The sequence below is a fragment of the Xenopus laevis genome, chromosome 5S, assembly GCF_017654675.1.
Source record: "Xenopus laevis strain J_2021 chromosome 5S, Xenopus_laevis_v10.1, whole genome shotgun sequence".
NCBI classification, from domain to species: Eukaryota; Metazoa; Chordata; class Amphibia; order Anura; family Pipidae; genus Xenopus; species Xenopus laevis.
The window spans coordinates 100,308,887-100,453,065 of record NC_054380.1 but is presented as its reverse complement, the minus strand read 5'-3'; positions in this window follow the sequence as shown (position 1 = coordinate 100,453,065).

Sequence of the window (144,179 nt, the reverse complement as noted above, 5' to 3'; positions counted from 1 at the left end):
ATTCGGAAATTATAAATACAATAATGTAGGCTGGTTACCAGCTTTTCTATGTAGTATATGGCAAATGGAATCAGAAACTATTTAAATTTCACCTTTATGCTGATATATTGCAGCCTTGGTGTTATATAAGATCAAATCTATAATATTCAAAATGCAAAATGCATAGTATAACATAAATGAGCAAGTATATCAACATAATGGTTCTGTGTCCAGATCATCATTTAAAAAAAAGTGATGTATTGTATTTAATGTTCAAATAAGGATCCCATTTGTGAAAATGTTGGTACACCATAATTGGTTGGGCTAGACAAGAGGAACCCTGACAAATTGGCATAATGCTCAACCACACAGTCTATTAAAATGATGATGTCCTACAAGGAAGCCTGAAGAGTCACTGGCAAAGCAGGGTGCCATAAAAATGTCTTAGAGGGTATTGAACTGGATATCTCTGTGTTAAATAACTGCGAAAAATTATATCTGGATGCACCTGTTGCTTGTAAGCCACTGTTTTAAAAAAACCTTATCCAACAAATGCTCATTTACTTAGCGTTTTACAGTGATTTTAAAACACTCAGAACAGCAACCTTAATGAAAATCCTTAAAGAAAAGTGAAGGAATGTTTATGGCTTAGGTAAATGCTATCAGGAATTTTAGATAAAGTAATTTCTCTGCCATTGCTTCAGAAACAATTAGACATGATGAGTGCACACATCCTATGATTAAGTTAGGTGGAATTGCTTGTACAGCCATCTGTCTACTCTAAATGGGATATTCTAAATAGGTTTTTCTTGAAACAGATTCCTCAGAATACACACCGGAATTTATTGAATTGTCCTGCAGAATGCAACAGTAATCTTGTACAGAATCTCTACTCAGAATCAATTCCATTCATCTATGAATGTAGATGATATTTACAGTTTTCTTTAGCTACTTTATTATATAAAGGGACCATTACATGACCAAGTTAATCAGTAATCTGTTAAATTATTCTTGCTTAAACATGTTCTTTAATAGTGCCTGATTTTTTAAATTAAACTTGCCAACTGTTACTCTTCACTTGGCTATTCTGTGTTAAGATAAATATAATGTTTGGAATACTTTTAAGCTAAACAAACTGTGGATGTCTAACATCTGATCCCTGCATTTAAACAGTCTTCTTTTTAACTTGTGCCTACCTCATTAAAGCAGATAAGGCTAATTTAAAATAGGATTATTCTATTCTATAAAGGAATCTTTCATTTATTTAATTTTGGGGAGTGAAAAAATGTTATAAGCAATTGAGACTTACTTGGTCTTTTTATTCATATCAATAATGACTAACAGCATATAACTTACTAAAATACATTGTAAAGGTTGTTATTATTTTTACTTAACATTTGCATTGATGTTTTTTATTTGTTTCCCATTTTTTACCAGGACTTTTATTTTTTATGAAAATAAGGAAAGTTCTGCAGTATAGGGTTAAAATGGTTAAACATTGACTGTATCATGCTGGGCCACAGGTGGGTGACTGGCAGGTGGGAGCCTAAGTGCTTGATAACATGGTGACTCCATGTTTGGCCTTAGTAGAACTAAAATTTGTAAATGTGCTCAGAACATGGTTTAATAGTAAACTTGAACAGATGATACCGAAGATACTTTGCCTACTGTAGCCACATTTATATAAAGGAAACATAGGCTTCTAGAAGTTTCTTAAAGGGTCGCCTGCATTTACATGATGCCAAACAGTTATTTACAGGAAGAGTCTGATTACTGATTATTTGTATTGTGCTTTAGGTGTGGCTAGATTGTCTCCAGGTCAGTAACTTTGTCTTCTATATTAGGGAGGACTCCTATTATTTGGACCAGACAACCAGGTGACAATTTAATAATACAGTTTCCTCTACCTGAAGCAACGGTTTTAATTAACAAAATATATGAACCATACAATGCCCATAAACATTTGACAATAGTCTTACACCATCTTTTTAAATAACTGGGCTATCCAAATGAAAATTGGAAAGGTGGCAACCCTAGGAGGGTGCTCTTTGGTAAGCTATTTCCTATTGACTAAATCACTGATCTTTTATTGTAGACCAGACCATATTTTGCTAGGTCAGAGACCTTTTCCTGCAGATAGAAGTGCCACTGTGTTTTCCCTTGCCCTCAGGTGTCCCTTGTAGAAATTTAAGTTAGGAGCATGTGCAAAACAGTAAGCTCCCAAGAAGTGTTAAACTTTTACAAGAAATACTTGAAAGCAAGGAAAACATGATGGTACAGAGTTATGCAGAAAACTACTCTCTCTCTCTCTCTCTCTCTCTCTATCTCTATCTCTATCTCTCTCTCCATATATACATATATACATATATACATATATACATAGTTCCGGCTGTGGTGCACTCCAATCCAGCAGAGTTTTACTGCCTGGGTGCTGTCATATATAGTGCAGATAGTCATGTTCCAAGGAATGACGCACTCCAGGACTTCATAATGAGATCAAGCAAGGTGAAGTTCATTTGTCAACATTTCGGTCCAGTCTGGACCTTTCTCAAGACATGAGACATCCTGGAGTCCTATATATATATATTCCAAAAAGATGCCAGCATTCTTGAAAAAACAAAATAATGTGCCTGGTTGCAGAATCAAGTAAATGTAACACAAACTTGGAATAGAGTCCATACTCTCAGGACTTAAAAAAAAACCTTTTTTTTTTTTTATTAATACAAGCTACTGACTGATGTTTCGGACCCCCTAAGGCCTTTCTCAAAGTAACAAATACACATTAGAATATGCCTTTTAACCACATACTGACAGGAAAATAGCTTCAATAGGGATGACGTGTAACCTGCATCAGATGCAAGCTTTTCTTTTAAGTCCTGAGAGTGCGGACTCTATTCAAAGTTTTTAGATATATATATATATATATATATATATATATATATATATATATATATAAAAACTTTGAATAGTTAATATATGTAATTGCATACCTCACACTTTTCAATAGACAGTCCTGATTTTGACAGCTCAACCTGCAGTCCTGGATTGCTACTGAAGTGTCCTGACTTTCTCTTTGATCTCCTGCACTGAACAGCCAGAAAAAGATACAAAGTTTCTAACTTAATTGGCTTTTTGCAGAGAGCCCAGAACAGGCACCAGGTTCACTTGGATATTTTTGTAGCAATTTAAGATAAGCAGGTTGTTTGCAATTCACCTTCATTAGAAAAACTGTAATAACACATAAAACACACAGAAATATGTTTAAACTTTCATAACCTGATACATTTTGTAAAATTAACATGGTAATTGTGGGTTGTGGCTTAAATGGCCATGGTTAAAAAAAGTTTGACATGCGTAGCATGCTTAATCTTTTTGTCCCTCTTTCCATTTTAAAAAGTTTGGGAGGAATGGAATCAGGTAATTCTGCATCAAATATTTTGTGGATGCCAGAGGGGAATTGCTTCTGAAAAAAAACTGCATGCAGCACACTGTGTTGTCTGATCCTAATGACCAAGCATGTAAAGTTATTCTGCTATTGGGTTTGACAATACTTAGGTGAAACAAACGTGTAATTCATGATGAAAGGCACAATGACTTCAGTGAGTGACCTTAATTGCAGATTGCAATGAGCACCAATGTGTCAATATAACTTTGTGATGTACTTAATATGGTTGCAATCAACTTTCTTGAGCAGTTTAGCCAATTATTAAAGTTTAGAATAATGTGAATTTCCTATCTTCAATGAAGCCACAGTAATCATGACTTAAACCTGGATTAAAATCCAGGGCCCAGAATTCTCTTTGCAGGAAAGATACTGGGAACTGGGATTTACAGCGCAGTGTCTAAACTTAGTGGGAGCTCTTGGGAATTCCACTAGGAAAATAAAACACACAGTTGCAGTAAAGCAATGTAACTTTATATAAAATTGAATGCAATAACAGTAAATACAAATCACACAATATAACTTTACCCTGGGGAACCTGTGTGGATTATCAAACCCCTAGCACAGTCTGGAGCAGTGCTTGAATTGGGAACAAAAAGGTGAAGGGATGCTGTGTGTGGTGTGTGTAGCCCCACCCATAGCAATAAATCATACCCATAGAGAAATGTTGGCAGACGCAGTAAGCCGCAGCAAATTTATAGAGTCTATGCACACGTTGGTGGACACACCCCCAATGAAAAAATCCCACTTCTATTTTACTGACACCATCAGTGATAATAATGAAATATAAATATATAAATAAACGGAGTTGCAATACCATGTATAATTCCCCCAGAACTAATAGCAGTATGACACAGTGGCAATGTCATGTATAAATACACCACAACTCATAGCAGAATGGTACAGTGGCAAATCCATGTATAAATACCCCCAGAACTCATAGCTGGATGGCACAGTGGTAATTCCATGAATACATACCCCAAAACTCACAGCAGGATGGCACAGTGGCAATTACATGTGTAAATATCCACAGAAATCACACAGGATGCCACAGTGGCAATTACATGTATAATACCCTCCAGAACTCATAGCAGAATGTCACAGTGGCAATTTCATGTAATTGAGGCAATGAAAGAGTTAAAGATGTTACTATTGAAGAAACTGAGAAAAGTAGAATTGATAAAGCTGTAGTAGTTCTTACCAGCCAATTCAGCACACTGCCACAGCCAGGAAAACAATTATTTTCCTACCCCTGAAGCCAGCAAAGCTGGAAATTCAAGTTAGAGCATCCTACCCATCATTTCCCTGCCCAGCAAAATCCTCCTACCAGATCTCCTGAGACAGAAATGATTGGAGATCCTGGGAGGAGGGAGTAGTTGGGTGACAGAAGACCACTCCTTCCTTCCACCTGTGTTCTTACCTGGATCCTGCTCCTCTCTCAGAGATGCACTGGGGCTCCCAGCCAATCTGATTTCTCTCCAGTCTGTAACTGGGTTGGATGATTTCACAGGCAGAAAAACAGGGGAAACGTTTGCCTGATCCCCTACATTAGTCTGCAATAGATCAGTTTTTTTGAAACTATACTTTCACATTGCATTGCAAATATGTACATGCCTGATCACACATCCCTCTTTAATTACAGATGCTGGTTGTTAAGAGTAATAATATGCCCTTCAAAGACTTTTCAGTCATCAATCAAAATCATTAAAACAATTAAAGCTAGGCATGATTTTTGCACTATCATTGCCTTCAGGAACTATTACTCATAATTACCTTATGATTAAAGTGGAGTAGTTATGCCTGACACTATTGTCATAGGCTTTGTGCGTAGGTTTGACTGCAATTTAATGTATCCCTAGGGTCAGCTAGCAATGATGAAAATACGGAATAATATTTACATACAGCACATTTTAGTATATAAAATAATTTTGCCTTTAACATAAATAACAGAAGGCGAAAGAGAATGGAGTGAGGGTTGTTGAATTTTAACATGAGTTTATAATTCACATTGCTGTGGTATCTTTTTTCCCCTTGGCAGAGAGAAAATGTGTTAAACATTAAGAAAATTAAATGACTTTAGGACAGAGTCAGTGTAGAAAGATTACACAAATTTTCAGGCTGGGAGCATTAACTACCAATGAATATAAACCATGTCTCAGCCAAAATATTTTATTTGTAAAATAATTAAGCAAATCTTTAAAGAAAGGTAACAATACATGTTTAGCAATGCAGCTGGTGTTGATTCATGTGTTGTTGCATACTTTTAAACAAAAAAGGTTAAAAAAAACTGTGTACAGGATTTTGTTTGTATTACCAAATTCTTTTCTGTGTTTTATATGCATTATGGACCGATATTGGCACTATTTGGTATTATTTAATGAAAGCTATAGAACTGCAAATGTTTAAACTGAATTTTGCTGATATATATATATCAAGGGGAAGTTGTGCTCACCACTATTTTTTAAAACCATTAGGCGGGGGTGCAATGAGGGTGTGACCACAAAATACATATAGTCAAATACAAGAGTCCTCTGCACTCAACCCATTATCAATATATTTAAGACAGAGACATTTTGTGCATACTGCTACTGAAAAATGCCTTACCCTTTAAACAAAACAGGGATTGTTTGTCCATATATTGCAATATATTTGTCAGGGAACCGGGAGTTCCCTCTGGGGAGTAGTCCGGATTTAGGAGGAAGCCCCTCAGGAGGGATCAGGATCGTGGTATCCAGGGATTTAGCAGAAGGGGTAATAGAGTTCAGGCAACAGGTCAAAAGGCAGGCAGAATATAAGCAGAGTCCAAAGTCCAGGCAGGGGGTCAACAACAAGAGATCAATCAAGAATATACTCAGGGATAACAGGAACAGCAACAGGGAACCCAGGAATCTATTCAGGAACAAGATCCTATTTTCGGGCGCCATCTTGGCGCCTCAGGCGTCCTTTTAAAGGGGATTTTTGGCGCCCTTGCGTCGGCGTCAGCACGTCTGCGACCGACGCGCTGCGCCTGCGTCCGTCGCGTCGTTGTGACGTCTTCGCGCCTGCGCACTTGCGCGCAGGCGTCTCTGCGCCGGCGCCGCTACCCACGTGGCGGCCATGGGCGCCGCCATTTTGGGAGCGGCGTCGGAAGTGATAGCTGCGCCGCCCGGAGCTCCTGGTCCTGCTCCGGGCGGCGATCGTGACAGTACCCCCCCCCTCACGGGGGGCCTCAGGACCACCGGGACAAGGTTTCTGGGGAAACTTGGCGTGAAAATCCCTCACCAGACGGGGAGCGTGAACATCACGGTGTCCTTCCCAGGAGCATTCTTCAGGACCAAAGCCCCTCCACTGAATGAGGTACTGAAGGGACCCTCTGGAGATCCTGGAGTCTAGGATTTTCTCCACCTCGTACTCGAGTTGACCCTCCACAGAGATGGCAGGAGGAGGAGATTGACCACCAGAAAACCGGTTGGTGATGGCGGGTTTCACCAGAGACACGTGGAACACGTTGGGGATTCTCATCTCTGGTGGAAGCTGAAGTCTGACAGCCACAGGGTTGATTATCTCCAAGATGGGAAATGGACCCACGAATTTTGGACCCAACTTGTGAGATGGTATCTTCAACCGGATATTCCTGGAAGAGAGCCAGACATTATCACCCACCTTGTAGGGAGGAGAAGATCTTCGACGACGATCCGCGAAAGTCTTATGAACCAAAGCGCTCTTCTCTAGGTTCAACTTGGTAGCAGCCCAAATAGCAGACATATGGGCTGCGGAATCGTCAGCAGCCGGGACGTCAGAAAGTACAAAGTCTTGGGGAAAAGCTTGAGGATGCTGCCCATACACCGACATGAACGGAGACCTTCCTGTAGAGGAATGACAAGCATTATTATGAGCGAATTCCGCCCATGGGAGGAGATCAGACCAGTCATCCTGGCAGAGGGATACGTGGTTCCTCAGGAACTGTTCCAGGGCTTGGTTGACACGTTCAGCTGCCCCATTCGTCTGTGGATGGTATGCAGAAGAAAACTGAAGAACAATTCCCAGGTTTTTGCATAGGGAACGCCAGAATTTAGCAGTAAACTGGGTGCCTCTATCAGAGACGATCTCCACCGGGAAACCATGCAGGCGGAAGATGTACTGGATAAATAGCTGGGACAGCTCCACCGCAGAGGGCAACTTCTTCAAAGGGATGAAATGGGCCATTTTGGAGAATCGATCAATGACAACCCAGATCACAGTGTTCCCACAAGAGGGAGGAAGTTCGACAATGAAGTCCATGGACAGGTGGGTCCAGGGACGGGAAGGAACCGGCAAAGGCTGTAGTAACCCACTGGGGCGGGAATGGCTTGACTTAGATGTGGCACAAACATTACAGGCAGCAACAAAGTCCTTCACATCTTTGCGGATATCAGGCCACCAGACCAGGCGTCGTAAGAGTTCAAGAGTCTTAGCTGGACCAGGGTGTCCGGCTTGCCGGGAGCAATGGGTCTGTTGCAGAATAGGCAGACGCAGCTCAGGAGGAACAAATGCCATTCCAATGGGAGTATCTGAAGGAGCAGAAGATTGACCAGCCAGGATTTGATCAGCAAACTGTGGATACAGGGAGGCAATAATCTTGACTGGAGGGATGATTGGCTCTTGTCTCTCAGGAGAGCGGTCCACCGGAGTGAAGCTACGAGACAAGGCGTCGGCCTTCTGATTCTTGGAACCTGGGCGAAAAGTCAAGATAAAATTAAACCGAGAGAAGAAGAGAGCCCACCTTGCTTGCCTGGGGTTTAGCCTCTTGAGGGACTGGATGAACTCGAGATTCTTATGATCGGTGTAAATCTGAACAGGAACCAGAGAACCCTCCAGGAGGTGACGCCACTCTTCAAGAGCAAGTTTAACAGCCAAGAGTTCTCGGTTCCCGACATCGTAGTTCTGCTCTGCGGACGAGAACTTCTTGGAGAAATAAGCACAGGGATGCAACTTCCCATCAGCGGGGTGTCTCTGAGACAGGATGGCTCCGGCTCCGACTTCAGAAGCATCTACTTCGATGCAAAAGGGTAGTTCAGGATTGGGGTGTCGGAGAACAGAAGCGGACATGAAGGCCTCTTTCAAAGACTGAAAAGCTTCAATGGCAGATGGGGGCCACAAGCTGGGTTTACCCCCTTTCCGGATGAGAGCCAGGATAGGTGCAATGCGGGAAGAGAACCCCCGGATGAACTGCCGATAGTAGTTAGCAAATCCGATAAATCTCTGGATTGCCTTGGTACTCAGCGGAATAGGCCACTCCTGGATGGCAGACACTTTCACGGGATCCATCTCAAATCCCTCAGGGGAGATAATGTATCCTAGGAAGGGGATCTTGGACACCTCGAAGACGCACTTCTCCAACTTGGCGAAGAGAGAGTTCTTCCTCAAACGAGAGAGTACCTCCTTCACCTGGGAGCGATGGCTTTCTAGGTCTTTAGAAAAGATCAGGATGTCGTCCAGGTATACGACTACGAACCTTCCTAGGAGATCCCGGAACACATCGTTAACAAACTCCTGGAAGACGGCAGGGGCATTGCAAAGGCCGAAGGGCATAACGAGATATTCATAGTGCCCATCACGAGTGTTGAAAGCCGTCTTCCATTCATCACCCTCACGGATGCGAATGAGATTGTACGCCCCTCGGAGATCCAACTTAGAGAATATCTTCGCCCCCTTCAGCTGGTCGAAGAGCTCTACGATCAAGGGCAGAGGGTACCTGTTTTTTACAGTGATTTTATTCAGGCCCCGGTAGTCTATGCATGGCCGAAGGCCTCCGTCCTTCTTCTCCACGAAGAAGAAGCCAGCCCCTGCAGGAGAGGTAGAAGGGCGGATAAACCCCCGCTGGAGATTTTCTTGGATGTATTCCTTCATTGCAGTAGTCTCAGCAGGAGAGAGAGGGTAAGTGCGGCCTCTGGGGGGCATGGCTCCAGGCAGGAGTTCGACAGGACAGTCATAAGAGCGATGTGGAGGAAGGAATTCCGCAGACTTCTTACAGAACACATCGGAGAATTCCTTATAACAGGAGGGAAGAGACTTTAACTCGGTTGAGGAAATAGTTACCTTCTTGAGGGGTTTAGCAGGAAGGCAATGCTGTAGGCAGAATGGGCTCCAACGAGAGACCTGCCCTGTGGACCAGTCTATGGTGGGATTGTGCAGGCGCAGCCAGGGGAGACCCAAAACAACAGGAACATCGGGACAAGAGATGATAAGAAACGAAAGTCTCTCTTTATGCAGGGTCCCAACCTGCACAAATAGTTCACCAGTGGTCATCGTGAGTACAGACTCCAGGGGTTTATCATCAATGGCGACAATCCTCATGGGAGAAGGCAAAGGAAATAGGGGGATTCCCATGTTCTTAGCAAAGAGAGCGTCCATGAAGTTACCCCCGGCTCCGGAATCGAGGAAAGCATTCCCGAAGATGGTCTTATCGGTCAGACGAATCTGGAAGGGAAGGAGAAACCTGTGTGAGTTTTCTTGAGTCTTCCCCAGAGACCTATCTCGAGACTTTTGAGTAGTGCCCCCTACATGAGTTACCATAGACATACCTCGGGGTACAAAACTCTTAGCCTTTGCAGGACAGGCATTAGCGAAGTGGGAATGTCCGCCACAATACAGACACAGGCCTGACATCCGTCTGCGGAGTCTTTCTTGTTCAGTGAGGCGGGTTCTTCCCACTTGCATGGGTTCTTCCTGAAGAGAAATGGATGCTTGGGCAGGAGAGGTGACAGAAGCCTGCAGGAGAGGCCTCTCGAAGCGAGGTGCCAACATGGGTTGAAATTTCCTGACACGAACTCTCAGGGTTTGATGCTCTCTCAGAAGAGTGTCCACCTTGACAGCCAAGGCGATGAGGTCTTCAACTTGCGTGGGTAATTCACGAGAGACCAGGTCATCTTTGATGCGAAGGGAGAGACCATTATAAAATGCAGTATGGTATGCGTCGTTGTTCCAACGAGTCTCAGCAGCAAGTGTACGGAATTCAATAGCATACTCCGCTACACTGCGACTCCCTTGGCGGATTTGGAACAGACGGGACGCAGCGGAAGTCACCCGGCCGGGAGCATCGAAGACGATCTTAAATTCTTTGAGAAATGCTTCTGCGTCATCCATCAGTGGGGACTGCTTCTCCCAGTGTGGAGATGCCCACTCGAGAGCTTTCCCTGCCAGACGAGTAATCACGAACCCCACCTTAGCACGTTCAGAGTCAAATTCAGTGGGGTGTAGGGCAAATCGAATCTGGCACTGATTCACGAATCCTCGACAGGCTTGAGGATCGCCATCGTAGAGAGGCGGAGCAGGAATATGAGGACCAGAAGTGGAGGGCTGGGTAGCCATGGCAGCAGCCGCTTGCGGAGGAGGTGCCGCCCGGGGGGTCGCTGGTGTCAACAAGGAGAGCTTTTCCAAGATCGCCTCCAGCGTGAGTCCCACGTAATTCTGCCGGGCTTCATACGCCTCCATGCGGGAATGCAGGCCCCGAAAGGCCCTGCCGAAATCTGGCTGAGCTTCTGGCTGAGCTTCCTCAGTGGAATCCATGGCCCGAAAATAATGTCAGGGAACCGGGAGTTCCCTCTGGGGAGTAGTCCGGATTTAGGAGGAAGCCCCTCAGGAGGGATCAGGATCGTGGTATCCAGGGATTTAGCAGAAGGGGTAATAGAGTTCAGGCAACAGGTCAAAAGGCAGGCAGAATATAAGCAGAGTCCAAAGTCCAGGCAGGGGGTCAACAACAAGAGATCAATCAAGAATATACTCAGGGATAACAGGAACAGCAACAGGGAACCCAGGAATCTATTCAGGAACAAGATCCTATTTTCGGGCGCCATCTTGGCGCCTCAGGCGTCCTTTTAAAGGGGATTTTTGGCGCCCTTGCGTCGGCGTCAGCACGTCTGCGACCGACGCGCTGCGCCTGCGTCCGTCGCGTCGTTGTGACGTCTTCGCGCCTGCGCACTTGCGCGCAGGCGTCTCTGCGCCGGCGCCGCTACCCACGTGGCGGCCATGGGCGCCGCCATTTTGGGAGCGGCGTCGGAAGTGATAGCTGCGCCGCCCGGAGCTCCTGGTCCTGCTCCGGGCGGCGATCGTGACAATATTTAAGCTGGCCAACTACGTCAAAGTCATCCCATATCTGGCCAGTCCTATGCTCAATTTTATCTGATTCATTAAGAATTCTATTGCTTCATTATACAGCTCCATGTTGTAGCTCCCACCCCTCCCAGCTATAGTCAGGTGATCCCACTGGTGTCTAATAAAAGGGCAGCCAAGTTTGGGAGTTTTACTCTGAAAGCAGCTAGTACTGTAAGTTGCAGGTAAAACCTAGTCCCTTTGTAAAATGTATAATGAAGCAATAGAATTCTTAATGAATCAGATGAAAATTAAGCGTAGGACTGGCCAGATATGGGATGACTTTGACGTAGTTGACCAGCTTAAATATATTGCAATATATGGACAAACAATCCCTGTTTTGTTTAAAGGGTAAGGCATTTTTTAGTAGCAGTATGCACAAAATATATATATATATATATATATATATATATATATATATATATATATATATATATATATATATATATATATATATATATATATATATATATATATATAATGATTAGTATTATAGTGATGGATCACACTGGTGTTGGACAAAATTACAACTGTAAATATATTTGAAGCTCTGCGCGTTGTGAAACAGCTCACCAAGCAATATTGGTCTTTGTCTGGTGTTGTCTTTTACTTGCTTCAGCCCCTCTGGGAATTACAGAACCAGAGATGCAAACACAATGATATAGATCAGAGGATTATAGATCTTGATGACTTTGTGAACAAAATCCCCATCACTAGAAATTCAATAAAGGATATTTGTTCAGTTTTCTGTAAGAAATCACAGCTAAATGTTGATTTATATAAAATGATTCTTGAAACCATTAACACATTGTTTATGTATATACCTACAAGTACAAATTCATCTATAGTTTTGAGGGTGTATACATATCTTTGAAAACTATTGTTCACAATGTAAACTAATTTGATAGTTGAAGCCATTAATTCAATTTAGTGTTTCTTGTTGTTGGTAATTTGCTTGCCAGAACCTTATTATTAAACAAGACTCCAAGACAAGGAAGGTTTTTTTTAGAATAACTGAATTATTTATTAGACATAACATTGGAATCTTGGGATGTTTGTCACAATGCATCACTTAGCAAGTATGACACGGAGATGGAGAGCTTCTAATGTCACACCTATTTGTACAAGTTGATATACCCTTTGCTGGGCATTTACTATAAATAGGGGGCACACAGATTTCCTTAAATGGTAAAAAAAACTTCTGGTAACAGGACAAGTTTCTGGAATATAAATTTCTCAATCTTAACGGTTTTCAGGGTAGGAATGGTGCAAGCCTTGTGGTGTATATCTGCCAGTTTCAGACAGGGAGTATGTGCAGTTCGTAGCTACAAATCTTCCTTGCATCATAACTGATGTTAACCCTTTGACCGCTGATAGGGGGCCCTTGACAGGACATGAGCACCATATTATATTACCTTACCAGACCACCATTAACCCTTTCATACCCTCCCGACTTAGGTTTGTCTCTGTGTTTCACTAAGGGGCCCATTTACTTAGCTTGAGTGAAGGAATAGAATAAAAAAAAAATTTCGAATAGTTTCTTTGGATACTTCGACCATCGAACTACTTCGACCTTCGACTTCGAATAGAACGATTCTAACTAAAAATCGTTCGAATATTTGACCATTCGATAGTCGAAGTACTGTCTCTTTAAAAAAAACTTTGACCCCTTACTTCGCCACCTAAAATCTACAGAGGTGCAATGTTAGCCTATGGGGAAGGTCCCCATAGGCTTTCTAATGTTTTTTTGGTCTAAGAAAAATCGTTCGATCGATGGATTAAAATCCTTAGAATCGAACGATTCGAAGGATTTAACCCTTTACCTGCCAGCCGTTTTGTCCTAGATGCGAACATCTACTGCCAAGCAGTTTTTAGATATTTTGCACTCTTTCACTTTAAGGGCCTTTCCTGGGGCGGTCTTTTAGTTTACCCAGCAAAACAATATATTGTTTTTTTCAGGACAACCTGAACTTTCAAAATATGCAGGAATTTTGGTGTAATTCTACTTCTGTAAAAAAATATTGGCTTCTAAGTGTCCAATAAAATGAAAAAAATCATGTTTCACAAAGAACAATCACATATATCAGAAACATCATTTACTTTATGTATGAGAACACAGCCTATTTGGAAAGGTCTATGTCTCCTGAACGCGGCAATACCAAATATATATAGTTTTATGGAGATTTCTCACTTGTATAGATCAAAATCTACAAGCAGTACACAACCAAATTTCCAAAGCTCCGCTCCCCAAACGGCATACTTCTGCTTTCAAGGCCAAACATTCCACTAACAGTAGGTTTACCCTAGAAAACTACCCATTATTAGAAAGAACAGATTCTGGTGAATCAAAAATGGGTAAATATATCGTTGTACTCCAAACTACCAAGTTGCAATTGTTTCCTAAAGTTATAATGTTTTATAGAAATTGGTGAATTTTTTGAAAAATTACCTCAAAGCTTCCAATCTACAGAATCATATCTCCCACAAATCATTAGGTATCAATGTAAAACACCCCAAATATGAAAGCCTGGGGTCCGCTGAACAATTTGATGCCCAATATATATAGGTGTACCCAAACATGTGGCATATAGGGGCCCTAAAATGTAGACACTTCATTTGAGCTATCAGTTCTGTAATTCCAGATACTGCAAAATCAACACATTTGCATCGTTTTGGGGGGTAAAAGTAGAAAAAAGTAAGTTCACCCCAGAAAACCGTATATTTTCGGAAAGTACACATTCCCACGAATCTAAATTGGGTATGCATGTCTTTGTACTACAAAGTACCAAGCTGCAAATCATTCCTAAATGTGGTGATTTCGGTGACATTTCCAAAAATCACCTCAAAATTTCTACCCTGCAGCATCGTATTACCCACATACTTTTAGGTATCAAGAGAAATCACCCCAAATATGAAAGCCTAGGGTCCTCTGAACACTTTGATGCCCAATATGTATAGGTGTACTCAAGCACGTGGCATACAGGGGCCCCAAAAGGAAGACCCCCATATGGTCTGTCATTTCAGGTACAGCAAAATCAACACATTTACATCGTTTTGGGGGGGTCAAAAGTAGAAAAAAGTAAGTTCACCCCAGAAAAACATATATTTTCGGAAAGTACACATTCCCACGAATCTAAATTGGGTATGCATGTCTTTGTACTCCACAATAACAAGCAGCAAACCATTCCTAAATATGGTGATTTTGGCGACATTTCCAAAAATCACCTCAAAATTTCTACCCTGCAGCATCGTATTGCCCACATACTTTTAGGTATCAAGAGAAATCACCCCAAATATGAAAGCCTAGGGTCCTCTGAACAGTTTGATGCCCAATATGTATAGGTGTACCCACGCACGTGGCATATAGGGGCCCCAAAAGGAAGACCCCCATATGGTCTGTCATTTCAGACACTGCAAAATCAAGCCATTTACATCGTTTTGGGGGGGGGGTAAAAGTAGAAAAGGGTAAGTTCACCCCAGAAAACCATATATTTTCGGAAAGTACACATTCCCACGAATCTAAATTGGGTATGCATGTCTTTGTACTCCAAAGTACCAAGCCGCAAACCATTCCTAAATTTGGTGATTTTGGCGACATTTCCAAAAATCACCTCAAAATTTCTACCCTGCAGCATCGTATTACCCACATACTTTTAGGTATCAAGATAAATCGCCCCAAATATGAAAGCCTAGGTTCCTCTGAACAGTTTGATGCCCAATATGTATAGGTGTACCCAAGCACGTGGCATATAGGGGCCCCGAAAGGAAGACACCCATATGGTCTGTCATTTCAGATACTGCAAAATCAAGACATTTACATCGTTTGGGGGGGGTCAAAAGTAGAAAAAAGTAAGTTCACCCCAGAAAACCATATATTTTCCGAAAGTACACATTCCCACGAATCTAAATTGGGTATGCATGTCTTTGTACTCCAAAGTACCAAGCCGCAAACCATTCCTAAATTTGGTGATTTTGGCGACATTTCCAAAAACCACCTCAAAATATCTACCCTGCAGCATCGTATTGCCCGCATACTTTTAGGTATCAAGAGAAATCACCCCAAATATGAAAGCCTAGGGTCCTTTGAACAGTTTGATGCCCAATATGTATAGGTGTACCCACGCACGTGGCATATAGGGGCCCCAAAAGGAAGACCCCCATATGGTCTGTCATTTCAGATACTGCAAAATCAAGACATTTACATCGTTTTGGGGGGGGCAAAAGTAGAAAAGGGTAAGTTCACCCCAGAAAACCATATATTTTCCGAAAGTACACATTCCCACGAATCCAAATTGGGTATGCATGTCTTTGTACTCCAAAGTACCAAGCCGAAAACCATTGCTAAATTTGGTGATTTTGGCGACATTTCCAAAAACCACCTCAAAATATCTACCCTGCAGCATCGTATTGCCCACATACTTTTAGGTATCACAAGAAATCACCCCAAATATGAAAGCCTAGGGTCCTCTGAACAGTTTGATGCCCAATATGTATAGGTGTACCCACGCACGTGGCATATAGGGGCCCCAAGAGGAAGACCCCATATGGTCTGTCATTTCAGATACTGCAAAATCAAGACATTTACATCGTTTTGGGGGGGGGCAAAAGTAGAAAAGGGTAAGTTCACCCCAGAAAACCATATATTTTCGGAAAGTACACATTCCCACGAATCTAAATTGGGTATGCATGTCTTTGTACTTCAAAGTACCAAGCCGCAAACCATTCCTAAATTTGGTGATTTTGGCAACATTTCCAAAAATCACCTCAAAATATCTACCCTGCAGCATCGTATTACCCACATACTTTTAGGTATCAAGAGAAATCACCCCAAATATGAAAGCCTAGGGTCCTCTGAACAGTTTGATGCCCAATATGTATAGGTGTACCCAAGCACGTGGCATATAGGGGCCCCAAAAGAAGACCCCCATATTGTCTGCCATTTCAGATACTGCAAAATCAAGACATTTACATTGTTTGGGGGGGGGGGCAAAAGTAGAAAAGGGTAAATTCACCCCAGAAAACCATATATTTTCGGAAAGTACACATTCTCACGAATCTAAATTGGGTATGCATGTCTTTGTTCTACAAAGTACCAAGCTGCAAATCATTCCTAAATGTGGTGATTTTGGTGACATTTCCAAAAATCACCTCAAAATTTCTACCCTGCAGCATCGTATTACCCACATACTTTTAGGTATCAAGAGAAATCACCCCAAATATGAAAGCCTAGGGTCCTCTGAACAGTTTGATGCCCAATATGTATAGGTGTACCCAAGCACGTGGCATATAGGGGCCCCAAAAGAAGACCCCCATATTGTCTGCCATTTCAGATACTGCAAAATCAAGACATTTACATTGTTTGGGGGGGGGGCAAAAGTAGAAAAGGGTAAATTCACCCCAGAAAACCATATATTTTCGGAAAGTACACATTCCCACGAATCTAAATTGGGTATGCATGTCTTTGTTCTACAAAGTACCAAGCTGCAAATCATTCCTAAATGTGGTGATTTTGGTGACATTTCCAAAAATCACCTCAAAATTTCTACCCTGCAGCATCGTATTACCCACATACTTTTAGGTATCAAGAGAAATCACCCCAAATATGAAAGCCTAGGGTCCTCTGAACAGTTTGATGCCCAATATGTATAGGTGTACCCAAGCACGTGGCATATAGGGGCCCCAAAAGGAAGACCCCCATATGGTCTGTCATTTCAGATACTGCAAAATCAAGACATTTACATCGTTTTGGGGGGGCAAAAGTAGAAAAGGGTAAATTCACCCCAGAAAACCATATATTTTCGGAAAGTACACATTCCCACGAATCTAAATTGGGTATGCATGTCTTTGTACTACAAAGTACCAAGCTGCAAATCATTCCTAAATGTGGTGATTTCGGTGACATTTCCAAAAATCACCTCAAAATTTCTACCCTGCAGCATCGTATTACCCACATACTTTTAGGTATCAAGAGAAATCACCCCAAATATGAAAGCTTAGGGTCCTCTGAACAGTTTGATGCCCAATATGTATAGGTGTACCTAAGCATGTGGCATATAGGGGCCCCAAAAGAAGACCCCCATATGGTCTGTCATTTCAGATACTGCAAAATCAACACATTTATATTGTTTTGAGGGGGGCAAATGTAGAAAAAAGTAAGTTCACCCCAGAAAACCATATATTTTTGGAAAGTACACATTCCCACAAACCCAAATTGGGTATTCATGTCCTTGTACTCCAAAGTACCAAGTCGCAAGTCTTTCCTAAATTTGGCGATAAAAGCAACGGTTTTTACATTTTTGAAAATCGCCTAAAAATATTGCAATTGGCCACATTTATCTCACCCAATTTCTTGCATACAATTGTAAAAGAACATAAATATTGATGCCAAGGGACGACTGAACAGTTTGATGCCCAATATGCATAGATATACCAAGGCAGCTGGCATGTGCAGACCCCAAATAAAAATAGTGCATATGAGTTTTCTCCGCTGCCGATTCGCCTTCTGTGAACATAGACCATTGACTTCATATTATGTGCCTCAAGACCCTCCTTACAGCAAAGACCCCCCAAAACCATATGTTTTTGGAAAGTACACATTCTGACGAATCCAACAAAGATAAAGACTTCTTTCTGCACCAAACTACCAAACTGCAAAGCTTTTCTAAACTTAGAGGTTTTTACAACATTTCTGAAAATTGCCTAAAAATGCTGCAGTTTGCCGCATTTTTCGCACACAATGTTTTACGTACAAAGAAAAATCACCCTAAATATGGACGTCAGAGGTCTGATGAATAGCTTGATGCCCAATATGCATAGATTTACCAAAGTATGTGGTGTGTACGGACCCCAAATGAAAAACATGCATATGAATTTTCACACTAGCCAACTAAGCTGCTGAAAACAGTACCCCAACTTTGCGTTATGTGTTGTAAGACCCCCAAACTGTAAAAAGCCCCCAGAACAGCATACATTTTTGGAAAGTACATATTCTGACGGATCAAACAAAGTAAAATCTATCATTCTATACCAAAGCACCAAACAGAAAAACTATACTAAAGATACATAAGGAAAAATAATGCAGGGATAAAATTGCAATAAAACCACAAAAATTGTGTAAATCAATGAAATAACAAAATTACTGATCCAACAGCATAATTAGTGGCCAAAATAGATTACCCAATAGTCATGCTGCCAAAACAAATGGTTTTTAGGGGTAAAAAAACACAAATTAGTAAAATGAAAAAGTAAAAAAAAAAAAATCCCTCTTTGTGAGTTTTTTGTGTATACATGTGTATACACTTCTAAAAGTGGTGTGACAGTGTGTATATAAGTGTGAAATAAGTGCAAATAAGTGTACATAACTTTCCAAAAAAAATTAAAAAAAAAAATCTTTACTAAAATGATTGTGTAACTGTGTACAGATCTATACAATGTAGTGTAGTGTGTATGTAGTGTTTGTGTAGTGTGTAATTTAGCAAATAAAGTCCACTTACCATTGCTGGAGCAGGGGAGAGAGTCTAATCCTCTTTCAGCAGCGTGTGTGCTGAGTCACTGCAGTCAGGAAGTGCGTGGGCGTCGCCAGAGCAGCAGAGAGCAGAAGGAAGACGGAGGAGCTGGTAAGTTGCTTCTTTTTGCGATTTTAGGTCGATCCTGCAACAATCCTGTTGCAGGACCGACATGACAGCCCCCCAGCCTTGTTGCCCAGGGGGCTGTCAGCACTGCTAAGTCTCTGCAGAGGCGGCTAAAGCCGCTGATGCAGAGTACAGCATGTTAAACTGCAAGAACGTACAATGTACGTGCTTGGCAGTTAAAGCCCTTGCCTGCCAGAACGTACAGCGTACGTGCTTGGCAGGCAAAGGGTTAATCATTCGAACGATTTTTCATTCGATCTAACTATTTGTGGTAAATTCTTCGACTTCGATATTTGGAGATCTAGAAGTGAAAATTAGGGAGTCTATGCTGTAGGGTGATCCCTTTGTATTTGAGGAATTGGAGGGAGATAATGTGGGGGTAATCCATCCTATTTTCTATTCACATATATATCTTCTGTTGATGGTACTCACCTATGGCTACCTGTTTATGGCTAGATCATTCATCTAGTCTACAGTACCTCTGCTCTCGGTTCTGCTACTGCCAGTATTGGGAAAGGCTTTGATGCAGATTTGGCAAAAATATTCTACAAAAGTTATATGGCTACAACCCTCATGCTCACCTATTATTACATTTGCAATGTCATTTTATCATGTTGAATGACATGTTGCCAATAAGACCAGATCTAGATTTAGGGTGCCACACAATTATCAAACCAATGAACTTGGTTATCATCATTACATCTTTGGGGTTGTGGAAAAAATACTTTCTAGTGGGTAAAATATATGTCAACATGTTCCTAAAATTAAACTTGGTACACTGCACTAAGTAAGATTGTCTGACGACATACCACCCAAGATGTTAGACCATAGTCCAACTTCAATAAATCTTGAGCAAGTTTTCTTCCAAAAACTGTGTGCACAGTGAAGTTGTGGAGCAGAATTAAATTCAAAATTATAATTTTCAATTTGCTTTTTTTATTGTTTTTTCATTAAAATTGTAGCCTATCAATTAGAGGCTTATTAATAAACATTCTCATTGTAGTGGTTTTTGAGGTTTTTGAAAGCACAGCTAAACACACTTAATTAAAATAATTTAAAGAGCACAAACAAAAAAAGTAGTTTGATGTGGAAAAAAATACTAAACCTCTAAAAATGTATGTTGTTGGAACAATTACTATTGAAAAATAAATGCGAAAACCTAAAAAAATTCGTCAAAATGCATTGGAGTCTATGGGCGACAACATTTTTTTTGAAGTGGGATAAATTGTGTGCCATATTTTTGGCGAGCAACTAATTTTTTCCACCAATTTTTTTGTGGTGAAACTTCACAATAAATTTCCCTCATCACTACTGCTAATAGATCTTTTGTAATGTTAGGACTTTATTGAATACAAGTTAAAAATACATATATATGTATATATATATATATATATATATATATATATATATATATATATATATATATATATATATATATATATTTATATTGTAATAGATATTTTAGAGAAATGCAAATTAGATTACAAAAAATTAATTGTAACTGTAACAACAAACCAAAACACTTCTCATGCTTATTCACTTTAAAAGCTATTCAGTTAAACTGTTTTTCAAAACAAATCTGTAAGATGAAGGGTACCTGTACCTCCACAGCAACTTATTTAATTAATGGTGTTTCTATAGCAACACACAGTTTCATAGAACTTATACATCAGTGGAGCTTACAATCTAAGATGCCTATTTCATTTAATTTATCAGTAGTCATTTAACTTGTACAAATTACAGATCATGAAAATCATCATAACATTTTGTATATGAGAGGATTAGGTTTTAGGTGGAATCAGGTTGTCCATCATACAGTCAACAACATATACAAGATGCAAAAGTGTTTAAACCCTTATTATTTATTGTCATTAACAGTCATATGGTCTTACCTCTCAACAACAGGATACTCTGTGTTTGTTTGTCTAATTATTCAAAGTCCTTTTTGAATTCCACTAACTAACTAACTGCTTTTAGCTGTGTTCCTCTTTTAGCCAATTTCCACCTATTCCAACCTCTCAGCATTACTCAATATTTGCCCGTGCAACAAGTTTGTTTTCCTGTTTTCTTGATCCTCGTCTCAGTAATTGTTTCCTTGTCTTGCCTTTTGCTGACTGCCACTGTCCTTATCATAGTTTTTTTTATATTGGATCTTATTTTCTCCTTTGAAACAATTACCTGTCCATGTAAGTATCCTTTGGCTTGGCCCTACTGTAGTAAAAATGTTGGTGTTATAAAGCAACCAGTGGCAATTACCAAAGACACAGAAATTCTATTTCAGTTACAATTCCTGACATCTTTCAACCAATTATCAGAATACCTAACCTGTTGGTCACATGTGAGTTAAGGAATACGTCTGGTTAAAGAAGTTAAAGAAGAACTTTCCATCTTTAGCCACTAGAGGGAGTTCATTGATTTTAGACAACAATGATCTATTAAGGATTAGAACAAGAGGTGAGTGGATCATATTTCATGAAATATATTAGGAGTAGTGTAGTGTACCTGTGGATTGCAGGTTCTGTTTAACAATGTATTGAATGTTTGCTATACATTTTATATATTTTTAAATAACTCTTGAGGCACAAGGGGGGCTATTTATTAAAACTACATTTTTTCCTATTATATTAATAATAAAAAATCAACCTAACTACCAACCATGATCTGGCTTAATTTACTAACAATTCTAATTGAAAATTGTCCGTGTGGGAAAGTCTCGTCAAAATCGAGTCCACAATTAAAATCATGCAACTTTTTCAAATTTAAAAAAAAATTGAATTATTCAGATCATTGAATGGAATCCACAATTATACATTTTACAAAGGTTGTAAGTTGTACCTGCAACTTAATTGATGCTTTTAAAATAAAACTCCCAAACTTGGCTGTCCTTTTATTAGACACCAGTGGGATCACCTGACTATAGCTGGGAAGGGTGGGAGCTACAACTCCTGTATAAACTATAACAAACAAGGGAAAGTAGTGCTCACCACTATTTTTTAAAACCATTAGGCAATGAGGCTTTGACCACAAAATACATATAGACAAATACAAGAGTCCTCTGCACTTAACCCATTATCAATATATTTAAGACGTTGAGACATTTTGTGCATACAGCTACTAAAAATGCCTTACCCTTTAAACAAAACAGGGATTGTTTGTCCATATATTGCAACATATTTAAGCTGGCCAAGTCACCCCATATCTGGCCAGTCCTACACTCAAATTGCATCTGATTAATTAAGAATTCTATTGCTTTATTATACATTTTACAAAGGGACTATTTCTTATTATTAATGGAATATATATATATATATATATTTGAATTGTGGACAGCACTCCGTCTGGAAACAATACCTGGGTGCACTGTAAGGAAATATATAATATAGAAAGAAAGACCAGCAACACCAGGATTTTGCAAAAATTTGAAAAAGTGTTATTGCATATGTGTCCTATGGACACATATGCAATAACACTTTTTCAAATTTTTGCTGGTGTTGCTGGTCTTTCTTTCTATATTATATATATATATATATATATATATATATATATATATATATATATATATATACATACATACATATACTGTAAGTGTGTGTGATAAAGGTCTGAATATGTGGCCAAAATGTTGATTTTGCACAATAGAAAGGATTTTTTCAATTTCTTAAGCAAGTCTTGTGTGCCCTCCATTTTATATATACACACACACACACATAAATATATTTAACATAAATATTTGAACAGAGACAACTTTTTTCTAATTTTGGTTCTGTACATTACCACAATAAATTTTGAAATGAAGTGGTTGTGTTAAAAAAAGACTTTAGCTCCTCATTTTTATTCAATCTTTTTGTTCAACCCACTGAATTAAAGCTGAAAGTCTGCAGTTCAACTGCATCTGAGTTGCTTCATTTAAAATTCATTGTGGTAATGTAGAGAACAGCAAAAAAAAAAAAAGACAGATAGCAAATCAGTTTGCAGTACAACTATGTGTAAAGCTTCTGTCTCTTCAAAAGCAAAAGAAGAAGTCCATAAGACTATGACAAAAAGTTTAAAGGACCAGAACATCAAAATTTATTTTTTAAAGATTCGTTAGTATACATCGAAAAAAAAACCACCAAGACAAATAAAACTTTAAAATAGCAAAGTCTTTATTAAGAAATAACATACCGAAACTCCGCTTAGCTTCTTTATAGGAGATAGCCAGGGAGTAGAAATCGAGCGCTGCACGATAGATCATCTCCCTGTCACCTTTTCTGAAGAGGAGCAGAAGCGTATTTTTGGTAAGTTATTTCTTAATAAAGGCTTAGCGATTTTAAGGTTTAATTTGTTTTGGTGTTTTTTTTTTTCAATCTATACGAACACATTTTTTAAAAAAATCTGCAGGCAAAAAAGTTGCCCATTGTCTTTAATGCTTTTGGACAAATAAAAAGTCGCTGAGACAAAGGCTGCCTAGATAAATAATTCTCTGAGACAAAAAAGTCACCCCAAGAAAAATGCCCCTGACTTTAATGTTTTTGGAATAAGAAAAAAATGGGTCTATAAGCACTTACAAAATGTGAAAACTCTGAATTGTCTAGAACAGGGTTCCCCAACCTTTTTTTCCCCGTGAGACACATTCAAATGTAAAAAGAGTTGAGGAGCAACACAAGCATGAAAAAGTCCCTTGGGGTGCCAAATACGGACTGTGATTGGCTATTTGGTAGCCTCTATGTGGACTTGCAGCCTATAGGAGGCTCTGCAACATCCAAGGGGTTGGAGAGCAACATGTTGCTCACGATCTGTTGCGGATCACTGGTCTAGAACAACTGCCACTGCTATCTACACAAATTTGCTACGTTTAGATGCTTACATTTGAGTTTTTCACATATTTTGCAATTGAAGGGGTTGTTCACTTTTAAATTGTGTAGTGATATTCTGAGACAATTTACAATTGTTCTTCGTGTTTTTTATTTGTGGTTTTTGAGTTTTATAGCTTTGTATTCGGCAGCTTTGTAATTATGGAAGTTAAATACTCCTCTACTGATGTAAAAAAAAAAAAAACTCTAATAGAATGGATAAACAAATGTGCAGAACAGAATCTGAATTGTATTATTGTAGCGATTGTTCCCACAATTTACTTATAAATTATTTGGGTGGTGCATGAAAATGCAAAGTGATGAAACCCAGTACTTGAAGGAATTTATTCAATGTAGTACAGACAGAGATAGTACTGAATAATATTGAAAAGTTAAAGGTATCAGTGTAAAGACAGGTATTTGCCTCTAGCAAAACAGCAAGACAGAACATAATTGTGCACAGCTATATGCTTCATCATTGTGGAAATGTTGTCATTGTGTGCAAAACTAACCAGCAAAATTAAAACCTCATAAATATTTTAGAGCCGAGCCTCAAATGAACTAACAAGTTTTGATCTTTCACAGTATCAGAATATTTGAATGGCTATTGTACCAAACATAAAACACTCCATGGAATAATTACTTGGGAATGAATTGTGCCATGGGCACTTTACAGACAATAACAGCCCAATCAACAGTATACAATGACTTTTAATGATTTTCTGCATCTTATAAGTGAACCCCAGAAATTTAATTGACCTATTTAGAAATAGGAATCTAATTTTTCATTCTCGCTCTAAGGAGATATTTTACATAGTATCTGCCTACATTGATTCCAATGTTATTTATTTAAAAACATTAATGCCAAATAATTTAAAAGTATGCATGTAAACAAGCAATTAGGTGATTTAGTGCCCAAATACATAATTGCATCCATAACATTAGGGGGCAGATTTATCAAGGGTTGAATTTCGAAGTGATAAATACTTCGAAATTCGACCATCGAATGGCTTTACTTCGACTTCGAATATCGAAGTCGAAGTTTTTTTCACCGAATTTGACCGTTTTGCGGTCAAAGTAAAATCGTTCAATCGAACGATGAAATTCTTCGAATCGAAGGATTTCATCCAACGATCAAACAATTTTTCTTCTACTTCAAAAAACTTATAAAACTGCTCTAGAAGGTCCCCATAGGCTAACATAGCACTTCGACAGGTTTAATTTGGTGAAGTATTGAAGTCGAAGTTTTTGTAAAGAAACAGTACTTCGATTATCGAATGGTCGAATATTCAAACGATTTTACTTTGAATCAAATTCGAAGTCGAAGTTGTAGTATCCTATTCGATGGTCGAAGTATCCAAAAAATTACTTCGAAATTCAAAGTTTTTTTCTTCACAAATTTACTTCGACCCTTAAATAAATCTGCCCCTATATGTGAGTTAAGTAGATTATGTTCATGCAAAAAAAACATTTGAAAGAAATCACTGATAGATACTGCAGCAATTTCAGGTAGTGGGATTGTGGTCTTCTGGGGGTAGTCCATTGCACTCATTCCAGACACCCAAAACCTAGGCACAGGCAGTTCAATGTTGTATAACTAGTGCATAGCCAACAACATTTCTATAATCTTACCATATGAAGGGCAGGAATCTTGGAAACACATACTTGTGAATTAAATTAAACTGTTTCCCAACAATACAACTGAAGTCTTATCTGGTAGCCAGTAAGGACCAGAAGGGATAAAATAACAAACAACGAAGAAAGTGGCAGTGAGATTTACTGGTGAGGATCAAAATGCACTGGATCATTTTCATAACAGTAAAGGATATTATATGGTTGATAGAGGGTAAACAAACAGTGGAGATTGATCAAAGTACCTATGTGATAAACAAAGTTGAGTTTTTCTCCAAAAAAGTAACAAAAATGTAATTAAAAGTTCAAGCCATTTATTAGTACAGACAACTGAAGGCCTTCATCTGTCTGTCCTAATAAATGGCTTGAAGTTTTAATAACATTTTTGTTACTTTTTTGGAGGAAAACTCACAACTTTATTTATCGCTAATTGCTTATGCACCCGTGGACTGGGGTGAAATGTGATACCTTTCTCCTCCTATTTGCACTGCCCCTGTGATTAGTTACTAATTTACAGCAGTGCTGGTACTGGCAAGTTGCATCAATTCTGCTATTTTGCCTATGTGCCATATTTAAACAATGATGGAATTTAAGAACACAGTGAAGAATTATTTATAACTCTTCTACACGTTGAAGCTTTTTGGAGGCTGTGCCTGGTAAGTTGAAGAATTTTATGCAGGAAATTTTTGTTAGTATATAATTAGTTAATGTAGTAGCATGTTGGAGAAGCCAAAAGAAAATTATGCTTTTATAGTATTTACATGCTTTTTTAGTATCTTGATATACAAAACAAATCCTTGGTTGTGGTACAGAAGCTATCATGTAATATATATGCATGCCAATAATATCAAGAAAATGTAGCTAAAGAATCTTCTGTCTGGAATCTGAATGTCAGTGGAGGCAGTGTATACATGAAAGTACATACAGAACACCTGCACAATAGTTTTTTTTTATTATTAATCAATTAATTAATTTTTTTAAGAATCCAAAACATCCTTTGTCTCTGATTCATCTAAGGTTATGAAAACCTTTTCCAAAAAATCCAGTAATTTTTTTCAGGTTGTATAAATACAAATCTATGTTGACCACAGCATAAAATAATTATCAGTGTATCCCTAAAAACAGCTTTTATTGGGTCCCTGCAGAGGGAAGTCAGGTCAAAAACTTCTTTTTAAAATGTCTTGGCCACATGGATCCATTCTAAACATCAATAAAAAAGGAGTGTTGGCTCATTCAATAAATACACTAGATAGTTGCTAGGGTAACTTGTACCGTAGAAACCAGATTGCTGAAATAGCAAACTGGAGAGCCGCTGGAGAGCCGAATAAAAAGGGAAATAACTCGAAAACCACAAATAAAAAAACTATTGCAGATTGTCTCAGAATATCACTCTCTAAATCATACTAAAAGTTATTTTAAAGGTGAACAACCACCTTTAATGGTGATTAAGGTACACTAAAGCACTGTACCTAAAATCTATTTCCACAAGACCTACACAATATTAGGGATGTCGCGGACTGTTCGCCGGCGAACTTGTTCGCGCGAACATCGACTGTTCGCGCTCGCCGAATGTTCGCGAACGTCGCGCGACGTTCGCCATTTTGGGTTCGCCTTACCTGGCGCTTTTTTTTGACCTCTCACCCCAGACCAGCAGATACATGGCAGCCAATCAGGAAGCTGTCCCTCCTGGACGACCCCCACACCCCCTGGACCACTCCCCTTCCATATATAAACTGAAGCCCTGCAGCGTTTTTTCATTCTGCCTGTGCGTGCTTGGAAGAGCTAGTGTAGGGAGAGAGCTGTTAGTGATTTGAGGGACAGTTGATAGTAAGTTTGCTGGCTAGTAATCTACTTGATACTGCTCTGTATTGGAGGGACAGAAGTCTGCAGGGATTTGAGGGACATTTCAGGTTAGGTAGCTTTGCTGGCTAGTAATCTACCTTCTACTGCAGTGCTCTGTATGTAGCTGCCTGCTGTGGGCACTGATCTCTTCTGATCTCATCTGCTGACTGCTGTAATAACCCAATAGTCCTTGTAAGGACTGCTTTTATTTTCTTTTTTGTTTTTTTACTTTGCTAGTTGCTACTATAAGAGCCCAGTGCTATTAGTCTAGCAGTGTTGGGGAGTGGGACTGTTGTGCTACTGTGCTGCTCCTAGTAGTTCAGCAGCACCAACCCGAGAATTTTTTTTTTTTAATATACATATAATTTTTTTTTATTTTACTTATCTTACTGTTCTTTAACGTGTACAGTGCTGTTTGCTGTTCTTCATAGTAGTGCACCAATAGTAGTGCACTTGCAGGCATTATTTGCCCAGTGTGTTCTTCAAACAACTGCCATCTAGCTGTGTGAGCTTGTTCACATATTGTCTAAATATCAATAATAATACCGTCTCCAGAACCACCACCTGAGTGACGTTTTTCAAGCAGCAATAATATATTCCGTATCCACTGCTATAGTAGTGTATACGTTGACCTTGTAGGCATTGTTTGCCCAGTGTGTTCTTCATTTTCAAACAACGGCCATCTAGCTGTGTGAGCTGTTTCACATTCTGTCTAAATATCAATAATAATACCGTCTCCAGAAACACCACCTGAGTGACGTTTTTCAAGCAGCAATAATATATTCCGTATCCACTGCTGTAGTAGTGTATACGTTGACCTTGCAGGCATTGTTTCAATTTGTTTGCCCAGTGTGTTCTTCATTTTCAAACAACGGCAATCTAGCTGTGTAAGCTGTTTCACATTCTGTTTAAATATCAATAATAATACCGTCTCCAGAACCACCACCTGAGTGACGTTTTTCAAGCAGCAATAATATATTCCGTATCCACTGCTGTAGTAGTGTATACGTTGACCTTGTAGGCATTGTTTGCCCAGTGTGTTGTTCATTTTCAAACAACTGCCACCTAGCTGTGTGAGCTTGTTCACATACTGTCTAAATATCAATAATAATACCGTCTCCAGAAACACCACCTGAGTTGTTGTTGTTGTTTTAAAAATAATGCCAGGCAAAGGCAGGCTGCCACGCAGAGGCACTAGGGGCCGTGCTGCTATGCTATCCTGTGGCCCTAGGAAATTGCCCAGTTTTAAAAAGGCAATGACCCTGAACTCCCAAAATGCTGAAGAGGTAGTTGACTGGCTTACACAGCACACCCCATCCTCTACCGTTTCTAACTTTAGCACAACATCCTCATCCTCCACTGCTATGGCCACCCCACGTAACACTTCCTCCACCACCGGTGCCCCTTCTTCACTGGAGTCAGAGGAGTTATTTTCACATGAGTTTCTTGAACTGAGTGATGCGCAACCATTATTGGCAGAAGAAGATGAAGGAGATGAGGACGTTACACCAGATTTAATTCTGGCAGAGAACACAACAGAGATGGACATAATGAGTGATGAGGAGGTCCCCGCTGCTGCTTCCTTCTGTGAGCTGTCAGAAGAAATTGATGCATCTGAGGAGAATGATGATGAGGAGATTGATGTTTTGTGGGTGCCCAGTAGAAGAGAGCAAGAGGAGGATAGTTCAGATGGAGAGACGGAGAGTCAGAGAGGCAGGAGGAGAATAAGACTTAGAAGAAGCAGGGAGGACAGCTCGCAGGGAACAGTAGGGCAACAACATGTATCGGCACCTGTGGTCAGCCGGCCAACGCGCCCGCCATTGCCGCCAACGCCGCCAACTTCTACTGTTACCGCCAGATTGCCAGCTTCAAAAAGGTCAGCAGTGTGGGATTTTTTTAATGTGTGTGCCTCTGACAAAAGTGTTGTAATTTGCAATGAGTGCAGTCAGAAACTGAGTCTTGGGAAGCCCAACAGCCACATAGGTACAACTTCTATGCGAAGGCACATGAACGGCAAGCACAAAGCACTTTGGGAGCAACACCTCAAAGGCAACAGGCAAACTAAAAGCCACCCTCCTTCTGGTCCAGCATCTTACTGCTCTACCTCTGCTGTCCTTGACCCGTCTGAACCACCCTCCACTCCTCCTTCCACCTTGACCACCAGTTCCCATTCCCAGTCATCTGCCCCCAGCCAAGTTTCTGTGAGGGCCATGTTTGAGCGTAAGAAGCCAATGTCTGCGAGTCACCCCCTTGCCCGGCGTCTGACAGCTGGCTTGTCTGCACTCTTAGCCCGCCAGCTTTTACCATACCAGCTGGTGGACTCTGAGGCCTTCCGCAAATTTGTAGCAATTGGGACACCGCAGTGGAAGGTACCCAGCCGCAATTTTTTTTCAAAAAAGGGAATACCACACCTGTACCACCATGTGCAGAGCCAAGTCACCGCATCTCTGTCACTTAGTGTTGGGCCAAAGGTCCATATGACTACTGACGCATGGTCCTCCAAGCATGGTCAGGGCAGGTATGTCACCTACACTGCCCACTGGGTGAACTTGGTAATGGCTGGGAAGCAGGGAATGTGTGGCTCAACAACGACAGTGGAGTTGGTGTCACCGCCACGGATTGCACGCGGTTCTGCCACCACCTCTACTCCTCCTTCGCTCTCTACCTCGTCTTCTTCATCTTCTTCCTCCTCTGCTGCTGGGTCCTCCTCCTCCACACCTGTGCACCCCCAGCTCCCCCTAGGCTATTCGACGTGCCAGGTACGCCGTTGTCATGCTGTCTTGGGGATGACGTGCCTGGAAAGCAGAAACCATACCGGATCTGTACTCCTGTCATCTCTGCAGTCACAGGCCGATCGGTGGCTGACCCCACACCAACTGAAGATCGGAAAAGTGGTGTGTGACAATGGAAGCAATCTGTTGGCAGCACTGAGACTGGGCAATTTAACACATGTGCCCTGCATGGCACATGTTCTGAATTTAATAGTCCAACGTTTTGTCTCGAAGTACCCAGGATTCCAGGACGTTCTCAGGCAGTCCAGGAAGGTGTCGGCCCATTTCAGACGTTCATACACAGCCATGGCACGCCTTGCTGACATTCAGCAGCGGTACAACATGCCAGTCAGGCGTTTGATTTGCGACAGCCAGACTCGCTGGAATTCAACGCTCCTCATGTTGGAACGTCTGCTGCAACAACAAAGAGCCGTCAACGAATACCTGTTTGAACTGGGTGGTAGGACTGGATCTGCAGAGCTGGGGATTTTTTTCCCCCGTTACTGGGTGCTTATGCGCGATGCCTGCAGGCTCATGCGCCCTTTTGAAGAGGTTACAAATATGGTCAGTCGCACCGAAGGCACCATCAGCGACCTAATACCCTTTGCTTTCTTCCTGGAGCGTGCCGTGCGACGAGTGACAGATGAGGCTGTAGACCAGCGTGACGAGGAGCAGGAAGCGCACGATTTCTGGTCGGAATCACCAGAACGAACCCAGGCACCTGCTGCAACGCAGGGAGAGGTGTCAGAAGTGGAGTCAGAGGAGGAAGGTGGCTTTGTGGAGGAGGAGGACCAACAGGAGCAGGCTTCCCAGGGGGCTGGTGGTGACCTTTTGGGGACCCCTGGTCTTGTACGTGGCTGGGGGGAGGAGACCGTGGATGATGCAGTCCTTGATAACGAGGAAGCGGAGATGGATACCTCTGCATCCAACCTTGTGAGAATGGGGTCTTTCATGCTGTCATGCCTGTTGAAGGACCCCCGTATCAAGAGGCTTAAGGAGAAGGACCTGTACTGGGTCGCAACGCTACTAGACCCTCGGTACAAGCATAAAGTGGCAGAAATGTTACCAACATATAGGGATGTAGCGAACTGTTCTGCGGCGAACTTGTTCGCGCGAACATCGGCTGTTCGCGTCCGCCGCAAGTTCGCGAACGTCGCGCGACGTTCGCCAATAGGCGTTCGCGTCAAAATCGTTCGACCATTCGGTCGCTAAAATCGAACGATTTTCGTTCGATTCGAACGAAAATCGTTCGATCGAACGATTAAAAATCCTTCGATCGTTTGAATCGAACGATTTTCGGATGTTCGAAGTTCGCGAACTGTTCGCGAACTGTTCACATTTTTTGCCGGTGTTCGCGAACGGCGTTCGCGAACACATACTCGGCGGTTCGCTACATCCCTACCAACATACCACAAGTCCGAAAGGATGCTGCATTTACAAACCAGCCTGCAAAACATGTTGTACAATGCTTTTAAGGGTGATGTCACTTCAGGAACTCATCAATATTCCAGGGGCAGAGGTGCCAGTAATCCTGCCACGAGCGCACCTGCAAGGACAAAGCACTTTGGCCACTCTGTAACGTCAGACATGCAAATGTTTTTCAGTCCAAGGCAGCGCCAGAACCCTTCTGGATCCACCCTCAAAGAACGCCTCGACCGGCAGGTAGCGGACTACCTGGCATTAACTGCAGATATCGACACTCTGAGGAGCGATGAACCCCTGGACTACTGGGTGCGCAGGCTTGATCTGTGGCCAGAGCTGTCACAATTTGCCATGAACCTCTTGTCTTGCCCCGCCTCAAGTGTCCTCTCAGAAAGGACCTTCAGTGCAGCAGGAGGGATTGTAACTGAGAAGAGAACTCGCCTAGGTCACAAAAGTGTGGATTACCTGACCTTTATTAAAATGAATGAGGGGTGGATCTCGGAGGGTTACTGCACGCCGGAAGACTTGTTCTGAGTTTCTGACTCCCCATGCAGCTGTCCTTCTCTGCACGCCTCATGACTCCACAGACAGCTGTCCTTTAGCGTCCTCCTCCCTCCGCCACCGTTACAAACTAGGGTGCAAACCCTACTGGTTTCATTTGAATCCAGGTAAATCCTGAGTTTTTCTGGCCTCTGTGCTTCAGTGGCTGCAACCAAAAAAATGAATATTTTCAGCATTTATATGGCATATTTTTTCTGGCCTCTGTGCTTCAGTGGCTGCAACCAAAAAAAATGAATATTTTCAGCATTTATATGGCATATTGTTTCTGGCCTCTGTGCTTCAGTGGCTGCGACAAAAAAAAATGAATATTTTCAGCATTTATATGGCATATTTTTTCTGGCCTCTGTGCTTCAGTGGCTGTGACAAAAAAAAAAATGAATATTTTCAGCATTTATATGGCATATTGTTTCTGGCCTCTGTGCTTCAGTGGCTGCGACAAAAAAAAAGAATATTTTCAGCATTTATATGGCATATTTTTTCTGGCCTCTGTGCTTCAGTGGCTGCGACAAAAAAAATGACTATTTTTAGCATTTATATGGCATATTTTTTCTGGCCTCTGTGCTTCAGTGGCTGCGACCAAAAAAAATAATATTTTTAGCATTCATATGGCATATTTTTTCTGGCCTCTGTGCTTCAGTGGCTGCGACAAAAAAAACATAATTTTTCAGGAAAGTACACATGCCTAATTTTTCAGGGTTCTGCAACAGTGGCAAAATCGCATCTTTTATGGTCACCGCAGGTGATCAATAAAGTAGACCAAAACTGGGCCCACACTGCAGAATCAGTGTTTTTTGGTTCACTTCACTGTACATTGAATTACCTCTGCCTGACCGTGCACGTGCGCACAAGCACGGTGACTGCTAAACACACCACTACAGAAATATTGCCACCAACAGGACGAACATCCTGGAGGTGACAAGCTCAACTAGTAATTAACAACTATTATTTGCTCACTTGACGGTATCATTCATTAAAGCTCTTTGCGTTTTTTTGCGTTGCAGTAAGCGCCGCATTTCGTCTTTGCGTGTGAACAGGCTGTAACCTTTACATGTAGACGCTGGACGTTTTAAAGCAGTTTATTACACAGGTTTAGAAATGTAGTGTGATTTCTGCCCTTTACAGCACAAAACGCAGCGCTGTGTCAACAATGTATTTTTTAGAAACATTTTTGCCCTTGATCCCCCTCTGACATGCCACTGTCCAGGTCGTTGCACCCTTTAAACAACTTTAAAATCATTTTTCTGGCCAGAAATGTCTTTTTTAGCTTTTAAAATTCGCCTTCCCATTGAAGTCTATGGGGTTCGCGACGTTCGCGAACCGTTCGCATTTTTGACGCAAGTTCGCGAATATGTTCGCAAACTTTTTTTCTGACGTTCGCTACATCCCTACACAACATCTATGATTTTCGAATGCTTGAGCCTTCAACTCCCATATACTGACTTCCTGCTGATTTTTTTCCCCAAAGCTGGTTTTTATAAAAAATTAAACATAACAGTCAACAGTTTTTCTCAGTACATATATTTCTAATGGTACAAATTAGACCAGGGGGCAGATTTATTAAGGGTTGAATTGAAATTTCAAATTCGAATTTTAATTTTTTTTTATGGTCCAAACTATCAAATTTGACTAGGGAATTATCCAAACTGGATTTGAGTTTTTTGACTTCAGCTTTCTTTGCAGCCATCACATTTATACGCAATAGTATATGTTAAAATGTTCAGATGGGGGTGTTTATCTTAAAGTTATGTTAAAATGTTCAGATGGGGGTGTTTATCTTAAAGTTAGTTAAACCTCATTGCTGTTTAATACTAACTAATATACTGCATGCTACAGACATACTTTATGCAATCAAAGATCAAACATCTCATGAGGCTGTCTGAAATAAAGCAGCATGTGCCATATAACACCATCAGTGCTCCAGATCTGAAACATTCTAATTTTTGCATTATGCACCATTAAAGATGAATGAGATGGATGAGTATCAATTTCATGGTTACTGCTGATATTTGTGCTTGATTAATTTAAAATATGAATTAAGAATCATGCCCAGTTAGAACCTAGAAGGGTTCTTGAATATATCCTATATAATAAAGTTGAAGTGTCTCTGCGTTCAGTCCCTGTGTCCGTGGGATTGCGCTACTGCGCATGTGCCCCACGGACCTCTAGCGCCCGTTAATTTAACGGGCTTAATGTCTAGTACTATATAATCTTATACAACATTTTTGTCACTGTTCCCCAAACTATGACCCTTCATTTGTAATTCAAAAAGTTGTAACATACCCACTTGACATAAATGTTGAATTTCTAATTACAATTAAGGAATGTACATGAAAAATAAATAGAAGCTGGTAGCAATAAATCTTTCAGATGTCATTTGCTTCCTGTACCAAATTAAGTATTATGAAGAGTAAGTTAATAATAATCCACAAGATTGATGTATAGTAGTCACCAGCAGAAACCTTGGGTACCAAGCCCCAACCCTACAGCAAAGGGAGTGGAGCCATTAACAATTCAGTATGGGTATAAATGCACTATATGTTAAATTATGAAATCACAAATCCTTTTAAAATTTGTGGTTTTCTCAAAATTTTCAGAAATTGACAAAAAAATTGCTGTATTTTAATTATAAATGCCTCACATTTCATTTTTTACAGGTCTAAACACAGAATATAATGGAATGCCTTTAAAATTCCATCTAACAATAGTGATGAGCAACTCCAATGGGTAAAAAAATGTGTTGCCCAGTGACTTCAATGCATTTGTCGAATTTTCATTATAAACAAGGAACGGAAAAGCTAAGCAAAATCTTTATAGTTTAGAAAAAAGTTAGCATTGAGATTGAAAAGCAAAAACATTTAAGGTAGTAGTTCCCAAACTGTAAGGCTTTCCCAGCATGGTGAACTAAATCAGTGCAAGGGGGTGACTCAACCTGAAAGTCAGTTAGGATGAAATTTGAGGGTACATACTCATACTGTTTAGTAATTTATAGAACTATAAGAGCAACTGTTTTCAGATATCTATTGACATTGTTATAAGGCAGGGGCTATTTAAATGTTTCACTCCAAAAGAGTACAGGTAGACTAATCAAAAAAGCAAGCAACCATTGAAAATCTAATTTTGCTGAGAAAATAACAAATTCCAGACTATTTTTATGATATAAAAACAGTGAAAATTAAGAGATAGAAATTGGTTGATGGAAGAAGTGAGAAAATAGAGTTTTGAACAGATTCTTTCCTTCTGTTTACACAACTGAGGAACCAATAAATATAGATTTACTTTTTAACGGACCCAATCCGATTATTTTAAAGGGATTCTGACATGGTTTTTATGATGCCGTTTTTATTTCTAAATTACACTGTTTACACTGCAAATAATTCCCTCTACAATATAAAATTTCACTCCTGAACCAGCAAGTATATATTTTTTTAAGTTGTAATAAGGTTGTGTTGGCAACAATCAGGTCATTTTGCATGGTCATGTGTTTTCAGAAAGAGCCAGCACTTTAGGATAGAACTGCCATTTGGCAGGCTGTTGTTTCTCCTACTCAATGTAACTGAATGTGTCTCAGTGGGACCTGGATTTTACCATTGAGTGCTGTTCTTTGATCTACCAGGAAGCTGTTATCTTGTATCAGGGAGCTGTTATTTGATTATCTTCCCATTGTTGTTTTGTTAGGCTGCTGGGGAGGAAAGGGAGTGGGGTGATATCACTCCAACTTGAAGTACAGCAGTAAAGAACACAGCAGTAAAGTTACAGGACTGGGGGCAGCTGGAAAACTGACAATATGTCTAGCCCCATGTCAGATTTCAAATTAAATATAAAAAAATCAGTTTGCGCTTTTGAGAAATGAATTTCAGTGCAGAAGTCTACTGGAGCAGCACTATTAACTGGATAACTATTAACTTTTTTTCCCATGACAGTATCCCTTTAAGTATAGGTGACAAAACTCACAGTGATAGTGGTGATCTTAATCCAACTTCCATTATTCTCACTATTTTTTGAGGCAAAAACAAATACAAAAAATACAGCAATATATATACAGTATATATTTTTTTAACTTTGTATTTATTAAAGCTTGACAGAAAAAAACATACAATGGAATGTATTTCTCACATGTAAACATATGGGCATGAATAAAGAACATCTTGACATACATTCACATCTTGATTGTTCTAGTTTCTTATTTTTTAAGCAGTGAAATACCGTACGTTCATATTTATACATGAGAAGAACTATATTGTGGGAAGGGGAGGAGAAAACTAGGGGGGGGGCGGGTAGGGAGTTTGGTGGTTGAAACGCTAAACCTGTCTATGCAGTAAGCCTTCTCGAAATAGCCAGATATTCCACACTTCTTCAAATTTGTGTAATCTATTATTCATTAGAGCATTTAGTTTCTACATTTCGATAATCCACCACAACCTATTCCGTATTTCCTGTATCGTTGGGAGGGGTCCTTTCCACTTTTTTGCTATCAAGCCCCTGGTTGTTAAGCAAAGTTGAACGCATAGCTTGTGTTCATTAGAAGTCAATACAGCAATATATTTTAAATGCAAAAAAAAATACTGAAATTAAGAAGAACAATAATGGTCTAAAGTGATTAGATAATGGTTGTCAGGGAAATAAAATCTTTTTTTAGAGCAAAGAAAACAGCTGATATAGTAAAAATAAAATTGAAAAGTTTGTGTATTCATTCACTAAATGGTGTGTTGTATGTGTGTGTTAGTTTCCAAGAATCCTCCAAAAAAAAGTGTATGGATCTCATCAGACCTTATCTACCTACCTTACTACTCTTCTAACTTAGTCTACTGACAAAATGGGGAGCAAAATTTCAAATCAATACACATACAGGTACAGAGATGCATTATCCAATAACCTCTTATCCAATGATAAAAATGGGGTTCTAGTGACATTCTTGGTAAAAAAAAAAAACTTTAGGATTAATGTTTAGAACTATTCATACCAAGAACATAGCATTTGCAGATGCTGCACACAGATATAATACTATATTAGTGTAAGAATCGTAATTTCTCAATGCTGTAATGTCTTAAGCAGTGTTTGGAATAGCCAAAGGAATGGATACAAATTTACAAGCTAGGAAAATGCTTCTCATAAAACACAAAGACACATGTATGCTCAGGCAAGGACTCTGGGGAGGCCAAAATTATAAAGCCTCTGCACCTTATTGGTTTACCACAATAACCAACTTATCCCCTGCCACTTTGGAATAAAATTAAATTCAAAATTCTGATATCCTAATAGCCAGCTGACATAAGACTTCCATGAACTTTAATTGTAAGCTAGAGTGGGTTCACGGCTGCCAACAATGCTGTTTTCTACTGTAGAAACAATAGTAGTAAACTCTGTTATGAATATGTGTTTCTTTCAGCTGTATGTAACCATTTGAGTACAGAACAGCAACTATTCCCAGATAATCTGCATCAGTCTCCTCTATATATTTAAATACTAAGGGGCCCATTTACTTAGTTCGAGTGAAGGAATAGAATAACTGGAATGTTTTTTTTGGCTACTTCGACCATCAAATTGGCTACTTCGACTACAACTTCGACTTCAAAGTGAACGATTTGAAGGAGCTAAAAATCGTTCGACTATTCGACCATTCGATAATCGAAGTACTGTCTCTTTAAAAAAAACTTCGACCCCCCTACTTCGCCACCTAAAACCTACCGAGGTGCAATGTTAGCCTATGGGGAAGGTCCCCATAGGCTTCCTAGCAATTTTTTGGTCGAAGAAAAATCGTTCGACAGATGGATTAAAATCCTTCGAATCAAACGATTCGAAGGATTTAATCGTTCGATCGAATGATTTTTCGTTCGATTGTTCGATCTATTTTGATCTATTTTCGGTAAATCCTTCGATGTTCGAAGTCGAAGGATTTACATACGCCAGTCGAATTTCTAGGGTTAATTAACCCTCGATATTCAACCCTATGTAAATCTGCCCCTAAGTGATTACAACTTTGTTGAAACAAAAGTTATTTTCAGTTAAATAATTAAATAAATAACTATCACATTTTTATAAAATGTATTTTGTTGAAAGGTAGTACATTTCCTGAGATAAACAGTACACTAAAAGCATGAAAAGCTATTACAATAATTACAGCAATAAATACTTTAAAACACTTGCAATGTTTGCATTGCGTCTATGACATTGGATTTTTTGCCCTATCAAGTGTGTATCATTTATTATTGCACTAGCAAGTACAACTGAAAAAGAGGACCTTTAAAATTCCATTTTTTTCAAATATTAATGTCAATAACATTTAGGTGGCAATTTGATAAGGCATCTATACAAGTTGAAGCTCTAAGGGCAGATAATGGAGCATGGCCCCCTCCACCTCAACCCTTTAGTCAACATCTGATATGTAATTTCTTAATATGTCTTCTATAGTCTACTAATCACACTCTAAGCATTTAGAGTTCTGAGCCTGTAGAGTGCTGTTTGTCACCCCAGCCTTTCTCAAAGTTACAAATCACACATTAAACAACCCTTAAATACACAGTGATTAGCAGGAACCCTTCCAGAACACCCACCGTGACATGCAACTCATCATCAGCTTGGCATGCTTTGATGACGTAGACTAACCTACAGTGAAACAATCCATATATGTGCAAAATCCATATATATATATATATATATATATATATATATATATATATATATATATATATATATATATATATATATATATATATATATATATATATATATATATATATATATATATATATATAAAAGGGAAAGTTGTGCTCACCACTAATTTTTAAAACCATTAGGCGGGGGTGCAATGAGGCTGTGACCACAAAATACATATAGACAAATACAAGAGTCCTCTGCACTCAACCCATTATCAATATATTTAAAGGGCACCAATCATCACCAAAATCATTTACTAAGTAAATACACTATGTGAAAGTTCAAGAAACCCGATTTTTAAAACAGTTAGAATTGTTTGTATAATGTAAATGATCAGCTCACTATACCTTCTGCAAGATCTCCCCTGTCTCCCCTGCAGTTCTAGCTGAGGCAGGCATCTTGGATTTCACTGGCTCCTCCTACCTATATCTTCCCAGCCAACTGTAGCTCTGAAATCTCGCACATGCTCAGTTCAAATTCCTTGTTTGCTTATCAACCCTTCTAAGCTATTTTCAAATCAGCCAACCCTGTGTGTTAGCTGCTGTTCAGTAGTGCTGCCACCTGCTGGAAGTTAGTGTGTGCCCTTCATTTGCATAATGACTTTACCAGCAGGGGACAAGATAGGGAAATCTCCTGATACTTCTAGTGGAGGAGTTTACTAAAACAAGGCATTCTGGGTAGAATACTCAAAGCAGTGTTACAATCTGAGCATGCTCCTGAAATTTGCACATTAGAGTCTCTGTTAGAGTCTCAATATGGCCTCCCTCAGTGAAAGAACCCATTTGACAAAGTAAGGGATTTTTTTAAAACCTGCAGTTTTTTCAAAAAACTATATATGTAGTTTGATTAAACGTGTTTAGCTTGTACTGGCCAGATTGTTAATATGTGTTTGATTTTGGCTGTGATAGGTGCCCTTTAAGACAGAGACATTTTGTGCATACTGCTACTGAAAAATGCCTTACCCTTTAAACAAAACAGGGATTGTTTGTCCATATATTGCAATATATTTAAGCTGGCCAACTACGTCAAAGTCATCCCATATCTGGCCAGTCCTATATTTAATTTTCATCTGATTCATTAAGAATTCTATTACTTCATAATACATTTTACAAAGGGACTAGGTTTTACCTGCAACTTACTAGCTGCTTTCAAAGTATTGACAAACTATATATAAACAAAAAAGTCCAGAAAAATTCCAAGTGTAATAAAATGAAATTTTACCAAAATCAAGATGAACATGCAAACATGCAGCGTTTTGGAGCTCCTGCCCCTTTGTCAAGCATCATCCATCACAATGACATCATATCTTATTTCCCAGTAAGAAAAGAAGTACCCCGTTTGACCTTTAATACAGAAATTTTACAAACTATAATCAGTCTATAATAAAATGAGGAATCACCACTCTCCAGTTATCACCAATTAAACCCTCAATCGAATATGTAAAGTGCTAGTGCTTGAGATCCAGTAGCCCAACAAGGACAATAGTAAACAAATAAATACTTAGAATGGATTATAAATGACCATAAATAGAATTAATTAAATCTAATCAAATGTATGTATAAATAAATTAATAAGGTGAGGTGATTTCTAAAGTGCTGTGCATGATAAGAAATTAATTAATTACAATTCCCAGTTCATTCCAACAATTCATTGGAGTAGGACACCATTATATTACATAGATTGGGTGACCAACTATTTGGTTAAAAAATTATTAAATATAAAGTGCTAGTGCGGAGGTAGAATTAGATTTAGATGTTCAGATTTAGATGTAATATCTTCCAAATGGGTACTCAATCTGTCTTCCTCCGTTACTATATTGTCACGGTCGGCACCCAACACCAGAACAATGCCAGAACCCTGGTCTTGGCTCGTGCTTCACCTTCGCCTTTGGCTTCGGGAGGAGCCCTCAGCTACTTGGATGCCACCAGGACTTAAACGAGAGGTGCAAGGCTAGAGGTTCTGGATAAGCAGAGGGGCACGACTGTTAGCTAGAGTCTTTAGGCCAAAGGTCGCGGTACAAGACGTTAGGCAAAAGAGTAGTCAGATCAGGCTGGGTCAGGGCAGGCAGAGAGCAACGTAGTCAGGCAGGCGAGGGTCAAACCAGGAAGTCAATCAGAGGGTTAAGGCAGAATCGGCATCGGATATCCGGCAAGGGGTCAGGATACAGAATGTAGAATCGTCAAGAACAGGCAGGGGGTCTCAAAAGGTAATCAAACAGGTTTTCAGGATCAGAATAGCAACAGCTAAGCACCAGGAACAAATCCTATCACAAGCACTGAAAAATACAAACTGCCACTTTGAATAGATTTATATTTCGCACCACTGCGTGCCGGCGGCATCATGCCAGCGCGAGTGCGCCTACAACCCTGGAGTGCGCCGCTCTAGGACAGACACGGAGGATCGCTGACGCGGCGGCCATCCCCGCCGATCCCCTTGACCGACTGGACCATGAGACCTTACATATATGTTTCACCCTTAGAAACTGGGATCTAGGGAGAGAAGAGATATTAGCACTAAGGTTTGCACTTTCATATCTCAACAAATTAGTGTGATCCATGGATTTTACAAATAAATCTGTGTACAGTCGATGTCCCTTACGTTAAATCTTTGTGTCCAAAAATGTCACTGACTCGTAACTATGTGTTAATTTGAACTTTATGTTAGGAACACATTCATCAAGGTATACCTTACAGTCCAGCAGGTATCACACGTCACCGCTCCAGATGACCAGTAGATCATCTACAGAGTGCCACCACAAACAGTGTTCCTTAAATAGATCACGGGTATAAAAATAACAGTTCTCGAACTGGTTCAGAAAAAAATGTTGGCATATGTTGGGGCGACCTTCGATCCCATCGCCATCTTTTATAGCTGAAGGAAGAAGGTGTCCTGAAACAGAAAATAGTTTTTGTGTCATGTCAATGCATGTAATTCCATAAATAAACTCCTCTGTATTTCATTGTACTGAGAGTTTTCTAGTACATGTTTGTATAGACTCCATGCCTAATCCATGGGGTATATAGGTGTAGAGACTACAAACATCAAGTGCAGCCAATGTGTTGGAGATAACGTTTGTAAAGTATGTATCCAAAATGTCTCCCTCTTTTGGAGTTGTAGGAGTCTGTCTGGGGCAGACTCCTACAACTCCAAATGAGGGAGAGATTTGGGATACATATTTTACAAATGTTTTATCCCAAAGGGCTTAATAGGGAAATACGACCTTTATGCTTTTTTGTAAGTAATACTTATTTGAATAAATGTGTGATTATGAGTAGATTGATGCATTTGATATGACACACCTTTTTTCGTGATATATTCCAGATAGAGATTCATCTATGGTAGGACTAAACAATGTAACCAAAATAGTTAAATACTTTGAATGCTATTGGTTTCATTAGCATAGTTGGTGTGTCTAGACTATGTGATATGTTAAATAAGATATATATATATATATATATATATATATATATATATATATATATATATATATATATATATATATATATAAACAACACTTGGTCAGTGCACACAGAGCACAAAAATGAAGCCTAGGTGCTGGAACAGTAAAATCAATATCGATAAAGCAACAAAGAGAGTCCGCACACACAGGTCTTATGTGTTTTTCTTCACATAAGACCTGTGTGTGCGGACTCTCTTTGTTGCTTTATATATATATATATATATATATATATATATATATATATATATATATATATATATATATATATATATATATATATATATATATATATATATATATATATATATATATATATATATACTGTATATATATATATATACTGTATATGCTCCCCCCACTCACCTCTCACTCACATGACTCTGGAGAACAAATGAAAACAAAATTGTGACAGGTTTACGTTCAAGAGGCTTTTGCTACCCAAACCTTTCTGCTTATTTATAAATTGTGCTGTCATGCTTTTGATATCTCCACTATGTGTCATGGTGTTTCCAACATTAACAGGAAGAGCAGTATTGTAAAATAAATAAATAAACGCAAAAAACATGCTTGTAAGTTGTAGAGGGTAGATAACAAGCAAAAAAGATCAAAGTCCAGGCGACTCTGGTCACAATGAAGGGTGCACAGATAAAGGGTTATTTGGACAGATCCGACCAGTTATCAAACAGGACAGAAAAGCAAACTATCAAAGTTGTGTGGATCAATAAAACAGTAGCACAGATGAAAGCTTTTCCTGCCAGGCTAGATCCTTATCAAATGACTCAGAACAAGGAATAGGTCAACTCACCAGAATAATAGAACATAAAACATGCTGAATCACTTAGGAAATAACTAAGATAGTCTGCAGCTTTATGAGAACTGAACAGTGACTCAGAGTTAATAATTTTCTTTGTAGTTCCTAGCATAAAACATACATGCTTTGGGGGTTATATGATATACTATACTACAGTAATGCTATATATTACTGTTTGTCAAAATATCACTGTGGGCTTTATAATTATTAAAATACCTATATCTTATTTTATTCATTAAGGAGGGTTATTAATTTTTTTTTTTTTTTTGTGTACTAGGCCTTGATGTATCCATTGCCGGGAATCATTCTTTTTATTCTGAATACTTATTTATTTTTGTAATCTGTATATTTACTATAAAATAAAACTTAAAGGCTGTTTTGTCATGTGGGAATTACCATTATCCAGCATTGACAAAAGTGGTCAAAATGCAATTTAACCAGTGATGTCTAGAATCTAAAGTATTTTGCTCTATCTTACCAGTGAATAGAGTGGTAGATGCATAGATTAAAAGATCAAAGGGAAAAACAACCTCAGATTTGGCCCCAGATGTGGCTAAATCTGTAACCAAAGAACATAGAATTACAGATTGTAGAAATCAGCAAAACCCTAAGAAAATGTAGTCATACATGACGAGTCCTGAATCCTGATGAGTCCAAACAGCATGATTTAGTTTTCTATGCTGCTTTTTCACAGTCACTATATTATTTTTTTTATCACCTCATTTCCAGGAGATCTGTTTTCTAAAGTGGTTTGCCCCATATTCCTTTTGGGTCAAATATTTATCTACTTTTCTAAAAATGAACAAGATACAGTTCATTATAAAGATGATGATATTGTAGGTGTAGTATAGGGTACCTTTTTGTTCAACATGAGTTTGATGAAAAGGACTTGTGCTTAACACACCTTTTCTATTGCTTTACTCATGAAACATCTTAGTTAGGTTCTATGGGAGACAGTCTTCTTGTAATTTGGAGCTTTTTGCATAATGAGTTTCCGAATAACAGATCCAAAAATGCTATGCTTTCTCAAGGAGAAATTAATGTTTTTACACATAGTAAGCTCTCAGGATGATTGATGTTATTAGCAAATGCAGCTGCAAGTGTTGTTGAGCGAAAATAGATGTAACTGTTGTGTTAATTGATGCCATTCAATAAAGTACTGGCTTACAAACACGCTTCTTGCACTTCCAAATAGTTGTGCTATGTCATTGCATCTGTTTAACTTCTTCAGAATCATGTGCTATCCTTATTTGCCTATTGAACAGACACAATTTTTAAACAAAAAATGTCCTATTTAATGTAGCAGAAAAGATACAGTATATGTGTCAGACTTACCGAACTGGGAGGGACCACGGATGTTGAGGAAGACAACCCTTACAGCTCCTCTACCATTACACCCTCCACTGCTTACAGAGGGAGATTAGTGAAGGTGTAATATGGGAGCCTGTGATTCCTGGCAGGATGCGCCGGTCTGTGAAGTAGCGGGTCTTGTATCTGTAGAAGTACAGGAAGACGCAGAGTTAACTGTGAGGATAGCTAAGAGTAGGGAGGACGTCACAAGATACTGGTGCAGCAATCAACTTAGAGTCAACTGCAGGCAATTGTTGAAGAGTAGTCAGCAGATATGACTGTCCTGTCAGTGCAGATGATACAATTAACTGCTTCACTTAGCTGGTGGAACAGTCACAGCATCACGTTGATGGAAGTATTCACAGGAAGAGGGTTCCCAGGGTTGAAACTGGAGCATAGTCGGGTTAGACAAAACTGGGTCGGCAATGGTAATCAAAAGTCCAAACAGTTAACAGAGGTCAAGGCGGGAAAACGTAATCAGTGACAAGCAAATGTTCGGCAACAGGAAAACAAGTTCAAGCAGGGTTCCAAGGGTTAACACAAAAGCGTACTCAAATGGCAAGCAGAGTTGGCAGCAGGAGATCAAATATCAAGCAGGGTTCCAAGGGTTAAACAGGAGCATAGTCAGACAGGCAATAGCAAGGTCAAAACCAAAGTTCAAGAATAATCAGAATTAACTTACTCAGTTTAGCTAGGAAAACGATGTTCGAGCACTGGAAGAAACTCTGCGCCTAAATAAATGTCTAAATAATGTCGCCTGCGTCAATACGCTGTGTCTAGCGAATCCCCTGCGCCGGCGTCACAGCGCACACATCGTGAAGACCCGCATCTCCCTGAAGATTGGTGAGAACCTGACAATATGTAGTACCTTCTTATCACCAGTCATACTTGCTACGTATATAAATAACTCTCATAAATAAGCATACAACAAAGGAATTTCTGTTAACAAACGTCTGTTTTTATTCTACTGCATATGCATAATACTTTTCTATTAAATGGCTTAAAATATAATAAAAATAACAAAAAAAAACAAGATTGTCAGTAAGGGGAACATTTACAGTAAGTATTCCGCAAAAAAATGCTCTCAACTTGTGTTGTTTAGAGCAGCTGACAATGATAGATGGTTCAAAAGTAATGACAGATTAACAAAAAAAAAGTTCCAAAGCTCTTCAAATCAACAGACAACCTCCATATTCACAATGAGCCTATAATCTATGTTTAGCGTTTTTGTTATTTCTATAAGAATCTTGTTTTATACATCCCATATAGAGTGTTACATTGAGATTTAATTATGCTCATATATCCTTTTTAACATCGACTGGTTATTAAAGTCATAGCTCTTTCTTGTCTTGGTACCGTAACATTACTGAATGTAGAACTGCTTGTAGTGGTAATGTTGTGTACTCATTTTTCTTGAGCTGGTTTGGATGTGTTAGCATCAAATTTAAATGATTACAGATTACAAAGAAGTTCAATATAGTCGAGTAATGAAAAGTTTATGAATAAAACAATTAAAATTGCAAATGTTTCCTATAGCGAAGAAAGTAATATGCTTTTCTTCCAATCACCCGGAGGAGGTATTTTGTTTTTTATGATGAAATGACAGGAGAAAAACAACTGCTTCATATTAAAACTAGCCTAAGGGGATATAATATTACCTTAGATGTGATTTCTATTACCCTTAATTTTCAGTGCACGTGCAGTGGAAGTAACATTACAGTTAACAGATACAGTTCTCTTTAGCAGTGAATAAATTAAATACATTCTTCTAATCTGAATTTAAAAATGTTAATCAGAATGTGAACACACAGGTAAAATAAACTTTATTATAATGTTTTCATTGAGGAAAATGATAGAATGATAGAATGTCAAATTAGGAGCAGCTGTTTTTTTCCATGAACAACAGACACCATCAAGGGATACTCAATGTTGCATATTAATAGTTCAGCCTGAAATTACATTTTAAATATCAACTAAGCATATGAACAGATTCACGGTTATATTTGTACAAATCACATATGACATACACATGTAAATGAAAATAAAACTCAACTATTGAAATGTTAAATAAAAGTAAGATGCTGCAAAATTGTTGGGGTCTAGTACTCAGGGCTTAGTTACAGTTTTGCTTAAGGTTTTGCGTTCTGTCCAATGAAATAAGCACTGCTGCATGTAAACTCCTACAGAGTTGCAAGTCTTCAAAACAGCATACAGCTGCAAATGTGATCACTCTAGAATGGATGCCAATGTTGTGCCTAATGATGCTATTCATTGACGTGTATGTCTTTTTGGGAAAGTAAGCTTTGTCAATATCTGCTTTTCATACCAGTTATGGTGCCATCTTCAGTATCTTTGGATCCTCTTCTTCCCTTTCCTGGGGCATGTGTAGTAGGTGCGCATACCAAACTGGCTCCACATGCATGAAAAAGCTCAGTGGACCTTTAGCAAACAAATCTGAAGATGGTGCCCATGAGTCCACTGTGCTACTCTGCATGGAGAGGTCGGTGTGACATTCAGGGACACTTTTTAAAATAGGTGACTATGTGGGGAGAAAGCAGGAAGGGGCAAAAGGGGGTTATAGATGGGGACTTTGGGGGGGTTTAGTTCTCCTTTAGCAAAAAGGTAGTGCACACTTGTAAACACAGATTTCTAGCTTCACTTGGACGACAGAAGACAAGTGATACAGTTAAATAAAATGGTTGAGGAATTTTAACTTTTAGGGGCAGATGTTATCGGATGTTGAATTTCGTATTTCTGTTATTTTTTTTTTACTCTAATAAATTTGAATGTACTCAAAACTCAAATGTTATCTTATTTAAGAAAAAAAATTGAATTTCTAAAATGTTACTGACCCAAAAACTTGAATCGAATGAGAATCTAATTTGAATGAAACGCGATTCAAGTTTTTCTCTAAAAAAAACCTTGAATGTCAGGAAGGCTATTAACATCTTCACATGGGTCAACGGACCTCTGCCATTGACTTGTCAATTAATTCAAATCAGTACTCTTTCCATGGTTGAGGGGTGATAAATCTTACATTCGAATTTACAGTCTAGTTAGGTGCTTTTAAATTCTTTTTTGACACAAAAAAAATTTGAAAATTGAAATTTGAATTTACAGTTCGAACCTTAATAAATATGCCCCAAAGACAAATGCTGTATGTCTTTCAAGCAAAATGTAACCTTTCTAAAAAGCTTAAAATGTGAGCATATACTGTTGATGGATCATTAGGTATCTCATTTGATGTAAAACACATATGGTTATAAAGTAGGTGAAGCTGAAAAAACTATTTTGTTTACCGCATCCAGCTGCCTCCTAAAGAAAACCCTTTTCTGACTCCATCACTATTAATACCAATAGCCCTGTACTTTATTGTAAAAGAGTGCTCTAATCTTTTCATTTTAAAAACCTTTCTCACACATTAAGATGAGAATCCCCATGTTCTTATCTAAGTACTCCTCTTTTCTCTAGAAATACTGTATATACTAATGGAATAGACAACAGAAATGTATTTAAGGTCCATTTATACAGTATATTGTTATATATCCCATTAGTGCCTCTTCTGCAAGTAGTGAAATCTACCACGTATTAGCCTTGCCACACTACTTGTTTGGAGATTACCATCGCTCATTGAGTGACAGCACTGAGCAGGGAAAATCCACGAGGTATATAGAACAGAAGAGTTAAACATTCATGATAATAGCAGTATAAAATGGAAAATGCAGGGTTAGAAAAGTAATTTTATATTATGTGGTAGATTTATCAAAATTTGAGATTAGAGTTTACCACAGCTCCCATTGACTTTTATAGCATCTTGACAACTTTTACTTGGCAAAGTTCTGCCTTGAAGGTTTTTGTGTTTTTTTTACATTTAATAAATATTATTGAATTATACTAAAGCTTTATAGGTTTCTAGAGTTTTTTCAATTGATAAATCTAAAAAATTTGAGTTCAGAAAATTTAGATTTGGGAAAACTCAAAACCTTAAAAATAGGTCCATGAGAGGAGAACTCAGAAAGCTATGCTGGGCTCAAGAGAAGCAGCTCCTTTCCTTCACTTTTAGTGAGGTCCTTAAATACCCAGCAGCCAGTGAAGGAACAGTATTAAAGGAAGCCTTTTTACAAACATAATTCCCAACACTTTGAACTTGAACAAGTCAATGCCCCCAATCTGACCCAGGGTTGTCTCACCTAAATTGAGATAACTGGGGGAGGAGTGTTGTATAAATTATAAACATGCCCCTTAGTGACTATTTCTCTGTCTCTCTGTTGCTACACATAGACTATGACCAGCACTGCACAATATAGTACATTAACAGCAAGATACAGTTGAAATCTCTTAGCTCCCTTTATTATCAACAATGAAATTATTGCATCTCCTTTGAAAGTAGCTTTCTCTGATAATTGTATTGCACTTTCTTAGATAGAAACAATCCAGTCTCTAAAGGATACACATTGTCAGAGGTATTATTGCTATTTATATCACACAAAAAAAAGTTGTTGAGAGATAGTCTGCTGAGAACTTTCTGCATTGCTGGCCAAAGTCTTGTTAAAGTGATACTGACATTATAAATGTTATTTTCAAAAACAGTACATATGTTGTGCCTTTCTAGCTTTCATTTGTATTTTACCTGATGAAGGGGCCTTGGTGCTTGAAAGCTTGCAATGTATTTTTATTGTTAGTCAATATAGGTATCATTTCTACAATACTTTTTGTATTTGTTTGTTTTTTTATATGTGATAACATTTTACTGATAGCGTTGACAACCAGCGCGAAGGGGAAATGGCTGCACATGACTACATTCATTTGCTGCTATATGGAAATGGTGGTATAAAAAGTGAACTGAATCAGATAATCATTAAACAGGTTGCTTGTTGCGCCAGGTTATCAGACTGTATATTGGTGGCCACATTGGGCAAAAATCCACATGTATATTTGCCACATCTGCTGCTCAACAGGTATTTATGCTTTTCAAGTCAAAATGGGCACTTTATCATAGAGCCTATGATTAGGTGTCCCTTTTGGCAAGAAACACATAGCTGTTTTTTGTGAGATGCTTTTTTTTTTTAAATCTATTTGCATCACTTTTTGTTGTGGATGAATGATCTGGTTTGTGCCAACCTATACTACTATGGAATTCTAATCATTGTTAGGAAAACACCTGTTGAGCAGATGACGTGGTTTTGTGTGCTACCTACCTTTGTGATCTGAAAGGTTTTGGACTATGTGCACCATTCTGAACACAAGGGAGCTATGGAGAATTTACTCCCAGATGGATGTTTCTTCATATTTCGTATTCCTAACATGACCAATGCCTGCTCATTGATGGACAATTTAATATCAACACAGGGCACCATTTTCATTTCTATAAGTCTTTTCTACTCTTTTTTTTTTTCCTGCCTTTTTCCCATTTGTTCTTATTTCAATTTTCTCTTAAATTCAAAAATCGTTTATTGATGCTAAAGCTAATAAAAAAGCCATTATGAAGACACTATCAAATCAAGAGGTTGCATCAGAGTGAAATGTGTTAATAGATAAATGAACAAGGCCAACACCAACTCTATCTGAATTAACAATAAATTCTATGACACAGAACTTGAGTGGTTTACGTTACTGAACAGGTACCTATATATTAAGAGTTAGTTCATCTTAAATGTTTAATTAATCTACTTGGAAATTATATTTTTCTTCAAAGACTAATAAGTACATGTAATTTTAACCACCGTCAACAATAAAACAGGTATATAATGTTCATACTTCTTTCTGCTTAATGACATAGTAAATTAGATTCTGGATTTCTTCCCCAGGAGCTCAATAAACCAGATGTTTGGATTTTATTGTAGCAAGTTTCAAGAACTTTTTACAAATAAAGCATAAGGCAATTTATTGAAAGCACTGCAAATAGTCGTGCATATTAAATCAACACTTCACTGTGCATTTATTGTCAGCTTTTCCAGCACATGTATGGAAAGCATTACATTCTAAATAAACATCATTATTATATGAATAATATAGTGTGCGAGTACTGCATTTTTTTTATTGGTAATACAACCCAAAAGAAAAAAAAATCATTAATAGGGATGTAGCGAACTGTTCGCCGGCGAACTAGTTCGCGCGAACTTCGACTGTTCGCGTCCACCGCAAGTTCGCGAACGTCGCGCGACGTTCGCCAATAGGCGTTCGCGTCAAAATCGTTCGACCATTCGACCATTCGATCGCTAAAATCGAACGATTTTCGTTCGATTCGAACGAAAATCGTTTGATCGAACGATTAAAATCCTTCGATCGTTCGAATCGAACGATTTTCGGATGTTCGAAGTTCGCGAACAGTTCGCGAACTGTTCGCATTTTTTGCCGGTGTTCGCCAACGGCGTTCGCGAACACATACTCGGCGGTTCGCTACATCCCTAATCATTAATAATATCTGAATGTTTTATTTGAATGTTCCTGTACTCTTATACTGCCATAAGTATTTCCAGAAGATTAATTATATGAGGTATTAATTAACTTATAAAAAATTTACTGTAATTTTTACCCAGTTTTTTGGAGAGATCTTCCTTACACTGCTATATTTGTGTGAATGAATAAATGAACATACACACAAAAAATACATGTTGGAGTCAATATTTTCATTGTTATTTAACCTTTACGGTGCTGGTGTGAAGCGATTCATTCTACAACGTGTTTGAGTCAGATAAAAGAGCCAAGAGCAAATGTGTAGGTTGCATGGCACTTTAAGAGTTAATACTAAAGTGGACAGGGCCAGATTTACATAGCGGGCCTCCTTAGGCCCACTGCTGTTCATCTCCCCGGTCCTCTCCCCTTTATTTGTGCAAATTTTCATCATTAGAACAAGAGCAACGGGGATTGACGCACGGGACATTTCAAAAACTATCGTATCTCCTGTGCATCCTAGTGTTTCTGAACCAGTGTGGGCAGTGTCGGACTGGCCCGGCGGGACACCGGGAAAATACCCAGTGGGCCCCGACCCTAGTGGGCCCTCGCCGGGCCAGACCCCCTTTCCCAAACAGTTTTATAAATAAAAAAAATAATATTTTTTTTCAGCGCATCGTAGCGACGTCTTCGCATGCGCGCCTAGCGCCGTTTGCGCATGCGTGCCTAGTGATGCAGAGCGGCGCTTCCTATAAAAGTAGGTAGCGGGCCCCGGCCCCCCAGTCTGTCCCTGAGTGTGGGTGAGGTTGGGCAGCATGCTGCCCCCTAAAATGCTGCCAGCCTAGGCCCGGGCCTTGGTGTCCTTTCCACAAATCCAAACTTGAAAGATTTCTTTCTGTAGACTCTTTTCTGCCACAGATAAGAATAACTAAACTGAGTGTAAACTCCTATTGACGTCATCTTGATGTTTACTTGGTAACTATGCACAAATACATTGTGAAGCAGTAAAAGCAGGTGCAGGGAAACTTACAGAACTTGCAATCAGTGTTTGTGTGCAATAATTACACTTATTTGGAATGTTTGTTGTGAAAGCATTTTAATGATTTTTTTCACAATTGTAAACAAATACATTTCTTAGCACTCTGAAGACATTAAGCTTTAATACTCCAACCCTTGCTCAGTGGTTGCATTCCACTTTGGCCCTGACACCACCAAGGATGGCTGTGAAAGGGCCACATCTTTATTAACACAAAGATTAACACTGAGGACCTCTACAGCCTGGTACCACTAACCAAGGAAGTAAACAACAGAGCTCCACCAAAAGTGGAATTCTAACTCCATTCATGGCAAGCAGTCCCCTGACACCTTCCTGTTGTGACTACAAAAGCCTCTTATACCCTTGTCAATGCCCTACAGCCAACTTTGGCTGTGTTGGATGCTGCCCATTTCAAAAAGGGTAGCCTTCACATATTACTTATTTTTCTTATCTGTCTTATCCATAACCCCATTCCTCCCACGTCACCTACCATTAACTTGGCTTCTCTGTCTTCTTGTTGTCCATGAACCTACATTTTCACACATACTAGGGTTACTTTCGATTTCTTTCCAAGCAGTGAACACAGTCTTCTCTATGGCTCTTATGGGGAGACAATTGCTTACTGTAACGATCCTGTCAAATTCCAATCTAAGCTACTCCTTGTTGAGCCAAAGGTCAAGTTGGTATAGCAAGCAGTAATTTGCTTCCAGATATGGACATGAACAAAGGCTGTGTGGTCTGCTTAGAAAGAAAATGTTTGCAGCCAAAAAGCAGTGGATGAAAAGAGCAGACTGGATTTGCTGGGGAGGGGTGGAACTTAAATCTTAAATTTAAGATCTTAAGAACTAAAACTTAAATTTTTAAAAAGAATTAAGAATTTTGAATTAATTATATTTAGAAATAAATAGTTTTAAATAGCAAACAAAAATGAATTTCATTCTAGTTGTCTTTATAACTCCCTAGTGAAATGAAAAATAAATGTTATGATACTTTGAAATAACTTAGTTTCCAAAAATAAAAATATTAAAAGGATCTGTAGATTTTTACCTTCACCATTATACTAGTAAATAGTAAAATGATCTTTGCTATATTTTAATAAGCTTTACATTTCTATTTGGATGTCATAGCTTTATCTTACAGGAATACGCTATTCCTTTAAACATTTGCTTTTACACTGAAAAATATTGTATTTACTAGGTGGAAATAGGACCTATAATTGTTTGATAAAATGTGTTTCTTATTATGTTTTGCCAGTAGATCAATATTAACTTCAATGTGCCACAATCAGTTTGAATTACTATTCTTAAATATAGTCTGTGAAATGGCAGGCTGCATTAGCATCAGGATGCAATCAATAAATGACCTCTACAAAGTTAAAGGTTAGATTTGATGTGGATGGAATTGCTTTCTAATAATTGATTTGACTTGCTATTATTATTTTGTTCAATTAAACAAACGCATTTGCTTATACATAAAATATGGTTAGAAAAATAGTACTTTATAACTATAACCATCCATGTAAGATAACATAGAACCATTTGATCACATATCAATCTAGTAACTTACCCAGTGATGTACAATGTACTTTTTTAAGAATGACTCAGACTTTTTAAAGTTCCAATGTAAGATTCTTGAATTGATCTTGATACTATAAGTGCCTACACTGCCACTGTTTATGGTAAACCTTAAAGAATGATGCCCAACATAATGGGTGGGAAAGGGCATTAGGGCCATGGGCATATAAAAAGTGGGGTTGGGCATAAAAATGTATTGTGCTTAAAGGGATACTGTCATGGGAAAAAAAACTTTTTTCAAAATGAATCAATTATTAGTGCTGCGCCAGCAGAATTCTGCACTGAAATCCATTTCTCAAAAGAGCAAATAGATTTTTTTATATTCAATTTTGAAATCTGACATGGGGCTAGACATATTGTTAACGTCTGTGGACACCTCTGAATTCAGATGTACTTTATATTATTGCATACCACTTGGATATTAATGCAGTGAGAAAGCCAATCAATGTTGAGGTGATGTAACCTTAACATAAGTGCAATCAGTATCCAACAGGCAATGTGGTAAAAATCGAAAATCAAATTGTTTCACCACAACTCGATTGATGAGAAGAAAAGAACCCCCTCATCACTTGTTTTAGGATACTGCTGAAGGGGTGCTGGCTTATGCTAATGACCTGCTAAAAAGTTGCACTGCACTCCATCACATGCTCCAACTCCAGTCTAACCATGGACTTTTTCATGTAGCACTTGCTCTTTACATAGAATCCTAGAATGGAATAATTCTACAAAATAAATTGTACCAAAATCCTACAAAATAAATTGTGTGATATGCTGAAGCTATCTAATATGTTAAAGGTTTCCATATTTATCAAACTGAAAATGCAAACCAGACTTCAGTAGATTCTTTATATTTATCACAGAATGTAGTTTGCATCTTGCCAGTTTAGATACAAAATATCTGTCATAGCATGTTCCAGGAGTGTGAGATAGGGTAGGTAGTATGAGTGATTTGTTCTTCAGCAATTTTATAGTGTGAGGGCAGTTCCCCAGCCAACACATATCAGACTGTATGTGCTCCAGTAAGAAAGGCCCACGATAATGTAAAATCCCTTGGTGTCAAGCTAAGAGATCCTGCTAAAATGGGTGCCGGACACCTGAGGTGTGATTTGTACTCAGGTGAAGTTGCTGAAGTGTGACAAATCTGTGATCTCTCTGAATATCCAGTTCACTAACATTTTTCCATGAATCCACGAAGATGTATAAAGTAAAAAAACACAAATGCCTTTCATGCCACACTTCACCAAGTAAAAGTTTTTGAGGTGCTATACAAGTCAATGGGAGGAGCGCTGATCCTATTGGGCTATTTTTATACCAGAATGTTAGAGGTTTTTGGATTTTTTTTTGCTGCAAATTGTCCAAAGAACTTTACAGATTGTTGTAGTATTTGGATTTTTTTGATTGTTCAGCACATTTTTTCATTCCGAACTTTTAATAAATTGACAGTCATGGTTTTAGAGTTTAACCCTTTAAGTGCCAGCAGAATTTCACATTTTTGAAACATTGTGCTCTCTCATTTTAGGGGTATTTTCTGAGGAGAAACCTATAGTTTACCTAGGAAAACTATACATTGTTTAATTTGGGAGAAACTGAGCTATCTAAATCTGCATTAATTTTCATGTATGTCAACCTAAATACCAAAAAAATTAAAAATTACCATTTTTCATAGTATATAAATTTATACCAGAAAAATATTTAATTTTACGTATGAAAATCCAACTGATGTCCAGCCTTATGTCTAGTTTTAGGTTTTTTTAGAAGGAAAAAAATTTATAGTTTTAGGGAGATTTAGGACTTCTGTACAGCAAAAACTCCCTGTAGTATATTACCAAATTTTGAAAGCACTAAGGCAGAAAACAGCATACTTTAGATTCCAAGGCAAAAAAATCCAAATCCAAAATCCAAAATGGGTAACTATGTCTCTCTACTCATAACTACCAAACATCAAAGCTTGTCTGAACATAGCGATTTTTATAAAAAAAAAAATTCAAAATTCTGAAAAATCACTTCAAAAGTTTTAATTTGCATATCCCACACTATATTTGGTACCAAGAAAAATCACCTGAAATATGATTGCCAGGGGTCCACTGAAAAGTTTGATGCCCATTGTGCATAGGTTTACCAAAGTCTCTGGCATTTAGAGACAACGATATGAAGTTAGTGCATCCAAATTGTTCAGGACTTTACTTCAGCTACTGAAAAATCAACACATTTACTGCAGTTTTTGTGGGGTAAAAATACAGAAAAATAGGTTTTCCCCCCAAAACCATATATTTTTGGAAAGTACACATTCTACCGAATCTAAAATGGGTACCCATGCCTTTCTGCTCCAAACTACTGAGTCACAAGTCTTTCCCAAATTTGGCGGTTTTGGTGAAATACCTGAAAATTGCCTCAAAGCTTCAACTTTCCAGCATCGTATTGTCTATGTATCATTACCATCATAAAGCATCCTAAATATAAACATGGGTGTCTACTAAACAGTTTGATGCCCAATATGCATAGATTTACCAAACTAGGTGGCATACAGATACCCCCCAAGTTTAAATAGTGTATATGAATTTTCACGTATGACACTCTGGCTATCACAATATAAGTACCTGGTATGTGTATTATGTGCCATAAGACCCCCTAACAGTGAGGAGACCCTATAAAACCATATATTTTCTGAAAGTACACATTCTGATGAATCTAAAGCAGGTAATTACATCTTTCTACTGCAAACTACCAAACCACAAAGCTACACTAAACATAACACTTTTTTCAAAATCTCAGAAAATTGGCACAAATCTTGCATTTTACCCCATTATATGCCCCACATTTTGTAACGTATCAGAATAAAACATCCTAAATATGAATGCCAGGTGTCTATTGAACACTTTGATGCCCAATATGCATAGATATACCAAACTATGTGGCGCACAGAGACCCCCAAATGACAATAGTGTATATACACTTTCACGGATGATGTGCTGGCTGCTGCAATATAAGCACCTGGTATGTGTATTATGCGACATAAGACCCCCTAACAGTACAGAGACCCTAGAAAACCATATATTTTCAGAAAGTACACATTCTGACAAATCCAATATGGGTAAATATGTGTTTCCACTGCAAACTGACAAACTGCAAAGCAATGCTGACAGGCTGGCTGCTGCAATATAAGCACCCAGTTAGTGTATTATGTGACATAAGACCCCCCAACAGTAAAAAGACCCTAGAAAACCATAAATTTTCAGAAAGTACACATTCTGATGAATCCAATATGGGTAAATATGTGTTTCTACTGCAAACTTCCAAACTGCAAAGCAATGCTGAACGTAACAGTTTTTATCAAATTTCTAAATATTGTCACAAAGCTTGAATTTTACCCCATTATATGCCCCGCATAAGCACCTGGTATGTGTATTATGCGACATAAGACCCCCTAACAGTACAGAGACCCTAGAAAACCATATATTTTCAGAAAGTACACATTCTGACAAATCCAATATGGGTAAATATGTGTTTCCACTGCAAACTGACAAACTGCAAAGCAATGTTGAACATAACAGTTTTTATGAAACTTTTGAAAATCGTCACTAAGCTTGAATTTTACCCCATTATATGCCCCACATTTTGTAACATATCAGCATAAAACATTCTAAATATGAACTGCAGGGATCTACTGAACACTTTGATGCCCAATAAACATAGATATACCAAACTATGTGGTGCACAGATACCCCCAAATGACACTAGTGTATATACATTTTCATTGCTGACGTGCTGGCTGCTGCAATATAAGCACCTGGTGTGTGTATTATGTGACATTAGACCACCCTAACAGTACAGAGACCCCAGAAAACCATATATTTTCAGAAAATACACATTCTGACAAATCCAATATGGGTAAATATGTGTTTCTACTGCAAACTGACAAACTGCAAAGCAATGCTGAATGTAACAGTTTTTATCAAATTTTTGAAAATCGTCACAAAGTTTGAATTTTACCCCATTATATGCCTCACATTTTGTAACATATCAGCATAAAACATCCTAAAATGAACAGCAGGGGTCTACTGAACACTTTGATGCCCAATATGCTTAGCTTTACAAAACTATGTGGCACAAATAGACCCCCAAATGGATATATAGTAGATAAAATTTACAAGGCAAAACAAAATAAGCCAGTAAAATGTGAAATGCAAATAAATCCAATTAAACCACAAAAACCAATGTTTTTTTTCCCAGACTAGTGTAATCAGCGTCAGAATCACAGTTTGAATATTTTAGCTGGGCCAAATAGGTTATACGGACAGAAACAAGTGAACAAGACATATGAGCTGAAAATGCAATAAAAAGGCTAAGAATTCAATAAAACGGCTAAAAATGCACCAAAATGCCCAAAATTGCAATATAATCCCCGAAATAACATACAAAAGATATTGCTTAGTACGGTTAGCGAATACACTATTCGCAATGGCAATAAAGATGATGCAATAAGAAAAAAAAGTCACAATGCCATGTATGTACGTGTGTACAATTGGTAAATTACATGTTATGTGCGCCTGTGTGCGTGTGCATGTGTGTGTGAGTACAGTGAGTGACCCCCCCGATCCCAAAATTGGGATTGTTGCACTAACCTGGAAAAGTCGCTGAAGATCCGTGTTCCTGCTACTGCTTTGGGGGCCCAGGGGCCACTCGATCCCCCGCTCTGCTCATTGCCTAGGGGCAGGAGATTGAAGAGGAATAGAGCGAGCAACTCAAACAGCCGATCCTCCGCTCCAGAACCCGGAAGTGCTGCAGAATCTACGTTCTGTGGCATTTCTAGTTTCTATGTTCTGGGGCACTTAAAGGGTTAATTTAGCCATGGTTTCAAAAACCTATATAACCACTAAAATCCGACTTTCAATAAAAAAGCCTCCATGGAAAGTACATTTGTTTGACAATTTATGTTCTTGCTTAATTAATTTATTGTTCCTGTTTAAGAACCAGAGGTGCTCATGATTGTTGCTAATTTTATTGCTATGACCTCGTTATATGGAAAGCACAACTCAGAGATAAGGCTATTTCAAATAGAATGAGTTTTATTGAGTTTAACAAAGAACATATAATGGTTTTGCTTTGGGAAAACAGTCAATGTTACACCGAAGTGTAACATGAGGGCTTTGCCAAAGACACTCCCCTTTTCACAAGCTTTTATAGATTAAAATGGGAGTACACATACATACGTTATATATAATATATGGTCAGGTACACAACAAATGTTTGATAATTTTCTCTTTGAACTTAATCGTAATGATTATAACCTTAGATTTACTAATGAATTGAACACTTCCTCGATAAATTTTTTGGATGTTACCCTCTGTATAGCAGATAATTCAGTTGTCACTACAATATATAGAAAACCATGTTCAGTTAATATGATCTTAAATGCCCACTCATGTCACCCTAAACACATAACAGATAATATACCATACAGCCAATTTTTACTTATAAGTAGCATTTGCAAAAAAGATAATGATTTTTTTAATAAATCAAATGATCTTTATATAAAATTGTTACAACGTGGCTATGAAAAAAGTCTCTTAGATAGGGCCCTAAAAAGAGCAGCTAGGGTAAATAGAAAAGACCTGTTCAAAAGATATAGTGTAAAGACCGGTAGTGCTGAAATTGATCAAAAAACAAGAGAAAAAACAAAAATAAACAGAGATCATTCTGAAGCTTTGTCATGTGTATTAACATACAGCCCACAATTCAATCAAATAAAAAATATTATAAAGAAAAACCTTGTTATTCTAGAAACTGATCCTATGCTGAAGGAGATTCTTAAAAATGGACAAAAATATATCCCTAGGCGAACCGAAACAATAGGTAATCAATTGACCCCTAGTCTTGTTAGATTTCAAGACCATCACAACACTTGGTTACAAACCAGAGGTTGTTTTAAATGTGGGGCCAGTAGGTGTATCACCTGTAAATATCTGAAAAAAAACACTAGATTTTACTTCTTCTACGAAAAATAAGAAATACACAATACGGCATTATATTAATTGTAACACAAAAAATGTGGTATATTTATTAACATGCAAAAAATGTCAGAAACAATATGAAGGTCAGACTGGTCGAAAATTAAAAGATAGAATCAGGGAACATGTTTCCAGTATCACCAGAGAAAACTGTGTAACCCCAGTAGCAAAACACTTTGCTGAGTGTAATAATAGAGACGTGTCATATTTAAGTGTGATTGATAAAATAATCACCTAATATTCGTGGAGGTAATGTTACTTCGGACCTTTTGAGAAAAGAATCAAAATGGATCTTTCACCTAGGAACTAGACAACCATTGGGTCTAAACTATGACTTTGATATCTCTTGCTTTATCTAACCTTATAATATATAAATAACCCCTGTTTGCTTTTTTCATATTTATTTCCATATGTTGTTATATTTAATATTCTTTATTTTGTATTTATACATATTTATTTTTGAAAAATATTGACATACTTTTCTTGTATGAAAAATATATGTACATTTATTAGAACTATTATTTGTACTAGTAATGTATTTTAAATAATGAGCCACTTGGGGCAGCAACACACGTTTATTTGTAAACCTATTGTGATTCCGCCCATGCGATTATCTATTGGCTCTTTCTCCTTTAAATATTCTGTATGTAACACTAATTAGTTAGCCTATGATTAAGTGTCCTGTGTGGACAAGAAACGTGTCAGGCTTTTATTTTTTATACAAGATGCAATAAAGCTTTTTTGTACTACGTTATAAATATTTTAAGACTCCTGGACTTTACTTAAAGGAGAAGGAAAAGTTAAAACTAAGTAAGCCTTATCAGAAAGGTCCATCTAAATATACCAGTAAACCCCCAAAGTAGTGGTGCCTCCCCTGTCAAAAGAAACATTTCTTTCCTTCTGTTGTGTACACATGGGCTTCTGTATCAGACTTCCTGCCTTCAGTTTAAACCTCATTGCCCTGGGCAAGAGCATGCTCAGTTTGCTCCTCTTCCCCTCCCCCTTCCTTCTCTGCTGTAATCTGAGCCCAGAGCAGGGAGAGACTCAGGCAGGAAGTGATGTCACACCATGTTAATACTGCAGCTCCTATCCTAAACAAACAGAGAGTTTCTAGAGCTTTTTACTCAGGTATGGTAAAATATTCTACAGAATAAATATAACAATCTAGCTTGCACTATTGCAGCTAATCTATTGGCAATAAAATGCCTCCGTAGCTTTCCTTCTCCTTTAATTTGATCATATTTTTGAGGTATCGGAGAAGTGCCAGCTCTATTTTTCTGGTTTTGTATGCATTTTCTCCCCCTGCTGAGGGCTTGGAACTTGAGCACCCGGACCCCATATGGAAAGCGGTAAACTTCCTTATATACCTTTTCAATGTCTATGCTTTTTATTACTTTGTTCTATACAAACGTTATATAACTTGAACCCTCCCAAAATGTTGGAAGAGGGCTGAATGTTCATAAGGGGATACTGTCATGGGAAAAAAAAAATTTCAAAATGAATCAGTTAATAGTGCTGCTCCAGCAGAATTCTGCACTGAAATCCATTTCTCAAAAGAGCAAACAGATTTTTTTATATTCAATTTTGAAATCTGACATGGGGCTAGACATATTATCAATTTCCCAGCTGCCCCAAGTCATGTGACTTGTGCTCTGATAAACTTCAATCACTCTTTACTGCTGTACTGCAAGTTGGAGTGATATCACCCCCCTCCCTTCCCCCCCCAGCAGCCAAACAAAAGAACAATGGGAAGGTAACTAGATAACAGCTCCCTAACACAAGATAACAGCTGCCTGGTAGATCTAAGAACAACACTCAATAGTAAAAACCCATGTCTCACTGAGACACATTCAGTTACATTGAGAAGGAAAAACAGCAACCTGCCAGAAAGCATTTCTCTCCTAAAGTGCAGGCACAAGACAAATGACCAGGGGCAGCTGGGAAATTGAAAAATGTCTAGCCCCATGTCAGATTTTAAAATTGAATATAAAAAAATCTGTTTGCTCTTTGAGAAATGGATTTCAGTGCAGAATTCTGCTGGAGTAGCACTATTAACTTATGTGTTTTGAAAAAAACATGTTTTCCAATGACAGGATCCCTTTAACTACAGGTATTTCACTGAAAATAGTTTCCCGCTTACAACTGTCCCTCAGCCTTGCAGTTCTTTATCTGTTAAAAGCAGAAACAGGGATGACCTAAGCAAATGAGGAAAGCACTTCTGTACAGGGCCTCATCTAGTATCTGCTGACACTCTGAATTCTGTCAGTAACTTACAAAGTGGACTCTCATCACGGGGGTATCATTTTTAAGAGAATTAATAAATGGGGGAACATCACCCTCCCTTCACCTTTCCTGCATTGGGCATGTGGTTATTGCTGAGTCAGAATGATAGGGGCATTTGTTATTAGATTTTATTATTCTTACACTTTGACACATAACCATTTGTCCGTCATTGGAATAGGCTGTTCTCATATAAATGTGGTCATATAAAAAATATATTATCATGATTTATTCTGAGAATTCATGTGAAAGGTATAATTCAGCTCTGGACTCTTTACCTAAAATGTTCATATGAGGTCCCAGCTGACAGAATGAGTCAACTGAAGTGCTCTACCTAAAGAGCAGCAGGAGTAAAAATACCCCTGTTTCTTTAGTGCTAACCAACCCAAACATATTAGCTACAGTGGCGGAACTACCGGGGGAGCAGGGGGTGCGAGTGGGCCAGGGCCCGCACCCTCTCAGGGCCCCCCGGCAGCTCACCCGCCACTGTCAAATGCGGCCAAAAGTGGCCGAATGGAGGGGACGGGGCCCGGCTGTGCGTCACGCACCAGGACCCGCCCCCCTCTAGTGACGCTACTGATTAGCTAGTTAATTTTTCAAAAGTTCCTGACCTCTTTGTATTAGCAATAGATGCACATATTAAACATATATACTGTACAGTGTGCAGATCATCTTCCCCAAAGTCACACCACTGGTGTAGGTACATTATGGCAATGTACCATATGAATATGCCAATGTACCATATTCATGTACCATGAATATAAAAAGGCCCTTATTATGTATGCAACCACTGGAAACATGTCTGCTAGTGATGTGCAAATTTGTCCCGTTTCGTGTCACCAAAAACGAATTTCCTACAGAATTTGCAAAACGGCGGAAAATTTGTGAAACTCGGATTTTGTCGCTCAAGTCAATTTTGATGCCATTGTTAAAGTCAATGGTTGACCGAATAATGTTGATGCATGATGATTTTGACGTGGGCAACTTTTCTGATGCGCGCCCAAATTTTTTTGACGCCTGTGAATTTTCGCGCCAGTTTCACAAATTTATTCGCCGGTGGTGAATCTTGGAAATTCACCTGGCGAATTTATTCGCACATCTGTCTGCCTCTAAATGTAATACTGTATATTTAGACTTTATATATAACTTACTGCTCAATTTCAGTTTCAGTAAATTACGGGGGTTATTCACTAAACTACGCATGAAAAAATTATGAAAATGTTTTGAATTTTTTTTTACAAAATGTGACTTAAAAAAATCACAAATTTTTCGGAATTTATTAAACCCTGAGGATGGAAACGTCAGACTCTGAAAATCTGGCATCTCAGACCTATCGAGGTTGCGTATAAGTTAATGGGAGAAGTCCCAATTATTTTTTGATGTGCACTGGGATTTGTGCAATACCCCAAAGTTTTCTGAGTTTTCGGGTGAAAATTCAGAAAAAATACTGAAAATCAAATTTTTTTACCGCAATGCAAATTTTCGGGAAAATTTAATGATAAATAATAATAAATTAATAAAAATAAGATGGCATCAGTGGCCATAACCAGTTTCTATTTTTTAAAAGAGCACACAGTAAATACATGAAAAATCTGTAATTAGCTGGATGGCTTGGTAAAGGACTGTGATAACTTTAAATGTCCTTATCTTGTGGCAATACAGCTGTACACCAGACTAGCTTCTGCAACAGCAGCCTTAATAAATGGCACACAACATAAGTACTTAACTAGACCATGAAAAAGAGAGTAAAACCAAGTGGTACAGAGTTACTTCACCAGGTCTACAATAAGCTCATAAAATTATTTGAGTATTTGCAAATTAAGTGATTAGTAAAAAAAGACATGATGACGAGACCTGTGCATGTCTTAAGGCAAACTGAGACAATTCATTCTACCATTATATAACCCCCCAGCCCCCATCATTAATATATAGTATTTATAGTCCAATATAAGTCATTCTGTCTAGTCCACTATCACAGTATGGAAATAAGAACAGTATATTTTTGTGACAATCCTATGGTAAGCACATTTATTCGGTACAAAGTCACAGACTTGCACAACAGTCCACAAACTCCAGCTTATTCTCTTTGCGCTTTTCTCCTTTTATTAACTGCTTACATTTTGCCCCTTATTGAACATATGCCTTTATATACTCAATAAGATCTGACCTCAACAACAGTTCTAAGACCCTTGTTCTGCAAAAGTGAACTGCTAGGAAGGCGTTATGAAAAGTGTCATATTTATAAGGATGTGTAAAAAAATAGCAGCATTAAACTATAATATAATCAAAAATATATTAATGAAACTGTGTATTTATTATAATGTATAGCCAAGTGTTAAATTACATATAAAAGAAATCTTATTAGTACCACAGTCAACTAATTTAACACATTATTTCAATGAATGTGTTGCCATAAATAAGGAATAAAATCGACTGTACACACTAATATGGGCTTATTGATCAAACATCGAATTTGTGAGGTTTTTGCAAGTTTTTTCTGAATTGTTGGGGTTACTTATTAAAGTAATTTTTTTTACTGGTTGGACTTTTAAAGGGAAAAACACAATTTATTTGAACGGTCTTCCCCCATGATTTTTTTGTGATTTATTAAACTCTGAAAAAATCTTAATAAAAAACGATTCCTTCTCAGACCTGCCGAGATCATGTAGAAGTCAATGGCAGATGTCCCGTAGACACTGAATATATCCTGGTCTGCGCTGAGTTTCGACAATAATCTGATGATTTTGTGGTTTTCAACAATAATCTGAAGATTTTGTGGTTTTCAATCGTCAAATCCGAAAAAAGTCGTAGTTTTTGGATTTTTTTTTCACGAAAAGCGAGTCTTTTCCCACACAACAAATTTTTGACAACATTCAGAAAATAGTGAAAACATTTTGGATTTTGATAAATAACCACCAAATAAACTTACATTTGTGAGTCAGAAAAAGCTAAAGAAATGTGAATTTGTGCATTTAAAAGCTAAAAAAAATTTAAAACCTTAAAAAATCTATAATTAAATTTGGCAAGGACAACTTCCTTTAGCTTTTTGTGCTTAATAAATACCAAGAATTAAAGTTTTTGAAAATATGATTTGATTTGTGAATTTTGTGAAAAAAATTTGAATTGTGGAAAAATTCTAATTCAAACATTGATAAATCCCCCATAAGTATTCTACATTATCTGTCTATCTACACCATTTTTTGGAATTTAAAACAACTATACAAATATCTCACACAAATTACACAATACACCCTGAGGTATCCGTATGCTTCTTTACTGTCTTCACAAACTTATCGCATATAGGTTGCTAGGATGTTTAACTTATAAAACTATTTTGACTTGTAACTACTTTACTGAAGGTGATAATGATGTTGACATTGATACATTCCTATTTGTGGTTGCTCAATAGCACTTCTAGCTTCTGGCTGATAATTTAATGGCTGTAATTTTGAGTTCATTTTTGGAAAGTAAATGATGCCATACTTTATTACAGACTCTTAATGCCAAACTTAAGAAAATTGATTTAATAAATAAAAGTTAAAACTGAGTCCAGCTCTTTAAGAATGGGATCATTGTTAACTAGTATCTACCCATGTCACCTTTATAAAAATATGAACTGGAGAATACTAAAGCATTCTTAGCAGTAGGGATGTAGTGAACTGTTCGCCGGCGAACTTGTTCGCGCGAACTTGTTCGCGCGAACTTCGACTGTTCGCGTCCGCCGAATGTTCGCGAACGTCGCGCGACGTTCGCATTTTGCATTCGCGTTCGATTCGAATACAAATCGTTCGACCATTCGACCATTCGAATTCCTTCGACCGCTAAAAATCGAACGATTTCCATTCGTTCGAACGATTGTAAGAATTCGATCGAATGAAAAGCATTTGATCGAATGCTTCGATCGTTCGATTCGAATGAAAATCGTTCGATCGAACGATTAAAATCCTTCGATCGTTCGAATCTAACGATTTTAGCGGGTGTTCGAAGTTCGCGAACTGTTCGCGAACGTTCGCATTTTTTGCCGGTGTTCGCGAACGGCGTTCGCGAACACCAAATCGGCAGTTCGCTACATCCCTACTTAGCAGTATAAATGTTAGCAAGTTAATAAATTATATGTTGAACTGTTTAATGAACTGATAACAAATATATCAAAGAAGATCAATTTGTCAATTTGTCAGAATGTGCTGGTAAACCTCATTCTGTCCAGTGGGGTAATACTTGAAACTCTGACTATATATTTCATGCAAAATACATTTCAGACTAAATTTGATTCCAATCCATTTTCTATAAAATAGTGTCAGGAGGCTAAGGTGCTCATACATCAAATTTTGTTTTTTCCACGAATCTCCAAAAATGTGTGGTTTTTCAATATTTTTTAAAAAAGACTAAAAAAACTTTGAGATTTATGTGTAAAAACCAATAATGCAAAACTTCACCAAGTAAAAGTTGTGAGGTGCTATAGAAGTCATTGGGAGCTGCACTGATCCTACTGGGCCACTTTTTTTTTGCTTGGAATTGTGTTAAAAACTCACATTTTTCTAAGTTATCAAAGTATTCATTTTTTAGCACATCATTCAGCTTTTTTATTCATTCTTATTTTTTAATCTGAACTTTTAATAAATTTATTGAGAGTCGTGGTTTTAGAGTTTTTGAGTTTAGTCATGGTTTCAAAAACATCTAAAATCACAAAAATATTACCTTTAATAAATAAGCCTTTACATGCCTCCTATTGTGCAGGTATGCAGGATCCAGATGTAGTCTACTTCACAATAAGTAAACACCACAGCAGACAAGTGGAGGCCCATTTATCAAAGTCTGCATTTATCTCAATATTATCTAAAAAAGCTCAGACCAAATCTGTATGTTTTTTTTTCTCCGTATTTATCAATACACTTTTCTGAAAATTTTGTTTGTGGGAAAAATTTGTGAAACAAAAACTAATTGTACTCAGATTTTTGCCCAAAACCCCCGAAAACTTTGGGGTATTGCACGAAACCCATGGCAGATCAAAAAATCTTTGGGACTTCTCCCATTGATTTATATGCAACCTTATACACAATTTTTTTTAAATTCAGATTTTATACTGAAAAAACACAAATTATTGGGATTTTCGGCATGTGGATCCTGGAGATATTGTACCCCTGGGGTCACTTGATCCCTGCATCTGCTAGTTGTCATGGGGCTGGGAACAGTTAGAGTGGTATAATGTAATATCTACATAGAAACATAAATGCAAACATAAATGTTTACAAATGCCTATAAAAGTTAGCTTATTTAAGTGTCACAGTCGGCACCCTAAATCCAGAACCAATGCTAAGCACCCTGTTCACAGCTCTTGCTCCTGCCTTTAACAGCCACCTTTCACCTTGGGAGGAGCCCTTAATAAAAGAGGTGCCAAGCTAGGGGTTCTGGACGAGTAAAGGGGCACGAACGTAAATCGAAAGTCTTTTGGGCAGAAGGTCACAGTACAATGAATAGGCAGAAAGCAGAGTCAAATCAGGCCGGGTCAGGGCAGGCAGAGTACAGCGGAGTCAGACAGGCAGGGGTCAAACCAGGAGATCAATCAGGAGGGATACAGATATAGAAGAGTTGGTTACAGGCAGGGTCAGGATTTCAGAAGTCAGAATCGTCAAAAACAGGCACAAGGGTTACAGCAGGTATCAGATAACAGAAGCTTTACAGCACAGAAGCACCAGGAAAACTCACAAAGAAGATCCTATAACGGGCAATCACAAAATATTGACTAGCTCTTTAAATACCTTTACATTTCGTGCCATTGCGCGCTGGTTTCATAACGCCAGCGCGCATGTGCCTATAAATATAGAAGATGCACACCGCGTGCGCCCTTAGTTTACCAGCGCAGAGGAGCGGCATGGCAGACGTCCACGCTGCACCGCTAGATCACCAGGGCGGTAAGTTATTACATTAAGGTTATAAGAACAGTCAAAGATTAATGATTTCCACAAATTCATAAATGGTATGAGGCAAACCAGACTGATGGACAGCTCTGTCCAAACACTGTATTAACAAAAACAAACCATTTATAAAGAGGGAGATTTATTTGTGGTCACTTTATCTCCATGGAAGAGGTGGAGATAAAATAAAGCACACCGTCTACAATCACCCTAGGGCATGCAGTAGGACACTAGCTGTCTATTAGACCAGAAAAAGTCTACTGCTGTTCTTCACATCTCAAAACACTATATCATATGTATAAAATCTTTATAAAGTGACCTGGGAAACATTCATGTAGAAATTACAATTTCCATTGATTCCACTTAAACTGTTTATAAAATAAAGGGGTGGGTCAGCAGTGTTCCTAATTTAAAAACATTGCATAACTCTAAAAGAACTATTACATGCTGTACGAGTTCTCTGCAAATTATTTGAAAAAGTCTTTAACAAGAAAGCTAACAATTATCTATAACTAATCCTGCATGGGCTTGCTTCTTAATATCTTGTTTCTTCAGTGTGTTCCAGATGGCTACATAATGGCTTCTATGAAAAAGCAAAAAAGGAAATTATAATTATATAGATATTTAGTAAAATACTGCTCATATTATGCCACTGCTTTAATGGCAGTACGAGTGGCATGGTTTATTTAAGCTGTTATTCATTCTGGTCATGGTATGCTAAGATTATTGTTGCTCTATAGTAACATAAAATTCTCATTTATGTCCAGAAAAATACACTTTTTGTGCCCCATAACGAAAGAAATGCTCAGTGCATTACAATAATTGTTTACTTGTAAATAAAATGAAATATTTAAAAATAAAACAAATCTCATATATATGTTAAATGATACACATCAATTTGAACTACTCTTCTATGTTAGTTAAGCCTTAAATCAGGAAATGCCAGAAGGTGCCTTGAAGGAGAAATAGATTAGCTCAGTGCTACAATATAATGATACTATAAGACTGCAAAATGGTTTAGGTCTGATGGTTTAGGTCTAGTATAAGCCATGGATACAAGGATGGCAGACAAACAGTCAAAAAAAGGTATTTTTCTCCTGCATAAAGTGTTCTATGAAAAGATAGTGCCAGAAGTATTGAGGTACTTCCACAATTCTTTTCAATTCTACTTAAACATAGTGGTATTTTTCAAAGAGATTAAAAACTATTTTTTAATATCATGTGCAGCATACACTAGAAATAAAATCAATATGCGTTAAGGCCACTTTTTGCAGCAATCACAGTTGTAATTTTTATCACAATAAGTATGAATCAACTTTCTTTCAGGTATCTTTGCTCCAATTTGTTTAGGTTAGTTGGATAACACTTCTGCATGCTCAATTTTTAAATAAGAGATTCTCAGCTGACTGAGATCATGACTTGGAATGGAGCATATTGAAACATTCACAATGTTGCTCCCTCCAAAGTTACTTTGACCCTGCATTGGTCGTTATTCAGCTGAAGGATAAACTTGTTGAAAGCTTCAGTTACGAGTAAAACCGTAATGTTTTATCAGTATGTCATTAGTCATTTTTAGTAAGGTAATTGTTCAGAATCCTTAATATGAGAATATAATTGGCAAGCTGTTCTAAGGTGATAGTTAATTATTTCTCCAACCTATTCAGCTCAAAATTCTTACTGATGCACTCCCATACACTTAACAGATGGAGATTTCCATTTGCTTACTTTGCACCATTTCCCTTGCATTGCACCATATAAGAGAGAAGGTTACACTGTAAAAATCTGCATAGGGGCCTATCTATATGTAATATCAGCAGCTATGATTATTTACCTGTAAATGGTGGTTAAAAGTTTTGGTTGTCTAAATGATCCTTCATTGAAAATGTCTCCATCATCTAAATCACAATTCTATTACTATGAAGCTACTTACTTACTTACTAAACAACTATTTTCTTTCCAAGCCTTTATTTTTTCCATACTGTTTTAACAACTTCTCCCTCAACTTTTGCTCACCAATTGTAGGGGAATAAAGGGTTTGTCAAATTTTATTTCATATAGTCCCTTGGGAAGGTTTTGGCCAGCTAGTGTTGATTCTGATTTTAGTTTGGAGTGGGATTTTCCTTTTATCTGGATTCAACTATTTTCCTGGCAGTTCAGTAAATGGCCAGAATATATCAGTATTCTTTAACTAATCAAAAAGGAAGGCACCATATGTAATTTCTGTTTTGGTCCCCAAGTGCTTGAGGAGGTGGTGCTAAATGTCCTGGGAAGGGGGTAGGTCCCAGTTGAAACAATCATTAGGAAGGCTTGCAATATCTCTTACTAGGAGTGAGAGGCAGGATCAGAGAACTTAGTAGTGTAGTCAGAGGCTCCAATGAGAGGCTAGGAAGGGGTGGTACTTTGCCTTTTTACCACAGTTTAATTTGGCTGTATGTGGTGCCATTTTGTTCAGATGCTTCTGTTATGTTCTTTCTTAACCTTACAATTTTCTATATTTTTTTCTGGTTTTACTATTCTTGTTGTAATTCAAATCCTAATGTTTTCTCTAAGATATGGTCTCTCTTTGATTATTGTTTACTGCAGTTGCTATGAAATCTTTAATGCAGTCCCTGTTTCTTTGAACATGCAATCACATGCAGTTGTTTTTGCTTTCTTGCTTTTGAACTGTTATATTTTGTTGTTTTTATACTGTATTTCATAAAATATTTTTCGCTATATTACTGGTATTGCTGTCAAGTCACATATTTAATATGTCTGGTTTTTTTCACTGTCCTAAACAGGTTCATCCTATGGGTCATCAGAAGTCAACAAAACAATAGCAATAAGTGAGGTTACATTTGAGATAGGAGTTGAAGCTAAATGGTTGATTGTAGAATATATGCTGCCATGTAATATGATTCTAAATTAATTGCCAATAATTAACGGACAGTGGATCAAAGCTTGTGCTGTAAATCAGCAGAAAAGAAGGAGGGGAAGCTATTTGTGTGCAAATCACATTCTAAATGGGGGTGGTGACCTGTGGTTGGTGCAAAAGCCTAATAAATAAGGTGTAGCATTTCTATCCTAATAGATATATAGTATATATATATATATATATATTTATATATATATCCTAGATCATTTATAGGCTTAGGCGAATTTGACCAATTTCATTTATTTTTTGCCTTTTGCCATCCTTTCTCCAGTAAAATATGCTAGTACTCACACATGGGGGGTTATTTACTAAACTCAGAAAATTGGACTTTTAAACAATAATTTTTCGGAATTTATTAAACCCAGAGGATGGAAAAGTCAGAATCCGAAAATCTGGCATCTCATACCTGTCGAGGTTGCATATAAGTCAATGGGAGAAGTCCCAATGATTTTTTGATGTGCGCTGGGTTTCGAGCAATACCCCGAAGTTTTCAGGCAAAAAACATAAGAAATCAGAGTTTTCGGGTAAAAAATACGAAAAAAACCTTGCAAATCACATTTTTTCCAAGCAAAGCAAATTTTCTGGAAAATTTAATAAAAAACGGATTTGATAGTAGTTTGCAGCAGAAAATGTATGCATAATGAACTGAAAAACATAAGCTACACAAGGTGGGAAGAGAAGTTAATATACGACATATTTGTAAATAGCTACAATACGGGACAGATTTATCTAAGGTTGAGGTGAATTTTCGAATGGAAAAAAAATGAATTTCGAGCTATTTTTTGTATACTTCGACTAGGAAATAGTCCAAATTCGTTTTGAATTTGAAAAAAATTCAAAAATCAGAATATCAAAATTTATCATGTACTGTCTCTTTTAAAATTCGACTTCAACCATTCACCATCTAAAAGCTGCCGAATTGCTGTTTTATTATATATTATAGATACGCTTCAATACAATTGCTTAAAAATAATCTTGATAGATCATTTAACCAAATTAACAATCTAAAAGAAATTAATGTAATTGATCTGTTAAACAATTAATTAACAATTATGTTAAGAAGTTAGGCTATAACTATGCAGCAGTAACTATTACAAGGAATTAATGATAAATACAATGCAACTAGTGATTCTAAGATACTGTAACTAATTCTCACAGGTACTTAGGAAGAGAATATCTTTTGAAACCAATATCCAATTAAAACACTGGCTATTTTTATTCTTCTATTAGGCTTTTCTCAACAAATTACAATAGCTCAAGCCATTAGTAAATCTTATTAGATTCACGCTGGTCTCTTGAGATCTGTACCCGTCTAAGTATGAAGCGTCTTTGAAGAAAATAATTCAAATCACAGTATGATATACTTTTTTTAAGGTATTGTGCCGAGTGATCAAATGAAATGTTATTACCTGAATGGCATTATGGCTTGGATGACTGGCTATTCTATACAATGGCCAGCTGTGTTGAAGTACAGAAACTTTATAAATAACAGAAAACATTATTTTTCTAGGTGTGGTGTTATCAAAAGCAATTTCCAAAATCAAAGTAACAATATAGATGTGAAGATACATAAAAAAAGAGAAAATATTTTTTTGATTGGAAAAGCTCCAGGTTTCAGAAAATGTATTTTTAACACATAACTACAGTTAATATATATTGTAAGAATAATCACTATAGCGCATTTTCATAAAAAATATTGGATAGAAATAAAGTTACATGTTTTATTCGTTTTTAAAATCCTAAACAAAGAATATGAAATGAACTGGAAAATCAATCATTTAATTTGTTAGAATGTTTTAGACTGTTATGAACAGCCAAATTTAATTTAGTTTTATGAGGTATTAGAACTCAAAGGCAGCTCTGAACTTTAATACCCCTAGGAAATGTTAAAGCCCAATGGAAATCACAAGGGGTGGATTAAAATTAATCATTTCAGTGTAGAAAATAAACTGATAAATGTGCCACAATTGCCACCATTCAAATAAGAATATCTATCCTATGCAACCTTATCAATCATGTATTTAGAGAGAGATGGCATAATAGCATGCATTTTAGAGAGAAATATATGACATATAGTGTATACACAAATTTACTTCGTAATGGTACATGTATTAGAAAAACCATCTGTTTTCATTTTACTTTATATGCTTCCAAAAAACCCAAATACAGGCATTGTTTTTCTTGGGCAGGGAAAGATAAGTTTGTTCTATGTAAAAGATAAAAAATGGAGAGATGGACATTGTTCTGAAATTATTCAATTGAAAAGTCATTCTGTGAAATCTTGTTTTCATTTAATCTTTCTAAATCTGTGTATAGTATGACATCCTCAACCTCCTCTAAAATTTACACTTTCGTGTTAGGAATAAGAAAAATGAATATTCAAGATACAATTTGGTAATGGCATGCAGCTGGACTGAGAACAGACATATAAGTTCTTCAAGGAATTATTGGGCTCATAAAAATGTCCCACGGTAAGGTAACAAATAAAGAACCTACTGTTGCCCACCAGCTGGTTATCATATAAAGCTTTTACAATGCCATGGTAAACATGTCTATAAAATCTCAAAAAAGCCATAATAAAAGTTACAAAGGTTATCATCTTTTGCAAGAACTTCAGGTAAACACCCATTTCATTTTCAGAGGATGGTTATTTTTATAAATTCCTACTTTCTTCCATACTAATTAAGCATTTAGAAAATTAGAAAGCTGTATGTTGTTTGCAATTGAAACTATAATTTATTTCAGTATAGAAACTCAAACCCTGTTTTCATTTCATTGTTGGCACAGAGTTTCATTAAGTCAACCGTGAAGCAGTTTGAATTTACTGCACTTTCTGAGATTGTGAAGTTTTTTAAACTGTCCAATTCATCAGAAATGGGCTGGCTTATTTGCAAAGAATGAGTTGCAGATGGACAAAATAATGTGTGCTCAGGCAACACATTGTACTCCCTCTAGCAGAAACATTGGCAAGTTTGCCAGTGGATGCATGCATGCCACTTCTGCAATCTTGGTCAGTTTCTAGAAAATTAATTCTTACCACCTTCTGGGATCTGCAATTTACGTAGTAGACTTTGGACCTATGCTTCTTGCCTTAACTCCAAGCCTACTTTTCAATCTGGATCATGTTTACTGCTCTGAAAAATGCAAAGCTCTGCCATAGCCGCTTCTTATTCTTTGCTGCAAGTACCAAAATAGGTTTGGCGATTTCCAGGCCGATGGTGTAGGTGATCATAGAGGGCATCATCTTGGATGAACTGAGCATTTTTATATCAGCAGAATCTAATGGAGTGGGTTGAAACGTTAGTCCTAAGCTGTTTTATAAATAAAACTTTCAGAATTTTAAGTCCTGTGAGTGTTGATCTTTTTGGGAATGATGGAGATGATTTGCTGATTGTGCACCAAGGCAAATTAACACTTTATTAGAGAGTGCTGGCTTTACGTGTGTATATATATATATAAAAGTGTTTTAAAGTCATGAAAATATAATGCAGTGTTGCCCTGCACTGTTAAAACTACTGTGTTTGCTTAAGAAACACTACTATTGTTTATATAAATGAGCTGCTGTGTAGCAATGGGGGAAGCCATTTGAAGGAGATATCAGATAAGCTCTGTCTGTCTAATGGTGTTATCTGTTATCCATTAGTTAACCTGTGCCATGTAGCCGTTTTTCAATTTCCACCATTGCTACACAGCAACTTGTTTATATGAACTATAGTAGTGTTTCTGAAGCAGATCAGTTTTACCAGTGCAGGGCAACACTACATGATATTTTCATTACTTTAAAACACTTACATTTTTTGGTGTTACTGTTCCTTTAAGGTTAAAGTTACCCTTTCCCAGATTTCTGTGGTCACTCTACTACAATATGTATATTTCAATGAGCAATTTAATAAAGCTAATTTAAAAAAATGTCCTTAAACAAAGTATAGAAAACTCTAAAAATGGTTAACATGTTGATTTTACAACTTGCTCAATAAAGATCAAAGATTGTTGTTTTTTGAGTAACAAGAGCAGTACGATAGTTCTGAAGCACATCATATGCAATAAAAAATGAATCTTCATTGCACTGGCTTACATGATAGAATTAAAAAAGATTAATGTTGCAACCATAAATGCACAATTAAAGAAAAATTTAAAAATGCATGTTGGTAATCTAGTAACACGACAGTTGAAAAGGACAGTTACACCCATCACCCAGTAAAATGGTTTATGTTTACATGTAAGTACAAAAGAATAATGATATTCAAAATATGCCTAAGTAGAGTTTGAATGACCCAGTTTCCTTGCATAGCTCAGTTGCCTTGTGTTTCATATTAATTCATGACGGTATAGAGATTACTATCTTTTAGTATCAAGAATATTGCACATTAGCTTTCAATGACAGTTTAAACTTTATTTTGTTTTTGAAAGACAAAATTTAGCTGTTGTGACAGATTCAAATAGCACAAATTTATAGAATACCCCCTTGCATAAAATCCTTGAACTGTTAGAGTAAGAATATTTTTTTGGTGATTATAGCTTTTTTTTTTAGCTCAAACTTGATTAGTGTTTGAGAAATACAAATATTTGAGATTTATTAAAAGCTAGAAACTTTAAAAAAAAATTAAAATGTATAAATTCAGCATCTAAAAGCTGGTGATTTCACGCAGAGTTCAATGGGATTCGCCATAGGCAAAAAGTACATTTTTTTTTCCTATTTGAGCTTTTAATTTTTTAAATATCTGAATTGAATACGATTTAACTGGGTTTGAGTTTTTTCTAACATTTTAAATTGATCGTGCTATAGAGATGAGAGTATTTTAATGAATAAATGCAAATTTGAGTTTGGCGAGTCCTTTAATTTTTTGGAACTAAAAAACCAAAACATTTCAAATTCCATATTTTGATAAATATGCCTCTCAGTGTTAGCCATAACAAATCATGATCATATGCACTATTTTTAGACTAGGGTCATCATAATCATATTTGGCACTATTTTCAGACTAGACTTATCATTCTTGGTAATCCTATGCATATAGGGTAGTAACGGTACAGAATACACCTGACATCTAATATTCAGTCAAATTTTAACAAAAAGAAAATTTAAATCTGGAAGGCAAATAACATATTCAAATGGTTCAACGGTTCAACGGACCTCTACCATTGAATTGTAAATAAACTCGTCAGGTTTTAGGTGGCAAAAATTGGAATTAGAACTGTTTCCAGGGTAAAGATGTGATAAATCTCCCATTCAAATTTGAGTTTGTGAATTAAAATTCTAATTTGTGAGTTTTGACCAAATAAAACTGAAAATTTGACTTTACCATTCAAACCTTAATAAATATGCCCCTTACTTTTTAATGCTGTATTTTTGTACCTAAAGACATAGGAAAATATACTTTTCTAAAGTAAAAGTTTTTTTCAGAAATTCTATAGAAGTTGCTTAATTAAGTAAAGATTTTCAAATGGTGGTTTGAAGTACATAAACATTTTACTTACACTTACTGAAGTCTATTGGCTTTCTAATTGTTTGTGTGTCGAAAACTCACAAAATCAAATTTAAAAGCACCAACTCGATTCTAAATTTGAATGTGAGATTTCTCACACCTCGACCATGGAAACCGTTCTAATGTGAAGATTTGTCACCTAAAACCTGCCAAATTTATTTACAAGTCAATGGCAGAGGTCCGTTGACCCATTTGAAGATGTTTATAGCCTTCCTGACATTTAGGGGCCGATTCACTAACTTCGAGTAAAAAAAACTTCGAATTTCGAAGTGTTTTTTGGGCTACTTCGACCATCGAATGGGCTATTTCGACCTTCGACTACGACTTCGAATCGAAGGATTCGAACTAAAAATCGTTCGACTATTCGACCATTCGATAGTCGAAGTACTGTCTCTATAAGAAAAAACTTCAACCCCCTAGTTCGCCATCTAAAAGCTACCTTCCCCATAGGCTTTCCTAAGTTTTTTTTAATCAAAGGATATTCCATCGATCGTTGGATTTAAATCCTTCGAATCGAAGGATTTAATCGTTAGATCGAAGGAATAATCCTTCGATCGTACGATCAAACTATTTGCGCTAAAATCCTTTGACTTCGATATTCGAAGTCGAAGGATTTTAATTCCCAGTCGAATATCGAGGGTTAATTAACCCTCGATATTCGACCCTTGGTGAATCGGCCCCTTATTCTAATACGATTCAAATTCAATTCGAGTTTTTGGGTCAGTTGACGTTCAAGTTTTTTCTTAAATAAGATTACATTTGAGTTTTTAGTACAAATTTATTAATTATTAATTAATAAATATTAGTTAATTATATTGTAGCGCTATAGTAAACTGACTTGTGCTAGGGCAGTTTAAGCTACTTTCCTTGGTGGTCTGAGACCACCGATGAGCTCTCTTTCTCAGGGGTAAGCCTTCACAGCGGGGTGGAGGCAACGGTGTAGTGTAACTGTAACCTGATGCGATAGCACAATGATGGGCACCAGTAGTTCTTTAACAGTTGAACAAAGAACAGTATTTATTGAACAATAGCACAGAGATCATTTAGCACATTGATCCACAATGGAGTATAGAACATACACAGCAGCATAAAGGAAGCATATGCTCACAGCACGTATAGGCTGAATCCCCACAGGCTAGGGAATATACAGCAGAGAGTAAGTTGACAGCATGTGATGGGTATTGCCCAGTTTTCAGGATATCTTCCAGTGGCAGACTAGGGGAACTCCTGACATCCCTATCTCAACACTTGGTTCCTTACTCTGGGTCAGTAATACCCTGGGATCTTAATCCCTCTAATCTCCTCGGCGGAGCCTTGAGCTGCTCAACTAAATAACCTCTCTATCACTCCTAGAGCGATCTATAAAATGAGTATAGCTGTCTAATTACTAGGAACAAGGCGCCTAGGGTCAGCACTACCCATTCCCTTCCAGCCTGCTTGGTTGGGCTAAAGCAATGGACCCAGAGCACATGGTTCCTAAACCTTTTATACTCTGGCACAGTGCCATCTGGTGTACACTGTGTGAACTGCAGGGGTTACATAAGCACAAGGTCCCCATAAGGACCCACTAAGGTGTCCATATTACTAGGGATGTGCCTGTCTGTAATGTGTAAGGGTGTCTAAGATTTTCACATCCCTACAATATTATTAAAAAAATTGACAAATTCCAAATTCAACCTTTGATAAATCTGTCCCTTAGTAAATAGCATATCAAGTCAAGAATCTCCATACAATTATAAATATTTGGTATGCTCAGGAGATTTTAATGCAAATAGAAAATATATTGGTATTTTCCTATATCATTGTTTTTAGGTATTTGGAGTCATACAGTATTTCTGACAGTAGAAGTAGAAGTATTCACAAATATTCAGGCAGATAATGTGCCTTAAAGCATACCCCTAAAGTAATTCTTATAGAAATTTAGCTTGAAAACGAAGAAAACAATTGTGATAGAAATGCATACATGCTAATGGAAGTGGAAGAAAATGTATGTTTATATTTTTGTACATACTTGTTGGATTTTGATATTATTATTGTTCCCTGGTCCTTGGCCTTAAAATCATCACAATCAATCAAGATATCCACATTTATGTTTCTACTAAGAAGCTCAATCGTACATAATAAACAAATATGAAATTGTTTCCTCTTTATATGGTTCCTAGCCTTGTTTGTTAACTAGACAAGTAGACAACTAGAAAACAGTTTTGTTCAGGTTGTATTACAACTTTTAAATTGTGATTTTTGGAGTGGCAATTTCACAGACAATATGCACCTGCACAGTGTGGACAGTAAACTTGGTCACAGGAGGTAATGTAAATCTGCAGCACCTAGAGACAGAAAATGTTATATTTATTAACAGTATTAGAGACAGTTGAAGTTCAAATAGAACTTTGCTTGTGTATTTATTTCACACAGAAGATTTGACAGAGGAAATTACCTTTCATGTATTTGATTCTTCAGTAAAGGAATTCATTTGCAGTCTTGCTAACAAAGAATATGGCCTGTGTTTGCCCTCTTATGGTGCAGAAGGTCCACGCATGTGACAGGGTGGATGGTGATATTTCAGGGGCAGGGAGTTGACTTTTCAGGGAGAGTCAATGATATCAGCAGATGGGGCTATGACGTGACGTTTGTCACTTCAGAGTTCTGTCTACATTTCCTACACAGCCCTTCTGAATGCTAAGCTGTCCAGGTAAAAATCAGACAGTGTGGCAACCCTACCATAGCCACACTTGGGGCAAATTATTCAATGTAACCAAATTACAATTATATTCAGTTGTCTGCTTATTCCCTGTGCTTTCTCAGCAGCAACTTGGACCTCTGTTCTTAAAGGGGCTTATTTATCAAAATTTCATTTTGCGTAATGTTAGAGGTTTTTTATCTACCTGCAATAAACTCTAAATTTTTTAAAAAAATGTTTGCTTCTTTATTACAAAATCTGAATATAAAATTTTTAAAAAAACCATAAAAAATATGTATAACTGTCAATTTTTAAACACCCATCATTTTCAATTGAATGAAGAAAGGACTTTAAATTTGCCTAAGACAGCTCCCATTGATGTCTACAGAAACTTTGAAGCATTTAGATACCAAAGTTTAGATGATTAATAAACATTGTACATTGAAAGCATACCGTATATACTAGAGTATAAGCCAAGTTTTTCAGCATCCAAAATGTGCTGAATAAGCCAAGTTTTTCAGCATCCAAAATGTGCTGAAAAAGTCTACCTCGGCTTATACTCGGGTCAGCGGGCAGTTGCTGAGATTGCAGTCACTTTTAATCAGTCCTATACCAACAGTTCACTTGGGGAGAGACTGCAATATCACACAGCGCCCTATGTTGGTTATATGAAAGAATAACAGTGCGCCCTCTGTTGGTTATATGAAAGAATAACAGTGACTGCAATATCACACAGCGCCATCTGTTGGTTATATGAAAGAATAACAGTGACTGCAATATCACACAGCACCCTCTGTTGGTTATATGAAAGAATAACAGTGCGCCCTCTGTTGGTTATATGAAAGAATAACAGTGCGCCCTCTGTTGGTTATATGAAAGAATAACAGTGACTGCAATATCACACAGCGCCATCTGTTGGTTATATGAAAGAATAACAGTGACTGCAATATCACACAGCGCCATCTGTTGGTTATATGAAAGAATAACAGTGCGCCCTCTGTTGGTTATATGAAAGAATAACAGTGACTGCAATATCTATGGTAGTGGGACAGTGGGACAATGCACACAGTAATCCGTTTGGCAATTCTCTGTCACCATCAACTTGGGGTCGCTTTGGCGGAATGTGCGCTGCTGGGAGACAGGGCTGTAGTTGTGTCTAGGCTTATACTAGAGTCAATAAGTTTTCCCAGTTTTCGTAGGTAAAATTAGGTACCTCGGCTTATACTAGGGTCGTCTTATACTCGAGTATATACGGTATTTGAAATTTTGTTTTAGCACAACAAATGTGATGAATATTGATAAATATAAACACATAAATTGATAAACCAATAAATATATGGGTTGATTTACGCTGCTGATTTGGATCCTTTAGACTAATTTCACAGCTTATCTGCCCGTGTATGGTGCCTTCCAATGGGCCTCCCTGACCAATATCTGACCAAAAATCAGCCAAATATTAATTAGGGCAGGTTTAGATTTTCCCCTGCGACCGAGGAACCCATCCGCTTATTGATGTTGGCATCTATTCCCATAATTGTATTCCATTAATTTGGCCCTAGGGCCAAACTATCACATTAGCCTGATACCATCCTGCCTTTAGAGGGCATATCGGGGGAAGATCCACTCATTTGCCAACCTCACCAAACGAACTGATCTTTTAGGGGCATATTTGTTATGCTGTGTAAAATTAAATTAGCCTAAAAAATGGTTTAAAAAAGTATGTAAAATAAATGGAGAATTTAACAAGGTGTGTGTAATTTTACACTATGCAAATGCCACATTTGAATTCATTTTACATTGCTTCTGGCGAAAGTCAATCTAAGGGGCTTATTTATTATGTTGTGTAAAAACAGCAAGATAATGCACTAAACATCAGCAGGCTTTGCCGTGTAAAAAATGGTGTAAAAATAATAACAATATAAAAAAATGGTGTAAAATATGGCATTCAAATGGCATAAAATTACACACACCTTGATAAACTCACCATTTAATTTACACAGCATTTTACACAGTTTTTTTTTTTTGGCAGATTTCGCTTTACACGACATAATGAATATGAAAATGTTACACTGTTTTATAAGCCTTTTTTTACACTGTGAAGCTTGGTGATGTGTGGTTTATTATCCCGCAGTGTTTTTACACAGCATAATAATTATGCCCCCTAGTCTTTGAAACAGATAGTAGCCAATCCTTACCACCAGGGAATCTTAAGTCTTTCTTAACAAATCCCCAATTAGAGGCACCTGTTTGTCTAACTAAACAGTAAGGGGCAGATTTATCAAGGGTCGAATTTTGAATTTGAAAAACTTCGAAATTCGAATTCAAAAAGACCAACCAAAATTTATTTTAAAAAAACAACGTTTTTTTGGCTGAATAGGTCCATTTTTGATTGCATAGGTCAGTTTTATATCGCATTCCAATCATACGAATCGAAGTAATAGCACATTTGATCGAAATTGATTTGAAGTTTTTCAAAAAAAACCTTTGATTTTCCACCAATTGACCACAAATAGGTTCTAGGAGGTCCCCCATAGGCTAGAACAGAAATTTGGCAGGTTTTAGATGGTGAATGTGGAAGTTGAATTTTTTAAAGAGAGAGTACATGATAAATTTTGAAATCCTAATTTCTGATTTTTTTTCAAATTTGAATTGAATTTGAACTATTCCCTAGTTGAAGTACACAAAAATTAGCTTGCATTTTTTAAATTCAAATTTTCACTTCAACCTTTGATATATCTGCCCCCTACTCTTAGTTACATACAGTGTCTTTCTTACATGACTTTCCCATAGGGTATCAAATCACAGAAAAGAGCTGGTAAGGCCTAAATAGAACATGCACTGCAAACCTGATCTCCAATAAACAAGAAAGAGTGACTAGATTGACTTGAAGTGTAATTAAAAGATTTATGTAATAATAAAGCTAAACGTTTTTCATCTCCTGAAATACATTTCAACCAGATATTTGCTTGCTTTTCTAAAATGACATAAAAGCAAAACTAGCATTTTCTACAGTGCCGTTGGGGTGTGATGAAAAATACACCAACATTTTAGTGATTTCCTACAGTGTGACAATGGTGCTTGTTCAAGTGAAGTGACCTTAGGGGTGCATTTATAAAACTGACAATTTTGAATGCAACTGCTGTGACAAGCTTAGGTTTTATTTATGAAGCAGATGGGAACGGACATGGTATTTGCCAATCACAATTTTACATGCTGAAGGGTTGCGAAGACTGCAAATTACCTAGGTGTTGTTATTTTTCGCCAAAGATATGAAATCCTAAAACACCATGTGAGGATTTAACTATTAAAGTCCTAGTAAAAATGTAATTTTATATGTAATGTAGCTTTTAACATTTAATTAAGATGTTGATAGTTGATTATTATTTTATGCAGGTTCACAGTACAGTATATTGCTGAGATAAGAAAAATATAATCAGACAAAGAGAAAATAATAAATCATGGGATTTTTTTTCCATGAATCTAAAAATTTGTGGTTTTCTCATTTTTTTAAAAAAATAAAAAAACAAAAAATGAGATTTACTACCGTATGTGAAAAAAATACAAAAACCTGTCTTGAGAAAGGTCCAGAACAGGACCGAAACGTTGACAAAATTTTTTCCTTTTTAACTGCATTATGAAGTCCTGGAGTGTGTCAATTTTGGGAAACTATTGTGTGTGTGTGTGTGTGTGTGTGTGTGTGTGTGTGTGTGTGTGTGTGTGTGTGTGTGTGTGTGTGTGTGTGTGTGTGTGTGTGTGTGTGTGTGTGTGTGTGTGTGTGTGTAAGCAGCGTAACCACACTCTGTTTGTATTGATAATGTGATTGTTTATTCCATAAACCATTTTATTCGACGTTTCAGTCCCACATGGTCCCCACTCTTTATATAGTAAATGTTGCTTAGACTATGCAATTACTTATTATTGCATGGCAGGTTTCATATTTGATGAATTAAGTCTAGTCAATAAAAGTCTGAGATCAACTGTGTAAAATATATTAACTGTGCATTAACTTCCATGTGTCCTTCTTTAAAGGATATGAACCACATTATGGATGTTATTTACTAAACTCAGAATTTTATAAAGTCTGATTTTTGTTAGATTAAACCCGGAGGATGGAAAAGTCAAGATCTGAAAATCCAGCATCTCAGACCTGTCGAGGTTGCATATAAGTCAATGGGAGAAGTCCGAATGATTTTTTGATGTGCACTGGGTTTTTCTGCAATACCCCGAAGTTTTCTGGTGAAAATTCTGAAAAAAAATAATGTGAGATTCGTGAAAAAAACTATGAAAATATCCAAAAAAATCGTGAATTTTCGGGAAAATTTAATAATAAAGAAGCGTAAAAAAACGAGTGGATTTGATCAGAGTTTGTAGCAGAAAATATTGAGATAAGTTTAGACTTTGATAAATAACCCCCTAAAAGTTGAGTCAAGGCATTTCATTAGTGCATGATAGGATAATATGTCATTCATAATAACCTACAATATCTTGAATGATAATGAAAAATAATGAAACTAGTTTTGCCTTCAAATAAATGCTGGGCACTTCTGAAGTATGTTCTGGAATGTCATCTTATAATATAAAGTGAGACAAGTGAAACATTTTTAATAATATTTTTTTTCATCTGCTGACTCATACAGTAGATCCTTGCAGTTTCACAACTGGGAAGAACTGTGACATCCACTGTACTTTTACATTATTTTTAATATATTCTTGAGATTTCATTAAAAAGTGAGGTAGGTAGAGAGACCAGGGAACAATGCCACATGCATTCATTGTAAGGTACAATTGTTCTTCCAGTAATTTTGCAAACTGAGCTCTATATCATTCTATGACAAAACTTTGAAATGTATCCAACTGTAACTACATTGTAAATCAAATAATTTATGCCTCCTGTACATTAAATAGGTAAGCACAATTGCACAAGTTTCTGAGAAAGATTTTTCACTCAGGTATGTGTAATATTATAAGAAGACTTTTTTTCACCAAACATTCTTGTTTTGTTATGTATGTTGACAAAATGTAAAACTATTTTGGGGGTTGAGATAAGGGTGTTAGTACATCACTGAATAAACAGAAAATGGCAGGAAAATTATTTTAGTGTGAACACATTTATTGCATTTTAACTTTCTTTATATTTTTTATTAGTGCCAGTTGCATGGAAATGATTTGTTATTTATATTTTTATAGATTTACTAAAGAGAGAAAAATGTAAACTATATATGTTAAAATAAGGGGCAGATTTATCAAGGGCCAATTTGATTCAAATTTGATTCAAATTTTCGGGCCAATTCCATTAATCCAATTTTAAAAATGTATATTTTTGAATAAATTTCAAATTTATGGGAGTTAGGTTTTTTTAAAAAAATTCGTATGAATTTGAAATTTGACCTTGGATAAATGTACCACCCCATGTTTATTTCTTTCATTAAACCTTGCAAAGACAATAAAAAAAAACATAGAATAAGTTGTTCTTTTCGGGAGAGGTTTTTCCCCTTTTTATGTGTTTCTGTTTGTCTGGTTTTACTTGTGTGGTTAAGTTTTGTAAAAACACCAACTTTATTTTCCATACAGATATCAGCATTCCCATAACATCACAGAATTAGTTAGAATTTACTCATGTTGAACTCAGTCTAATTATATTAGCCATTCTGCAAATATGTAGTAGGAGTCACTATGAAAATATTTTTTCTTGCAGATCTTACATATAGAATATAAAAGTAACAGTGGGTGCATATTTGTGTTACAATATTTCAATAATAGTTTTTATACTGCTTATTGCTTTACAGTTCCTGTCCAGTTTTGGTGCTGAGGGTCTTTTACAGTGTCAGACTGGGACACCAGGGGTCCACCATAAAACCTTAGACCAGGGGCCCACTCTCAGTACCAATATTCTTCATCTCCTCAATCAACCTCTATTCTCTTAGTCTGTTCTCTTTATACTATAATCAATTATTCCATCTATTTAGCCTCTTAGTTCTTATAGAAAAAGGGAATGGCCATGAAATAGGCCAAAGGCTTAGCAGCATGAGGGCCCACTGACACCTTGGCCCACCAGGAGTTTTCCTTGTATCCCGGTGGGCCAGTCCGACACTGGCCTATTATCAAAAATCAGATCTGCAAGATTTTAAAATGTAATTAAATACAAAATGATCTGAATTTCTTTCTCTCTCTATCTCATTTTCAAAAGTCTTATTTATTAAGAAAATTAGAATTGAAGAAAGTCAAATAAACCATGAAAAAACTTGAATTAATCCAATTCATACCAATTCAATGCATCTACAATTTTTTTTTAAAAGAATTAGATTAAAAAAGTCACTTACATTTTGTTGACTTCTACATGGACATACAAGCTTAATTTTTAAGTTTAATATTCAAGCTTTTTGACATTTTTGCACTTATATATCTTCAACATTTGAGTTTTTTGTGAGTAATTTGAATTCATGATCTTGAACACAAAGAATTTGAATCTGAATGATGTCAGTTCATCTGATTTTAGTAAATCATCTCCATAATGTAATGTAATAATGTTAACTACACAATATGGGGCAGATTGTTTTTATCAAGGGTCGAATTTCCAGTTCATGGGAGTTATTTTAAACTCCCATGAACTCCCATGAACTTGAAACTTGACCAACTGTGATTTATTAAAAAAATCAAATTTTTTGTACTTGGGTGAATAGGATCGACCTGCAAACTCAAATCAAATTCGAATCACATTCGAATCAAATTCGATTTGCGTTTTTTCTCCAAAAAAAACCTACATTTTTAAGAAGGCAGCAAACAACTCTAAATTGATCCCAGGATGTTCCCCATAGGCTAAAACAGAATTCGGCATTTTTAAGGTGGTGAATAGTCAAATTTGAGTCTTAAAAGGCCAGTGTATGATAAAACTCAAAAATTTAATTTGAATTTTTATAAAAACTTGGATCAAATTTAAACAATTTCCTAGTCGAATTTGATAGTTTTGACCATAAAAAAACTCGAAAATCAAAATGTTCACTTTGACTCTGGATAAATCCGCCCCTATACTGTATGTTGTTTGCGTGTATTATTGCTTGACCTGGGCAGCATCAAGGTCACCTGTCCTACCCACCTCACTTTATCCAATATACCTTATGATTATAATAAAGACTCTTGGAGCCGAGGATGGAGTTTAAAGGCTGCAACTTTATTAACAACATCAGTATTAACAAAATATAACTGTAGTATAACATTAACCCAATGGGGTAACCCAATGCCTGCCTAAAAATTACTCAGTTACCAAGTGAATGGTCCACCATCATGCTGACCATCCAAATGTGTGGCACCTGAATGGACAAGAAGATTGAAATGGCCTCACTCAAACCTTATTTCCCAGGATCCTTACCTGGAGAGGTATCAGTACATGTTATAGATATGGGAATACTGCCCCATTCCTCCACCTGCCCTCCACCTGCTCAGCTGCCATAGCAGCAAACTTACCAACTGACAGAAACCTTTTGAGATTTTCACCATGGAACAAGGGCAGGATGCTGCTCTCACTGCTACTCGATGCAGACTGAGGAGTTCTGGCTCATGCTCCTTCTCCCTGCTTGGTAAGCTCTCCCCTTTCTACTCCTAACAGAACCTTAACCCCTTACTCCCGCTAGCCTGCCTAACCCAGTCAAAGCTTGCTTGCTCGTCCAGGAAGCTCTTGTGTGTTTAATTATTTTTTGTAGAGCCCTGGGCCCTGTTACCATATATACTCGAGTATAAGCCGACCAGAGTATAAGCCGAGGTACCTAATTTTACCTACGAAAACTGGGAAAACTTATTGACTCTAGTATAAGCCTAGACACAACTACAGCCCTGTCTCCCAGCAGCGCACATTCTGCCAAAGCGACCCCCCCAGGGATCAACCGGACTTGTTTGCAAAGTTGATGGTGACAGAGAATTGCCAAACGGATTACTGTGTGCATTGTCCCACTGTCCCACTACCATGTGCAGAGGGTGCTGTGTGATATTGCCATCACTGTTAATCTTTCGTATAACCAACAGAGGGCACTGTGTGATATTGCAATCACTGTTAATCCTTCATATAACCAACAGAGGGCGCTGTGTGATATTGCAGTCACGGTTATTCTTTCATATAACCAACAGAGGGCGCTGTGTGATATTGCAGTCACTGTTAATCTTTCATATAACCAACAGAGGGTGCACTGTTATTCTTTCATATAACCAACAGAGGGTGCTGTGTGATATTGCAGTCACTGTTATTCTTTAATATAACCAACAGAGGGCGCTGTGTGATATTGCAGTCACTGTTAATCTTTCATATAACCAACAGAGGGCGCACTATTATTCTTTCATACAATCAACAGATGGCACTGTGTGATTTTGCAGTCACTGTTATTCTTTCATATAACCAACAGAGGGCGCACTGTTATTCTTTCATATACCAACAGAGGGTGCTGTGTGATATTGCAGTCACTGTTATTCTTTCATATAACCAACAGATGGCGCTGTGTGATATTGCAGTCACTGTTATTCTTTCATATAACCAACAGAGGGCATTGTGGGATATTGCAGTCTCTCCCCAAGTGAACTGTTGGTATAGGAATGATTAAAAGTGACTGCAATCTCAGCTACTCGGGTCGGGTACCGCTGACCCGAGTATAAGCCGAGGTAGACTTTTTCAGCACATTTTGGATGCTGAAAAACTCGGCTTATACTCGGGTATATACGGTAATTCTGATTATAGTGGAAAAGATCTGTATTATATATACTGCCTTTCTTAAAAACATGGAGGCTTATTTATTAAAGGTCAGATTTTAGTGGTTTGAAAGGTTTTTGAAACCATGACTAACACACACACACTCTTAAATCATGACTATCATTGAATTTATTAAAAGTTCTGATTAAAAAAAGTAACCCCCAAACTTCTGACATACTGATGGCTTATGGGCAGTGATGTATATAAGAGAAAAGGTGCACTAACTGGTTTAAAGGAATAGTTCAATGTGAAAATAAAAACTGGGTAAATAGATAGGCTGTGCAAAATAAAAAATGTTTCTAATATAGTTAGTTAACCAAAAATGTAATGTATAAAGGCTGGAGTGAACAGATTTCTAATAAAACAGCCAGAATCCAACTTCCTGCTTTTCAGCTCTATAACTCTGAGTTAGTCAGCGACTTGAAGGGGGGCCACATGGTACATTTCTGTTCAGTGAGTTTGTAATTGACCCTCAGCATTCAGCTCAGATATAAAAGCAACAGATATGACCCATGTGGCCCCCCCTCAAGTCACTGATTGGTTACTGCCTGGTAACCAGGGTAACCAGTCAGTGTATACCAAGAGAGCTGAAAAGCAGGAAGTAGTGAGCTGACTGACATGTTATATATCTAATCACTCCAGCCTTTATACGTTACATTTTTGGCTAACTAACTATATTAGAAACATTTTTTATTTTGCACAGCCTATCTATTTACCCAGTTTTTATTTTTACACTGAACAATTCCTTTAAGGCATTTGTGTGTAGAAACAAATAATTCACATGAATAACCAAGTCCTGGGGGTGGGTAAAAAAAGTCCAAATACTCCGAAGCTCAAATAAAAATGTTCAATACTCCACGGTTTAAATGCAAATTTATCTGACAACTCCAGCAAATGTTCCACATGGGGTGCTGCCTCCTTAATCTCCTGGTCCTAAGCAGGCAAATTCTACAAAAAAACATAAAAGAAGGGGAGCGCACCATTCTTTTATGTCTATTTAAATAAATAAGGAAGCCAAAAAAATGGACAATTGGAAATGTATGGTTTTCAGGAAGTTATTCACCTGACTTATGAAAGATAGTATAGCAGTTAAATTATCATAAAACACAAGTTACATAAAATCAATTTTATAGTAGTAACTAATATCTTTATCTGAAATCTTTACAAATATATTTTCTAATGTTCCTTTTAAGCAAGGATATTTTAGGAAAATGAGTAGTATATCAGGATGATTACGTTAAAATGTAAAAATTAAGTTCAGTAAACAGTGGCAACAAAAGGTTCTTTATTGATATTTAGGGGGTTATTTATCAAAGTCCGATTTTATCTCGACATTTTCTGCTACAAACGCTGATCAAATCCGTTTTTTTTTTGCCCGAACACTCAGAAATCTTCAGGGTATTGCACGAAATCCAGTGCACATCAAAAAATCATTGGGACTTCTCCCATTGATTTATATGCCACCTCGACAGGTCTGAAATGCCGGATTCTCTGATTCAAACTTTTCCATCCTAGGTGTTTAAAAGATTCCAAAAAATGTGTGATTTTTTTAAAAGTCAGATTTTAGAGATCTGTTTCACTTCTACTTGCCTCATTTCCCTGGCTGTACAGGGGAGCCTGCAGCCCTCAGTTCACTGTACTGTAGGATAGAAACTAATCAGTAGCTTGACTGACCTGAAGCCTGTCTTTGCTTGGGTGACTGTAGGGTTTTGGTTAGCTATCCCCCTCCTACTGTGTCCTAATGCAACTGTTAGGACATGCTCACCCTTCATTACAAACCAGTAACATACTGTATTCTATTCATTATTGCCTACAATACTAGAATGGGGTTTTAGTTATGTTATTTGTAGTGTTGAGCGAATCTGTTTTGCTTTGCTGAAAAATGTGCAAAACTACGAAAAAATTCACGAAATTTTGTGAAATGTATTGAAGTCAATGGTCATGTTTTCTTATGGCGACTTTTTTGTTCTAATGCATTTTTTCTTACGGCGACTTTTTTGCTCCAAATGCATTAAAGTCAATGGACGTTTTTTCTTATGGGCAATTTTTCGCGTCAAATTTTCTGTAGCAAATTTTCATTTCATTTTGTGAAAAATTTTGCACATGACAAAATTCAGAATTTTGTTGCGAATCCATGGCTGGCAAATAAATTTGCTCATCACTAGTTATCTGTCACCTTTAAAGACATCATGTAAAATATTTTCCAAGCAAAGCAACATTCCATACTGTGAGATAATATATATAAATGAACATCTGATTATTTCTGTGGAAGATTTTGGTGGTTTCTAAATTCTTTATATTAACACCTGAAAAAAAGCTATTTCTAAAATATATTTTGATGAATGGATATGCTCTTATGACAGGACATGTTTTTTCTTTATGGAAGAGCAAAAAATATTGTTTGATGGAATCTCTGCACCATCAATAATTTAACACAAATGCTTCAGATTTTTTTGTAAAAAAATGTAAAAAAGTTTTCAAACCCTTTTACAGCAAAAAAAAGTAAACTGTGTATTTGTTGAATGCTTATATTTCAAAGCACGTACCCTTGAGGGACATCAGTTCACATTAACTATTTATTAGCAGGGAAATTTCTATTTTGTGGTCTCAAAGATACATGAAGATGGACTTCCAAGATCAGAAACATCAGCTCATACTAAATCAGAGACCCATGAGAAACGTATACTTTAGCCTAGAGCAATAAATACAATAGAAAAATGATGTGCTGAAAATAGTCTTTTAAGAAATGTTTTATCGCAGATTCAGTTTTGTATAAAGTTGTAAGGTCGTTGAGAAGCTAAAAAGCAAAGTACAGTATATCATATTTATGCATAGTTGGAAAATACTGCAACATTTTAATTATGAAAATGCTATTTAGCAGTAGCTTTAAAGTCTCAGCCCTTCGTCATATGAAAGACACCCCTGACACCTGTGAACATTTGCATAGTTGAAAGTTGCCTATATATTATGCTCTTTGGGTTTTTGGTTTCTATAAAGATTATTTGTTTTCTACAGCTGTGGTCACACAAATTACTTTTGAATTCAGTCCCAAAGGGGCAAGAATTGTATAGGGAATTCTTGGAAATGTAGTCTATGCAGCTATGTAGACAGTACTGGGTTATTTATTTGAAAATTCGCTGCAGGTTTCCTTGATGATTGCTCAAGCCAAAAAGCTTGAGCAAACAATTATGCCCCTTACTTCAAATTATAATAGACTTTGATATTATGTTTGTTTAAGAAGCCATCCATGCCACTCATAGGGGCATATTTGTTATGCTGCATAAAATTAAATTCTCTCATAAAACAGTGTAAAAAGCTATGTAAAATAAATTACGGATTTATCAAGGTATGTGTAGTTTTTACACCATGTGAACGCCAGATATGTCATCGTTAATTTACATCGCTTCAGGTGGAAGTCACTCTAAGGGGCATATTTATTATGCTGTGTAAAAAAACAGCGGGATAATATACGACACATCACCAGGTTTTGCCATGTAAAAATGACTTAAAATTGGATGCAATTTTTCTTAGAGTGATTTATGCTGGAAGTAATGTAAAATAACAGCTACAAATCTAGCATTCGCATGGCATAAAATTACACACAATTCGCCATTCATTTTACACCATTTTTTTTCTGTGAATTTTCACATAATAAATATGCCCCTAAAAAATAGGTGTAAAAAATTTACACCGTTTTTTACACGTACAAGTCTGACAATGTGTGGTGCTATCATCCAGCAGGGTATTCCACACCCGTCACTGCCTTAACCATGAACAACTTCCATTGCTTTAAATCAAAGTTCAGTTCCTCAAGTCTAAAGCGTTGGGATATGGTTCTTTGATTACTTCTATGTGAAAGTTCTGTTTGTCTGTAATGTCCTACCTCTGTAACTCCTACCTCTTCTCATAGTTGCATTGTTCCATTCTTTTTATCAGTCTTAAGACTGAGACTGCTTTCTCAGTTGTGTAAACAGGATTTCTGGATTAATTTTACATGATATTTTGAATTAACTTTACTTCTTACTGAATTTCATTTTCTATTTTAGCCCGTTTTTTTTTTTGCATGCTTTATTGGTCTCTTTGTATCTGATAAAGGTTTTAGCTGTCCAATCTAACTTGAATGCTTTAAATGAGCCTCAATGATAACTGTTCTATCAAATCAGGTTTTACTTGTTTTTTTTGCTTGCTTTGTTTACAAGTCATATACTGTCATGTTTATGCATTTTGAAGAAGTTCCCTTTTCCTGTATTTAACCTTGTGAATAGTGATGGGCGAATTTATTCGGCAGGCACAAACTCGCAGCAAATTAGCGCAATTCGCTGCCGGTGAATAAATTTGCAAAATGGCCTCGAAAATTGTTTTTTTGGACGCCGTTGCATTTTCACATCAAAAACGAGATGCCATTTTGAAAATTCGCCCATCGCTACTTGTGAAAAGTCTTTCCCAGTAATTATATTTCAAAGAATCAGTTTTTTGTCAAAGTCAGCATGCCAAAAAATTTGTTTATGTCATTATACAGTTGTCTCTGCAATATAATCTCAAAGGAGACCTTGTTATGACCATTCATGCAAATGCTGGAGATTAATTCAGTGTTATAAATTGCTACCAGATCAAAGAGAATAATTCCTAGTAGGTTTCTGAACTGTCTGAAATAAAAAGTTTTCATTTAGCATACTAACAAATCTGTTACTTCTTTTCACATGGCTCAAATTTGGTGAAATTATTTGGTGAAAATTATTTGGCTACTTAATCGTATATTTAAATAAATAATTCTTTTTCTATTTCCACAGAATGCAAAATGTCTTCCTTGGCCAAAAAAAAAAAATTAGGGTAAAAAATAATGACACTGTTATTGGGAAATACAGAAATAGTGGTTGATAAAAGTAGTTATCATAACGGTCTACCACTTCAATAGGCCACATTGCACTACTGCACAGCATAGAACTACAGCAGGAAAAAACGATACCAAATACAAATAAACGATGTACAAATAAAGTTGTCCACACATGGAATAATCTTTACCCAATTTGCTCAGTTTCTACTAAAACTTGTATGATCTTCAATCATGTATAAGTTTATTATATACTGTGATTGATTATACCTTGCAGTCATCACAATGCAAGAGGATGACCTAATTTCCTGCATTTAAAATGACATCAGATGACCTGGCACTAAGCTGAATAAAATGTACTTGCAGTATTTCTACCTATTGCTGGCCAAGCGCTTAGTTTAATTACATTTTGCTATTCACTTGCAGGCTTTAGTAACTGTTATGCCACATAAAGACAAAAATAAGAGACAGTGCCACAGATAATTAGCATCTAATCAGGAACAGGTAAAATGTATGTGGTGCATTTGTGTGGCTCTTTGATATATCTTTAAATTTATATGAAGTTAAATAGATATCTTTAATTGTCATTTTGACCATTTGCTACTGGGCATCCTTTTTAAAAAAAAAAAAGAGATAGGCAAATCCTAATTCATGCATAGCATAATTATATCTCTTGAAACAATTTCTGTTCATATAGAGCATGTAATTGTTGAGAATGAAAATTGTAAACCAATTTCTATAAAAAAATATTACAATATACATGCAATGTAATGAAATATTGCTGAATATGAACTTTTTGAGATGAAAGTTCAGTTTCTATGGTTTAACAATTCAAAGTTGTATCATAAACAAAGTCTCAAACACATTTTGCTTTTATTTATTATTACTTCTCACATGATTGCACAGTACCTAATTAAAATTCACTCAAGAAAGCATGCACAAACAGAAAGCAGAAATGCACGTCAAAAAATGATGGTGTCTAATTTCTTTTGATGAGAGAGGATTCATTATGAACAGATCATTCTGGTGATCAAGAGCTAAATCTTGTTAAAGAAGTCCCTGAGATGAGACTGTTATTAATTATAGCCTAACTATTGCTTAATAAGCATTTTAAAAGATTTAGCTATGCTTACCTCACACCTCGTTGAGTATGTTTCATAAACAATTTAACCTTGTGATTAAAGGAGAGTTATGAAGCATTGAATTTTCTGTGTAAATCAAAACACTTTTTAAAAGTTCAAAACAGGAAATCATTGTGATAAGGAGGTCATAGCTTAAGATGTATTTAACTTAAACTTAAAGGAACAGTAACATCTAAAAATAAAAGGGTTTTAAAGTAATGACACTATAATGTAGTGTTGCCCTGCCATGGTAAAACTGGTGCTTTTGCTTCAGAAACTCTAATATAGTTTATATAAACACAGAGCCAGGCCAGGCGCCCTAGGCAACCTGGTTGGCCGGGCGTCGGCTGAGAGCGTGCATGCGCGGGTTAACTCTCATCCATGCATGCGTGAAATGGAGGTCACGCAATAGACTAAAAGATAGCAGCGACAGTTGAGGAGAGCGGGGACCGGACTGAGGGGTAGGTGACAAAGAAGGTACATGCCCCCCCAGCTTTGCGCCCTAGGCACGTGTCTACTCTGCCTACCCCTAGTTCCGGCCCTGTAAGGACAGCCATTCAAGCACAGGATACACAGTAAATAACTGATAACTTCTGAAGAATCCCATTGTATAATACAGATCTGTAATCTATGGTTTATCCTGTGCCTTTTTTCTAGCCTGAATGGCTGCCCCATGGCTACAGAGCAGCTTATTTATATAAACTATAGTAGTGTTTTTGAAGCCAACGCACCAGTTTTAGCAAGGCAGGGTAACAGTACATTATACACAGCTCTCTCCTCATGTAGGTAGAAATTTAAGGCTGGATACACTTCTACAAATGGTGTAAAGTGCAATAGCATTTCCGAAGCAAGCTGAATTTTTAGAAGCAAACAACGGACCAGATTCAGTTCAGTGAGAAAAAAATTCTATTGAAGTCTATGGGAAAAGCTGGAACTGAATTTAGAGAAAAGTGCATTCTCCTTGAATTGAATCTTGTCCATGACTTTTCACATGATAAAACATAAGATAACTTTTCTCACTGAATTGAATCTGGCCCAAAGTATTCAGTGAGGTATGAGATGCTTTCAACCTTTGGTGTTACTGGTTCTTAAGGATGTTTCTTACAATCAAAACACTCCTACTGTTTGAAAGCAATACATTTCAGACAGAAACACATCGCAAAGAAGACACCAGTAATTAAATGGCATTTGCAATTAAACTATTTATTAATAGTAGCAGCTGGAATTGTACAGCTATAGTATCTTTTATCTGGAATACCTAGGGGGTTCCAGCTAATGGAACCGTAATTTGGATATCCATAACTTTTAAAAAAAACTTGTTGAGTGTTCACGGACTATTACATTATTTATTACCAGCACCTCCGCAGACAATATATTTTTGTGTGAGTGCTCCACCTTTGGGGATATATATATTTTTATATATATATATATATATATATATATATATATATATATATATATATATATATATATATATGTATATATATATATATATATATATATATATATATATATATATATATATATATATGTATGTATGTATATATATAAACCCCAAGGTAATTTTAAAACCAATGTGCTGGCTTTGTCAACATCCAATGAAGTTTACATTTTTTTCTAAAAAATAACAAATGTGCTTATTTTATGAGCTGCTGGTTTTTGGTTTGTATTCTTCTTTAGAGAGAATATGATAGGAATAAAGACTTCAAGGCAGAAATATAGGCTCGCAATGACTTGCAAGCTTTTAGATGCCTAAGATTTACATTTGAGTTGAGTTGCTTGTGCTTATTGAATACCAAACATTCAAGTTTTTGAAAATATATTTTGAATTTGTGAATTTTTGTGCAAAAAAATTTGAATTGTGGGTATTCGAACATTGACAAGTAATAGAATTTGTTGTTATACTGTATATGTTGCCAAAACTACAGTCATGACAATGAAGCAGTTACAAACTAATTGCACAAAGCTAAGTGGATGTGGCATTTACCCTACCTTTTAATAAAATTGTCATTTCAATGGGGAAATTCTCTAACTAAATAAAAGGCAGCAAAACAATAAATGACTTGTACAAAAACTCACAGAAATTGATTGGCTGTTTTCATCATTTCTTGAGCTCTCTTGACCTTATGTCATTCCTTTATAATCAGACCAAGGGAACAGTTTTTTTTTCAATGTGCACTTAAGATGAGAATTTAACTGAGGTCATTTCAGATGGCAATATGAGGGGTGATATTTTTGTGGGTTGTCCACCAGCATTTAAATCCCAAGGGAATATTTCAGTGAAAGCAATGGACAGCAGCTGAGAAATACATGTATCAGCAAGTACAACAGATCAAATCACAGTTTATTGGAAGATTGGATTTGATTAGGATAACATTTAGATAGCAAAGACATCCCCCACATATACCAGCAACACCCTCTCTGTCTGCCAAACTACTGATCTAATAGTTTGTTTGTATTTTTTTCTGAAATATTTACATTTGAATGGTCTCACTATATTTAGCTAAAAACATAAAAAAAATCATGCCTCTCTCATAGATAGAAAGATAGCTAGCTAGCCAGATATACTAGATATATGAAATATATATCTCTATATGTGTGTAGGACACATATAACACTCCTTTAAGAGAAAGGTCCCCTTAGATTTGACCAGCTATGTGGACCTTGGTGTATTATGGACAGCTAAGGGGGGGTCTTAGCCATAGAAGGAAAGTAAGCACCTGTTTCCTGTCAAAGTATGGCCACCAAACTGAAGTTCTTTGCTTAGCTACACGGTGGCATTAGTTTAAATTATATAAGCTGAGCGCACATTCACTCAGGGTCAATTTTGTAGCATCTTTTACCAGAAGGGTTTTGTGGAACCTGGGTAGGATGGTTTGAGTTAATGGTAGGTTAAACCCTTTAATAGGTTGCTCTAGAAGTGACAGATAGAGTAAGGTTGTTTAGCTGAACAGTCTGGAGCTCCACCAAGGTGTGTAAGTGGAATTAGATTCCCAGTTGCATTGTTGCCCAGAAGTAGGGAACTAAGGGGTCTAGATATCATGCTATGTAAAAAAACATTACTGGTGAATCAGCAATTCGATTTCAACAGAAAAATAACAAATATCTGTTCATGTTGCTATGAACAACATAACCGGCAATGTTTCACTCCACTTTTTACACAGAATAATCAATAGTGTAGAGATTCAGGGACTAGATAGTTTTCTCTGGGTTCCACTAAGGATAAGGCCTGAAAGCTGGGAGTGCTGCAGGAATGTATATTGACCAATGACGTATGACGTGGGTATATGCCTAACCACCATGCTCTGCTTTCCTGCAGTATTCTGTTAAACTCCTTTGTGAATTTCATTCAATACATCTGTGCTTGGTTAAGTTTTGAACCACTGGTTCCCTTTTGCTGTTTATGAAAGTTCTTTTTCTTCAAATTAAAGTTCTTTTCTTCTAGTCTGAAGGAGTGGCCTCTGGTACAGTGATCCTCTTTATGGGTAAAAAGGTCCTATTTCTCTATAATGTCCTCTAATGTACTTGTAAAGTGTAATCATGTCCCCTCGCAAGCACCTTTTTTTCCAGAGAAAACAACCGCAAACATGACAGTCTACCCTCATATTTTAAGCCTTCCATCCCTCCAGCCAGTTTAGTTGTGCTTTCTTCCCTTGAGTTAATGCCCTTTTTTATGCAAGACAGAACTTTATTTGCTTTAGCGGCCACAGAATGACTTGTGCATGAGCACTTAAGGCTGAACTTTTAAAAATGATATCTTAAATAAGGGGTGCATTATTTCTTGTAATAAAGAACTTTCATTTGAAGCAATGTAGGTGATTCTTCACAGTGAGGACAGTGAGGTTGTGGAATGCACTGCTGGGTGATGTTGTGATGACTGATTCTGTTAATGCCTTTAAGAGAGGCTTGGATGATTTCTTGTACAGACATAATATCAAAGGCTATTGTAATACTAAATTCTATAGTTAGTTTAGATATGAGTATATACTGTGTAATTTATGTGAGTGTATGGAGGTGCGCATCCACTGCCACTCTTTTGGACTTCTGAATGATGCCCAAGTTAGGTGATCGGTAGAAGGCAGCCGCTGGCCAGATAGTAATTACAGGGCAGCCTGCATCCCTAGTGCTCCCTTACTTACATGACTGAATGATGTAATAGTTAAAGGATATGTTGGAGGGCAGGAGGGTGTAACATATACGTGCCTTCCCCCTCCTGCAACTAATGAACACAGCAATGCCCAACGCAAGGACTGGCTGTATTCATGGGGCTGTCAGTAGAATACAGCACAACACTGTGAATTGTAAATTGTGACCTGTAAATAGAATAGTTTTGCTTTTTAAAGTTACTATCCTTTAAAAGTGAAGTGATGTAATTTAAAACGTTCTTCCAGGCCAACAACTGCCATTCATATGTTCTAAAACTATATGCAAATGTAAAATGCATGCTTACTATTTCACTTCCTTAGGAAGTTAGCTTTTATTTCATGACCAGCATTCATTTCTTTTTCTCTCTCTACATATGTAAGGCTATAGTAAAATGGGATTACCTGGGGCTCCCAAAACCATTATCTTAAACATTGCCTCTGATAAGACCCTAGGGCTGGTACATATATTGTAAGTCATATGACGCCTTTATAAGAAGTGTTAATGCAAATGCTTGAAGTGGCCACTTATTATTAAAAATGTTCAAGGAAGTAAATAAAGACAAAAGAGATCCCGTGATGCCCTAGACATGATCCCGGACTGTCATCTACTCCTTTTTAAAAGGTAAAAGTAGAGTTTCAAAAGTATATTCTTATATAAAATCACTTTTGGACTTTTCTTATAGCAGGATATCTAATAATAACCGGCAGTAATCTTTATTCTTGGTACTTAAAAGTGTGCCGTGCAATTTGATGCAAACAACTTTTTTAAGGATTACAAATGTTGTGGTAAGATCGTTATACAACTCTCCATGAAGTAATGCAGATGGTTTCTCTGAAGCAGCAGGTGGCACACAGCAGGTAGGTACAGTAAAATCTGTGTGTGTTTCTGCGTTACATTTCTCTTGTAATCTAACAATGATTTTGCACCTAAGAATCTGACATTGCAAAATAAAAAGCAATTTGCGCATATTTTACACTACGTGGACATGACCTATTAATCTTTGTGGATTACAAGAAATAATGCACCCCTTATTTAAGATATCATTTTTAAAAGTTCAACCTTAAGTGCTCATGCACAAGCAATTCTGGGCAGTGTCATTCTGTGGCCGCTAAAGCAAATAAAGTTCTGTCTTGCATAAAAAAGGGCATAAATGAACAAATTAACACGAGCACAACTTTGCCAGAGTTTGGCTGCCGAGATGCAACTTCCCATTTTAGTGAATTATCATAGTGGTAGCACATTTTTGCCTGGCGAAGTGTTGCAAAGTGTGGCAAAGCCTTCGCAGGTGAAAATTCACCCTTTTTCTTGTAAAGAGAAATAACGTTCTACACCTTAAACTCCAAAGTGCAGGGTGATAACATTTGAAACTTTTTTTCTCTGCTCTTCCTTGAACAGTTTGCTGACATCTCTTCATAATTATTATCTCTAAGGGGTCTATATTAATGGCAGATTTATCAAGGGTCGAATTTCGAAGTTAAAAAACTCCGAAATTCGACCATTGAATTGGCCAAATTCGAGTCGAACTTTTCTTTTTGAAATTTTTTTGGGCCGTTTCAATCATTTGATCGATCGTAGCAATCGTTCGAATCGAACGATTCGTACAATTTAATCGATCGATCAAACTATGTTCAAACTTAAAAACGTAGCCAAATTTTGGCTCTAGGAGGTCCCCATAGGCTAACATAGCAATTCGGTAGGTTTAAAGTGGCGAAGTGTCGAAGTCAAAGTTTTTTTAAAGAGACAGTACTTCAATTTTCGAATGGTCAAATATTCAAAGTATTTTCAAAGTCAAAGTCGAATTTGGCCTTTTCGATGGTCGAAGTACCCAAAAATTACTTCAAAATTCAAGGTTTTTTAATTCTGGGGACCTCCTAGAACCTAGAGCCAAAATTTGACTAAGTTTTATAAAGTCAAAGATTTTTTTTTTTGAAAATTGTTCGTTCGATCGATTTAAATCATTCAAATCATTCGATTGATTTTACTTCGACCGAAAATGGCCAAAACATATGTAAAATATACACACATTGTATATAAACAAAAGATTTGACACAAGCAAGTCTCCCTAAGGTAACAGACGCTGGATCAAAGAAGAAGAGAAGAGGCAGGCAGAAGTGTGCAGAGCAGGGATGACTGCAGAGTAAGAGGTAGGTCCCCGTGTCTTCTCAGCAGGGTTGCAAAGTGGAAGAAATAAGAATAATCAAGGGGGGAGATGGAGAGTTTTCAGAACGGCCATAGTTTTAGCATTGCACCAGGCAGATATGATTTCAATGAAAACCAGCACTGGATATGCTCTCCACCTTTTACCTAAAACACATTCTGCATCTAACTTGCTCAGCCCTTCTTTATATTTACTGATCAATGGTATCTTTCTCTATGTATAGACACTAGGGATGGCCGAATTTGACCAGTTTTGTTTCGCCAAAAAGTCGCCGCTGGCGAAATGTTGCCGACGCCCATTAAAGTCTATGGGCATCAAAAAAATTTGACGCGCGTTTTTTTTTTTGAACGCACAACGCCATACAGGTCTATGGGCGTCATTTTTGCAACGAAACAAGGCGAAAAAATTCACCCATCCCTAAAAGACACCTTTTATTACCTGAAATCAAAGTTCTGAGGGAAGAAGGCACATTTTCACATAGCATAACCTAAGAACCGTTTGTGTATGATATTTTTCCTGTATTGATAACATATATTCTGGTAAAAGCACCCATTTCATCAAGAAGTATATTTCAACTTTACTATTCTATTTCTTCCAGTATTTTGTGCTGGTGATTATGTCTCTATCCTTCTCTGTTTGTTTAAGACATATTTTCATCCAGTAGTTTTTAACCAACCCTAACAAAAGAGATGCTGAATAGATGCCCCTCTGCTTATTTCTGAAAACTGACATTTTGGCTTGTTGTACTCATTTTGAAGATTCCTCTACCTATTAACACTGATCACACATGTATCAGGGACTATAATAGATGTTATATGTTCCAGTTTTCATTTATTCGTTAATCAGTAGCCTTCAACTCTTTGTCTAATTTTTTTCAATGCTGCAAGCACATACCACACACCTGTAGCTTTTATCTGTATAGCTAAATGATAAGGTATGCAGAATAATAATTACTTGTAAAGTATTCAAGTGTGTCCTGTACATTACCTTACCATTAAATTAAAGAGCATTTTCAGAGTTATATGTGTATAAAAATAGTTATTATTTGCCAGCTCTGGAGAATGCGTAGCCTATAAGCAACATTTATAATGAAAGCAGCAGATGGCAAGTTTGTGAAAGGTTATTCCTTAAAGATGTCAGCAATGGAATCAAGTGAAATGCAGGACATTGTTGCTGTCAGTGTCAAACTGTGCAGCAGTGGAAGCCAGCCAAATGACAACCGAAGGACAAAGTGTCTGGAATATGAAAAATGGTTTTATGATATAAAGTATTATGTAGAGTGATAAAAATAATATAACACACAGCAAAAACATTTGTATGTATTCCTTGACCCTGCACATACTGTAGCACATGATAGTTTATTTATTGTACCTGGGATTTGTCAAACTATTTAACTCAGCTAAAGCATCATAAAATGCTGTCCCAAGATGTTTGTGGATGTGGTTGTGCACACTAAAGGCCATGCATTATAAAATTTTGCTTTATTAAATTAAGATGTGCTTGCAATAAAATGTTGCTAATTTTCAATAAAACATTATAATATTACATTGCCTAAGCCTAACCCTGACAAACTGATTAGAGTAGAAATGATTCAGAAGGAAAAACAAATCAACAAGGACATATTCAGTACGTCTAGGCTGAAAAATATCAATAATGAAATAAATATAATTTATACATGCTACAACCTCCAATAACTATAAATATATCCACTGAGTCATTATGTCTCCTAAAACCATCCCCAGGTTACCTCCTTCTGTTCTCTTTGGCTGCTACCCATTCTCTTACAAAGCTTAGTATTTCGCACAGAATAGATACAGATGCAAACTAGAATAGATAAATGTATAATTCTTACTGCCGTCTGCTTTTTGGATAGATAGAGACATAAAAAGTACCATTAGACTTAGCATACATTTCATCTGTTATTGCTTTAACCCTTACAGAACTTTTCAAAGCTCTCTAAATTCAGGAAAAACGACAGACTACAGCAATTTGTTTTGAAAACCACACTACTTATGGGAACATATGTGTAACAGGTGGATGAGTTAGGGTTTGCCTCAACTTTCCTTTGGTTAATATACACTGGTTCCAGGACCCAGGCAAGTTGTTCAACTCCCAGGAACTCCCGGTAGGCCCAATATAGTAAAGCTGGCCATAGATGTTGAGATTTTTAAAAGATCAGATCCTGATTGTGAGACCACGATCTTCTCAGATCGTACGAATTTACCATCAACTAAAAAGACCAATTTGCCAGGAAAACAAAGGGGAGCTGCCTGCTTGGCCCTGCAAATATAGATAGATTGCACTGGGACCAACAAAGATTTTTTGACCTGTCCGATCAATTTCCTGACAGATGTCGGCCGAAAAATCGTAAGATGTATGATCGTTCGAATCCCACTAACCACACAATAATTTCGAAGGATTGGTCGGGCTTCCCTATAATCGGTCGTTCGGCAAGAAGAATCGTCGCATCTATGGGGAGCTTTAGACTCTTTCTCTTCAGATGGGCCCCCACTTATGGGATGAAGGAAGATATTACCACTCAGGTATAAGCACACAGCAATCACTCTTGATCAAATAACTTTGAGTGCCAGTGGTTCTTTAAAACAGCCAAATGATTTATTGAACTGGTGGTACACTTCTCAATTGTCAATTAGTTCACATATTCTCCAGTTGCATGTTCAGATGGTACACTCCACAAACAAGTAGTGGCATCAGGTCATTTATACAAATTTGTATCTTGGATCATCTTTGATCCATGTTAGTCAGCTTTCTCACTGAATTGATTTGCCTGCCTTTGGTGCACAATCCCTATTCAAAGCAAACCTCACAGCTGGTTCCACACTTTAAGGATCTATCTATCCTTGAGCCTGACCACTTTAGTCCCTATCCTGGTGGCCTTGTCACCGCAGGGTACTTACCCTTCACTAAACTCCTTATTGAAGACTTAGTTGCTCACTAACTTTGCTGAACCTATCTGTCACTCCTATAGTGACCTAATACAGTTTCTGACCTGATACTTGCTAGCTCCTATACTGAAGTCTACCTCCACCACAGGCCCTGACAGCAACACACCACCTCCTCCAGTGAGTGGTTGCACTAGAAAGAGGCAGAACACATGAGGGCATCCCTTTTTATAAACTCTGGGGAACTTGGGGAACTTGGAAGGACACAGTCTAGGGCATAGATTTCTTATTCTGTTATTTCTAATAACATACATAATAACATGCAAGTGTTTAGAGAGCAGTACCAGATGGATATAAGCAGCATTTTTTCAGCAAAATGAATTATTTTGTTCATAGATAAACCTCTATTTTTGTTATCGTTCTCTTCATGTACTGAGATCTTCTAGCTGCTTCTGTTCAGATTATTACTCTTTAAAATGTTAGTACTGATGTACTGCAGGGGAAAAAAAACCTAGAAGAAATATTGCAACTGAGAAAATGTAAAGTGTATGTGGGGGTAGGGGCTCTGTACTTCATCCATGTTCATCTGGTTACACCCCCTGCCCGTCCGGTTGCAGTCCCAATGTCTGGTCACATCTCTGTCTCTGCCCACCAGTTTGCTTTCAGGTAGCAGAGCAGATGGGAAGGGGAAATGTTGCTACATCTATAGAGAAATCAGACCACTTGGTCCAGTAGTAATGATAGTAATAATCTGTAAATCTTAAATGCCCTTTTTACATTGGTAAGTAATACAGGTATGGATCTTGCTATTCAGAATGCGCAGGGCCTGGGGTGTTCCGAAAAAGGAATCTTTCCATAATAGGGATCTTCATACTTTGTCTACTAAAAAATAAGTTAAACATTAAATAAACCTAGTAGGCTGGTTCTGCTTTCAATAAGTTTAATTGTATCTTAGTTTGGATCAAGTACAAGGTATTGTTTTATTATTACAGAGAAAAAGGAAATCATTATTAAAAGTTTAAAATACTTGGATAACATTGAATCTATGGGAGATGGCCTTGCTGTAATTCAAAGCTTTCTGGATCCCATACTTGTATTACCATAGGAAAAAATATCAATCAGTAGTAAAATTGCCCATTTGTATGCAATTACCTTTGACAAGCAATAGTTTAGCTTTGAGAGTTCATTAATGAGTTCAAAAATAATATTTAAACACGTTTTGTGAAACACTAGAATGTCTTCATTTCTATGAATATATTATATGTATTTAATTTCTGTAAAATGAAGAACAGTAGCATGATTATTCCTTGTTATATAAATTAAACTTATTGAGAAGGTGCCACTAAAATTGTGTTTTGTCCTGTAATCTAGTAAACATAAGAGTTAGTTTAGAAAAAAAAAGAAGCAATGACGCATTTAGTAGTTTGGAACTCTATTATTTTTGTTTGCCAGTTAATAGCAAAACAATGGCAAATAGAAATTAAAAACATTTTACTGAAAGAATATTGCAACAACCATACCGATTAAAGGTGTGGCTATCTAAGTGGAAATTATTTATGAGGATACACAATACAAAGAGGGTATACACAAAGGGGTGAGACAATAGGATGATGAAGAACAGCACAGTGGTTGCATATATATATATAAATATTGTAAGAGAAGCGCTGGGAAACAGGTTGATGCAGTATATGTTTCCTCTAGATTCCTGTCATATGTGTGATAATCTCTCAGCAAATGTCAGTTTTGCAATGGGGAAAAATAAAATGTTTTTCCTATTGTTCAGCTTAAGTAAAAAGCTGGCTTACAAAGTCCTGGAGTCAATGGACAAAGGTTCGTGAACCCTGCAGTCCAGGTGAATTTTCTTCCCAGACAGGTAGCTGCATGGCGATTAGTTTGCAGCTGAACAGGGGTTGGCTCCCTACGAAAAGGTTTTCAAACAGAGAGAGAGAGAACCTTTGGGGAAAGCAGGAGCTTCTGTTCTGTGTTGTAACTGCCATGTAAGAGTGGAAAAAGTACTTGTGCATTTTGTTTTGAAAGGGATTGGAGCGCAAGGCCCTTGTCCTGGTTTAGTAAGGGAAAGCACCTTTGTATTAGTTATAGCTGGACAGGCTTTGGGTTTTTTTGTTTTATGTATTTTGTGTCTCTCTGCAAAAGCTTCTAATAAACTGGCCAAAGACCAGTTAACACTGTATACAGTATGCTCAAATTAATACCGTTTTTTTATTACAAATTATTTTCTTTGAGTGATCTATATTTAAATATATATTATTCCCATTTACAGTTAGAGGTATTTAATTTTGACTATTCTCTTAAAGTGGACCTGTCACCCAGACACAAAAATCTGTATAATAAAAGTCCTTTTCAAATTAAACATAAAATCCAATTTCTATTTTTTATTAAAGCATTCATAGCTGCTGTAAGCTCATTTAAAAATCTTAGATGTCAATCAAATATTGTCTGCCCGTCCTCTATGCCATGGGCATAGAGGCGGGGCAGACAATTACTTTCACTTTCCATTCAGCACTTCCTAGATGTCACTGCTCTCCACACATTCCCCCGCTCTCTTTACCATTTAATTGTGTAGCCAGGGCATGGGAATGGACATCGGGTCCCCCATTCTGGTGCACAAACAAGATTCTGAGATGATGCAAGGCTTTCCTTAAAAACAGTGTCCACAAAATGGCTGCTGCCTGCTTGCTATCATTTTGAATTCCCAGACTGAAGGAAACACAATTCAAATAATTTATACACTGTAATTAAAGTTCATTTTGCTTGACTAATGTGATAAAATAGGATTTTGAATAATTTTTTTGGGTGACGGGTCCCCTTTAATATGATTCCACAACTGAAAAAGTGGCATACTGTTACAATGTTCCAGTATCAGACTGGCCTGGGAATCTGATAACCCCGTTGCTATGAACATACTTATTTGCCTAAAAAATATGGGAAAAAAGGGAGATTGATACTACTCCATGTTTGGTATTGCATAATTGACTTATGTTTACTGTATCTATATACTAAAAACACAAATTATGCATGGGCTGGCTTCATTTTTATTTGCCCTTTTTATATTATCAAATAACAACAAACATGAGTTGAGCTTGTTTAGCCCCAAAACCTATAAATTGCATTATTGCTGAGCATTACTGCCCTGTTAAAAAATAATAAATGCAATTCAACACCAGTATGCAAAGTGTTCATATTTAAAAGTCAAATTTACAATATTCCTTACCATTCAAATAGGGAGCCATATAGTTAATTAAAAAATCAACTAAACCGTCCTAATTAGTCCAAGTAGGTGAAACACTCACCTATGCACACTAAAACATGTAGTGACTTGATAATATATTTATGATCAGATGGTATATTCATACAGTATATGGGTTTTATTTGTATTTCTAGGATCTTTATTTACGTTTGTTTTCATCACAGCCCAACCACCAAGCCTTTCTGATTCTGCAGGCACCATATATTTTATTAAAATATTCAGCTTTGTGATTTTTATTGTTGTGTTCAAATATAACTTGAATTCCCTCTCATGGTGAATCATATATTGTGACGGCATATTTATGGAGATTATTAGCAAAGAGCAATTATAACAAACGCAAAGTAACTAATCATATATTTGCTCACAATTGAAAATCTTTTTTCCCAGATGGTACATACAAATAGTCCGTCTAAGTAAGTGGGTGGCTGGAGAAATCTCTGAGAGTTTAATTTAATGTCCGTTCCCATTTATTCTTTAATTTATGTTTCAGTGATTATGAAGTGATGTTTGAAATTTGTTTTGGACATCCAATGTTTCTAGAATATTCAATAAAAAGTATTCTAAAGGCTCCTGACCAAGCACAATGAGCTGTATTCTATTTCTAGTTAAAATATAAAGGAAAGCATTGGAGCTATAAACACAGGGACTGCATGACAAGGGATCCAAATGACCAGCAGTCAAATTACACTGCTTAAGAATGGCAGAATCATATGTAGCTGTGATTGAGTGAGAAGGAATAAGGCATGTAAAGCTGGGCTGGGGGTGGAGAAGAGAGGAACATGATGTCAGGGGAAGAGGCATTTCACTTCCTTATCTTCTGAGCAGATGTAAACATGCCCAACCTTCCCCCTTTTTTGCATATTTTGTGAAATGTCAGGGATTTTATTTGTCACAGCAGTGGTAGGACCTTGTCAGAGTACTGCACAGGTAAATTTAGAAGAAGGAGAAAGGAGGTTCTCTCCTGTGACTGCACGGTGGGTTGATTGATACAGACTCTACTACTGCTTGTGCTAGGTGACAGCCTGCTTGGATTTCCTATCATCAACACACTGCAGATTCAGGCCCAATAGCAGGGCTGCTGAACTTCTCTCATGTTGTATATGCAGCTCCTTCTGGTAGCAGATTTGGGGGCCATCCTCTCTGTAGGTAGAGGCAGCCTAAAACTCAGTGGTGGATATAATGACATAGTGCTGATTTCAAGTCTTCACTGATGAATGCAGAGCATAGTAGAGATCTCTTATGGAATTCTGGCTTTGAATATTGCCTTGGGTTGAGAATGGCAATGTCCTATTTATTTGATAAAATGTGAATAAATGCCGTGGCCGTTTTACCCCATTTCTGTCTCCTGGTGTTTCATTATGGCATGTAACAATGGGGTTCAGTGGGATGGCTGAACGTGAAGGGACAATTAAGAAGTCCCCTTATCATGGCACCATTTATAAATGTAGCAGAAATATCCTAGTTCTTTGGTGCTGTAGGGTTGAGTGCTGAAGACAATTTTTTGGAAGCAGCCATTGTTTTAAATGAACTGCATGAGGCACACAACATGGGGCATTTGACTGACTGTGTTTAATGTGTGAAAATATATCCCATTTCCGGTTCGCCTATCTTATTAGCTGACAAAGTTTATAAATTTGCACCATTGTAAAGAATTAACTGTTTTTTTTAAGGTCACGAATGGGCTTTGTACTGAATACACCAAATAGGTGTTTCCACAAACACAAAGGCCCAGCCTTTCCTTGAATTTCCATTGCAATTTAATAGTTATTGGTTTTCACAGGGTCGGAAGACCTGTTATGGTTTGCTAACAATATACTACTAATGGTCTTAATGGAAGGAAAGTAAGATCGGTTAAGGTCAGGCAATATTTGGGCATTTGGAAAATAATAAAAATGGAGAAACAGGAAAGAAAGAATTGCAAGTGCTTGGACTTAACAATAATGTAGCATTCATCATCTGCTATAAGGACCCATATGCCAGCACTCATTCTAACCAACATTCTGGAGTTGATCAGTTGCTAGAAACAATAAAAATTAATTTGCACACAAATGCTACCTTATTTATAATGCCCAATAGCACTACTAGAATCAGAGAGAAGCTTTAAAAATTGAGCAAAGGTAGGCTGCCCAAAAAGGACCAATGTGGAACAAAGGCAAAGCTGGAAATAAATAATGTTTGAATACATTGATGTTGCATTATTGTTATGTTAGTCTAGATTCTGCAGTTAGTTAAATCTAGCTAGTGCTTCATGACACTGGAACAAATCATGATAAGAAATTGTAAAGAATGTTTATGCTAATTACACCGTTGAGGAGTAACTGAATCATTGAAATCAAAGATAAGATTTACTTTTGAGATATATTTTTTGGTAACTTTACTCATTTAACCAATAACTGTACATGCTGTAGGCTGATTAATCTATGCTTCTTACTCTCAAGTAGTTATACCAGTAGCAGCATTAACACACCCTACTCCTACTTCAGTGCAGCCCACCAATTACCTTAAGCAAGCAAAAGAACAAGTAAGTGACACAACAAGATGATGCTGTGTGTAGCTTCTAACACACAAGTACCTAGCTACAAAGATTCTGGGTGCCTGTATTCCAATCTGTTTTAGGGGAAGCATGAATAGCTAGGTGATTCTGCTCATGAAAAAAAATAAACACCAGTATGACCAGGGTTAAAAGGATTAATAATTAAAACATTTAAGATTTACTTATTCATTTTTAAAGAAGAGTATATCTGTTATTGATGTAATAATAATAAATAATAATATATAATAAGGAGAACCACCCACCCATGATAGGTAATTGTCTGTATAAAGGGACAAATAATATAATATAATCAACTGCACTCCTGGTCCCTTAATATACAGAGACAAAACCTAAGCCAGGTGGGTGCTGGAGGTTAGTGGTGCTCCAATAAAGCAATATAAGACTGTGCTCATACAATGTCAAAGCCCTGCTGCTAGAGGCCAAAGGGTTAACATCAGTTGGGATGTGAGATAGAATTGTATCTACATAACTGCATTTGCACACTCTATCTGCAGCTGGCAGATATAGACTACAAAGCTTGCACCATTTGAGCTTAGGAAACTGATCGAGAAAAATGTGTTCCAACAACTGTGCACTTGCCCTGTTACAAGAATTATTTTACCATTTATGGAAATTCCTGTAAACCACTGTACTTATGGTAAATGCCTTGCTAAGGGTATACAAATTTGGAAAGATATGCATGACATTTGAAGCTCTCAGTGTCATACTTGCTAAGTGTGACATTGTGACAAGCTTCCCAAGATTCCAATGGTTTGTCTAATAAACTCTTATTCCGAAGAACTATGTCTTGGAATCTTGCTTAATAATAAGGTTCTGGTAAGCAAATTACCAACATTATCAAGAAGGAATATGTACATACTGTATACAGTATTCATTGTAAATGTTGAATAAAAAAAAATAGTTACACCTATGCATTTGCTCCTAAGTATGGATACATAGCTAGTTCATTCTTCCACCTTATTATATGCTATAAATAGAAGATTCTATATAAGACATAAATATATTGTCCAGATTTCAGCTGATTAGAGGAAATTAATTCAGGTGTCCCTTTGTCTCATTTGAAATAGAGGAAATACATTTTGCAGTCATTTTAATTTGTGTCCTGAGAATTCTCAGCTGCGTAAAAGAAGCACACAAAGCTACCAGTTCCGCTGCATAGAAATACCTAAAATGTCAAACCTAAAATGCTTGAAATAAGTCATATTGCGTTTTTTAATTGCAAAATTTACATTTATGTAATGAATCCTTTTTTTCTGATCTCGCTTTGATTCACTCTCTAGTTGTCATAGCTCTGGCCCTTGTGACATCTGTCCCCTTGGCATGACCCCATTTGTGTCATGGCCTGTCCAGTTTTTAATTGTTACTAGCAACTGATTAACCCCAGAATGTTGATTAGAATGAGTGCTAGCATATGGGTCCTTATAGCAGATGATGTATGCTACATTATGGGTAAGGGTAAGTCCAAGCACTTGTGTCAGGACTTACTCTGGTGGTCTAGTGGGCAGCGGGGTCCACCGCCGCTCCTTCGGCGTGGACGCCCGCTGCGCAGCTCCTGCTCTCTTCCTGGTGCCGGTTTCCCCTAAGCCGGGCGCGCCGCGCACGCTCGGTTCTTAAAGGCGCAGTGACGCTGGCGTGTGACGTCAGCGCGCAATGGCGCCAAATTCAAATTTATATAAGGGGAATTTAGGTTTCAGCAAGTTGCCCGTTGTTAGGTTCAAATTAACTTGTTCCTGGGTGCTATTACTTGTGTTTCCTGATTTATCTACCGTGTTTGACCCTTGCCTGCCTGATTTACTACGCTGATCTCTCTAATCCTGACCTTTGCCTGTCTGTTAACTCCAAACTCTCCAATCTTGATCCTGCTAGTCTGTGACTATTCTGACATCTCCAATCCTGACCTCTGCCTGTCCATTGACCATTCTACGCAATCTCTATCCTGATTTTGGCCTGTCTGATTATTTCTACCTGCTTGTGCTGGCCCGGCCTGCCAGTTCCTGTGGCTTCCTATCTTCCAGTATCCTTGTAAACAGTCATGCCCCATTGCCTGCCAGAACTTACACCTTGCACCTCTCGTTAAGTCCAGGTGGCATCTGAGTAAGCTGAGGGCTCCTCCCGAGGCCAAAGGCGGTCACTTAACTGGTGAAGTCGAGCCGAGACCAGGGTACTTGGTTTTTGTTCTGGTGTAGGGTGCCGACCGTGACAACTTGCAATTCTTTCCTTCCTGTTTCTCCATTTTTATTATTTTCCAAATGCCCAAATATTGCCTGACCTTGACCGATCTTACTTTCCTTCCATTAAGACCATTAGTAGTATATTGTTTGCAAACCATAACAGGTCTTCCGACCCTGTGAAAACCAATAACTATTAAATTGCAATGGAAATTCAAGGAAAGGCTGGGCCTTTGTGTTTGTGGAAACACCTATTTGGTTTATTCAGTACAAAGCCCTATTCCTGACCTTAAAAAAAAACAGTTAATTCTTTACAATGGTGCAAATCTATAAACCTTTGTCAGTCAATAAGCCGTAAGTGGGACATATTTTTACACATTAAACACGGTCAGTCAAATGCCCCATGTTGTTTGCCTCATGCAGATCATTTAAAACAATGGCTGCACTCAACCCTACAGCACCAAAAATGATATCAGTTTCTTCTTTGCATATTTACTGTTGAATAATTTGGTTCTAGTTCAATCACACAGAAGGCTGTTAGCACAGGAATATTGAAGGAAACAAAGAAAGTCAGCTGGCCTTTTTGAATAAATGTTTCAATTCATTTCTACATAAATCACAACAATTGCAGGTACATACAGTACATAGGCGTCATAAGGGGATTGTTTGATTTTTTACAATATGTAATAACCTTGTACTTTTTAACTTACAAGCATGCTTTGGGAATATTTTTCAAGTTACATACAGTACCTTGTGTTAACAGAGAAAATGGCAATAAATGTTAACAAATATATTTTATTCAAATTACCTTTCTAATAAACTCAAAATTTCACAGTGTTTTCAGGTGAAAGTTAAATATGTATTTGTCCCTTTAACCATAAACTTCACATAGATTTTGCTCTAATTTAACTTTCCCATTACATGTACACTGTCTAATTATATTGTTGTCAGTATTTGTGGGTCTTAATGTAAGATATAATACAATTCAGAATGATTACAATCTTGGCGTTTTATAGAATATTCTATTTTAATTTCCAGTATAGCTTCACTGCATATCCACAAAAAATGATGGCAACTGCTTTATTAAAGTAGAACATATTTCCAAGAAATGAGAATGGTTTCAGATATCTGCAGCTTCTTGATCCAACCATAAATCTAGAAGAAATGCAACTCAGATTTACTTAAAATCACTAAAAGCTTTTTCCAATTGCCAGCATATTTGAAATATCAAGCATATTGCTTTTTATTAGAAGTGACATATACTGCCTAATCTCTTGAAACTCGGTACATTTCCAAATGTTTTTTTTTTAGCTTTTCATGATAATTGTCATGTAAACCATTATGTAATATATTTTTTCCTAGTTTAACCTGTGTAGTTTTTTTATTTTGTTTTAAAACAAAAATGTACCTTTATTTATGCAGTTAATGTTTTTTTAGCACCCCTTAGAACAGAATGGCATTTAACACGGGTATCCGCTTCAATGAATGTGTTTATTTTTAACATAAAAGTTATGTAATATAAGATCGTATAACAGATCAAACTGCCTGGAATCATTCTGAATACACCAGGTTATTATATTAAATATCTGCCCCTCCAAGGGACAAAGAAGATTTATAATTCAGGCACAGAAATCCTAACCCACTATTAAAAAATAAAATAAAAACACCAGGCAGAAAATATAATAAAAGTTATAAAATATAATACAGTTTTGCTTATTTAACTGGTCATATTAAATTGCTGCTTTATATATCATTTTACTGGGCAATTGTCTCCCTTACCAATGCAGAAGATGTAAAATTGAAAGTTAAATCATGGTTCATATGAGCACAAATCAAAACAAATCAGTGACTAAACAAACCCAGCTGTAACCTGTTTGGCTTTTAGATATGGAACAACTGATACAGAGGGATTCTCTGTGGACTGGTGATTTGTTTTGACTGTGCTCTGAAGCACTTTGAGTAAAATGTGTCCTGTTTATGATACTCTAAATTCTTTTAGCAGAAGGCCCATTTATAGTAGGTAAGATTTAACTTTTTGGTCAAGGTGTTATGGTGCTACTGGTCCTTTACATAAGTTACATATTGTACAATTTCACAAACATGTGGATGGCCAGAGGTCATTGTGGAAATACAGTCAGTCAACTGCTTGTATGCGATATACAATTATTAAAATACCAGCCAATTCAATGCTCTCACATCCTAACTTTTGCTCCTCCACACCCTAACTTCTCTCTAGGATTTATGGTGATATTATAGAAAGCATTGGTAGCCCTTTGGACCGAGCCTATCATCTTTGGGCCAATATCACCCCAGGTCACAAGTTAAGAACAGTGGGAGAAGGCAATGGACTCTGTCTAAAGCTTCTTAATATAAATCAGAAACAGAGTCATGCAATACAGAGTCGTGCAATACACCATTTAAATTCAAAAGAATCGCCAAAAAGCAGGATGACTGCATTGTGCCTTCCCAGGAGGCAATCTTCTCCCCATTTCTTGGACCTGTCCATGGCTAATGTAGCAAGAAATAAATTGTGCTCTGTATCCAATTTTTATTGGATATTTTCAAGGTTACATCAAACACATACCATATATTTGAGTATAAGCCAACCCGATAAGTCGAGGTACCTAATTTTACCTACAAAAACTGGGAAAACTTATTGACTCGAGTATAAGCCTAGGGTGAGAAATGCAGCAGCTACTGGTAAGTTTCCCTAAATTTCCCTAAATAACAGCTAGAATCTTAGCTACCATAAAGCAGGGCAGGACTGCTGCTTACAATGGGGATCAGATAGGATCTGTGCAGCTACTGGGACAGAATGCTCTGTTATACAGATAGCTGGGGGGGGGAGAGTGCAGGCAATCATTTCAGCAGATGTGCTCTGCTGTACTATGACTTTTGTGCAATGGGAAAATAGTGCTACCAGGGATCATTGCTGCAGGATGACAGAGCAGAGTAAAAGTACTGTGCCCCCCCCAACTGCCGATGCAGAAAGAAACCTGAGCCACATGCATGCTTCCCAATCTCAATGTTACATTTTCTTTACTTCTTGCTAAACTCTTACTCTATGAGTGGTGGGAGTTGTAGTTCACATCATAGACCAGGCACTTATCTCTCAAGCATTCGCTACCATGCATTCACATTCACTGTTAGTTCAAGTTGCTGTCCCTGTACTTTCTCTGATGCAACAGGGAGTTCACCACATGGATACTGGCAGAGCAGTGAGAGAGAGCAGGAAGGGCCCTGCCGGCTCCAGAAAACGTTTGATTGACAACAGCAGCCATTATTGCTGACAGACAGCTAGTGAGAGAGGAGGAAAGCTCCCTCCCCTGCACATAAATGCAATCGCCTGTGACTCTGAGCCTGCATTCACGCACACGCACCGAGTAGGGAAGAATTTGGGAGGGGACACAGGCAGGGACGGTCAGCTGTGTGTCTCTCCTTCAGTATCCAGTAACATGGGGACTAGGGAGGGGGGACATGATGTGGGCAGGTAAAAAATCGTGCTTACTTATTAGATTCTGTGCATTTGCTTTATCCCTCGATTGTCTGCTGCTTGTACTGACTCGAGTATAAGCCGAGGTAGACTTTTTCAGCACATTTTGGGTGCTGAAAAACTCTGCTTATACGCAAGTTTATATGGTATATTAATATTGCTTTTTAGTGGGCACATGCAAAGTGTGTCCCTTTCACAACTTACATGAATGTAGTAAGTGGATGCATCATTAGTATATTATGTTATCCATAGTCTTGTTAAATACTGTAAAAATCTGAAAATCATATTATACAAAATAAACAAAAACCATACAAAACCAACAGTTCTACCTTTGATTATTTTTCACAGTATACTTGTTAGCTGCCTAGGGTGTTAGAAAAGCATTTGACTGGTATTCAGTTATGCAGTTATTTTTCACAATAAACCATATTTAGTTATTGTTCCTTGAGTTGGGGTGGCTTCCTTAAGGTTCTTATAAAGGTCGTACTTCACTCTTGTTACAGGTCAGAGGGTTTCGCCAGTAGTTCATATGGGGCCCAGATGGCCAGAAATTTAGGGGTCTTGTTTTGGATATGGGCAATGGTACTCACAAAGGACATGGTTTTGATGAATTTACTATGGACCTCCAAAATTGATGTTATCGTGGCTGTTTTTCATTTAGCTGCTATTGCTGTACGTGCCACAGTTATTATGTGTTTCACCAATTTCTGTGAGGAGCTGGAAATGTCTTCCATGGGTTTATTATTCTATGTACTTCATCCCAGTACTCGGTGATTGCTGGGCATGTCCACAGTAGATGGTACAATGACCCTGGGTTGGAACATCCTCTCCAGCACAGGTCTGGAACACCTGGGTATATTTTATTCAGCTTTTTGTGGGTCATGTACCAGTGCATCATAACCTTTTATAAATTTTCTTTTTGTTTCACATGTCATCCCTGTTTTGGCATTCAGCCAATTAGCTTCCCAATCCTCCAATTCCAAGGGCCCTTCCAGTTCTTTTTCTGAGGATAGCATATATTTGTGTTTTAGGAAGTTTTTAGCTGGTAGGGTAGTAGGCTCTTATATACGAACAGGAGGATGGCACTCCAGTAAAAAACAGGTTTTTATTGTAGAGTACTGCAAAGGTACATAGGCCTTACGCGTTTCGGGAACACCTTCCCTTAATCATAGGCATACAAAATGGAAGCATGAAATGTCTCACTTGGCGCTACTCATAGAATTGTATATGGATTTCAGGAACTTTGGACTGAAGGTTCCTGAATTGGAGTATCTGGGAAGTATTGCCAGTAACCACATCATATATCTTAAACAGACCCTTCACAGAAGACTGTGTCCCTAGTTTGAACCTGGGATTTTTAAGGAACAGGGTCATTAAGGTAAAATGTAAACTTAGATTCAGTTTATCCTTCACTCAGTACCAGATTGTAAGGATTTGGTAAATTTCAATGAAGTGTTAGGGGGTGTTAGGTGTGCACCTGGATTCCAGAGGTGAGCTCCCATATATACTGGAGCTTTAAAGGAGTTCTCTATTCTCGCTCTAATTGGTAGCATGTCAAATTGGGACCAGGCTGCCATCCATTGTAAATGGGCTGCATCATGATAGTTGTGTATGAATGGGGCTCCAAGGCCCCCTTGTGCTTTGCATGTTAATAGTACCATCTTAGAGAGCCTATGTCCCTTGTTGCCCTAAATACATTTAAGAAATGTTTGTTGCATGTCTGGTAATGTTTTGGGGGGAACCAATATAGGAAGGATTTGAAAAAAAAATAGGAATTTAGGTGAAATGCTCATTTTGAGTGCCGCTATCAGTCTGAACCATGAAAGTGGGTAATCTGTCCATTTGTGTAACAGAAGTTTAGTTTCTTGCATAAGTACAAGGAGGTTGCTTTTGAACAGGGCACAATACTGGGGTGCGATTCAGCTTCATAGGTAGGTAAGGAAATCAGTCTTCTGTTTGGATCGAAAATTTGATCATAAGGTATCAAATCTTGATGTAGTTTAGTCATATCGACTGAATGTAAAAAGCCTTAGAGTGATATTGTTGGTGCGGCAGTTGGATGAGTTGGGCCCTCAGCCAGGTTATAAAGCTTACTATAAAATTGGCAGAAGTGTTCTGCTATCTTGTCTAGGTTGTGGGTACAGAGGCCCTGGGGGCATTTGATTCTAATTATGGTTGATTGGGCTTTTCGTTCCCTCAGTTTGTTTGCTAGGAGGCTTAGAGGCTTTTTCCCTTGTTCAAATAAGTTTGTTGGGACCCTTTGATGGATTTGTCTATTTCTCGAAGTCTATAGTTATGCAGTTTTTGCTTAGCCAGTGTAAGCTTTTGCCAGGATTCGGGGGGTGTTGGATACCTAATGTTGATGCTGTAAATGTGTGATGTTTTGTAAAGGTGACAGCACAGCTTTTTTTTTCCTAGCAGAAGTAATGGCAATTAAAATCCCTCATATTGTAGCCTTGTGTGGTTCCCACAGGACCGGGATGGAGGGAGCAGTTGGGAAATTCAAGGTATAATATTCCTTAAGGGCCTTTTTAATTTGTTCCTTTGTCTGTAGATGGGAGCGTACTGTTTCGTTCATTCGCCAGTGGGTTTGCCTTCGGGTTGGTGGGCCAAGATTAATGTCCAGATGGACCAGAGTATGATCTGACCAAGTAATGGGTAATATCTAAATTGACAAATTACGGTGAGGCATGAATGAGAAAGAAAAACAAATAGTCTAGTTGTGCATAGACTTGTACTTGAGGATTGGAATAAAAAGTAAATTGTCTGTCTCTGGGGTGATTGATTCTCTAGGCATCTTGTAGGATGTATTGCCTCATAAGCTGTCTAATACTTTTAGAGAGGTGGATTGCTTGTGCCCTTAAGTCTATGCTGTTTGGTGATTGTACTTGGCCCTTTAGCATTGAGACACAATTCTCACCATTTATAAAAACCTTCATTAAAGCATCAGAAGTAGAAAGCTATGACCAGACAATGAACCCCTGCCATCTTGGCCTCAGTGGTTAAAATGAGGAACCCCCAGGGGGTGTGACAAGCAAAGTTACATGCAAATGTTACATGCAAACATTTAGCAACTTATCATATTAAAAAACAACAGTAACATAATAAAATAAAGAGTATAACTAAACCACTTGGGTTACAGTAAATCTACTGCTGGGGTAGGGCTTCAGGCTTTCCACTTTTCCAGCAGTGTGTCCAAGTGGTATACGGATGCCTCCTGGATTCCTAGTGGCTAAGGTAATTTAACCAAGTACTTTGGTGGAAGTGTGAATGTGTGGTATGAAGATAGGTCCTTCTATCAAGGCCCTAAAAATAGGTGTGAGAAGGTGATGGAAAAAGAAAGGCATGGTTCCTTCTCTGCTCACTATAGGTCCGTCAGGTAGATGTTGATGGCGGATTCTTCTCTGAGGATAGACGACGACTGTGCTGATGATGGAGAATGAGCTAGGGTCTGGACTTTGGTCCATACCAGTGAGAGATCCATCATGGGTGGAGTGGAATCCTTCTGTGGCTCTTTAGGTGGTCTGCGTAGGCCTACCAAAATGAGGAAGTTCTTGACATCTCTAGAGTCTCGTAATACGTGCTGTTTACCTGCTCTGATGACCATTAAGTGGAATATAAATCCCCATCTGTATGGAATATGGTTGTCTCGGAGTGATTGAGTAATTGGGCACAGTTTTCTTCATCCTATTAATGTTGTTGGGGATAGATCTGTAAATATGGATAGCTTCACATTTTGATATGTAATCTCTGGAAGCTGGCGGCTTTTTGCCAGAGTAGCCTTTTTAGTTTCACAGTAGTGAAAGCATACTACCACATCTTGTAGTGGTTTAGTAGCTGGTGGTTTAAAGGCAAGGGTGGGGGTGGGATGGACCCTGTCCATGCAATATGATTCCTCTTGCAAATTCAGGCACAGTTGGTAAAGAGGCCTTTTAGAAATTGTTGTAGAGATTGAGGCTCTATGTTCTCTGGTATTCCTCTAAATCTCAAATTTTGCCTCTGAGACCTATTTTCCAGGTCATCGCATTGAGCTCTCAATTGGGTTAATTCTTCCCTCAGGGTTAAATTATCTTCCTCTATCATAGCATAGTGTTGGGCTAGATCATCTGTAACCATTTCCATTCGGTCAGTATGCTCACCCAGATCGTCTATCTTGGCCCACAGGGACTGGATAGCTGTGGCTATGTCCTTAGTGATCGTGTTATTTAGAGTTTTCTGCAGGCCATTTAGCTGTTCGGATAAAACTTGTGCTGTTACTGTTACATTCTGGGGAGTCTGGGGAGAATGCTGGTGCTGTTTGTGACTGACCTGGCGAGGTTGCCGGATCGTAGTTGCTAAGCAAGGATAGTGGAGAGGGAAAGGACTGTTCGGGGTCAGCTTTGATACGATCTTGGATACCCGGGATCTGTGCAATGATTTTCTATAATTGAAACTTTGACTGCATTCGGCTACAGAGACACAACTTTGCACTTTAGTGAATTAGAGTAGTAGTAGCGTATTTGAGCCAGACAAAGTGGTGCACAGTGTGGCGGAGCCTTCACTGGTGAAAATTTGCCATTTAGTGAATTTGCCCCTTTGAGTTTTTGTGAACTATTTTCAGGACCCTTCATTTCTTTGCTTCAGGGCAAGCTAGTAAGCAGGCAGGTGGGGTGGACCAAGCAGCAGCTGGTCAGGAAATACATGCACGTGTGCTTACATTTCACTTTAAGTTATAAAGTGCATTCTGACATCAGAATGCACCATTTAGAAGTATATAATTTACAGTCTATAGGAAAATGACCAAACTGTAGATTATATCTTGATAAATGTAATTTTTACCTATAATATAATAGTCAGAGAGCTTATTTACAATGTTACATAGAGATGATGAATAAATTCCAATACTAAATAGAATCCAATGCTTGTATTTATCATAGTCTCATGAAAATTATATAGAAGAGAAGCACCACAGAATTCAGTGTATAATTAGCAGGAGTATCTCCACGTGTATGGTTCATAAAATAATATACTTCTAGGCATAACTGTCACACTGGAAAGAAACTATTGCTGTTTGAGAGCAGCTGGGAAAATTACATTTGTTAATAGAACAGGAAAATGCTATAAATGTGTTCTAGACATGGATAGTCAAAATCACCTTTAATACCGAGGCAACAAAAAGTGTCCAACTCAGATTGTTACTATCTGACCTGCACCATCAATTTAAACACAGACAATTTTTATCCAAACTGCATTTGATGTTCCATGAAATTGCTCTATAATGCATTCAATCATTGCTAGATTGTAATGTGTGCGGTTAAGGGCATTTAAAACTTCATCTGAATTTTCTATGCCTAAGGGAAATGGAACAGAGGACTTCTGCTGTGAGTAAATTCAGTAGTCACATTGCTCTTTTATATTTATATATTTATATATAAAATCCAGACGTACACACCTGCTATCTGCTTCATTAATAAATAAAGGTCATGTTATACAGAGTTCCACAAATCTCAGTGTACTGTAGGTGTGGGAATTAGTGATGGGTGAATCTGTCCCGTTTCACTTTGCTGAAAATTCATAAAACTTTGTGCCGAAATGCATTGAAATCTAAGGGCTACATTTTTTTTTTTTTTTGCCGTGTGATAAAAATGTTTCACCCATTAGAGTCAATAAGCATCATTTTCACTGCGAAACTTGCTGAAAAACTTTGCTTATCACTAGTGGGAATTCCTTTAAAACCTCAACTTCAAACTTTTGCATATGAGATACATGGAAGGTAAAAAAGTATTTTAGGTTCGCACATACAAAGTTTAACTATTATTATATCTAGAGTCTAAGTAGAATCCTATTTCTATAAGTAGAATAATACAAATCAGAAGAAGGGGTGTATTTATTCAATGCCTGAATAAACACCCACAATCTGTGTGATAACTTTTATAAAGTAAAAATGGGTTAACGCGCATGCGCAGAACCCCTCTATGGAGGGTTCTTTGGATTGTTGAAATCAACTGGAGGCGTATGTGTGGCCGAAAGTGACACAAAGACACAGATGAATCAGGAGGAGTTGGGAGAGGAGAGGGAAGGCAGGATGGAGTTTAACAGCAGAACAGACCCAACCAACATGATAAATTCAGCTTTCAATTTCTCAAGCCACTGGCCGTGCATGCACAGCTATCACCCATAATTTTCGACTTTTTAAAGTCATAATTATTAGATTAAAGGGATCCTGATCGGAAAACATGTTTTTTTCAAAACGGTTCAGTTAATAGTGCTACTCCAGCAGAATTCTGCACTGAAATCCATTTCTCAAAAGAGCAAACAGATTTTTTTATATTCAATTTTGAAATCTGACATGGAGCTGCCCCTGTTCATGTGACTTGTGCCTGCACTTTAGGAGAGAAATGCTTTCTGGCAGCTGCTGTTTTTCCTTCTCAATGTAACTGAATGTGTCTCTATTACTATTGAGTGTTGTTCTTAGATCTACCAGGCAGCTGTTACCTTGTGTTAGGGAGCTGTTATCTGGTTACCTTCCCATTGTTCTTTAGTTATATCACTCCAACTTGCAGTACAGCAATAAAGAGTGATTGAAGTTTATCAGAGCACATGTCACATGACTTGGGGCAGCTGGGAAATTGACAATATGTCTAGCCCCATGTCGGATTTCAAAATGGAATATAAAAAAATCTGTTTGCTCTTTTGAGAAATGGATTTCAGTGCAGAATTCTGCTGGAACAGCACTATTGACTGATTCATTTTGAAAAAAAATTTTTTCCCATGACAGTATCCCTTTAAAAGTAATAATTTTGACTTTTTAAGTTATCTGGAAAACCTTTATCCGAATTATGTAAAGGCCGTCTCCCACAGACTCCATTATAATCAAATAACTCAAATTTTTAAAAATGCTTTCCATTTTCTCTGTAATAATAAAACAGTACCTTGTACAGGATCCCAAACCAGCCTATTGGGTTTATTTAATGTTTACATGATTTTCTAGTAGACATAAGGTATGACAATCCAAATTACAGAAATTACATTTTCTGAATAACCCCAAGACCCAAGCATGCTGGATAACAGGTCCCATACCTCATACAATTGAGGGTTTTTACAGCACACAATAAATCTTATTTTAGCCTTAATAAGCAGTGATGGGTGAATTTGGAAATTTTTTCAGCAATTTCGCTGGCGGAGAAACGCAGAAATTTGTAACGAATTTGCGTCTCACAAATAAATTCATCTATCACTATTAATAAGGAACAAATCTTTAACCACAAAAACTATGACTGTGTCCTGATAGGGTCAGACTGACCTGCCACAGTACCAGAGGATCTCCCAGGGGGCACAATCCAGGCGTTATTCCCTTAAAGGGATCCTGTCATCAGAAAACATGTTTTTTTCAAAACGCATCAGTTAATGGTGCTACTCCAGCAGAATTCTGCACTGAAATCCATTTCTCAAAAGAACAAACAGATCTTTTTATATTCAATTTTAAAATCTGACATGGGGCTAGACATTTTGTCAATTTCCCAGGTGCCCCTGCTCATGTGACTTGTGCCTGCACTTCAGGAGACAAATGCTTTCTGGCAGGCTGTTGTTTTTCTTTCTCAATGTAACTGAATGTGTCTCAGTGGGACGTGGGTTTTTACTATTGAGTGTTATTCTTAGAACTACCAGGCTGCTTTTATCTTGTGTTAGGTAGCTGCTATCTGGTTACCTTCCCATTGTTCTTTTTTTTGACTGCTGGGGGGAAAAAGGGAGGGGTGATATCACTCCAACTTGCAGTGCAGCAGTAAAGAGTGATTGAAGTTTATCAGAGCACAAGTCACATGACTTGGGGCAGCTGGGAAATTGACAATATGTCTAGCCCCATGTCAGATTTCAAAATTGAATATAAAAAAAACTGTTTGCTCTTTTGAGAAATGGATTTCAGTGCAGAATTATGCTGGAGCCGCACTATTAACTGATTCATTTTAAAAAAAAATATTTTTCCCATGACAGTATCCCTTTAAGCCTTTTCTTATTTGTATAATAGGCCTGTAGGAAATGTATTACTGACTACATCTACTGCCTTCATGTCAACACTGCAGAGTCTGTAGTGGGCAGTACATAAAGGGTCTCTCACAGGCCCCTATTATTGTTAATTTTTGGATTATTCACCTCTTATATATCTATATACAATTTCCCTGAATCTAAAATTCTTTTCTGCCTCTCTCCAGACAGAATCCTCTGTTGTTAGGTTCATAAGCTACAGCTACAGCTTTCACTTCCTTGCAGAGTTTTCAGCAAATGACTGGTTGCTAGAGGCAGTAAGCCTATCAACCAGGGATGAGCCAGCAATTTTTGTTCACATTTGTACTTAGATACTGGGTACTGACGGATATTTTGTGGGAATAAGGGATGAATCTATGAATAAAGTTCAATGTGGTATCATCTATAATCTGCTTGCCTTGCCCAATAATGTAATGCAGAGAGAAGCTGAAGCTTCCACTGACATCCACATCTTAGCCCAACGGCATTACATTTGCTAGTTTAAATTAATAATGTGCAACAATCTGCATATAAACCCAATATATATATACATACAAAGGGGAATATTTACTTACGTCTGAATTTTTTCGCTTCTGAAATCTTCGACATACTTCACGCAACTACATCAGACATTATTTTATGACAAATTTGCGCATTCAAAAATATGTCATTTTGTCTCAGCGAAAGAAAAAGAAGGTAATATCTCTGAGAAAATTACTTTGGAAGTCCTCACCCTCAACTTTTCTCCTAGTATGTAAAAATCATTTTTGAGGACCCCCCCAGCATCTTCACGCAAAACAGCAAATTTGTTGCTTTGAACAAGCTGTTGACCAGCTGCCCTACACTTCCATTCCCTACACCCCCTCTTAATTGTCACAAATTTGTCTACCTTATAAGCCTCCACTGCGCCTGCTCCACCCCCCAGTACATAGACCCCTTTCCTCAGCCGCATATGTCACTTCCATTAGTGCTGCAAGTTAGAGTCTGCCGTTCAGATCCCAAAATGAACCCCCCCTGCATCTCTCACTAGTGATGGGCAAATTTGCGCTGTTTCGCTTAGCGCGAAATTCACGAAACGGCGCCGGCGTCTTGTTTTTGACACCGGCACCCGTTTTTGATGCCGGCGTCTGTTTTTTTCGACACCAGCGAAAAATTCTTTTGACGCCGGTGAATTTTTGCCGCAAATTTTTGCGGACGTTTTGCGAATTTATTCGTTGGTGGCGAATTGCGCAAATTCGCCGCAAATTAACGCCTGGAGAATAAATTCGCCCATCTCTTATATGTAAATGCTGCCTGGAACTGCTGCTCCAACACCACATGAGACAACTTGTAGTGATGGGCGAATTTGTCCTGTTTTGCTTCACCACTAATTTCGTGAATTTCCTGCGAAATCCACAAAACTGGTGAAAAATTTGCAAAACTGCTATTTTGACGCCGCCGGCATCAAAATGTGCGCCAGTGTCAAAGCTGGCGCCAGGGCCCATTAATGTTAATGGGCATCCTTTTATTGTCGCTGGCGTCGAAATGGGCGCCGGCGTTGGAACCGTCGCCAGCCTCGAGACAAGACAAACACAGAGTGACACCGGCAAACCCACTTGAACTCATAATTACATTGGGTACTTACAGTCTCCCAAGTGCAACACTTTTAGTTTTTTTTGTGCCTGCTAAACACTTAGATCACATGCAACACTTGCTTTGCAGTCCCCTGAAGTTCCACATTTGCTCTGATGTTTGGCATATGATGATCAATCTGTCTAGTGCTTGGACATTACTTTAATACTGATCGGGAGGTTGGAGTGTGAGCAACACAGAATATTTATATATATGTTTAAAGACACACGTTGCGCTAAGGTCAATTGATAAAATGATGTGGTAGAAGTGAAACCGTGGGAATTTATGTAAATATTTGCAGTTCAGCAGAAACAAGTATCAAATCTGCAAAACAAACCACAATCACATGGCTTCTAGATGCTTTAAAAGATTTACTGTATAATCCAACATTTTGGCTGAGTCCCCAGACCTTTGTACTACATAGCAGGATCTGCTTTCAACTGTTTATAGCAATTTGAATCACTCAATTGTGCTATTATTCCCATCGTATATTGCTCATAGTTCATTATACTATTACTCCCCTTTGTTTGCGCTGCTTATAATAATATTCTTGTTTTCTTTTGGGATTTAAAAGACTCCCATTCTTATCTATTTTATTTAGGCTTAATATATGGGACAACTTCAATTACTGCTGGGATTAATTAATGTCATTGTAAAGTACTGAGAATTTTCAGAATGAGAATACTTGATTTGATGCAAAATTAGAGATCTACTTTATTTAATAATCTTCAATGTAAGAGCAAACAGGCATGAGTCTCATTAACAAAGTTCAAATTGAGTAACAAAAAATGTAGAAACCACACTTAACCCTAGTACAAGCCATCACAAGGTATATAAATTAGTTAAATAGTTAACAGTAGTTAAAGTAAATTCACTGCATTTCCAATATATATCCATAGGTTAGCATTTCCTGATGCATTTAACATACAAAAGCTGCTACTAGAAACTAACTAGTAGACCATACAGAGCAGATAGAGTTTTAGGTGGCGAGCATCAAGAAGATATACATATATAACAGATAGGACTTATTATATTCACCCAGAGAAAGTCTGTTAATCCAGATTTAACACAAATTTTAAGCAGATCAAAGCATTATAATTCTTTCTCAACAGTTTTATGGTTATTCATTACCGCAAACACAGTTCCGCTTGGCCACAGTTAATTGCACAAAAAATTCTGTTCATTCAAGGAACATTAACACCAAAAAATGAAAGTGGTTTAAAGTTAAGAATATATATTGTACTGTTGTGCTGCACTGGTGCAACTGGTGTGTTTGCTTCATAAATGCTACTATAGTTTATATAAACAAGCTGCTGTGTAGCCATGGGGGCAGCCATTCAAAGCTGAAAAAGGACAAAAGGCACAGCAGATAACAGATATGCTCTGTAGTATATAATGGGATACTTCAGAACTTATCTGTTATCTACTGTGTATCCTGTGCTTGAATGGCTGCCCCCATGGCTATACAGCAGCTTATTTATATAAACTATAGTTTTTTAAGCAAACACACCAGTTGCAGCAATGCAGCAACAGCGCAGAGCAAAAGAAAATTATATTTGAATTTTTTAAAAATACTTATTTTTTTGGTGTTACTGGTCCTTTAAAGTACGTGTCAACATGTGCTTATTCCACTTCCATATAGATGCATTTGACACCACTTGTGCCTCTTGATGCAGAGAAACCCCTGAAGCTACCACATCAGACTGTAACTCCAAGGTTTCCATAGTGGCCTATGTTTGTAACATTCATATTTGCATCTGTCAGTGGCATTTGTCATCTATCTACTGTAGTCCAAACAGTGAAGATGGGGCCTCTCTCTTCTTTTGGGTATCTACTGGGCATCTAGTGCGCTCTTGTCCATCAGATATATATTTTGTATACAGAAACCTAGCATCTAAGTTGAAAACAAACAAAAAGAATGTGTATTGGGAACATGACTAATGACAGCAGATATATGCAAATGAAAACTCCCCAAACATATACTCAAGGACATACAGTATTGAGATAAGCATTATTGATGCCTGCTCATAAGTATGGTTTTGACAGTTATCTATAAAGAATCTAGAGAACACTCTGTTAGTATGGCATACCAATCTCTTAGTAAAATTCATATGTTCTCCCCATATTGTGTGCACATTAGCTGTCTGCAGTCCTCTAGATACTGTATTCTCTTCTCATGTTAATAATTAGAAAGATATATATAGTGATGGGTGAAAAAAAATTGCTGCAACAAAAAAGTTGCTCGTATAAAAATTGTTGCGCATTTGGACAAAAAAGTCACACGTGTAAAAATTGGCGCTCGTGTAAAAATTGTTGCACGTCAATAATTTTGACTCCCATTGACTTTAATGCGCTTCGTGAATTTTTTTCTGTTTCGGAAATTATTCAAAACAGTATCCAACTTTTTCTTTCTGTGTGGTTTCCTTGTCTTCTTTTTTTCTTTTTTCCTTTTTTTTCCTTTTGATCTTTCATGTTTTATTTTGTATTTTTTTTTTTTTTTTTTTTTTACTTATTTCCATTTTCCCTCTTTTCTAGAAGGTTTATGGTCTAGTTTTGTTGGAACGTGCACACATACCAATTTGCATCAGTGATTGGAAATTCCATTTATATAAAGTACTTTAATTATAGGCATTATATACGTGTTATTTTATTGTGATATACCTTGAGGAGTGGAACGTATGGGTTTGATCGTATATGTAGACACAGACACTTTGTAACGCACTCAACACTCTATTTCTGCTAATTGTAATATTACTGTATGTTAGACAGGTTTAAGGCACTGCATAGCACAGGACACTTTATCTCCGTTAATTGTGGTAATTGCATTATGTTGCACAGATAAAAGGTAATATTATGCACATGACACTTTATCTCCTCCAGCGGCGGTAAATGGTGAATGGTAATCACAATACTAATACCGATAATAACAGCAGGTCTTATTTACGAGTGATTTGTTTATTGAAATACACTTAATTGGGGAATATAGTTTAATTGTATGCTCACTTACAGGGGGGGTTTCTGAGAAATTTATGAAAGAATGGTGAGGTACACGTTTATACACTTTTTACTCATCTGTGAAGTCACTGGAGGTTCACGCCAAAATAGGTATTTATCATGGTGGATGTATTTATTTTTTGTACTTTAAGGCTGAAGGAGCAGCCGATATGTCAGTATGTGCCAAATAAAAATATATAAGTTTTTTATAAGACCTGATTAGTAGTGATGGCCGAATTTGTCCCATTTTGCTTCAGCGAAAAATGTGTGAATTTCCCTGGAAATTTGCGAAACAGCAAAAAATTTGCGAAATGCTAAATTTTTATCTGCAAATTTTCTTACTAGTTTCACGAATTTATTTGCCGGTGGCGAAACGCAAGAATTCACCACAAATTCACGCCTGGCAAATACATTCGCCCATCACTAGTGAGCAGTGCAGTTTTATCAACAACATGTTAATTGAACCTTTTGAAACCTGCACCCAGGCATTTAAATTATTTATTTTTCGAGAGTGCCGATATCCCAAGTTATATATATATATAGATTGTACGAATTGACTGATATTCCTCCCAATTGCATATTGGTGACCATGGACGTTAAGGGTCTGTGCACTGTGATTCCACACGATCAAGGCATCCAAGCTTGCAAAAATGCCCTGCTCACTTTACCACCTAGGGGTGTACTCATATAATTTTTACTTCAGCTATTAGAAATGACACTGACCAGGACTTTTTTCAGGTTTGAACAATCCTTTTATTTACAAGACTCACGGAACGCAATGGGAAGTGCGCTGGCACCATCTTATGCCAACATCTTTATGTCAGAATTTTAAACCATTCACATTCTTCCACTTTTGGGATATTCAATACTTACATATTCTCTTTGCATTGACATTCTCTTCTTAATATGGACTGATATAGAGGAAGCCCTTATGTCCTATCATAAGCATCTCAATAAACCTTGAGACCCCTATCAAACTGACCTTAAATTTTGATACTGACAACAATGACATTTTGGATCTTAACATTTATATTGTGGACTCAAAGTTGGATACTAGACTATTTAGAAAATCCACTGATCGGAATTCCATTCTGCATGCTGTCAGTTGGCACCCACCGGCCACAATTAGGGGCATTTCATATTCACAATTCCTTAGGGTCATAAGGAATAATAATAATAATAGGGCACTGGAACATACACAACTGTAACTACTATATACTACACAGACCATTAAACACTTGGCCACTCCTCTAATTTTTACTGCCATGTTCTCGACAGCATCTCGCCAGCTTTTTGACAATATTAACAAACATGCTTGGTCAATGCTTAGCATGGATGAATCGCTATCCCTACACTTTGCCAATCAACCTATGATGGGCTACAGGAGAGGTAGGAGTCTTAGAAACTTAACTTACTATGTTACTATGTAAAGAGAGCTCCTGCTAAATCATTATGTCTCCAATTGATTAAGGTTGAATTATTCTATTGCACTATCCCTGGAATTCCTGGGACAATAAAACCCAAAGTCACTGGGATGTGCAAATTTGTTGGCATTCCCAATGACTATAATCTCTAGCTTGGGACCCCGAGCTCACACAGGTACAGGGTACCTGTATTTCCCTGTGTGTTCTTCATGTGCCAGCCATGGGCATCACAAGGAATTAGTTTGGTGTTCTGATAAAGAAAGGTCCTAGTGTTGTGTAATGTTTAGCAAAGAGAATCGCCAGCTTAGTGTCCCTTAATAACATAAATAGTTTTTGGGAGTTCCTAAATAATTGCCACCACCCCCAATGAATTTGGATTTTATTGAACATGAATACTTAATTGGTGTATTTAGCTCAGTACTGCTGAGCTAAAATGCTTGTTCTAACACCTCAGAGTACATGGTGGACTTTAACACATGCTTTGATCAATGTGATCAAAAAACACTGATTCATAAAGCACTTTCTGAACAGCAAAATAAAAAGAACATTTTAAACTGCTTAAAATCTCGCTGGATTCGCAATGAAAATTAAGTAAAGAGGTTTGGTAATCACAGAGCTAAGCTACCTTTGTTTATCTTAACGTGTTCTAGTCTCTTTTGAATTTTCTCATGTGTGAACCTTTAGATGTATTACTAGAATTGGGAATAATAAGAAGGAAACCTTCATTAACTGGTTCATCATTTGTGAAGACAGACGAAAAATATGAGCTCAGAATCTCAGCTTTAAAGGTCCTACCCCTTCCTGCTTCATTTTTTACTATTTACATACTTGAAAATAATACTAACAAAATAATTTTGAAACATGTAAATAGTAAAAAAATTAAACAGGAAGTGGTGGAACCCTTAATATCAGAGGGGGGCCAGCTTGTTGATTAGAACAAAATAAAAAAAAGCTCATAGTTTCCTAATAGTTTAGTTGTCATAACTTAATTCCTATTTAATTCCTGGTGTTAACAGTTGTTATTTAGCATATGCACCCATAATTACAACTTCAACCTAGTTGGGAAGCCTTCCATTTTGTAATAGTAGCTGGGCGTAATTCTCACTTATACTAAGCGGTTAGTAGTATACAGTATATCAATGATGATTTTTTTTTAGTAATCTTTAGTCACCTGAAATCTCTACCAATAGAGCCTAATTTTATCCTAATTTTATCCTTTGGATAATTTGTTTAATGTGTTGCTCTAATTCTGGGCTTAGATAAAGCCAAACTCCATCTTTTTGTCCCTCCTAAAAACAATATAATAATTATATTCACAGTCAAGTCACATGCTTCATCCCAACAAGTTTTGAATATACAAATGATATCATAATTTTCCCTTCATGAAATTAGCTGGTTCTATTTTGTCTGACAAGGTCCATGCATTTGCAAACATTCTGTACAATGGAGGAAATAATTTTTTTATCTGATATTGAAATTCAATGAAGAGTGAGATCTATAGATAGTGTCAGGTAGATTTCTTTGCAACATTGGTACCCCTTTGACTTATGTATGATGTACCTCCCTCTTTCCTCCCCATTCTAATCCCATTCCCCTATCTACGCTAGCTACTCCATAATGCTCTAACTGCCCCCCCCACTCATCAAGCCTCTAAGCCACCCTTTACTCTAGTACAATGGACCCCCTTGTACCCCAAAGAAAAATCAGTCCTATACTTTGAACCCATACACTTAGGGGCCAATTTAAGATTAATCATGCAATTCGGGTAAAATGATTGCTAAGATTTCTTTTGCACAAAGTAAACTAAAGCAGGGTTTACTTAAAGATTGCCAAAAGGCATGAACAAATTTAATTTGGCCCCTTATTTTCTACATCAAGAATTAGGTCACATATTTAACTATCTAAGCACCCATTATATTTATAATCTTGCACTTGGCATCTGTAAAACCTTGCAGTTAACACTAAATTCTCAATGAATCAGATGAAAGTTGACCAAATCAGGGATGACTTTGATGTAGTTGGCCATCTTATATTTATTGCAATATATGGACAAACAATCCCTGTTTTGTTTAAAGGGGATGGAATTTTAGTATCTTAAGACACAAAGGGGATTATTTACTAAAATCCGAAAAATGTCTCACTGTTTTCTTCAAACTACTTGACCAAACTTCCCTGCACATTTGTACCATATATATCAATAAATTTGCTCTAAAAAATCTGGTGCAGGAAAAAGACTTGATAAAACTGTGAAAAAGATCTGAATCATACTTTTTTTCAGGATTTGATGAAAGATGCCAATTTTTTTTTCTCATTATCACCCGAAAGGCACACATTAATGGGATTATTGTATGAAACCCAGCATAGATCTTGATATCTCCCAACTGTAAATGGGATATCTGCCATTGACTTCTACATGACCACGGCAGGTTTGAGATGGAGTACTTTTTTTATCCGTACTTTTAGCAGCATTGGGGGTTTAATAAATCAAGAAAAATCTGTTTTTTTATCTAAGGAAAAATTGTGTTTTTTCCCCTTTAAAACTACAACCAGAGTTTAGTAAATAACACCAAAATGTCTCAATGTCTTAAATTTATTGATAATGGGTTGACTGCAGAGGACCTCTTTACAATGTAAAATGTCTGTGCCAGGGACAATGGGTTTGAACAATTCAACTAGTTATGGAATATTTCAGAGGGATCACTACTGCAGTATGTGTTGGTTGACAGAATATCCTGGAAACTAGGAAAGCTTGTATATTTTCTTTATATATGTATAATTATGTATTCTTTATTTTTCCTGGGGTGACAACATTCTTTGTTCAACTGCAAATTAAAACAAGTCAAGTCAAGTGGATTTTATTGTCATTTCAGCCATATACAGTAATACAGTACATAGAAGAAACAAAATAACGTTCCTGCAGAACCCATGGTGCTACACATAAGACCATACTGGGTGCATCTAAATGTGAGTTTTTGAAGTGAACAACCCTAGCAGGTACATGGCCTCGCTGGCCAGGGTAGACATACATTTATGTAGAGTATTTCAAAGGTTTGTGCAGTTCCTTATGAATATATTCAGTTCAGTCCTTTGGAGTTGAGATGCCTGATGGCTTATGGAAAAAAAACTGTTGCACATTCTGGAAGTCAGCGCCCGAATGCTGCGGTATCTTTTATCGGATGGCAGGAGGGTAAAGAGATCATGTGCAGGGTGGGTATTATTCCTGACAATGCTGGTAGCCTTCTGGAGACAGAGGGTGTGGTAAATACTCATAATGGCGTTAAGTGAGATCCCAATGATATTTTCCACTGTCCTCACCACCTGCTGCAGGATCTTGTGATCTGATGCAGAAAAGTTTCCATACCAGGTAGTGATACAGCAGCATAAAACGCTTTCAAGAAAACAGAATTGTCAGCAAAACCTTAGCTTAACACTGCCAACTATTAAAGAATTTCTGATAAGATTGCATTAGGAAACTATTACTTCTGTTGTAACATTGTAATTCAGATATGTCTTCTTTGTATATAGTATGTCATTATGAGCTTTTGTCTTCTGAAAATTTAAATACGGCAGATATCATTTAACATTTTTTTTTTAAATGTATGGAAAATACTTTTATAGAAAATGCCTAATTTTTAAAAAAATAGCCTCTACTATAGTTTTAGCATATAGAGAAGAGAATCAGGCATTTATTGATTACACGAGGGATTTGATCTGTTGGATTGAGTTGGCTGTCTTAATCTGATAAAATGATGTGATTTATTTATTTCTCTCTTCTAGTTCATAAGAACTGCAGCATTGGAAAACAGTCCATGCCTGTAATCTTCTCACATAAAACTGGGCACATTTCCATGCACACAATCTGAAAATTGAAGGAATTAAATCCAATTTAGCTATTTAGTCATGTAAACAAGACCATAGATTGTAGGATTTAGGAGTTAGGATTCGGGGAAACTAAGGACATTGCAAGAGCAAAGAATGAAAAATAATAGTCTTCTTTCAGACCTACAAATAACTTACCAAGTTACTATGGCTGGGGCTCATTTATATATGTATTGAATTTTATGACATATTATATACTTCAATATACTTAAAAAAGTTTGTTGACATATCTGGGAAAAAATACTGTTAGATTGCCCTTTGTAACTATGCAATAAATGTTTGGTTGCAGTAGATGATATTATTTCCTAATTGTTGCATAACATCTGCATTTTCTTTTTTCATGTAGAAAAAAAACTTTATAACTAACAAAATACATTACCCACAGTTACTAATATGTCTTTTATTTTCCAAGGAATTCATCGCCATCATTTTTAGTTTAGTTTAATTATGATTTCAACACACATACTTCTTTAAATCACAATCATAGCACAATCAAAGCAGATGTCAGTGAATTATAAAATTATAGTGTAGTTCCCTTAACAAACTCCATGTATTTACTGGATTCCCTTCCCCCTTCTTCCATCAGAAGGACCCTCCCCCAAATCTTTAAAAAAACAACCATACCACCTACTGATGTCTTTTTTTGACCTTCTGCTTTTGCTCCCACTGGAATAAAATGTTTCTTTTTAACCCAGGGAAAGCATTAGACATGTCCAAAAGGCATTCTAGTGTCAAAGGTTCCATGGAACATTTTTGTTCCCAAGCACGTCACTTCTGAGTTTTAGCTCCTGGATCATATTGAGCACTGGTGTGCAATGTATGGTATCCCATGACTGCCTGTGTTTCCGTCAGTGTTGGACTGGCCCACCAGGATACCAGGTAAACTCCTGGTGGGCCCAGGTTTCAGTGGGCCTTCTTACTTCTAACCATTTGGCATATATCATGGTCATTCCCTATTTCTTTTTAGAAAAAAAGAGGCTTAATAATGGAACAATAGAGTATAGTAAGTAGATATAAAAGATTTGGAGTATAAAGAGGTTAAGTGAGTAGAGGAGGAATCTAAGGTTTTCTGCTGGGCCCCTGGCATCCCAGTCCAACACTGGTTTCAGTTGCCTTCCTATATTGCTATCAGAGCATTTGGTGATGAGTGCATGATACCTTGCCTTCATATTTACTGTTTTTGGTTCTACTTATACTATACTGATTGAAATCAAGTATAAACTAGCATTACTCTTGCGAACAAAACACTAAGGCTGTGGCTTTTGTTACATAGTTACACGTTAAAGCATATTTAGTCATACTTTAAAATTATCTTTATAATTAGCTACATATCTCTAGTGTTTTCTAATGATTAATTTCACTCAGCTGACTCATTAATGCTCAAAATAACTGGGGATATTACATTTAACAATAAAACATAAATGTCATTGTAATGAATTCAGCTCCATGAAGCACCTGTGCCAAGTGTGATTGACCTTGTAATCTAGACCCTTGCGGACATATAAAAAATAGAAGGAACTTGGCTAATCTTGCTACAGTTCCAACCTTTAAACTGCTCATTATCTGGCTCACAAGATGTTACAAGGCACACTGCTGGGAAACAGTGACACATGCTGACAAAATATAAAGCCAGTCATTCTCATTTTCAGGTACTTGTGTGAGAAGAGTTGACTCCAGCTTACTATTCTCTGAAACAAGATGGTCTAAAAACATTACCGTTAACAATTATATGCTGATCATGTATGTCCCATAAATACTACAGGGATTTCAGCTTCTGTCATATTTTTGGCCTAGCTGAGCTCCCTTGATAATAAAACCTGGCAGCTCTTGAATAAATATAATTTGTAACAAGCTATAATTATAGACGTTAGTCCTTTCAAGTGGGATTAGAAAAGTGTGCCCTACACAAAGGAACAAAGTAAAATAGACAAAAAAAATTATAAAAAATCCCTGAGTTGCAAGTTTATTTCTCAAGTTTATTTTGCTTGCATGCTATTAATGTGAGAGTACAGAGCTAATAAACATCGCAAATTGTTTTTTTAGAGTTAGTTAACTTGGTCTGCATTGGTGGCAAATATTCTAGAAGTCATTCACCCCTGATTGCAATTCATTTCCTTTTTTCAAAATTAGCTGTTCACATAGTTTTTATACATGTTTAAAAGTTTCTCATGTTAAAGCATACTGTATAACATTTAAGTGATCTCCAAAAAAAGGATTTTCATTCTGAATTACATTACTTGTAACCATTGTCCTTTTCATTCTTCACTAAAGTAAGGAGCATTTAAAGCCCTTTTATAAAAAAAATCATTGTTTCTTTCTACTTATGAATTCTATCTACTCTATGAATTCCAATATTTCCGGCTCTTTGGTCTTCTTCGGGTCCTCTTCCTTCCCTTTGGCAATTTCCGTCACTTTCGGCACATGTGCAGTTGCCAGAAACCAGAAGACTGCTTCAAATGTGCATGCGCCAATAAGGTGCTCACTTAAGAAAGACCTAAGCTCCCAAAGAAGACCTAAGAGCCGGAAGATGCCGCCCGTGAGTTCCACTGCACTGACTCTGCAATGAGAGGTAAGTAATGGAATAGGGGCACTTGCAGCTATTAACACCTGTGCAGGGGAGAGCAGGGAGGGGGGACTATGTAGTGTAGAGGTAGGGGTTTTTATTAGTGCGGGGGTTAAATTCTCCATTCAGAAAGATATAAATGAGCTGGAAAGAATGCAGAGATGTGCAAATAAACTGGGTAAAGGGATTGAAGTTTTAAAGTATAAGGGTAGACTGTCAAAGTTGGAGTTGTTTTCTCTGGAAAATGAGGGGACAATAGAGGGCATTATAGACAGATCTTTATTCCTATAAACACACCAAATGCCACCCCTTTAGATTAGAGGAACAGAATTTTCTTTTGAAGCAGTTTAGGTAGTTCTTTACAGTGAGGACAGTGAGGTTGTGGAATGCCCTTCTGGGTAATGTTGTGATGGCTGATTCTACAAATGCCTTTAACAATGGCTTGGATGATTCCTTGAACAAGCATAATATCAAAAGCTATTGTTATACTAATATCTACAATTAATATAGATATTGATATCTATACAGTTCAAATATGTGAGTATATAGATAGGTTAGTATATAAGTGCACTGGGGTTTGTTTGGATGGGTTGAACTTAATGGTGGCCCTCTGATAAAGCACCCAATAGCGTGAAACACGTCAGGAGGGAGTGGCTAACACCAGGTAGGCAGACCAGAGGGGAGACACTGCACTGTGGTGTATTTCTGAAATGTACTAATATGAATTTTTGCTGTGAATAAAATGCACAAATAAATGTTTTAAGTGAGAAGCTGTGCATGTTTCTAATTCATATGAAGATTGGCATAAACCTAATTAAGCACGACATGAGCATACACCTATGTTGGAGCTCAGCCGCAATTATTATTGATTCTTTTGTATTAATACTGAGCCTCAGTCAGTTTCAGCCAGTATATGGATAGTTTTGTGCAAATGCAGAACAGTTCATGCACAATTTTCAAATTCTGCTACAGATGGCAGATTCTGCAAAATACTGGAGGAACGCAAAATAATTATTGTACTGCTATAATCCACTTTTATCCATGCCACCTGTTATCTCCTTTAGATTTCTTTATAGAATTATGTTTTGTAGATAGATTTGATGGATTAAACTCTGCAGAATGAATTTCATCTCGGTCTACAAATACTGTATGTAGCTAGTTATAGAAAAACAAATTAGTTTGAAATAGATTTAACCACATTACTCAGAACAGAAAGAAAATGATACCATTATAAATGACATCAAGGTTAAAGGGACATTCTACTGAACAGTTATGGGTTCTGAAAGAAACAGATGTTTTTGTAGATTTTCTTGCTGGTTAATATGTTTAATGGGTTAAGTACAGAGGACCTCTTGTATTTTTCTGTTTGAATTTTGTGGTCACAGACTCATTGCACCCTCGCTTAATGTTTTTAAAATTAGGGTGAGCACTTTTCCTTGTTTGTTATAGTTTATACAGGAGCAGTGGCCCGCTCCATGTTGTAGCTCCCACCCACCCTCAGGTGATCCCACTGGTGGCCAATAAAAGGGCAACCATGTTTGGGAGTTTTAACCGTGAAAGCAAGTAAATTGCAGGTAAAACGTAGTCCCTGTGTAAAATGTATAAAATCTATTATGAAGCAATTGAATTCTTAAAGAATCATATGGAAGTTGTGTAGGACTGGCCAGCTTAAATATGTTTTGTTTAAAGGGTAAAGTGTTTTTTGGTAGCTCAAGGCACAACATGTCTCAATGTCCTTAATGTATTGATAATGGGTTGAGTGCAGAGGACCTCTTGTATTTGTCAGTAAAAAAAAATGTTCAGATATTTGACGCTTTCATTGCTGAAAAAAATAAGGCCAAGCATTCCTTTGTTTTCTGAAACAGTTTGGTTGCAGAATGGCAATATTTACAGTATTTAGGACTTTAGGATATTTTATTTGTTTTTCAATGTGGTTTTCTTTTTCAGGTATAAGAGTTATCCCCTTTAATGGTACAACAATTTCACGATGAAGGTCATAGCTTATGTCCTTCCATTGAGGGTCATGCAAGACACACAAAAATGATGTCAAGTCAAGTCAAGTGGATTTTATTGTAATTTCAGCCATATACAGTAAATAAAGTACATAGTAGAAACTAAATGACGTTCCTCCAGAACCCCCCGGTGCTATATAACAACTCTAGTACACAGTCATGCTGGACAAAGTGGACATTTCAGTTCCTTATGAATATATTCAGTTCAGTGCTTGGGAGTTGAGATACCTGATGGCTTGTGGAAATAGACTGTTTCGCATTCTGGAAGTCAGCGCTCGAATACTGCGGTATCTTTTACAGGATGGCAAAAGGGTAAAGAGATCATGTGCAGGGTGGGTGCTATCCCTGACAATGCTGGTAGCCTTCTTTAGACAGTGGGTGTGGTAAATATCCATAATGGCAGGAAGCGAGACCCCAATGATCTTTTCCGCTGTCCTCACCACCCGCTGCAGGATCTTACGATCTGATACAGAGCAGTTTCCATACCAGGTAGTGATGCAGCTGCATAAAATGCTTTCAATAGACCCTCTGTGTGGGGGGGGGGGCATCCACATTCCTTCAGTCCATGTGACACCCTTCCTGTATTCAGCCTTGAAAGAAACAAGAGGTTACTACATCTCACAAATGGGCCAGGTGGTTGGCAAAAAAATATATGCTTTTTGCACTTTTACCTTTCCCACCCATAAAAAATAGAAGTTGCTTCTTCCTTTTGTTAATATTTTCATTTTGTAATATAAATATTACATTATTAAATATTTTTTTTGCTTTTAATGTACATAATCCAGACTGTTCCAATTTATACTGGACAAAACAACTGCTACAGAGAAATGGAGACATGCAATATTTTAATATCCTGCCTACAAAGGGTAAAAATTAATTTCCATTAAATATTATTTTCCCCTTTGGCATTTACTTAAAAATATTAATTCTAAAAGGTTATATCTTATTGGTTCAGAAGTGTTTTGAAACTATCAATGCTTGGAAAATAATGACATGCGACAAAAAAGATTTTCTCCATCAGGCTAGACTTTTTCAATAAGTTTGAATAAAAATTACAGAATTACTTTAACCTTTATAGTGGTTGTTCGAATGATTAGAATTTGAGAAAAGGTTACTTTAGATACGGTAACCAATAAATTATATAAACATTCACTTATTAGTTGAATTAGCTTAATACAAGCCATACAGATATTTTTAAACTAGTAATGCCATTTTAATCTGTTATGCAGTGATCTAATGCCATCTACTTGCTACTTCAGGAAGTTTATTGTGGGAAACATGACACCTTTTTCTCTTTCTGTGCTGAATTGAAAATCTGAACAATGTCTTTTAATACACTGGATAGCAGAAAGGAAAAATGCAGAGTGATGGGTACAGTCTTTTTTTTCTTTTAAAAGTTACAGCGAACTCGATCATTAAAATTGAAAGCAGTATTAAACCTAGACTAGTATGCTTATAGCGGTGTGTTCATAGTCATGTGAAATAAGAGGCATGGAATTTTCAGGGCAACTGTTGGCCAAACAATATTTTGCAGCATCTAAAAATATTGATTGCTCTAATCATCTCAGTGTCTTGAAAAAGCACACTAAGGGGGTTATTTACTAAGCTCCGAATACCTGAAATTCCCCAGACTTTTTAAAAAATAACGAATTTTTCGGAATTTATTAAACCCCGAGGGCTAAAAAGCCCGAATATAAAAACACAGCATCTCAAACCTGTCGAGGTTGCATAAAAGTCAATGGGAACAGTCCCATTAATTTTTGGTTGTGTCGGGGGTTTCAGGCAATTTCACAATGTTTTCGGAGCTTTTGGGTGAAAACTACGAAAAATTAGGAGATTTCAGGGGGAAATTCACAAAATAATTGTGAAAATCTGAGCAAACTTTTGGGAAAATGTAATAATAAATAAGCATTAAAAACCCGAGCAGGTTAGATCGGAGTTTGTAGCAGCCGATATTGAGATTCAGACCTTGATAAATAACCCCCCAAGGGAGTTACTTTTCAATGTTCATATTTTTTTTTCTGAAATTCAAATTTATTTTAGCTAAAAACCATGAATTTAATGAATTTCGCATTTCAGCTGCACAAAATGCCAGCCAGCTGCACAAACATTTTGTGCTCTCTCACTTTAGGTGCATTTGAGGGGAAACCTTTAGTTTACCTAGGAAAACTATACATTGTTTTTTTCGGGAGAACCTGAGCTTTCCAAATCAGCCTGAGATTGTTTTCTGTATTTCCACCACTGCAAAAACATTTATAGCGCTAAATACCAAAGAAAAAATTTTCATTTCACGCATGAAAATCCAACTGATTTGGAAATCCTCATGTCTCTTGAATGTGCCAATACCAGATATGTATAGTTTTAGAGAAATTTAGGACTTCTGTATAGCAAAAACTCCAGGCAGTACATTACCGAATTTTGAAAGCACGAAGGCAGAAAACCATATATTTTTGAAAAGTACATATTCTGCTGATTCCAAAATGGGCAACTGTGTCTCTCTACTCCTAACTACCAAACATCAAAGCTTGTCTGAACGTAGCGGTTTTTTTTATAAAAATTTATCAAAATTCTGAAAAATATTTTGCTGCTCCGCATATCTCACACTGTATTAGGTACCAAGAAAAAGCACCCTGAATATTGCCAGGGGTCCACTGAACAGTTTGATGCCCATTGTACATAGGTTTACCAAAGTATCTGGCATTTAGAGACACCAATATCAAGTTAGCACATCCAAATTATTTAGGACTTTACTTCAGCAACTTAAAAATCAACATATTTACTGCAGTTTTTGTGGGGTAAAAACACAGAAAAATAGGTTTACCCCTCAAAACCATTTTTGTAAAGTACACATTTTACCGAATCTAAAATGTGTACCCGCACCTTTCTGCTCCAAACTGTCACAAACATTATCTGAATTTGACGGTTTTGGTGAAATACCTGAAATTTTACTCAAAGCTTCAATTTTCCAGCATCATATTGCCCATGTATCATTACATACCAAGAAAAAGCAACCTTAATATGATTGCCAGGGGTCCTCCAAACAGTTTGATGCCCATTGTGCATAGGTTTACCAAAATGTCTGGTATTTAGAGGCCCCAAAATGAAGTTAGCGCATACAAATAGTCCTGAGGGTAACTTCAGCTATTGAAAAATGGCTGCATTTTTTTGGGCTAAAAGGACAGAAATATATGTTTACCCCTCAAAACCATATATTTTTAGAAAGTAAACATTCTACCAAATCTAAAATGGCTTTCTGCTCCAAACTACTGAGCCGTAAGGCTTTCCCAAAATTGTTGCTTTTGGTGAAAAATCTTAAAATTGCTTCAACTTTCCAGCATCGCATCATCCATGTATCATTATGTACCAAGAAAAAGCACCCTAAATATGATTGCATGGGGTCCGCCAAACAGTTTGGTGCCCATTGTGCATAGGATTACCAAAGTATCTGGCATTTATAAGCACCAAAATGAAGTTAGCGTATACAAATAGTTCTGTGGGTAACCTCAGCTAATGAAAAATCAACACATTGACTGCATTTTTTGAGGGGATAAAAACACAGAAATATATGTTGACCCCCCCCCCTCCCCAGAACTTTATATTTTTGGAAAGTACATATTCTACCAAATCTAAAATTGTACTCCTTCCTTTCTGCTCCAAACTACTGAGTAGCAATGCTTTCCCAAAATTGTCAGTTTTGATGAAATGTAGATTCTATGATCTGTGGCACTTAAAGGGTTAAAAACAATATTGTGTCAATATTTATTAAACAGGCAATGCCACATTAGGACAACAAGTATTTATTCTATAAACAAATACTCTTTTCTACACCAAAAAGCAGTAAAATAAACATATTGTTTATAGTGAGTTTGTGGTTCATCATTTTCTACATTTGAGGTAGTATGTGTCACCTGAGTGTATGGTTTACATTCATGCTTGCACTGATATCACACTAAAGTGCCCCATTAAACGAGATTAGCATGAGAGGTGTGTCAGAGGGTTGAAGCATTAGACATTTTGAGACTTTTATGGACAACTGAGTTCATGTTTGATTAGTAATACATCAAGGCAGCTCTAAGACCTTGAATATGGAAGCCAATCTATCCATTCTAGTGATGGGCAGGCTGAGCCAAAGCCTGCGGGACCCGTGGGTCAGGTGGGTTCAGGCTGACGCCCACACAAAATAGACTAGCCACAGGAGTGTTTAGGCTGAGCTCTTCCTGCTGCCTGTGTCCTAACTATGCCACACTTACACATCTGGCTGTATGTAGTTATAGACCAGCTGTGCCCCCTCTATGATGTCAGAGATGGGGGTGGGGTGAGCATGGATATATAAAAAGAAGTGTACACACAGGCTGAGTCGGGTGAAAATAGAGAGAGTCTGGTTAGGGTTGGGTGTGGGTTGACAATTTGTCAACCCGCACATCACTAATCCATTCCTACAAATCATAAAGGTCAAACCAAGACACCTTGCTTGTTTTGTAGTATATATATATATATATATATATATATATATATATATATATATATATATATATATATATATATATATATATATATATATATATATATATATATATATATATACTACAAAAAAATCTAACAGTAGTCAGCTCTCCTCTAGCCATGACTCTAATTCCCACAACTCTAATATTCTATTTATTTAGCACCAACACATCAAGACAACAATTTACAGATATTCTACATCATTCACTTTAGTCCGAGTGCAGCTTACAATAGAAGCTGGAGCACTTGAAGGAATCCCACATGGACTATATACAAACTCTATGGACCATCCGCACAATTTTTTGACATCTATGGTGCCTGGCGTCTCCTTACTTTCTTTCATCTAACACCCCATCCATAATATTAGGTGACTTTAATATACCTGTTAACAATATTAACAACCCTTCTGTCTCCAAACTTCTTTCACTAACATCTTCCCTAGAATTATCTCTGTGCTCAGAGTCCCCCTCTCACTCCAATAGTAATACTCTGAATCTTATATTTACCAGACTCTGTTCAACCACCAATTTTACTAACTCACCTGTTACCTGTCCAGTCCATAATGAACACTGCCGCCAGGCTTATACACCTCAGCAACCACTCCATCTCTGCCAATGCACTGGCTTCCGCTAATGCCAATGCACTGGCTTCCGCTACCTTTCAGAATTCAAATTAATGACCTTGACATTCAAAGCACTTCATAACTCTGCCCAACCCTACATCTCTGAACTCATCTCTATATACTCACCCAACCCTACATCTCTGAACTCATCTCTATATACTCACCCAACTGCTTACTAAGCTCCTCTACTGACTTGCTACTCAATTCTTCTCTCATTACCTCTGCGCATGAATGCTCGCATTCAAGACTTTGGAAGGGCTGCACCCCTCCTCTGGAATTCTCTCCCACGGTCTGTCCGACTTTCTCCCAACCTTTCTGCTTTCAAATGATCTCTTAAAATGCACTTATTTAGAGAAGCCTACCCTCACTCTGCTTAACTACCAAATGCAATACCACATACAGTACTACATCTCTCATCCACTTCATTCTGATCTTGACCACTCCCACACCTTTTTCTTATTCCCTTTCCTTTAAATTGTAAGCTCTTTTGCACAGGGCCTTCCTCATCTTTTGTACCGGTATTGGTTGTAATGTATGTAACTCTATATGTTCTATGTGTGTAATTCATGTGTTTTAGTTGTATACATTTGCTTTACAGCACTGTGAAATATGTTGACGCTACATAAATACATGTTAATAATAATAGTTCTCAAATCAGAATTAAAGTCAGGACCCCATTCCTAGAAACTGTGCAATCATGCTGCCCAATGACTTGCATGCTTTTGTGAATATGAAGGATGTTCAGAACCAGTAGTGCAGAGAATAGCAAGGGACAGACACTGCTTTCAGTAGCAATTAGATTTTCAAATAACTTTAAAATCATAGAAAACGTGTTTTTGTTGTATAGAGCAAATTTGCTTAAAACGACACTTTCTTGAGCTCTAGGCAAGCTTTAATGTTTTGTTATTTTTTTAAACCTATGTAATGAATGACTTGACTCATTTACGGAGTTTGTTTACATTTTCATTCCAATTTTCCAATGAATCGAGAAATAATTTTATAGTTTCATCTTCCTAGGGAAAATTATTTGAAAATATCATGAAATAACAGTAAAGCAGTAATTTCAAAAGGTTTCACTGAAAGGCGACAGACTCTGTTTGAAATGTTTTGATAGAAAATTTGACCCACCTTCAGGAATAAGCAAGTATTTTTTGGATACTAGTTAAAAATTATATTTGCATTTGTTCTTTATTATGTTTGGTACATTTAATTTTTAACAAATCTTGATATGTGATGTAATACCTCTTCCTAATTGACGTCATACTTTATTTTTATTTGCAGGGTAACGAAACAGTGGATCTAAACCAGCAGGGATAAAATAATACTGTAATGTACATAGTTTGCTGGTTTGAATACTTGTGACTTGTGTCAGTGACAGTCTATCCAGCCAGCATGATTGCTTGCTACTGCTTTACAGGCTCCAACATTGTTTTTTATGATTTTTTAATTACCATATATTTCAAAGACCTTTTATACTTTATTATGCCTTTTATTTTATTACATTTACCATGGGAGTTTATAATGAACTTACATGTATGAGTATAGCATTTTATTTCCCAGCAGCCATAAAATAAAGAGGTGATAAAATGTTCCTTAGATATAATACAGGGTTATCAGTATTTGTTTAGAATTGGATGAGAGTAGGGAATTATCTATAACAACACACTTGGCAGCTTCCCTGTGAGACTATAATATATTGCTTAATAATAAATTGTATAATACTGCACAATTGTTGGACTTGGAGAACCAGATTTGGCTATAGGAATGGAATGGCTTAAACAAGGGGCAGAAATAGGACAAGAGTTTTGTGGCTACAGTATATACTTCTTATTTGTGTCTGAGGCTGCAAAATGCAATTGAAATTCATGAGGATTTTAAGAGCTAACAATTACATGTTTCAATGACAGTACTGCAGAATATCTAGTAAGGACTTCATCACTAACACACTTCCCATACTTCCCAACATGTGCTGAATTTCAAAACTTGCTGAATTATATTATACATTTTCAATTATGTGACTAACCATTTCTACACTAATCTCCCATTGCAGCTCAGAATGACCATTGGTAATATCTGAACATCACCAAATTATAAAAAATGCACCAGGAAATTAAAATGGTCATCATGAATGTATGCATTAGTGCTCTTTTATTAAAGGAGTGCAAACCAGTCATGACATTCAGCAGGTTTTAACATGATTGTATTTGCTGGAATCAAGCAATTAAGCACATTGTGCTGTAGATGCAAAGAGGTAAAGGAGAAATAAAACTTAACTAAAGAAGTAGGGCAAAAATATTGCACATTATGTTTTGGGCTTCTTTACCAACCCAAGGCAACCACGGCCCTTTAGCAGAGAAGGTCTGTGCCTCCATATATGCTCCCTATCCTCATTTCTGCTGATTCATTGTACATGCT